Source organism: Arabidopsis lyrata (genome assembly GCF_000004255.2).
Source record: "Arabidopsis lyrata subsp. lyrata unplaced genomic scaffold ARALYscaffold_4, whole genome shotgun sequence".
Taxonomy (NCBI): Eukaryota; Viridiplantae; Streptophyta; class Magnoliopsida; order Brassicales; family Brassicaceae; genus Arabidopsis; species Arabidopsis lyrata.
In genome coordinates this window covers 9,817,021-9,959,724 of record NW_003302552.1, presented here as the reverse complement: position 1 = coordinate 9,959,724, position 142,704 = coordinate 9,817,021, and the positions used below count along the sequence as shown (strand labels likewise).

General features: G+C 37.8%; 11 protein-coding genes, 2 long non-coding RNA genes and 1 pseudogene across 17 annotated transcripts; 7 read left to right on the top strand and 7 right to left on the bottom strand.

Moving 5' to 3' along the window:
• The first annotated feature begins 9,954 nt into the window (after window positions 1–9,954).
• On the top strand, window positions 9,955–10,914 carry LOC110229235. Its single transcript, XR_002332731.1, has 2 exons — window positions 9,955–10,444; window positions 10,700–10,914. It is a non-coding gene; the product is annotated as an uncharacterized LOC110229235 (long non-coding RNA).
• Window positions 10,915–41,277: 30,363 nt separating this feature from the next.
• On the top strand, window positions 41,278–46,214 carry LOC9315065 (protein NRT1/ PTR FAMILY 6.2). The gene is made up of 7 exons (XM_002880771.2): window positions 41,278–41,433; window positions 41,519–41,621; window positions 43,908–44,125; window positions 44,400–44,635; window positions 44,720–45,025; window positions 45,101–45,447; window positions 45,534–46,214. The coding sequence occupies exons 1-7, from the start codon at window positions 41,431–41,433 to the stop codon at window positions 46,052–46,054; spliced, it is 1,734 nt and encodes a 577-aa protein (XP_002880817.1). The 5' UTR covers window positions 41,278–41,430; the 3' UTR covers window positions 46,055–46,214.
• A 15,689-nt stretch (window positions 46,215–61,903) lies between these two features.
• Window positions 61,904–62,631, bottom strand: LOC9316884 (NADPH-dependent diflavin oxidoreductase 1). Its single transcript, XM_021029396.1, has one exon. It carries the CDS (start codon window positions 62,172–62,174, stop codon window positions 61,986–61,988), a length of 189 nt encoding a protein of 62 aa, XP_020885055.1. The 5' UTR covers window positions 62,175–62,631; the 3' UTR covers window positions 61,904–61,985.
• Window positions 62,632–66,960: 4,329 nt separating this feature from the next.
• Window positions 66,961–68,603, top strand: LOC9316883. Its single transcript, XM_002880770.2, has 2 exons — window positions 66,961–67,767; window positions 68,038–68,603. The coding sequence occupies exons 1-2, from the start codon at window positions 67,168–67,170 to the stop codon at window positions 68,395–68,397; spliced, it is 960 nt and encodes a 319-aa protein (XP_002880816.1). The 5' UTR covers window positions 66,961–67,167; the 3' UTR covers window positions 68,398–68,603.
• Window positions 68,604–68,651: 48 nt separating this feature from the next.
• On the top strand, window positions 68,652–70,830 carry LOC9315064 (annotated as a pseudogene).
• A 592-nt stretch (window positions 70,831–71,422) lies between these two features.
• LOC110229250 (F-box/kelch-repeat protein At1g64840-like) lies at window positions 71,423–72,001 on the top strand. The gene has a single exon (XM_021028996.1). It carries the CDS (start codon window positions 71,423–71,425, stop codon window positions 71,999–72,001), a length of 579 nt encoding a protein of 192 aa, XP_020884655.1.
• A 485-nt stretch (window positions 72,002–72,486) lies between these two features.
• Window positions 72,487–74,551, bottom strand: LOC9316882 (heme oxygenase 1, chloroplastic). The gene is made up of 3 exons (XM_021028208.1): window positions 73,894–74,551; window positions 72,915–73,138; window positions 72,487–72,841 (listed from the first exon to the last, which is right to left on the bottom strand). Exons 1-3 carry the CDS (start codon window positions 74,315–74,317, stop codon window positions 72,641–72,643), a joined length of 849 nt encoding a protein of 282 aa, XP_020883867.1. The 5' UTR covers window positions 74,318–74,551; the 3' UTR covers window positions 72,487–72,640.
• Window positions 74,552–94,694: 20,143 nt separating this feature from the next.
• On the bottom strand, window positions 94,695–96,764 carry LOC9315062 (SPX domain-containing protein 2). Its single transcript, XM_002878949.2, has 3 exons — window positions 96,311–96,764; window positions 95,797–95,923; window positions 94,695–95,334 (listed from the first exon to the last, which is right to left on the bottom strand). Exons 1-3 carry the CDS (start codon window positions 96,599–96,601, stop codon window positions 94,886–94,888), a joined length of 867 nt encoding a protein of 288 aa, XP_002878995.1. The 5' UTR covers window positions 96,602–96,764; the 3' UTR covers window positions 94,695–94,885.
• Window positions 96,765–100,357: 3,593 nt separating this feature from the next.
• Window positions 100,358–107,886, top strand: LOC110229074 (potassium channel AKT1). The gene is made up of 11 exons (XM_021027905.1): window positions 100,358–100,743; window positions 104,532–104,888; window positions 104,957–105,014; window positions 105,125–105,442; window positions 105,518–105,763; window positions 105,857–105,955; window positions 106,048–106,080; window positions 106,204–106,389; window positions 106,495–106,689; window positions 106,783–106,858; window positions 106,962–107,886. Exons 1-11 carry the CDS (start codon window positions 100,571–100,573, stop codon window positions 107,801–107,803), a joined length of 2,583 nt encoding a protein of 860 aa, XP_020883564.1. The 5' UTR covers window positions 100,358–100,570; the 3' UTR covers window positions 107,804–107,886.
• A 9-nt stretch (window positions 107,887–107,895) lies between these two features.
• Window positions 107,896–110,188, bottom strand: LOC9316881 (3-ketoacyl-CoA synthase 11). 2 transcript variants are annotated; one of them, XM_002878948.2, is made up of 2 exons: window positions 109,988–110,188; window positions 107,896–109,706 (listed from the first exon to the last, which is right to left on the bottom strand). In XM_002878948.2, the coding sequence occupies exon 2, from the start codon at window positions 109,696–109,698 to the stop codon at window positions 108,169–108,171; it is 1,530 nt and encodes a 509-aa protein (XP_002878994.1). In that variant the 5' UTR covers window positions 109,699–109,706; window positions 109,988–110,188; the 3' UTR covers window positions 107,896–108,168. The 2 variants fall into 2 exon arrangements, with proteins under 2 accessions (XP_002878994.1, XP_020883565.1); XM_021027906.1 differs by lacking the exon at window positions 109,988–110,188 and adding an exon at window positions 109,895–109,910.
• Window positions 110,189–114,019: 3,831 nt separating this feature from the next.
• LOC9315060 lies at window positions 114,020–118,427 on the bottom strand. 4 transcript variants are annotated; one of them, XM_002878947.2, is made up of 18 exons: window positions 118,266–118,426; window positions 118,122–118,176; window positions 117,957–118,029; window positions 117,754–117,876; window positions 117,500–117,672; window positions 117,272–117,421; window positions 116,984–117,185; window positions 116,594–116,895; window positions 116,335–116,466; window positions 116,136–116,249; window positions 115,970–116,056; window positions 115,759–115,875; window positions 115,535–115,643; window positions 115,322–115,453; window positions 114,969–115,243; window positions 114,747–114,899; window positions 114,353–114,673; window positions 114,020–114,245 (listed from the first exon to the last, which is right to left on the bottom strand). In XM_002878947.2, exons 2-18 carry the CDS (start codon window positions 118,167–118,169, stop codon window positions 114,138–114,140), a joined length of 2,619 nt encoding a protein of 872 aa, XP_002878993.1. In that variant the 5' UTR covers window positions 118,170–118,176; window positions 118,266–118,426; the 3' UTR covers window positions 114,020–114,137. The 4 variants fall into 4 exon arrangements, with proteins under 4 accessions (XP_002878993.1, XP_020884472.1, XP_020884473.1 ...); XM_021028813.1 differs by having other exon boundaries at window positions 114,747–114,887; XM_021028816.1 differs by lacking the exon at window positions 114,020–114,245 and having other exon boundaries at window positions 114,515–114,673; window positions 114,769–114,899; window positions 118,266–118,427.
• Window positions 118,428–123,818: 5,391 nt separating this feature from the next.
• Window positions 123,819–124,896, top strand: LOC110229151. The gene is made up of 3 exons (XR_002332595.1): window positions 123,819–123,902; window positions 124,214–124,727; window positions 124,808–124,896. It is a non-coding gene; the product is annotated as an uncharacterized LOC110229151 (long non-coding RNA).
• Window positions 124,584–130,538, bottom strand: LOC9315059 (WD repeat-containing protein 11). Its single transcript, XM_021028418.1, has 21 exons — window positions 129,339–130,538; window positions 128,886–129,249; window positions 128,718–128,805; window positions 128,450–128,631; window positions 128,223–128,359; window positions 128,088–128,154; window positions 127,831–127,990; window positions 127,645–127,759; window positions 127,487–127,562; window positions 127,234–127,416; window positions 126,911–127,071; window positions 126,708–126,813; window positions 126,434–126,638; window positions 126,055–126,317; window positions 125,864–125,985; window positions 125,639–125,783; window positions 125,466–125,558; window positions 125,308–125,381; window positions 125,178–125,231; window positions 124,794–125,071; window positions 124,584–124,676 (listed from the first exon to the last, which is right to left on the bottom strand). Exons 1-20 carry the CDS (start codon window positions 130,289–130,291, stop codon window positions 124,837–124,839), a joined length of 3,783 nt encoding a protein of 1,260 aa, XP_020884077.1. The 5' UTR covers window positions 130,292–130,538; the 3' UTR covers window positions 124,584–124,676; window positions 124,794–124,836.
• A 122-nt stretch (window positions 130,539–130,660) lies between these two features.
• LOC9315058 (glucan endo-1,3-beta-glucosidase 11) lies at window positions 130,661–132,708 on the bottom strand. The gene is made up of 3 exons (XM_021028419.1): window positions 132,382–132,708; window positions 131,122–132,161; window positions 130,661–130,960 (listed from the first exon to the last, which is right to left on the bottom strand). The coding sequence occupies exons 1-3, from the start codon at window positions 132,443–132,445 to the stop codon at window positions 130,907–130,909; spliced, it is 1,158 nt and encodes a 385-aa protein (XP_020884078.1). The 5' UTR covers window positions 132,446–132,708; the 3' UTR covers window positions 130,661–130,906.
• Between the last annotated feature and the right edge of the window lie 9,996 nt (window positions 132,709–142,704).

The window sequence follows — 142,704 nt, the reverse complement described above, 5'->3', positions numbered from 1 at the left end:
CGTTAAATAATGACGGTTGTTTTTTCTCGGTTGTGTCTTTTTATCGCAACTTTTCGTTAAAATATTGACGGTTACTTCTTTCGTTGGAGGTTATTTTTTTGGTTGTGACTTTTTATCCCAACTTTCCGTTAAAATATCGACGGTTATTTTTTCTCGATTGTGTCTTTCTATCGCAACTTTCCGTTAAAATATTGACGGTTGTTTTTTCTCAGTTGTGTTTTTTTTATCGCAACTCTTCGTTAATATATTGACGGTTACTTCTTTCGTTGAAGGTTATTTTTTTTGTTGTGTCTTTTTATCGCAACTTTCTCTTAAAATATTGACGGTTTACTTTTTTCGTTGTGATGAGGACATCGAACCACCAAGTCATATTATTCAAGCTCCCTATGTACCAAGCGGCCCAATGACTAGGACCAGGAGCAAAGGCCTAGAGAAGAAGTTCAAAATCTTCGTGGAACAGCTGGAACATGAAGGACTGATCCCTCTAGATCAGTTTGAAGCCATTCGCCTAACTTCATCCGAGAGCTCCCAGCTAAAGGCCGTGTTAAACGAAGTACCACCAACGACTCCGGATGATCCAGGAGACGAGCCACATACCAAATTGAAGCTCTCTGAGTCTACTTTCCAGAGAACCAAAGAGCTTCCAGAGATCAGCTATAAATCTCTAGATATGGGCCGAACAGCAAGTATCTGTCTGGTGGACTCTCTAATAAACAATGAGGCCAAATGGGCTTTATTCACCCCAAACTTGAAGTCCACTTAAGCACGTGTTCTTTGGTGCTAGAAGGCATCTAAGAAGGCTCTCAGTTCGTCCAGAAGACTCCAAGACCAAAGAAGAATCATGTTTTAAAGTCAAGAGAACAAACTTACCTTAATTGGCACCCTTGATATTCTCTTTTATTACCAACGTCTCTTTCCTTTATTTTCTTGATTTTTGTGTTATGTCTTTCCTTGTTTTTCTTGCAGGATTTATGTGTTTTTCTCTTAGAATAAGTTATGAACCTGGCTATATAATGCCTTGAGTTGTAGTCCTTATTTTTTCACCTTGAATTAATAAAATTGCTTGTTTGTGTTTCACAAAATCTTTTGCTCTCTAATTCGTGAGTGTGTCCGAATTCTTGAGTGTTCTAAGAAGTATCAATAGACTTTCACATCTATTGTGGTTCTTGTCGATCCATCCTCCATCTCCATCTTATCCGAGTTAGTTAGAGAGGTCCTTAGACCGGCTAGTAACTCACCCCTAATTTGGCTCAAGACTTTTAGCCAAAGCTCATATCATTTTTGGTATCAGAGCTTCAAAACCATCCTATTTTATCAGGTTATTTCGTTCTTTTTTAAGTGTTTCAATTTTGTTTCTCAATTTCATCATAAAAAACCCATAAAAATAAATTTTCGTCTATTTTCTTGTTTCAATTTAAAAAATCCATAAATTTTTTTTTCCTTGCTGTTTTAGTTCATTTAATCACTAGAAAATCCAGAAAAATTTATGTCATTATTTTTAAAATTCGTTTGCTATTTTTAAAATAATTTAAAAAAAAAAAAAAAAAAAAAAAAAAAAAAACACACAAAAACTTCGTTGCTTTGAAATTTATTGTGTTAACCTTTGTCTTTAGTTTGTACTGATCATTTACGTTTGTTAGAAATTCAAAGTTAAGTTTCATAGGTTTTCCATTCACATAAGATTTGTGATACGATTGGTAGTAAGAAGATCAATTCGATTGTTTTGTTATCTCTTACCAAAGAATTTGATACTCTGATTTTTAAATACTTTCAGGTGAGATGGGTGAAAACACCGGTGATCCCAATGCCGCTATGATGCAACTGCTGCAAACAATGCAACGACAACTCACTACCATGGAACAACGGTTAGTCCAAGTCGAGCAACCTCGAGCAAACCGCAACCAAAGACAAGAGAATGGTGTTGATCGTGAAGATGGTCAAGAGACTGACTCAAGTGATGGAGAGCCACCACAAAAAAAACCGTAGAAGAAGAAGGGCTCAAAGAAATAATCAAGAAATGGAAGAAGAGGAAGAAGACCGTCTAAGGCCTAATTCCATGAATATGAAGCTCAAGGCTCCTACCTTTGCTGGAAGGGTAGATCCAGAAGCTTATCTTGAGTGGGAGCAGCGAATGGAGCACATATTTGCCTATTACAAGTACACCGACCAAAAGAAGCTAGCCTTGGCCGTAGCTCAACTTACCAATCACGCTTTGTCTTGATGGGATCGTGAAGTTAGTGATAGGAGAAGAAGTGATACTCCTCAAGTGACCACATGGAGGGAAATGAAGCAGCTTATGAAGAAGAGATATGTTCCCACCTACTATCACCGAGACCTTCAAAAGAAGTTCCGGAAGTTAACTCAAGGAACAAAGAGCGTGGAAGAGTATTTCGAAGAATTTGAGCATTTAAGGAATAGGCTGGAGCTTGACGATGATGCCGAGACCACCATGGCTCAATTTCTTGACGGGTTACATGAGAAGATCTCTCATAAAGTAGAAATGCATCCTTATCACGACTTAAAGGACATTTTACACCATGCTATACAAGCTGAACATCACATCAAGAAGAAGATGACAAGCTTGGGGAGAGTCAAAACTATTCAAAATTGGGATCAAGGACGTGCCAAGACACCTTTTTCATCAACCTCCCAAGTGAAGCCCTTGGACAAAGGCAAAGCCGTGGCTATTGACAATCGATTCAAGTCTAAGCCAATCGAGCCTAACCAAGGTAAGTTCCCTACCGCTAATAATTCAAGAACTCGTGATATAACATGTTTCAAGTGCAAGGGCAAAGGACATATGGCTAAAGATTGTCCTAATACAAGAGTAATGATTCTCACGGACGCGGGAGAATACGAGTCACAAGATGAAGTAGATGTCGCCATGGATGATGTTGTAGTTGAAGAAGTTGATTGTGAACCTGAGTATGGAGAATCACTGGTCATAAGGCGTGTCTTGAACCTCACGGTTCATCCCGATGAGTTAGCTCAAAGAGAAAACATTTTCCATACCCGTTGCACCGTCCAAGACAAGGTATGTAATCTTATCATAGATGGTGGGTCATGTACTAATATTGCTAGTGAGTATATGGTTTCAAAACTCAGCCTTGGACGGACTAAACATCCTCATCCATATAAACTACGATGGCTTAATGACAAGGCTGAGATGAAAATCACGGATCAAGTACAAGTACCATTCAAAGTGGGAAAGTATATGGATCAAGTCTTGTGTGACGTGGTTCCTATGCAAGCTTGTCACCTTCTACTTGGTAGACCGTGGCAATTTGATAAGGATACCATGCACCATGGGCGTAGTAACATGTATTCTTTTGTCCATGATAAAAAAAAATATAATCTAACTCCTCTTACCCCGAATCAAGTGCATGAAATTCAAATTAAGATGCTTAAAGATAAGAGTTCTTCTTCTAAGAGTAATTTTCTGATCAAACCTAGCTACATAGCTAAGGCACTCACTTGTAAAGAACCGGTATTATTAATGATCTTTAAGGAAGTTTTGAACGCATGTTTTAGTGCTTTGGAACAAGATCTTCCTAAAGAGGTGAAGGACCTTTTGAACCGATATGCTGAGATATTTCCGGATGAAATACCCCCTGGTCTACCTCATATAAGAGGAATTGAACATCAAATAGATTTGGTTCCGGGTGCACCATTGCCCAATAGAGCCGCTTATCGAGTTAACCCAAAGGAAGCTAAGGAGTTGGAGAAACAAGTGAAGGATCTATTAGACAAAGGTTATGTGAGAGAAAGCTTAAGTCCATGTGCTGTACCAGTCCTCTTAGTACCAAAGAAAGACGGAACTTGGGGGATGTGTGTGGATTGTCGAGCTATCAACAACATTACCATCAAATACCGACATCCAATACCAAGGTTAGAGGATATGCTTGATGAATTATCTGGATCTAATGTGTTTTCTAAGATTGATCTTAGGAGTGGATATCATTAAGTAAGAATGAAGGAAGGTGATGAGTGGAAAACGGCTTTCAAGACCAAGCAAGGTCTTTACGAGTGGCTAGTAATGCCATTTGGGCTTACCAACGCACCTAGCACCTTCATGAGGCTTATGAATCAAGTTCTAAGACCTTACATCAGTAAGTTTGTAGTGGTATACTTTGATGATATACTTATTTATAGCCCTACATTCGATGATCACCTAGTTCATTTGGAACAAGTTATTCAAACGCTTCGAAAGGAAGGTCTTTATGCCAACCTTAAGAAGTGCACCTTTTGTACTAATGAGCTTGTCTTCTTAGGCTTTATAGTGAGTTCACAGGGACTAAGAGTGGACGAAGAGAAAGTCAAAGCCATACAAGAATGGCCGACACCAAGCAACATTAGTCAAGTAAGAAGCTTCCACGGCTTGGCTAGTTTCTATAGGAGATTTGTGAAGGATTTCAGCACCCTTGTTGCACCACTCACCGCTGTGATCAAAAAGGACGTGGAGTTCGAGTGGGGAGAAGCCCAGGAGCAGGCTTTTACAGCTCTAAAGGATCGGTTATCGAATGCACCGGTTTTAGCTTTACCGGATTTCACTAACACTTTTGAGATTGAGTGTGATGCATCAGGATTAGGTATTGGAGCTGTACTCACTCAAGGAGGCAAACCAATAGCCTATTTTAGTGAGAAACTCAATGGAGCAACACTCAACTATCCTACGTATGACAAAGAATTGTATGCCTTAGTCCGCGCCATGGAGACTTGGCAACACTATCTACTCGCTAAGGAGTGTGTAATTCATACGGATCATGAGACTTTGAAGCATCTAAGAGGTCAAACTAACCTGAAGAGAAGGCATGCAAAGTGGCTCGAGTTCATAGAGACGTTTCCCTATGTCATCAAATACAAGAAGGGAAAAGACAATGTAGTAGCCGATGCACTCTCAAGACGACATGCTCTCATCTCTACAATGGATGCTAAGGTTCTTGGTTTTGAATTGATTATACCTTTATATGAGTCTGATCCTGACTTTGCAGAGAGCTATAAGAATCCAGGCAAGGGAGGTCACGTGTCGTTCTACATTCATAATGGCTATCTCTTCAAAGATAAACGGCTATGTATCCCGCAATGCTCTTTAAGGGACCTTATAGTCCGAGAAGCTCATGGAGGAGGATTAATGGGTCACTTTGGCGTGGAGAAGACTTTAGCCATGCTCAAAGAACATTTCTTTTGGCCTCATCTCAAGAAATCAGTGGAGACTTTCATTGCGAGATGTATTACTTGCAAGAAAGCAAAGTCTAGAGTCCAACCCCACGGTTTGTATCTTCCCTTACCGATTCCTACTTCTCCTTGGGTTGATATTTCCATGGATTTTGTGCTAGGTTTGCCCAAAATCCGGCACAAGGACTCAATATTTGTCGTAGTGGACCGTTTTTCCAAGATGGCTCACTTCATACCATGTGCTAAGACCAACGATGCTACCCAAACCGCGGATCTCTTCTTTAAAGAAGTTGTTAGATTACATGGCATTCCAAGGACTATTGTGTCAGATAGAGACACCAAATTTCTCGGCCACTTTTGGAGGACATTGTGGAAGAAATTAGGCACCAAACTACTATTCTCAACCACGTGCCACCCGCAAACTGATGGCCAAACCGAAGTTGTCAACCGCACGCTTGGAACACTTCTACGAGCAACAATAGGGAGAAATCTTAAAAATTGGCTTGATGCCTTACCTTTTGTTGAATTTGCTTATAATAGAGCTATCCATAGTGCAACATTAATGTCTCCATTTCAGGTGGTCTACGGATTCAATCCCAATACGCCTTTGGATCTCACACCACTTCGACAAAAAGACTTCTTAGACTTAGATGGCGAAAAGAAGGCCGATCAAATCAAGAAGCTCCATTTAAAGGTTAAGGAGAGACTTGAGAAAACGAATGAGCAACGAGTTAAAGCAGCCAACAAGGGTCGGAAACAAGTTATTTTTGAAGTAAGAGAATGAGTGTGGCTACACATGCGACCAGAGAGATTCCCCAACCAAAGGAGCTCTAAACTTTCACCCCGAGGAGATGGACCATTCAAAATTTTGGAGAAGATCAACGACAATGCCTACAAGCTAGATCTTCCAAGTGAGTTCAAAGTTTCAACAACTTTCAATGTTTATGACCTGGCTCGTTTTGATACAGGAGAAAACGTTTTCGGGTCAAAACCACATGAAGAGGGAGGGAGTGATGAGGACATCGAACCACCAAGTCATATTATTCAAGCTCCCTATGTACCAAGCGGCCCAATGACTAGGACCAGGAGCAAAGGCCTAGAGAAGAAGTTTAACATCTTCGTGGAACAGCTGGAACGTGAAGGACTGATCCCTCTAGATCAGTTTGAAGCCATTCGCCTAACTTCATCCGAGAGCTCCCAGCTAAAGGCCGTTTTAAACGAAGTACCACCAACGATTCCGGATGATCCAGGAGACGAGCCACATACCAAATTGAAGCTCTCTGAGTCTACTTTCCAGAGAACCAAAGAGCTTCCAGAGATCAGCTATAAATATCCAGATATGGGCCGAACAGAAAATGTCTGTCTGGTGGACTCTCTAATAAACAATGAGGCCAAATGGGCTTTATTCACCCCCAAACTTGAAGTCCACTTAACCACGTGTTCTTTGGTGCTAGAAGGCATCTAAGAAGGCTCTCATTTCGTCCAGAAGACTCCAAGACCAAAGAAGAATCATGTTTTAAAGTCAAGAGAACAAACTTACCTTAATCGGCACCCTTAATATTCTCTTTTATTACCAACATCTCTTTCCTTTATTTTCTTGATTTTTGTGCTATGTCTTTCCTTGTTTTTCTTGCAGGATTTATGTGTTTTTCTCTTAGAATAAGTTATGAACCTGGTTATATAATGCATTGAGTTGTAGTCCTTATTTTTTCACCTTGGATTAATAAAATTGCTTGTTTGTGTTTCACAAAATCTTTTGCTCTCTAATTCGTGAGTGTGTCCGAATTCTTGAGTGTTCTAAGAAGTATCAATAGACTTTCACATCTATTGTGGTTCTTATCGATCCATCCTCCATCTCCATCTTATCCGAGTTAGTTAGAGAGGTCCTTAGACCGGCTAGTGACTCACCCCTAATTTGGCTCAAGACTTTTAGCCAAAGCTCATATCACGTTGTCTCTTTTTATCGCAACTTTCCGTTAAAATATTGACGGTTATTTTTTCTGGTTATGTCTATTTATTACAACTCTTCGTTAAAATATTTACGGTTTCAGTTTTCGTTGACGTTATTTTTTCGGAGGTGTCTTTTTATCGTAACTTTTCGTTAAAATATTGATAGTTACTTTTTTTGGTTTTGTCTTTTTATCGCAACTTTCCGTTAAAATATTGACAGTTATTTTTTCTCGGTTGTGTCTTTTTATCGTAACTTTCCATCAAAATATTGACTATTACTTCTTTTGGTTATGTCTCTTTTCGCAACTCTTCGTTAAAATATTAACGGTTACTTTTTTCGTTGATGGTTATTTTCCAGTTGGTTTTTTTTATGTCTTTTTGGTTTTGATCCGTTAGAATTTCTCATCTCTATATTTTAACTCTTCGTTATGTATTTTATCACTTATAAATAATTGTGTATTCATAAAAATGTTTCAAAAGTGTTTTTAATCATAATTCTTCTATTTTACATTTTTATTCATAAATTCTTTTAACGTGTTTGGAAAATATTTACGATATAACTTTAAGACATATTTAATTTTATGTAATAATTCAAATATTTGAATATATTATCATAATAATTTAATACATAAACACAATAACATATATTTGTTGAAAATGAGTTCCTCCGTGATATCGCGGGGGTTCATAACCTAGTTAATAAAATATTAAACCGTCACTAAAATATAAATTGGTTAATTTGGTACTTTTATTAGATATCATCTTTGTTTTTTGTCGTTCAAACCACACCAATGAACCACAAAAGGCCAGACTAGTTGTCCATTACCCACAACAAATTGATGGGAGAAAGGTTAAAGAAACTGTACTTTTTCTCATATGAAAAAATTTTTGTTAAAGAAATTGAGTTGATAAACGGGCCAGACTAGTCCATTGGTGTGTTTTGAGACATCACCTTCATGGGCGGGAAGCAAATGAACGGGGACACATTATTCCCTCTTTAATTAGTGCTATTTTTTCATTCTTTGCTTGGGTTTAATTAGTGCTATTTATGTCTCCCTTCAAAGCATAGGAGCAAATACTTTTGTATGTATTTGATAAGTTGATCAATCAGCTACACATTTCATAAGAAAAAAACAACAATTTAAAGGGCTTATATATAATTTAAAAGTTTAGGTTTAGTATTTTGTGTTTAGGATTTAGGGTTGATTTTAGAGTTTAGGATTTACTTTAAAGGTTTAAAGCTTATTTTTGGTTTTGTAGTATTTAGGAAAAATTATATATATACTAGTAATTTTGAAGTACAATTTTAGCGGGTGTTAAATTTTTATCCGACAAATTTGGTATCCGACCCGATAAAATTTCTTTTCATAAATTTTACACCAGATAGTTCATATCTTTATTGGATCTCGTCAAAACATATCGGAAATTATGAACCAGATATTCCATATTTAAAAATATAGATATTTAGAAGATTTGGTTAAGATTTAGAAATACAATTCTCCTATCATCTTTGTTTGAACATTTTTTAACTGTTTCGAATCGTCATATAATACTTAAACTTAAAAAAAAAGTTCAATTTTTTTCTGCGTATATTGGGATTCGAAATTTTTAAAACAGGTATATATTATCCAATTGATGAAAAAGATGTGAGTTCAACGTCCCATATCGGCTAAAATGTTTAGATATTGATTCATAATTATATTATAAATAAAATCAAAATGAATCCAAATCTAAATGAACAAGAAGCTCAACTTAATAAGCATCCAAATTTAAAATTATATACCGTTTCATTCAGGTTTTTTGTTTAACTGCTTAATTTTACTAGAAATGTTAAATTTTAAACTTTTAAAAAGTTTTAAATAATATAATTCATATATTTAAAATCAATAAGAAGTTTATAACATTATGAAAACATATATAAAGAGTTACAATAACACTAGACGGGTTATATTGGTAGACAAAGTTATATAACGTGACGAGTTTTTAAGAAGTTTTAAATATTATAATTCATATATTTAAAATCAATAAAAAGTTATAATATAAGAACATTTGAACATATATAAAAAGTTAAAATAACATGGGACGGTTCTATTGCAGGACGGAGTTATATGACGGGACGAGTTTGAATAAAAAAACTTTAAAACATCATTAACCCTCTGTTTTAATACGGTTTAATCTTCATTTTATTACTTTTTTAATACCATCAATATTAGACAGATCGAATGATCCTGATATATTAAATTTTATAAAACAAAAATTGTCTTGTGGTATACCGTTACTTAACAACAATTATAATCTACAAAATATAAATATCTTATAAAATGATACAATTCACAAATTGGTTATATATTATATAACCATTAAATTTTAAAAATTACTAATTTTTATAAAATATGGTTCCGCGGTGTATCGCGGGTTAAAATCTAGTTCTAGTGGTATTTTTGAGAACAAAAAGTCATTTTAGTGTTATTTATAAAAAATGTTCTTTAGTAAATGACATATAAACTAATCGGGTAATGGGTTTCTCAATTTAACATTTTCAACAAGAAATTAGTACAATCTAAACCATTACTAAGATTTTCAATTAATTTTATTTTATTTCCTTAATTTTAACATATTTTCGTGTAAAGTTTGTAGATAAGGATCTGTCACATCAAGATTTCAATGATCCATGTAACTGAGCATTTACAAATCTACATTCACTATAACGAGGATAATTCAAATAAATGATTGTTCTTTAAAGGTGGTAGGGTTCGTCCAATTTAGGACAAGGACGCCCACAAGGCCACAACCACAGCACCCATATCATATAAGAGATCTAAGGGTTATGTAGTGGAGAACATCTGAAAAAGATAGGCCTGGGCATTCGGCAGGAACCGAGAAAACCGAACCGAAAGAACCGAGTTTTTCGGTTCTCGGTGCCGAGCCTGAGAAGAGCAATGAACCGATCGGCAAAAAAACTTAGGGATTTCGGTTATTGATTCGGTTCGGTTCGGCAAGCCATAACCGAACGGTTCTTCGGTTTTCTTCCATCATCTCCATGATTCCATGACCCCTGAAGAAGATCTCGTCGGAAACGAGGATGATGAGATATTTCAGCGTCGGCCATGATTAAAGAAGACGATGGACTAGGGTTAGATGTGTTTTGTTTGTGCAATATGGGCTTATTTAATAAAAATATATGTTTGGAAAGTTATTTGGGCCTCGCTTAATAATTGTTATAGAGCCCATTAGCCCACAACCTATTAGATAAAAGCCAAAACCCTAGTCTCTATGCCTAATGTTCTTCCAGTTGCAGCCGCATCTATTTCTAAGTAAGGTAACGACCTCTTCCTCCATTGCTTCTTCTTTCTTTTTTGATTTCTCAATTATGCGCTTGTGTAGGACTTGACTCACATTTTGTGGGGGAGATGATATCTTTTTGTTAAGTAAAACTTTCTGGATCTTTGTTCTCGTGATGAAAATTGAAGTTAGAATAATATAGTTTTCTAGCATAAGAATTTGGATTATATTATTGTTAACTGCAAGGATATAAGAGATGACTTGTGATTCTCAGTATTTGTGGTATTTGTAGTTGTTTGAAACAGGTCTCATCATGCGGCGGCAAGATCGAACGGCAAAACATTACTGTCACCGTCTAGTTTGCAACCTCACCTACCGAAAAATTTGGGCTTTGTAATTTGTTTTGGGCATGTAAATTAGTTAATTTGCTTGTAAACTTTTTTCGGTTAACCGAATTAACCGGAAAAAATAAGAAATTCGGTTCAATTCGGAATCAATTTTATGGCATGTAACCGAACCGAAAAACCCGAATACCGAACCGACCCGAACCGAATTTTTATTCGGGTCAATTCGGCAGCTTTTTCAAATAACCGAAAAAATGAAAAACCGAACAAACCGAACCGAATAATCCGAGTAAACCGATTGCCCAGGCCTAGAAAAAGAGAAGTCAAACTTGTATAATTAGATGCAAGCATTTAATTAAATTTAAGTATGGGAAAAAAGATATAGTGGAAAACAAAGATATGTATCAATCAAACAAATTCTCTCTCGATTCTTCCTGATATTTATACATAACATTGCAGCAGGAGATTGGGCGGTAATCCTTCATAGACCGCGCGTCAGCTTTCTTTGGTAGTAATGCTAGGATCGTTGTATTTACTCCCTTAGGAAGAAACTCTTTTAGAAAGAAAGACTGAATCGCAACAACAAAATCTTTTCCCAGTATCAACCAAGCAGCTATAAAAAACTCCACTGTAAACCCGTCCGGCCCCGGTGATTTATTTAGCGGCATAGAGAACAGGAACAAATTGCTCATTATATTTGACTTTTGTCATAACCTAATTGATTGCATGGTCCTAACCTGATACTATACAAGTCTAAATATTACTCCTGTTAATTGAAGAAAAGTCTTCAACGTGGAATAGCATGACGATACGATCGAGGACATGTTTCATCATAACTGACATATGATTCATAAGTGTATACGACATCATGCGACTGTTGGGGTCGGATTCCATCCTTTGGCGCCGAGCCAGACTTAGAGCGCCTCGGGAAACTTTTCAGAGATCACCTCGGGGCGTCGCATCATCCACCTCGGGTTATCCATCTAATCAGTTTAGGGTGTCCTGCCAGCTCGGGTACCCGAGCCCAGTCGTCTCAGGGTACCCGAGCCCATCACCTCGGGGTACCCGAACAAGTCATCTTGGGGTACCCGAGCCCTGTCGTCTCGGGGTACCCGAGCCCATCACCTCGGGGTACCCGAACAAGTCATCTTGAGGTACCCGAGCCCAGTCGTCTCGGGGTACCCGAGCCCATCACCTCGGGGTACCCGAACCAGCCCTTCCTGGGTACCCGAGCCGATTGCACAAGTTCTCCGAGGCGAAGTCTTCATCATCACCCGAAGCAAAGACTTGATAAAATATTTACCCTTGAAGTACCATTTCCAAGCAAGCCACCATTTCCGAAAAAGAAGGATCATTTCCGATATATCCGGAAATGATAAGGGAAAATCTCGAAGGATCAATTCAAATCAGAAAAACTTCCGAAAACCCCGAAGAATAAGGAAACTATCCTAATCCACGATATTCTAAGCCGACTTCAAGATAAATGAAAATCTTCCGAGAATATCGCTGGAGAGGCGGTTTATCATCACTATATAAAGAGACTCAAGGCTCTCATAGAGGGGCAAGCAATATCGCTCTAGAATTCAGACTACACAAAGCTCTCAAAGCGCAAACACTTTTTTTTTTACGATCAAACTCTTGTACGATCAAAGCTATCTTTTTCTTAATAATACCAAGCACACCATCTTTGGTATCGATTGATTCTGTTGTTCTTTGAGAATTCTCGCAAGTCGTATCCCTGAATTAAAACCCTAGACAAATCTCGATTGTGTTAGTTTCGACTTCCACAGCGACGATGGCTAGTAGCCTAATGTGGTAGCTAGTTTCTGTTTATGGTTCAAGTTAGATATGTTCTTTTATGAACTCTATTCTACTTAGAATGTTTTTTGTTTTCTTTTCTTTCTAAGTTTAAAGATTCTATTGTGATTGGTTTATAGATCTTATATATTTCGCATAATTTTGCGTTATTGGTATGAGACATTGAAATTATATTCACCAAGTTTTTCTACCATTAATTTTTTAAAAACTCTTTTAGAAGTACTATTGGGATACTATATCTCTCTAAATTCTTATAAATCGCCAGATATCACTACAAAAAAAAAGATCATTTTGTATCATTTATTTTTAATTTTGGTATTACTTATAATTGATGCAAAATTCTTTTGCATCATTTAAACAAATGACTCTGAAAGTGTTGATGCAAATAATTCATATCATTTTATTTAAAACTGATGTAATTGTACATAATATTTGTATCAGTTACAATAAATGACGTTAATTTTGTATCAATTATAAAAAATGATGTTAATTATTTAAATCACTTTGTATAAGTGATGCTAGTATTTGTATCGTTTAAAATAATTGATGTAAATATTATTACGTGATTGACACTATATTTACATCATTTGTAAAGAGGCATATTTTATTATGATTTTAAAATCAAAACAAAATAATTGATCAATTACGAATATATTTACTATAATTAATAATAAATATATTTTTAAAAGAAATTACATAATTAATCAATTGTGCGATTTACTAGTAATTAACGAATTGATTTAAAATAAAATGTTTTTATTAAATTAGATTAAATAAAAGACAGTTTATTTATTTTTCATTAATCTTCCCAAACCGGGTTTGTTCCGGTTTACATAATGAGAGTTGGTTTACAATGTAATGTGTTAACCGGATCAAACCAACCAAACCAAAAACCCTAGCTTGGTAGTTGTTATGTCGTCACCGCTGCCTACGTCGGCCACCTTCCATGGCTTCTAGCCTTCTACCTTCTCTTGACGTGCAGCGAAACCCACAGATCCGCATGCCAACTCCGTCGCGAAGCTAGACATAAAAGCCTTCTGAAGTGGCTCAACAAAAGCCCACCATCACGTCCTCCATTGTCCTCGTCGAAGAACCACATGTACGTACCAAACTATGAAAAACACTTCCTCGTCATTTTTTCAGCCCTCGCTCCATCTCGTTTCACCGGATCTACCACGATTTGTCGTCGTCGGAGATGTATTCGTCAAACACGCCGACCCTAATCACCACACAACTTCTATGGTGAAACTAGATGAAGGAGAAGAGGTTATGAAGGAGAAGAGGTTACGAAGGAGAAAGAGAAGGAGAAAAAAAAATAAGAAAAGAGGAGAAGTTTTAACAAAAAAAAAATAAATAAAGGAGAAGATCTCAACCATTGAATTTAATTTATCAATGGTGGATAACAAACCAAAGTTCAATCCTAGTTATTATGGACTAGCCAATGAAAAGTTTTCACTATTGCTTTTTTTTTTCTTACGTTACCTTCTTCTCTAAAAATTAAATATTTATTAAATTTATTTTAACATCAATTTTTATTGATGTAAATTTTTGTATCATTTTCAGAAGTGATCTCATCAAAAATTAATAAATACATCAGTTATCTAAATGATATAAATTTATATTTTATATCATTTTTTTAAAAATGATACAAACCAATAGAAATTAAATCAATTTTATTTAATTGATGTAAAATTAATTAATTATAACATCAGTTAATATAATTGATGCTAAACCATATATATTTGCTTCATTTATATATAAGTAATATAAAATAATATCATTTAGTTTTGTGATTCAATTTAAGTGATACAATATACTTATTTTTTTGTAGTGTATCCACTTATGTTTAAAACTTGCTATAACTAAACCACAAAATTCTAGAAAATTAACCAATATTATACAACTGAAAACCAGATTTTACATTCCCGTTGATTTGCTAGCGGAAAAAGAGAATGTGTTCAGTTTAACTTGATTTCTTCTGTTTTGAGTTCTTTAACTCCTAAGTGTTTTTAATCTATAATTCTTTAAACGATTTCTGAAAACTGAACGTAGCAATCATGAATGTTATTTGATAGGGAACTTTTTTATATAGTTCTCATGGGTTGTTTTTTCACCAGTAAAGTTTGTAGAAACGGTCTAATAATTTGCCAGTCTGCCATAAGAAAATATTTGGAGACAAAGTCACACGCGTACCCATATCTCTCCATTGATAATAATATCTTAATTCATACAAATATGCATATCCAAGAAAGTTCAGTTATATATTCTTTTCCTCCATTATTAAAATTTCATTTGTTCTTCCATAATACATTATAATTGAGTGAAAGTGGCCTACATCTTTCTTATTATTTTGCATGTGTTCGGTATGCCACTAACTTCCTCTCCATGATATGTAACACTTTATTAAATCATATTTTATCTGCATACTGTTTCACTTATATTTATCCAAAATATTGTTTGAATATATGTATCAACATGTTGTCCATATCGTAGAAGATCTAGATATTTGTAAAGCAAACTGTTGAATTCCGGTAGAAAAGGCCGTATAAATGTACCGTTAAACAATAATTTGACTAAAATTACTTTTTCGAAATTCATGTAATTATATTTGTGTAAAGTAAAAAGATGCTGTTCCGGTAAGGTATTGATATTGTAAAACAAACTATCCTATGAGTTAAATAAACTATAGTATCCATATTTGAATGATGAGAACATGTTTCAGGTGCGATTCACACCCATCCTATATACTACATACATTGTCTTTTGTTTTTTTTTTAACAAAACCTACATACATTGTGTATCTTATATTATATGTATGTCAATCTCATTTATTTTATATGGGTCGTAGTGATTTTGACTTCCACTATATAAAAGTCAATCGGAAATATTTGTGCCAAGGTGATCCCACTTTTTATCTACTCATTCGTTGTGATTCCTAAATGTACACGTTGTCGAATGTTCGCATCGCATATGCTGTCGATATAAAGTTATAAGGTCTTTTTTTAAAGAAAAAAATGATAATAGATAATCTAAATAGTTAAAAAATGGTTGTAAAACATCGTGGCACATACATAGATAACGTTACTGTTTTTATAAGAAATAACAAAAATAGTTACTTCATAATTTTTGGTAAAAGTGATTATACAAAACTAGATGGCGGTATAGTAGAGCAGAAATGACACAAAACTAGTAGTGCGTTGATTTCTAAGAAAATTTGGACAACAAGTTCTTTATGATCGTTAAATCTTCAAAACAAATTCTGAAAACAAGACACTTAAAATCACAAATTCATTAATTATATATCAATAATAACGGACTAAAACTGTAAAGCTAATTAGGCTATTAATATAATAACTAAAAAAACCTAACAGCTTTAAATGAAGATATGTGTACAGTATAATAAAGCATTTGCAATCATTTGTGTTCAAATGACAAATCTCATGTTTATCGGTCATGAATACAATATTTTCTTATAGAACCATATGTTATTGAATATAATATGTGTACATGTTTCATAAAGGTCAACGTTATTGAACTGGTACTTAAAAAAATACTTTCGAATGTTAAAATAATTTTAGGAATTGGGTTTGAACTTTGAACTTGATGTAGTATTTTACTCGATTAAATATCGAACCACAATTTGCAATTAATCAACTCACTAGAAATACACGCAATAGCTTAATTTAGGCTAACAAGATGATTTGGTTTTCTAAATTTGACTAACAATGTAATTTAGACTAAACAATGTAAAACAAGACAAATGGAAGTAAAATGTAAAAGACTAACAAGATTCGAAAGTAAACAAAGCGGAAAATAAAGTTACTAAGCGATAATTAAAGGGCAAATTCTCGGGTTAAAGAGAATTGATTTGGAATGATAAAAAGATGGATTATGGAGCTTCAAACAACTTCTAATAAACAATGATCCTTAGGTCATAGAACACTAAGCAACACTAACAGATTTCCATGACATTAGTCCATTTACTAATTAATTAATCATCAACTTCTTCTAAAGGCAATCAATTGACTAACAAGCATTATAAACAAGTCTATCTAGCCACTAAACATCCTAGTCAACACTTTTCAAAGGTAAGGAATGTAAAACACTTAAAGGTTTTGGTTCGAGAATTTCATCGAACACCTTACGGGCATGAAATTTCTAAAGTCTAAATCAATATGATCAAGGTTAATCTAGCTTTATAATCAACCAATAAGCAAGGATCTTAAAAAAATCTAACCCTAAACTCGATAACCCAACATCTAAACCATCCTAATCTACCTTAACCCAAGAACTCTAAATGACTAACGACTCATGATCATGATTACACAAAGCAAGAGGTTTGATCTTTGTGAAATCATAATTAAAGAAGGTAGATAAGAGATTTAAAAGAGAAACTTGGATTCAAAACTTAACAAACCAAGGATTCATACAAAAACTTAGAAAAAAACCTTAAGAAAAGTTTTTGATCTCTAAACCTTAAGAAATTAGGTATAAAATCAGTTAAATAGAAGCCTAAAACGGACCAGGTCGACCCATCACAGGCGGGTCGGATCCGGTTTTCGAATTCGGGTCATTGGGTAAATTGGCTCGCAACATGGTACATACGATGATGCAGATGGCTTATGTATCAACAAAATGCATTCGGAGTCTTTGGGACATCTCGCATCAGGGTCCATACGTCGATGTAGAAACCTGATGCATCTTCTTCTCCTTCTCTTCATACTCCTTTAGTTCCTTTTTGCTTGATTTACTTCTTTTTACCCCAATTGTGCTCCAATTGCCATCAAAACTCTAATCCACTCCATGAACCTAGAAGTAAGAATTACAATGCAAATATGCACCTAATAACCTAAACATGAATGCAAAATGATGGTAAACTAAGAGAAACAAAGCTATAAAACTAACAAAAACACAAGATATCAGAACTATACGTAGGTGGCTGGTCCACGTTTTGTCCGGACACGAAATGAACTTACATTACTATTATTATTTAAATGAATGTAAAATTTATTCAACCAAAAACTTTGTTTACAGTGAATGCATCTTTTAGTAGAGTTTTTATAAGGAACCACATAAATAGTTGAATCAAAGCCGAACTTTTGTTTGGAACTCTATAAGCTCTTGCCAAATTTCTCGAGACAAACCAAATTTGCAACCCATTCTTGAACTTAGAGTTAGCATGTTTTGTAAAGGAGTAGAGTCGATTACGTACCAACCGATCTATGAGTTTGATAAGCTTCTCCGGGTGAGTTGGGATGTCGCCACACCTTCAACAGTTCCGTTCACGCCAAATAGAGTGACCTGAAGCTTGGAAGACATACCTAAGGATAAATCTTGTAGTGGAAGGATATGTGGATCCGGAGATCAGCAAAAGGAGATCATCATAGCTAGTTGTGTATCGATTCTGCAGAATTTGTCGAGTAAGATTGTCCCAAACACTTGAAGAATACCGACCCAAAAAACAAATGGTTCCGAGATTCTTGTACTAACGAATATCATTTATATGGTATTCTTTGTTTTAAGTTTGATTTACACAGTAGACCAGATTATTTATAAATATATAATGATGTAATGTATGTTTTCTAAATATATTGTTGTGATTAACTTAGTAGTTTTAGATACGGGTACCGGGTATGATCACATTTAATGATGATAATTTTTTTTTGGTCAAACAATTTCATCTCATTCAAACGATCAAATGGTATACAAGGTTAAATAGGAGTTCAGCAATACAGTAAAGGAAAATTCATTCAACGACGCAACAAAAGATATGTAAGATAGAACGACTATAGATCCATATGACCTCGAACACATGAGCTAGAAAGCATTTTGCTACAAACGACGTAATGGTGGGTTGAAGACACATCCACGAGAAATTCTGAAAGTTGATAAGTAGTCATTGTCATTTGACTTTGCAACGTTGAAAATGAGTTTATAACCTCTGGTTTCGTCGGCATGAAACATTCTACACAAGTTAGTAAAACGGTTAGGATACTCAAACGATTTCTCGGCTTCAAAGAGCCGGAAACAAAACACGGTAACTCTATGATTTTAAATTACAATAAAATCTGATGTAAAATTTTACATTTTATTAAATTATGCATTATAAATTAAGATGTTTTCTTTGATCATTTTCTTTTTGGTTTGGACCAAAATTACTTTGATCATTTTCTTTTTGGACCAAAACCTTCAAAATTTTACCTTATTTTGGAATTAGCGATAACGAAGTGGATTTAACATGTTCACCGGTTTGGCTTGGTTTTTTCTATAATCAAGACCAAATTATTGATAATACAAATTTGATTTGTTCAGTTTTCTGATCCTAGTCCATGACATTCTTTAATTATTCTAAAAATAGTGGAAACCGTTTGATGGGAAGTAAATAATATTGAGATTAGATACAAAAACATAAAAAAAAAAAAGCAAAACACAAGATAAAATCTTCCGATCTTCCTCTCCGAGCTCGTTATTCTTCCTTAGCTAAGTTAATCTCTCTTGTAAGACGCAATCTAGTTTGAAGAGAAGACGGTTTTTCGAGTGATAGCTAGTTTCCTATGACTTTAATTTGGAACATGTAAACGAAAACACATAACAATTTAATCAAGTCAATGTTATAAAGAGTTGTGATAGCATTAGCAACGTGCAGAGAGCCATTAAGGGAAAGGGCAAAGACGTTGGAAGAAACATGACGAAAATTTTGGTATTTCAGTCCACGGTTTTGGCATCACACTCTATGTAAATCGACTTTCATATCGCACCACAAGTCTCTTTTACTTTTTTTCTGAATATTATTGTCCCGATTTACGATTTACGGTAGTCGTCACCTTTATGAATTTCTTAAATGCACCTAACAGCCAAACAATCATAAAACGAAACTTAGGGAAGAGACGTCAAAGATTATGTTTGTTAAGTAGTTTGGCAGAAAACAAAGGAATTATCATCCACCTCACCGTCAAATGTTATTGCATCCACCTGCTCATTAAATCTTTCTCTACGCATCAAGTTGTCTAGGTAATCAAATGTCTCCAAACGAGTGTCAAGTATTTTATACAAATATAAACTACATATATTAGTTAAAATTTTTATGGTGGTGCAATGGTTGAAAGATTTATCATAGTGTTGATTGAGCCAAAAGAGTTCGAGTCCTCCAACTGTATTTAACCATTGGTTGGTCACCATGAATCTCTAAATGACAAGAATACATAATACTCCACATATTAACCATTTTGTTTTTCTTTTTGACAGACATTCTAGCGATTAGTCTGGAATTTCGTGTAAGTTTGGGACTTTAAGAAAAAGAAAAAGAAAAAGAAAACATATATATGCATGTATGTGTGAATTTGGTAATATTGGTATTCGAATATTATGATTTCGGATAATGATGTCTATCCAGACCATTAGGGCATAACAAAAGTGAATATGAATTTTAGAGAAAATTTTCATTAAAATCCTAAACCATAGGTTCAAAAGTAGCCACAACGAACCGTCTAAACAAAACAAAAAACAAGTAAATACAAACCAAATAAAATAAAATGAAGCGAGGAACGGGGAAGAGGGCCGGCTGCCTATCGCTTCACCATATTTGGTGGGGCATTAGACGCACTAGCTTATTGTTGTGGCTCACATATCCCAAAATATTCAACCATAGTTTTGCATCTGCACCATTTAAATACATTATTTAAATTTTAATTTCAGTTTTTTTTTTTTCATTTAAATTTTATGTCATTTTAAAGATAGGGAGACTCACAAAAATGTCCCTTTTTCAATATCCCTTTTCAAAAATATCCCTTTTGGCTGTCCATTTTTAAAAATACCCTTTTTTATGTACAAAATGACTAAATTACGCTTTTTATAATAAAAGATATCACAAATATATAAGGAAATATAACAAAATTAGGTCCATAAAATACAAAATATTTTTTGGCGGGAAAACTGATCCCGCAATTTTTCCCGCCAAAACACTTGTAAAAACTTGTAAAACCTTTAAAATACCTTGTAAAATTTTCCCGTAAAATTTTTTCCCGCCAAAATTTTTTTTTTGCGGAAAAAGTGATTCCGCAATTTTTTTGGCGTTAAATTTTTAGCGGAAAAAATTTACAAGGTATTTTAAAGCTTTTTTACAGGGTATTTATAAGGTTTTACAATGTATTTTAAAAGGTTTTACAACGTATTTATAAGATATTATAAGATTTTACAAGTTATAAATACCTTATAAAACCTTATAAGTACCTTGTAAAACTTTTTAAAATACATTGTAAAACCTTACAAAACATTTGTAAATACTCCGTAAAACTTTTAAAATACCTTGTAAATTTTTTCCGCCAAAAATTTTCCCGCCAAAAAAATTGCGGAATCACTTTTCCCGCAAAAAAAATATTTGGCGGGAAAATTTTTTACGGAAAAATTTTACAAGGTATTTTAAAGGTTTTTACAAGTGTTTTGGCGGAAAAATTGCGGGATCACTTTTCCCGCCAAAAAATATTTTGTATTTGGTGGACCTAATTTTGTTTCAAATAAGGGTAAAATGGTCATTAAAAATTAAAAGAGGGCAAACTTAAAAATGAAATCTCAAAGGGGGCATTTTTGAAAAGGGGTATTGAAAAAAGGGCATTTTTAACAATTTCTCTTAAGTATACGACTTTTTGTGTTTGTAATCAAAATTCAGAAATATTTAAAAGACCATTATTTGGAAAATTATAGATAATATAGTAGAAACTATAAAACAAATGTATGTAAATAATACTGATTTGTAGCATATGAATAGCAACTTACTGTTTTTTTTTCATTTTAGAACATATTTTGTTCCATTGGTGGGAAAATCATTACCATATGGTTGGTAACTGAATTGCTAAAAGAAAAACTAGCAAATTATTTATTGGTAATATTATTTATTGGTAATTATTTAACATAAAAATTGTAAATTACAATCACTGTCAATCTTTTGAATGTAAAAGAGATATAATTGTTACGAAGAAGGAGATCCTACGATCCGGGGCAAGCTTTGCTTGCTTCCCTCTTCCTCGGGTAGATGAGAATAGTTTGTTAGAGTTTTCAAATGTTGACTTTCTCATTATTGTATAATCATCACTTTACAAGAGTATTTATACTATAGCTATACAATTGGTTAAGTTAAACCAAATAACTAAACCTACTAAACCAAGATATAGAATCTGATATGCCTCCTCAAGATGAGCATTCAAAAATGTTTAGAATGTTCATCTTGGATTTAAGATGCTCAAATTGATGAGGAAACAATGGTTTAGTCAAAATATCAGCTACTTGGTCATCAGTTCTCACATGAAGTAGCTTGATTTCACCATTGTCCAGTCTCTCCCTAACTGTGTGACAATCAATTTCAATGTGTTTGGTTCCCTCATGGAAGACTGGATTAGTGGCAATATATGTTGGTACCGGATCCCGCAAGGGGTCCATTTTACATGTTGGAAAACCATCACTTTACAAAGTCCAAGGAGCCCTATCTTGGAAAAGGGGGTGGTCAAACCTTGACATTAATTCGTGATTAAATACATGAATTAATTGTCATTGTCAAAGGAATAAAGTTTGTCATTCAAGACTAAGAGTTAATTGCCAAAAATTGGAGTTATTTTATGGAGTTAATTCTGAATTTAATGACCAAGTAAAGACACCCTAGAAGGGAGGAAGAGGCTATAAAAGAGAGGTGCAGACTCCAAGAAAGGTGACTCACATTTTTCTACACAAGATTCATCTTCTACATTTCTCACCATTATTTAGACACAAACAATGTCATTCATAATAATGACTAAATACATTCTCTTTGTTGTAATCGAACTACGTTTTGGCTTGATACCGCTTCGGGTACGTAGGCAGCTCGTCTCTCGAGTCCAGCTATAACAAAATTTATATTATTTACTCCACAAATTTATACGATCTATTCAACTCATCTTTCTGCTTGTCTTATGAGAACTTTGTCCCATCTTTTACATGATGTTACCAACCCTGGGGGTTCGGGTTCAACAATATATATTGCTGCAGTACTGTCTGAAAAGAGGATAGGTACCGTTGGAGAAGTCTTCAAAGAGGTAAGTAGAGTGTACAACCAGACTATCTCACAAGTTGCCAAAGCTAAAGCTCTGTACTCAGCTTCTGTAGAGGATCTTGACACTGTATGTTGCTTCTTTGATCGCCAAGATATCAAAGAATCCCCTACAAACATTGAGAAACCAGTAGTAGAACGGCGATTATCAGAACAAGAAGCCCAATCAGAGTCTGCAAACCCCTTTAAAGTGAGATCAGGGGAAGCAGAGTAAAATAATCCATGTCCAACTGTTCCTTTGATATACTGCAAAACTCTGTAAGCTCCAGCAAGATGAGTAGTTCTAGGAGCAGAAGAGAATTGGCATAACTTGTTAACCGCAAAAGTGATATTTGGCCTTGTGATTGTCAGATACATCAATTTTCCAACAATTCTGCGATATTGCTCTTTATCTTCTAGCAAATCACCATCTTCTTTCATCATTTTCACATTAGGAATCATTGGTACTGAAACCGGCTTACAATTAAGCATACCAGTAGACTGCAATAATTCCAAAGCATACTTTCTTTGGCATAATATTGAAATTCCTGCAGTCGTCCTAGCAACCTCAAGCCCCAAAAAATATTTCAAATCACCAAGATCCCTCAGCTTAAATCTCAACTTCAAGTCATCAGTCAATTGTGTTGCCGCAGTCTCACTTGTGCTAGCTATCACAATATCATCAACATAGACTAAGACAATAACAAAGTCACCTTCATACTCTTTGAGAAATAGAGTATGATCACCATGAGTCTTTTTAAAACCCAAACTGATAAGTGATGCAGAAAACTTCTTAAACCACTGTCTAGAAGCTTGTTTAAGACCATAAATGGATCTTTTCAACTTACAAACAGCATTTGATGGTAATTGCAGACCTTTTCTTGCTGCATAACCTTCAGGCAACTTCATGAATATCTCTTCTTCCAATTCTCCATTCAAAAACGCATTAGACACATCCAACTGCTTAAAAAACCATTTCTTAGAAGCTGAAACTTTCAACAACAACTTGATTGTGGTCATCTTAGCAACTGGAGAAAATGTGTCAGTATAATCCAAACCTTCTTTCTGAGTATAACCTTTTCCAACCAATCTAGCCTTATATCTTTCAAGACTACCATCAGCCAAAAATTTCAATGTGAATACCCATTTACAACCTACTGCTTTCTTTCCTGGTGGTAATGTAGTAATCTCCCAAGTGTTAGTAGATTCCATAGCACCAATCTCAGCATCAACCGCCTCACACCATTCTTTGGTGTCCTGTGCCTCAGCATAAATGGTGGGATAGGAATTTTTGTGATATTATTGATATATATAACACATATGAGATGGAGAAATTTTAGAATAAGAAAGTGTAAAGAAAATAGTATATTTATGATTAGACTGTATAATGTTACAGTCATAATCTATCAGATGAGCAGGTGGTTTCCTAACTCTCTAAGAAGAAATTTGTGGTGGTAGATCAGAAATTTTTGATGAAAGAGAAGAGAGAGGAGAATGATGAGTACCTGAAGACACAGGAACCATTGGTGTGAATAACTCCAAAGAACTCTCTGATCTTGGATCTTTAACCAATGGGAAAATTTCTTCATGAAATATCACATTTCTAGAGATGAAAACCGTATTACTCTCCAAATCCATTAATTTGTAACCTTTGTATCCAGAAGGATATCCAAGAAACAAACAAGCTCTTGATGTCGGTTGAAACTTGTGTCTCTGTTTTGGTGATGTAGAACTGTAGCACAAACAACCAAAAGTACGAAGCTGCTCATATTGAGGAACTGAACCAGTAAGAATCTCATAAGGTGTCTTGTTAGAAAGCAACTGTGATGGAGTCCTGTTGATAAGAAAAATAGTTGTGAGAACACAGTCACCCCATAAAGAGAGTGGATTGAAACATTAGAGTTCTGGCTACGTTTAATATGTGTTGGTGCTTTCTTTCTACAACTGAATTTTGTTCTGGTGTCTCTAGACAAGAATGAAATGAAGCAATACCCTTCTGTTGATAGTAACTTGCAAATCTCAATTCTGGTGCATTATCAGATCTCACAGCCTTAACCTTGATCTTGTATTGATTCTCAACTTGTTCAATAAAACCAGGGAAAACTGTTAGCACCTCAGACTTAGTTCTTAGTAGATAAATCAATGTTGCTCTTGAATGATCATCTACTATTGTTAAGAAGTACTTAAAACCATCAACTGTTTCAATTGAGAAAGGACCCCAAATGTCTATATGTAACATGTCAAATATCTCATTACAAACTTTATTCTGAGAAGGAAAGGATAACTTTCTCTGTTTTGCTAAATGACAGACATGACAATAATCGGAGCCTTTATTCTTGTGCCTTGTAGTTCCCAATGAATCTGAAATAACATCAAGTCTTTGCAAAGAAGCATGACCAAGTCTCCTATGCCACATACTAATGTCCACAACTGCATTCACTGAGATAGATTCTTCAATGTCCAACACATAGAGATTTACAATCCTCCTACCTTGACCAAGCTTCCGGGCCTTGATAGGATCCTGAATTTCACAAGTAGTTTTGTCAAAAATTACTCGGGAGCCAACATCATCAGTGAGAGAACTTATACTGATGAGATTCAGTCAAAACTCCGGGATAAGCAACACATTTTGGAGAAGGATATGACTGTTAAATCTTAATGTACCAACACCACTGATCTTCACAGTGGGACCTGTTGGCAAATTCACTGAACTCAAAACAGAAGTATCCAATGTGGAAAATAAACTTCTATCATGAGATACATGGTGTGTAGCTCCAGAGTCTATCACCCATGTTTTAGAATCAAGTGTATGACGAGCAACAGTCAATATGCCAATAAAAGAGTATGTTGAAGGTGAAAAAGAAATACCAATATTTTCTGACTGAAAAGAACTAGCAACTGCAGAGTTACTGGGAGAAGAATTCTGAAGTTGAGAGCTGAACATTGCAATGAACTGTTGAAGTTGTTCTTTATTCATGTTCCCAACCATATTCTCCAAATTAGAATGAGTATCCACAGACTCTGTAGTTGTCAAAGTAACATTAGCAGCCATAGGTTTTGGTTTTTGAAACTTATCACCAGTTTTTCCTTTGGGTGTGAATCCAGGAGGAAATCCATGTTTCTTGTAACATCTCTCAGCAATATGTCCCACTCTATTGCAGAAAGAACAAATTGGTCTTCCCTTATTAGGACCATCTTGAACATAACAAATAGTAGGATCCATGCCAGTAGAGTTAGCATTCCCAGATACTTGGAAAACAGTAGGTGGAGCAACAACATTAGAGAATCCCTGTTGACTATTGTCTTGATCCAAAATGTTATACACCTCTGCCAAACTAGGAAGAATTTTCTTAGCTATGATCTGTCTGCGAACAATCGCATAAGATTCATTCAAACTAGCCAAGAATTTCACAATCTTAGCTCACTCTGCCTTGTGTTGCAGACGAGTAGCTTTACCACATGTACAAGGCTCATCTAATGCCTCTGTACTATCCAATTGATCCCATAATGTCTTGAGACGAGTGTAGTACTCAAATAGAGACAATGTACCTTGGCGTAAATTCTGGATCTCTTGAGTAAGATTATATGTGCGTGGAAGATTAGTCAGATTGAAATGACTGTGAAGATCACGCCATATATCCGAAGCATCATTCATACGAAGAATACTTCGATAAATCTGAGGAGAAACAGAATTAAGCAACCAGGATTTGACCATGCTATTACACCTAGACCACAGACGGAAATTCAAATCCATTTCTAAAGGACGAGAGAGAGTTCCATATATGAATCCAGTTTTGTTCTTAGCATCTAGAGAGATAAGCATAGCGACACTCCAATCACCATAGTTCGTTTCATCTAAGCGATGAGAGATGATATTTAAACCTGGATGATCGGCGCTATGCATAAAGAAAGGAGAGTGAGTCGGATCTGGAGATTCCGATGTTGTTTGAGCTCGCAAAGCTCCAGAAACATTAGATTTAGTAACTGGAGGAGGTTCGGAGGTGAATCAACAACGCCGGTGGATCGCGACGGCTTTCGAGTAGCGGAACTTGTACCAGACTTCGATCGAGTGGATTTTCGTTGAGCACGAGTTACAGTCACCATTGGATCTAGAGATTAGACAACGGAGAAGAAGAATCTGAGCTCAGAACGAAGAAATCAGGTCGAAATCAATGGAGTTTTGAGCTTTGATGGCTCTGATACCATATTACGGAGAAGGAGATGATGAGAATAGTTTGTTAGAGTTTTCAAATGTTGACTTTCTCATTATTGTATAATCATCACTGTACAAGAGTATTTATACTATACCTATACAATTGGTTAAGTTAAACCAAATAACTAAACCTACTAAACCAAGATATAGAATCTGATAATAATATTAGAAATATAATAATATAAATTAGGAAGGCTTTGAGGTTGTGGAAGTCGAAACTAACACAATCGAGATTTGTCTAGGGTTTTAATTTAGGGATACGATTTGCGAGAATTCTCGAAGAACGACAGAATCAATCGATACCAAAGATGGTGTTCTTGATATTATTAAGGACAAGATGACTTTGATCGTAAAGAAAAAGATGTTAGTGCTGTGAGAGCTTTGCGTAGTGTAAATTCTAGAGCGATATTGCTTGCCTTTTGCTTGAGCCTTGAATCTCTTTATATAGGGGTGATAAACCGCCTCTCCAGCGATATTCTCGGAAGATTTCCATTTATCTTGAAGTCGGCCAGAATATCGCGGATTAGGATAATTTCCTTATTCTTCGGAGTTTTTTGAAGACTTCCTGATTTGAGTCGATCCTTCTAGATTCTCCCTTATCATTTCCGGGTATATCGGAAATGATGCCTTGCTTGGAAATGGTACTTTGAGGGTGAATATTTCACCAAGTCTTCGCTTTAAGTGGTTGATGATCTCGCCTCGGGTGACTTATGGTCTTGCCTCGGGTAATTCAGAGATCTGCTGGTGTTCGGCTCGGGTAAACAATCTGACATTATGCCCGAGCCGAAATATTTGCCGGGCTCGGGTACTCGTAGGAGAAACGGGCTTAGGAACCCGAACCGTGGATGGATTCGGTCGTTCAGACGTTAACAAGAATCGGCTCGGTTGACCGAACTGTGAACGGGCTCGGTTATCCGAGTCGGGCTCGGGTATTGGATTGACGGGCTCGGGTATCCAAGTTGGTTGGTAATCCCGAACCGGCAATGAGGATGCCCGAACCGATCCGTGCGGGATACCGAACTGTCTGGTCAGAGTTCCCCGAGCTGATTTGGTTATAGGTCCTGAGGCGTTGTCATAGCTCAGACTTAACGCGGGTGGAATCCGACCCCAACAGTTAGCCCCCCAGCTCGTTGTCTTGAGGAGCAAGCGATGAGCTTAATGATTAGTCCGAACAGTTCAATCGTTGTCCCGAGCTTGTCTTTGTACGCCGAGGCTATCTGAAAGTTCGAATCTTTTAGTGATCCGAATTCTCCTGACGATTCGAGTTCTTTTGACGCTTCATCTTCTTTTAGCGTGTGTCGGTTGAACTTCCACCTCGAGAAGTGGGAACGTCTTTCGCCAGTTCCCGAGATTTTAGGCGGACGCAACACGTTTCTAAAGTCACGCGCACCCGACGCGCCTCGGATTTTCTATATATTCCGAATACTCGACTCTTTTTCTCATTTTGCAAACTTTGAAGAAAAACGAGCTAAGGTTAGATTTCTTTTCTCTGATCTTGATCTCTTTGTTGGTTATCTTTTTCTGTTTAGTTTCCGTTGATTGCCGCCGTGATTTAGATCTTAGGGTTGATTTGTCCGATCTGCAAAACTTGTTTCTCCGATTTGCCCCGAGGCGACGAATGCTTTCTGATTCGAGTGGTTCATCCCGAGGTGACAGTCTTCCTCCGATCCACAAAAGAAGAATGGTGTGGAGTAGTTCCGAATCTGAGGCTAGCACGTCGGGTCGCCGAGGCAGTGATGCCGAGCCATCTCGTCATACTCAAGAGAGTCCGAGCCGGTTCGTGGCTCGGGAAGATGCCATTGCCGATGTCGCTCGTGAATTAGATCTGCCTGAAGAGCCCGAGGTGAATCTTCGAAGGAAGAATAGACGCCCCCCAGCCATAGGCGAAGCCGGGGGTTCCCGCTGGGCCGATGTTCCCGAGGCGCCGATTCCTCCCGAGGCACCGGTTCTTCCCTCGGTAAAGGACGAAGAGGTCTTTTATGACGCCGAGGCGGAAGCCAGGCTTCTTCAGGCGGCAATGCAGGGTGCGATGACAGCTCAGAAAAAGAAGCGACGAGCCAAAAAGACGAAAAAGCCCGACCCTCCGGGTTCTACCTTGTCTACTGCGGATTCGCTCCGCGAGTTGAAGGCCCGGTTCGGTTTTGGCGAGGCGGTCACTTTGCGACTTCCAACCCCGAGCGAGAGGGCGGATAATCCTCCCGAGGGGTTTTTTACACTGTACGAAGGGTTCTTTTATTTCTGCTTCCTATGGTTCCCGATCCCGAGGGCGATCATAGAGTATCTCTGGTCGTACAAGCTGGCTCTGGCTCAGATCACAACCCGAGGCTTACGACACCTCATTGGGATTATAGTACGCGGAATGGAGACGGGTCACGATATTACGCTTGGGCACCTAAGGAACCTCTTGGAGATCCGTCGGAATAAGGGTTCGGTGGAAAGATACTAAATTTCCCCAGCCAAGAATAGGAGGGTTACTGGCGGGTTCCCTAGCAAAGATGAGAAATATACAGATCATTTCTTCTTCGTTGCCTTAGATGAGGATTGTGTTCCCGAGGGGTGTCTTGGGAAGGTACTTTGTAAATGGGGAAAAATTGGTACTTAACCTGAAGTTCGTGCTTGCTGATTGCGGTTTCAGAATTTTTCTGATGTTCCTCGTTCTTTTTACAGATCGAAACCCGTTGTTTCTTGAGAATTTTCCCGAGGGATTCCTTGATACCCATGAAGAGCTTGCCGCTAGGAAGTGTCATTGGTTGAGGCACTTTACGCGCGAGAGGATTGATAGAGCTTTGAGAGTTCTCCACGGCGTATCTTGTTCTTCTTCGTCTTCTTCTTCAGATCAACGAGTGAATTTCTTGAGAGAGATGCAGGGGGTGAAGATGTCGATCAGGGAGAAGAAAGCCGCCGAGAAGAAGGCTGCCGAAGAGAATCGGACCCTCGGGGCGATCTTTAGGCCCTTGACTCCACCCAAGGCGACAGGTGGAAACGAGCTGTCTGGAAGGTCCGAGGCGACTGATAAGCCCGAGGGGTCAGGAGTTGATTTGATCGTTACCGCGGCTCCTCCCGAAGTGTCCGAGATTATTCCGGAACGTGATCAAGTCCCCGAGGTGAGAGGCGCCTCTGTCGTTGTTGGCCTGCTTGCTGGTGAGCAAGCTAAGTCGAAAGAAAAGCGTCCCCGAGGCGAACATTCCGAGGGTAAGAGGAAGAGGTCGAGGAAAGAGAGCACCGCTTCTCGCCCGATCTATAAGGACGCAGTTGCGTCCGCCAATCTCATTGCCTCGTGTGCTTGGCCACTGCTTCCTGCTCCTGAAAGTCTGGTAGAAGCGGACAAGTATGGTGAGACTTCGGCCAACTTTTTGAAGGTAGATGTTCGCCAAGTACCCTTTAAGGCCTATTTATTTTCAAGTTTCTAATGCGTCTTCCCTTCTGTATCTCAGGCGTTTTCCTCGATGAATACGATGGTGCATTCTTACGATTCTGCGGCGCGCAAACATGAGATGGCCAAGGAACAGTTGGAAATGACTCGGGTCGAAGCTGATAAGAAGGCAGCCGAGGCCACTCTGGCGATGCAGGGTGCCGAAGCGCTAATCGTTACTGAGCAGGAGACAAGGCGTAAAATGGCCGAGGAGCATCTTCGTGCCCAACAGGAGGCCGAGGCGACGATTGAGAGCCTTAATCGTTTGCTGACGGAAGAGAAAGCTCTCCGCGAGATAGAGGTGGCTCGCGCGAAGAAGGCCGCCAGACGAGAGCTCACGGAGGACTTTGCCAAAAAGGTTAAGGCGACCGAGGCGAAGTTGAACCATTTCGACAAAGTTTCGGAGCGTTTCGTGTATTTTTCTCAAGCCAAAGCCAACGCTGAGCTGATCGCGGAGCTTGAAGGTGGTAGCAGGATCGAAGAGGAGAAAGAAGAGGTGCTGAAGTGGAAAGAAGAGTATGGGGATGCTGAGGCTGAGTACGCCAAACTTGGGGCGGAGCTTCTTGGAGATTTGAAGGTTGCTCCAGTGTCTCCCGACTCTGACCAGAATGTAGAGGATCCGGTCGGGCCAAATTTGACTTCCGAGGTCGCGCAGATTCCAGAGAAGGAAGATTGATCCCGAGGCGCTCCCTTTTGCTTCTTTTCCTTTTGTTTTGAGTTTCTTTGGTAAAGACTTATGCCTGGATGGCTTTATCCATTTAATGTGAATTTTGTTTTCTTTTATCTCGAGATGTTTCCGAACCCGATTCGATACCAGTGTTGAGTAACCGAGTTTTCGCAAATCTGACTTGTTTCATCGAGAAGTTAATCTTTTCCGAGCTGTTTTAACTTCCGAACCGTGGCGATGAATAGCGTACCAGTGTTAAGATAACTGGGTTTCGGTCACATGGGACTAATCTTTATCGGTTGCGACCCAAGCTGATATAGTCGATTTCCAGTGCTTAGAAGCGAACTGGGGTACCAGTGTTGAAGTCAACTGGGTTTTCTGAAGACAACTTCTTTATGGCAAGATATCTCCCACCGAATTGTCTTGGATGCTTATATAGCGCGCTGTAACCGAAGCGGTGAAATGAGCTCTCTGTTCGTGGACGTGGCCATCGTCCGAATGAACTATTGGCTTTGTGGGTCGATAAGGAGACCGTAAAAGTTCCCGAGATGAATTTTGGGATAGATGTCGAGGTGGATAAAAATGAAAATCCGAAGGGTAAAAACTTAGAAAATTTGAAAAATTTAGTGGGAGTATATGTATACGGACCCACTCCCCCCTTTTTTAATTAGGGGGGTAGCTGAACTCGTCCGAGGACGAGCTGCCTACGTACCCTTTTCAAGGATCAAGCCACCCCGTAGTTCGAGCACATGCGTACCTTAGGTTTTTAGCGGTAGTATTTCCTTAGATGCATTGCGTTCCAGGATCTAGGCACCGATTTGCCGTTCATGTTGATGAGTTCGTAGACGCCGGGACGGATTACCTTTGCGATCGTGTAAGGTCCCTCCCAATTTGCGCCGAGCTTACCTGCGTTCTGCTCGGCGGTATTCTGGAAAACTTTGCGCAGTACGAGATCTCCTTCGTGGAAACGGTGATGCTTAACGTGAGAATTGTAGTACCGAGCCGTTGCATTTTGATAGTTCTGCATACGGATCAAAGCCGAATCTCTTCTTTCGTCAATTAAGTCCAGCTCGTCCAACATCATCTGAGTGTTGGAATTTTCCTGTTCGGGGAGAAAACGTCTTCTTAGTCCTGGGATCTCGGCTTCGGTGGGAATCACACACTCCGCGCCGTAGACAAGGGCGAAAGGCGTTTCTCCCGTGGCCCACCGCGGCGTGGTTCTGTGCGACCATAGTACTCCTTCCAATTCGTCGGCCCAGCGGCCTTTCTTCGCGTCGAGGCGCTTTTTTATTCCATCGAGAATCGTATTGTTTGCCGCTTCGGCTTGACCGTTTCCCTGAGGGTACCGAGGCGTAGACTTGCTGAGGCGAATTCCCCATTTCTCGCAGAATCCTTCGAACCGAGCCGAAATAAACTGTGATCCGTTGTCTGTAACGATCTCGTAAGGTATCCCGTCGCGGTATATGATGTTCTTCCAGACGAAGTTCTCGACCTGCGCGTCTTTCATGCTAGCGTAGGATTCCGCCTCGATCCATTTGGAGAAGTAGTCTGTCAGTACGAGGACGAGTTTCTTCTGCTAGGAGTTGTGTAGAGGTCCAATGATGTCCATGGACCATCGCCTGAACGGATAAGGCGAAGTGATGGAAGAGAGGAGCTCGGCGGGTTGATGAATGGTTGGTGCGTGCCTTTGGCATTTGTCGCACTATTGAGAAAACTTCTCGCAGTCTTTGACCATTGTCGGCCAAAAATATCCGTGGCGTTTGATCTTTATAGCTAGGGCTCTCCCGCCAGAATGGTTTCCGCAAGATCCGCCGTGCACTTCTTCCATGACTCTCCGAGCTTCATTTCCTTCGACACAGATAAGGAAGGGACCGGAAAATCGCCATTTAAAGAGTTCTCCGTCGATCAGAGTATACCGAGCCGCTTTTGCCTTAAGCTTCCGAGCTGCCCATTTTTCAGTAGGAACTTCTCCATCGGCAATGTAGCTTCGGATGGCTCCGATCAATTTGGCGTCGCTTCCGTATTCGGGCTCAGTTGCGTCCGTAGTTTGCTGGTTTAGCAGTTCGATGTCCATTTCTTCCGGTTCTTCTGTCTCCCGAGCTGTTAGAACTTGATCCTTGCTATTTTCTTCAATGCTCGGCTTTTCGATGAACTCGACCGGTATGATTCTCTTCAGATTCGGGTCGGAGGTTGAAGCTAGAACTGCTAAGGCATCGCCCGATGTGTTTTCACCTCGTGGGATTCTGGTTAACTCGAACTCGCCGAACTGTTTCGCCAAGTCTTGCGTGAGAGCAAGATACGCTTCCATTCGTTCGTCGCGAGCCGCATATTCTCCATTGAATTGATTAGCCACGAGCTGGGAGTCGCAAAAGGCTCGCAGCTTGTTAATCTTAAGTCCCCGAGCCAGCTTAAGTCCTGCTATCAGCGCTTCATACTCAGCCACGTTGTTAGTCGCGTCGAAGTTTAGCCGAAAGGATTGTTCGAAGATTTCACCCTCTGGTGACGCTAGGCGGATTCCGACGCCAAAACCTTGTTTTGAGGATGAGTCGTCGACGTGAAGGATCCAAACAGCGTTGGGTGACTCTTCTCGGGCGTTTTCTGTTGGCAGCTCGATGATAAAATCGGCCAGGACTTGAGATTTCGCGCATGTTTTGTTCCTGTATTCGATGTCATACTCGCTGAGTTCTACTGCCCACTTGGCCAGGCGTCCCGATTGGCTTGGACTGTGCAGGATGGTTCGAAGTGATACGGGCGCCATGACGACAATTGAGTGAGACTGGAAATATGGCCGTAGCTTCCGAGCTGACATTACTACGGTGAGGGCGAGCTTTTCAGTTTGCGGGTAGCGTGTTTCCGCGTCGGTGAAAGTTTGTGAGACATAAAATATCGGCTTCTGCTCTCCTCTGTCTTCCCTGACTATGACTCCGCTTATCGCCGTATCAGAGACTGCGATGTACATAAATAATGGCTCGCCTGGGACTGGTTTCGCCAACACCGGTGGATTAGCCAGATACTTCTTCAGTTCCTGGAAAGCTTCTTCGCAGCGATCGGTCCATTCGAATTTCTTGTTTCCGCGCAGAGTATCGTAGAAAGCCAGGCATTTGTCAGTGGACCGCGAGATGAATCGGTTCAAGGCTGCGACTCTCCCGGTGAGACGTTGGACTTCGCGCTTGTTCTGTGGTGAGGGCATGTTCAGTAGAGCATCGATCTGCTTCGGGTTTGCCTCGATGCCTCGGTGAGTTACGAGATATCCCAAGAATTCTCCCGACTTTACCGCGAAACGACATTTTGCCGGGTTGAGCTTCATGTTATGCTTGTTGAGCTGGCGAAAACAGTCGCGTAGATGGGCTATGTGATCGCTTTCTTCAAGGGATTTGACTAACATGTCGTCGATATAAACTTCCATCGTCTTCCCGAGCTGCTCGGAGAACATCCTGTTGACGAGCCGTTGATACGTTGCGCCAGCATTCTTGAGTCCGAAGGGCATGACCTTGTAACAGTAGATACCTCGGTCTGTGATGAATGATGTCTTCTCGCGATCGTCGGGGTGCATGAGAATCTGATTGTATCCTGCGAAAGCATCCATGAATGATAGCAACTTATTTCCCGCAGTTGCTTCCACTAAGCGATCGATATGTGGGAGTGGAAAACTATCTTTAGGGCAAGCTTTGTTCAAATCGGTGAAATCGACGCAGACTCTCCACTTGCCGTTCTTCTTTTTTACCACGACAGGATTTGCTAACCAGTCCGGATATCTTGCTTCGGAGATCGAGCCGATCTTCAGGAGCTTTTCTACTTCGGCGTTCACGGCATCTGCGCGATCACGACCCAATTTTCTTCGCTTCTGCTTGATGGGCTTGAAAGATGGGTCAACATTCAGCTCGTGGCAGATTACGTCGATGCTTACCCCAGGTAGGTCTTCAGCCGACCAGGCGAAGGTGTTGATGTTCTCTTTGAGGAATGAGATGAGCTCGGTCTTGATTTCCTCGGTTAAGTCGCTGCCAATTTCCACGCATCGTTCAGGCCGTTCGTCATCGAGGCTAATGGAGATTACAGGATCCGAGGTAGGCTTCTTCTCCTCGCGCGCCTCCTCGATCTGTAATTGCTATAACTGTTTAGATATAGCCTTCTCTTCACTCTGGCCAAGTTTTGATTTCTTGTGATCGGTTTCAGCCTTCGCTTCAGTGACAGGGTTTCGGAGTTTGTGTGCTGCCATGAAACACATCCGAGAATTTTTCTGACTGCCCCAGATCGTTTTCACGCCATTGGGGGTCGGGAATTTGACACACAGATGATATGTTGATGCGACAGCTCGCATCAGATTTAACCACGGAGTTCCCATTATGAAGTTGTAGATGGTAGGTTGATCGGTGACTGAGAAGTTGACTATCTTTGTCACCCCGCCGGCTCGGACTGGCAGTTGGATGGTTCCAAGCGTCATCAAAGTTTCCCCTGAAAATCCGAGGACATGCCTCGGGGTCGGAATTACCTGTGACATGTCGATGTTCATTTGTCGGAGCGTTTCGCGAAAGATTACGTCGATGGTGCTGCCGGTGTCAATTAATACTCGGTAAATATCATGGTGTCCTATCGCTAATGTGACGACGATTGGATCGTTATGAGGCATATCGAGCCCATTTGTCTCGCTTTCTTCGAATGTGATCACGTCGTTAGGTCGATCGAAGCGTCTTGTCCAGTTGTTAGGCGTCTCGGCTCGGCGTTGATAAGCTTTGATTACCGCTACGGTGTCAGGACAGTATGGCGATCCACCCATTATAGTGATAATCTTCTGCCGCGTACCATCTCGGTCTTCGTCTTCCGTCCCCCGGGTTCTTTTCTGAGACTCCTGGTTCCTTGGTTCAGGGTCTCTTCCCGGATTGGTCTGCTCGGGCTCTGGCTCTGGCTCGAGATCCTTAAGAGTGACGTTCGTCCCGAGCTCTCCAGCTAGGAATTTGGTTGCTAACTTAGCTCCGAGGCTTCGGCATCTCGAGGTATGGTGACCGAAAATTTTGTGGTGTTCGCAATATTCTTGATCGTTGCTCGGTGGCTGATCCCTTGTCCAGGTGAAGGACTCTCTTCCTCGCCCACGGCCTCGGCCTCTGCCACGGCCACGGCCTCGGGGCGTGTCAATCTGGTAGTTATGGTATCCTGAGAAATTGCGCCCTTCGTGATGCGTATACGTACCGCTCTCACGCGTCTTCTTCTGAACCGAAGGTGTTGCTTGGGCTTTCTCGGTTTTCTCGGCTCGGGGCGCCTGTTTTGTTGGCTCATGCCTCTTTGCTAGCAGCGCCATCTCTTCTTCGTGGGCGACGAAATCCGAGGCTCGATGCAGCGCGTCGCAAATTGTCGTCGGTTTAGACAGGTTCAACTCTTTCCTGAATTCTGACTTGTACCAGAGAGCTTTCTTCAAAGCCGAAAGAGCGGCTACATCTGTAATTCCTTCGACCTTGCCTAGCGTCGATTTGAAGGTTGTGAGGAAATCTCTCAACGGCTCGGTGGGCTGTTGAGATAGGGACCACAGATCTGCGTCGGAGGTTCCGGGGTCGATGAGCACGGAGTATTGCTTGAGGAATAGTGTAGACAGCTCGTCGAAACTGTCAATCGAGTTTCGTTCCAATCTTGAAAACCACTCTAATGCGGGTCCTTTGAGGTGTTCCACGAATAGTAAGCATAGACCTGCATCCTTCTCCCTGGGCTTGAACCTGGCTCGGACCACAGATATCACGAACAATTTAATGTGGCACTTCGGGTCGGTTGATCCGTTGTAAGAATCGATTTTGAACTTCCCCAGATTGGACATCGTCGTTTCGGAAATTCTTTTGGTGAAAGGCGTATTCCGAGATTCTTCCAAAATTCGGTCGATGTTCGGTGCGGAGGATGAAACGCTATGTATCTGGGTTTTGACGAGCTTCATATCAGCTTCCGCCTTGGCTAGGGAGGCTCGGATCTTGCTCAGCTCGTCTTCTCTTTCGGATTCTTCGGCCCACCTTATGTTTTCCTCAGTTTCTTCGTCATCAATAAGGTCCGTTCGCTCGGCGGAGTTAGCTCCGGCTCGGGTGCGCTCGTCTTGCAAATCATCTGGTTCGTCCGTCAAGTCCACTGCGTCTGGCTCGGTGGGATCATCTTGGTTCTCGCGTCTGGCAGGGTCGGCTCAGGTTGCGACTCTAGTGTTGTCGGTTGGTGTCGCGAACGTGAGTCTTGTTGGGTTGATGCCAGGCAAATCCCTCCGAGCTCGTGGCGGCCGAGTCTGGAAATGCGTGGTTTTTGGTTGCCCACGTGTTGCAATTTCGTCGACTCGTTGTGCCAAGGTTTTGTTAGCTTTCTCTTGGTCGTCAGCTTTCTTCTGGAATTTAACCATCAGGTCTTTCAGTTCGGCTAGGGTCGCTATGATCGTCGGATCGGCTTGAGGATTTTGAGGGTTCGGAGCATTGGGGTTCCCTCCTCCGGCTGGTGGTGTCTGACAACCGTCTTCGTTCATCGTCCTTTTCGGTAATCGAGTTCTGCGTCTTAAGGTAAGAGAATTCTAAAGTATCCCCATAGACGGCGCCAAACTATGGAAGTCGAAACTAACACAATCGAGATTTGTCTAGGGTTTTAATTTAGGGATACGATTTGCGAGAATTCTCGAAGAACGACAGAATCAATCGATACCAAAGATGGTGTTCTTGATATTATTAAGGACAAGATGACTTTGATCGTACAAGAGTTTGATCGTAAAGAAAAAGATGTTAGTGCTGTGAGAGCTTTGCGTAGTGTAAATTCTAGAGCGATATTGCTTGCCTTTTGCTTGAGCCTTGAATCTCTTTATATAGGGGTGATAAACCGCCTCTCCAGCGATATTCTCGGAAGATTTCCATTTATCTTGAAGTCGGCCAGAATATCGCGGATTAGGATAATTTCCTTATTCTTCGGAGTTTTTTGAAGACTTCCTGATTTGAGTCGATCCTTCTAGATTCTCCCTTATCATTTCCGGGTATATCGGAAATGATGCCTTGCTTGGAAATGGTACTTTGAGGGTGAATATTTCACCAAGTCTTCGCTTTAAGTGGTTGATGATCTCGCCTCGGGTGACTTATGGTCTTGCCTCGGGTAATTCAGAGATCTCCTGGTGTTCGGCTCGGGTAAACAATCTGACATTATGCTCGAGCCGAAATATTTGTCGGGCTCGGGTACTCGTAGGAGAAACGGGCTTAGGAACCCGAACCGTGGATGGATTCGGTCGTTCAGACGTTAACAAGAATCGGCTCGGTTGACCGAACTGTGAACGGGCTCGGTTATCCGAGTCGGGCTCGGGTATTGGATTGACGGGCTCGGGTATCCAAGTTGGTTGGTAATCCCGAACCGGCAATGAGGATGCCCGAACCGATCCGTGCGGGATCTTGAACTGTCTGGTCAGAGTTCCCCGAGCTGATTTGGTTATAGGTCCCGAGGCGTTGTCATAGCTCGGACTTAACGCGGGTGGAATCCGACCCCAACAGAGGTGATTTTGCACTTGCAAATCACACGACGGTGCATGAACGAACAACTCAACAACCTCGACAGATAACCAGAATAAGAGCATGATACTTCTATTCAGGTTAAACGACCGTAGTGAGGGCATGAACCAATGTTTCGGGAAGACAACCTCCCAGCGACTAGAGGACATGATGAGTCATAAAGAGTACAATGGGATACTTAACCCGTATGCCGACATCCCTATAAGACTTGAATACTATAGCAACACTTGAGTGTCCAAAGTTCAAGTTTAGACATGCCATCACCTACTACGTCACAAACCGCCGGGCAACCCGTACGAAGAGTTTACTCCATCTCGACACACAATAGAGTAATGAGGCCAAACAAAACAAGAATATATTGAATGGGTAATTCGACCCGGAGAACTTTTGAGCTATATACCAATAAAAGGGAATTTAATGTTTTCTAGCTTAAAGGGAATTTAGTTTTGGGACTTAGAAAGAGAAAAAATGTTCGACAAGATTAGAAATTTCCATCAAAACTTAAGTTCTTAATGTCTATCTAGCTTATAGGGAAATTTTTTTTTGGTCAAAAAAAGGAGTAAAAATGTTCGACAAGGATAGAACACACGAAAAGACCTCGAATACATTATTGTCTCTCTTTATTTCTTTTTTTAGTGAACCCCGTAACTTGCATTAACTATCTTGTTTGTTTAGCTTTTTCACAAAGCTGTGTATGCGTGATTGGTAATCTTACGGCAAAAATACACGTCAAACTAAATTAAATGTTAACATTGATATTTGATTGATTTTGAGAGTTTCTTTTGGTCTCGGCATTTAGAGTAAAATCTGATTTGGGATGATTATGGTTAAGCTTGCATATTTTTAGGGGTAGGAAAAATATCTCGTTCACAGCACCATCTTTAATATGAATGTGAGTTCTCGTCTCCGAGCCTTTTTATTTGGCTTGGTTTTCATTTTTCTGTCTGAATACAAGCAAATGTCTGAATTCAACTTCAAGCAAATGTAGTTGAAGTCTTTTTAGTCCCTCTTAAACACTTAGACGAAGTATGTCAATTGATATACTTTGTTCTTATCGTTTAGTACCCGTTATTTCTACTCATTTGGATGCATTTACTTTTAATTTTGTTTATACTTTTTTCCTCTAAGTTCGTTTAAGTATTTAAGAGGGACTAACAAGACTATAACTATATTTGGAATGACGATCTCATCATTTCATCCAAAACTTAGTAAATATTATTTTATCATATTTCGATCTTTACTTTTTTTCATTACGTTTCTACTTTCATTTATCTCGCTTTTTTTTGTTTGTATTTTGATCATGAGTGAGTAAACTCACTATTAGATTATGGGGTAGAATAAGTTGATTATTGATAAAAGATGTGTATAGATAGATTAGTAAAGGAATCCTTCATTTGGAATTGTTCATGCTAGATTTGACTTGGCCTTTTAAAATCTAGTAATATGATGGTTTATGCTCCAAACGTGTTTGATAAAGGGTTTAGACCAAATTTCATAAACATTTTCTTTTACAAAGAAAGTATCGATCCAATTCGATGTGTGTTATACTTCTTTACTACTTTAGAGCAGGTATACTCTATAAAAATGATATTGTTTACTACTTTTGAGGTATACTCTACTTTGAGGTAAATATCATTTTTATTTTACCTCTACTATTTTACAAAGAGTTTATATTTTACCGTAAAAGTTTTTTATTTTACCTCAACTCGTTTCTCTCGGTTACCGCCAAAATTGTTTTGTAGAGGAAGCCGTATAGACCTATCACTTTCGACTCGGTTTCACGAAAATCAACTTTTTAGTTTCTAACTATATCACACAGTCTTGTTACAAACTTGAATGTCGAAGATTCCTAAAACAAAACAACTTTAACCATTGTTATTCCTGACTACAACGTCTTTGTTCCTATCTACAAGACATTTTCCCTCTAGGGACTGTATCTACATGAAGATTTGAGACGGACCTCACTCTCGCGGTGTACTTGACGAAAAAATGTACCCAGACTTGCTTTGGTAATGAATTGGGCAAATCTTTCCACATGAGACGTCTTTCTTGTTCACATAGGATTATAGGAAGGTAGAGTAGTCATGTGCTAACTCTACATATGGTTTCCAGGAACCATGAAGACGTGGAAGTCACCAAAATACCAACTCCACTCCTTGCTTCCTTCCGACCATATATAGTAACCACACCAATATACCATCCTAATATTCCCACTCGAACACATGGAGAGTTAGAATGAGTGGCGGTTCGCGTGCACAATATAAAACTTTTCTCTCTACCCATCTCACCTCTTAACCAATAATAATAGTTTCTACAAAATTCATTACAGGTAATCAAATAAGTTTTTATTTAGTTAAAGTATCTTTATTGTCTACTATTTTCTCTTTGCCATTCTTCTTAGTTTGAGAAAAACATATGTGATATTCTACTATAGTTTCTCATTGCAATTCTTCTTATTTAGGAAAAAGATATATATTTTATATATGGTGCAGTTTTTCAACAGTTAGTGGAGAAGTAAAAAAAGAAGAGCTGAAACTTAATAGTAATGAACCTCGTAGAGAATCTTTACTTGATCTCGCCAAATATATTATGGAAATATATGCAAGTGTTCTTTTCATGATCCATATGAGTTCTGTAATCTGTACGTGTGTCTTTGGGTCAAACAAATAAGTTATCATAATAAAAGAGAAAATTTACAACAAATGAGAAAATAGTAATAAAAAAGTGAAAATGTAAAAAAAAGAGGAAAAAATAATTTCCAAAATAAAATTGAGAAATGATATAAAGTTGGAAAAAAAGTGTGATGAACCTATCTCTAAGACTTCACGTTTTTGCGATATGTCCCAAATCACATATAGTGGAAGGTCGGTGCTAGCTCTCTTTCATTCATTTTGTGGCTATAAAAAGGCAGTTTCCTCTCCATCATTATTTGCTTCTGTGGCTAACAAAGAGCAAACACTTAGAAGAAACTAAGAATACTCTCATCAAGGCATTAATTATTTGAAGATATAGAAGGAAAATGGTTTGGATAATCTTATTATTCTTACTTGTAAATTATATATTGGTTATAAGATTCGGCAACTTTAGATTGATGTGGTTGTTTTCAGGAGAGCAAAGGGAGTTGGACAGTGGCTGATGCCGTAGACTACAAAGGCCGACCCGCCGACAAATCAAAAACCGGTGGCTGGATCACTGCAGCTCTCATTCTTGGTTCGTCTTCTTCTTTACTACTTTACCTATACATATATATATATATATATATATATATACATATACATATCTTTGGTCCAACATGTATTACATATTTACATACACATATGCCATTATCAATAAGTATCTGTGTGAAATTTACTCACATAAGTCCTAGCTAAATATGAACAATTCTTCTTCTTCTTTATTTGACCGCATACTTTTTACTTATTTTTAACTAAAATCTTTATTTCTTACTTCATGTGACATTCATAACGACTATATATTTTTCCATTATGTAATATTCGGTAAATGAAGAAAATACATCTGTCGTGCACATATTCGCAGAGTAATCATTAGTGGATACATACAATATGTTTACACGTAGTTAATTTGATCAAGAAGGTGGCATGCGTATAAGTTTTGATTTCCCATATATAAGTTGTATAATTTGTGAATACTGAATACATGGTGATGATTGATGAACAAAAGAGACTCAATTTTCAAATCAGTCACACTCACACATGAATGATATGATTGAAATAAATATATTTGTATATAACAAATATGAAATGTCGTTGTTCTGAATCTCGCTGATTGAAAGAAAGATAAAGAGAAAAGGGACACGCCACATGGCTCCCCATCTCGCTTATCCAATCATAATATATATATATATTTTAATAAGTTTAATCATTCTCAAAAAGAAATATTGATTAGAAAGAGAAAAACGAAAATTAGATTTTGCATCTGTATTCACGTGTCTAGAGCATAATTATTAAAGGTATCTTAAAAATAGCTCTTAAAAATATTAAAGTAATAAATTTGGTTCTTAACTATGTTTTTGTTTCTTAGGTAAGCAAGCACCTTAGTTTTAAAGCTTATTTAGAAATTAATTTTAATCATTAAATTACTAAGATCATTTTAAGACAAATCTTAGGATTAAAGTTGATTAAAAATAATCAAACCAACATCTTAAAGCTAAGATTTGTATCTAAGTTAAGATGTTTTTCTTAACTTAAGATGTTGTAAGGTGTCACATTGTGATTAATTAAAAAGGATTGAAGAAAGATTTGGTCGAGCTGAGCATATATGGACAAAATATTCTAGAAATTAAGTTTAAAACATTTGTGCTTTATATTATTTATGTTATAAATTGTATCTCATGTATGTTTTAATTTTTTTAATTTGCAAAAATTATTAAATTTTCTATAATTATAAATTTCATTTTTATATTAATATTTTTTTTTCTAAGAACCACATGTTAAGAACCTACCATTAATCACACAAAAATCTTAACCCAAAATACTATCTCTTACCTATCACTTTTACAAATATATTACTTAAATATTCCTAAGATTTATTTTTAAGATACTACCAATAATCATGCTCTAAGATCTTTCCGTTAATCTTTCGAGAGCATAAAATGCCGACCTCAAAACCCTTGTTTTGTTCCTTAATATTCTCTTACAGAAACTACCAGTTGTCTTAATTACACAATTAGTCCAGATAATCCAAATTTTATTTTTGTTGCTTTCTGAGTTTAAAAATTAAAACTGATCATATATCTCCATCACTATCAGTTCCTTAATTTTTAAAATGACAAAAAGATTGAATTTTACAGCCATAACCTATCATAAATATTCTATATATGTTTATAAATATTTTAAACATGTTTCCAAAATAAATAAAATAATAGTTGGAGAATGAAAGCTCTATGGGTGTGACTGGTGTGGTTTAAGAAGAAAAGAGAAGAAAAATAAGAGAGGAAATGAGAAGAAAAGAAAAATAAATAGTAGAAGAAATTTGTATACCATGTATTTATGGGAGGAAATTTTATAGTTGTTTCTACTGAAAAGTAAAAGAATTGAGAAGAATTGGTTGGTGAATAAATTCTTCTTGATTGGAGGAATGACAGAGTAATTGAGAAGAATTATTTTTCTTTCCAATTCTTTTCCTCTATTTATAACATCCAGTCACACCGTATATGTTTTGAGTCTCAGTCACTTCACGTCTCTTTTTCGTATTAATTTACCTTTAGACATGCAACAAAACTTATTTATCAGTTTATGGCTACTTTCATGCGGTTTTCAAACATTATAATTTTCTAAATCCTAAAATATACAGATTCCTTACCATGAGTCATTTACTACTTAGAATCGATTTGGATTCTGAATTAACAAAAGAAAATAAGGATTAACACAACATTAGTTGAAGATTATTCTACTTGTATGTATGAAATGGACTCACAAATTAACTTAGAAGATGTACAAATGTTGACAGACTAAAAATGAAAAATATATATTGCAGGGATAGAAGTTGTGGAGAGGCTATCAACAATGGGAATAGCAGTGAATTTGGTAACATATTTGATGGAGACAATGCATCTCCCAAGTTCAACTTCTGCCAATATTGTCACTGACTTCATGGGCACTTCCTTCCTCCTTTGCCTGCTCGGCGGCTTTCTCGCTGACTCCTTCCTCGGCCGTTTCAAAACCATCGCTATTTTCTCAACCATTCAAGCTCTGGTAAGACTCTATCTAATAGCTTATATATAGCTCCAAAAAGGTCATTGTCACTAGTTGGTTTTACCATCTAGTAGTAGATGCGTCTAAGAGAATGAATAACCTGTATTTTTCTCCAAGATATCCGGTTCTAAAATTGTTTTTGTAAGGAAATTATCAATTAGAGCTCTATTAAAAATAAAATAAAATCACTTAGACACATCAAACAAAATGTATGCTATAAAATCTGCTAAGGTCTTGAAAATAGTTTGAGACGGTTTTGATGTCTCGTATACAGGGAACTGGTGCACTAGCGGTAGCAACTAAGCTGCCGGAACTACGTCCACCAACATGCCATCATGGGGAAGCTTGCATACCCGCGACGAGCTTCCAAATGACAATTCTTTATATTTCGCTTTACCTTATAGCTCTTGGAACTGGTGGCCTTAAGTCTAGTATCTCCGGATTTGGGTCTGACCAGTTTGATGACAAAGATCCTAAAGAAAAAGCTCACATGGCTTTCTTCTTCAACAGGTTAGGTTTAGAGTTTATTTTCATGGCATTGTAACATTGTTATAGTGTTCCTTTTTAAAATATAATCTTAATTGGCACATGCAGGTTCTTCTTCTTCATTAGCATGGGGACATTGTTGGCTGTGACTGTTTTAGTTTACATGCAAGATGAAGTGGGGAGATCTTGGGCTTATGGAATCTGCACTGTCTCTATGGCTATAGCTATAGTAATATTCTTGTGTGGGACTAAGAGATACCGTTATAAAAAGAGTCAAGGAAGTCCCGTTGTGCAAATCTTTCAGGTCATAGCGGCTGCATTTAGGAAGAGGAAAATGGAACTACCTCAAAGCATTGTTTATCTTTATGAAGATAATCCTGAGGCCATAAGAATCGAACATACTGATCAGTTTCAGTAAGTTTCTCTATTCAATTTTCACATAGAAAAAGAAGTAAATTTTGTATCTTATATATAAAATCTCGTGTGTAGCTTGTTGGATAAGGCAGCCATAGTTGCAGAAGGAGATTTCGAACAAACCCTAGATGGAGTCGCAATTCCAAACCCTTGGAAGCTAAGCTCAGTGACCAAAGTTGAGGAAGTGAAAATGATGGTTAGGCTTTTGCCTATTTGGGCAACAACTATAATTTTCTGGACAACATATGCCCAAATGATTACATTCTCGGTTGAGCAAGCTTCGACTATGAGACGTAACATTGGAAACTTCAAGATCCCAGCTGGTTCCCTCACCGTGTTTTTCGTTGCGGCTATTCTCATAACTCTAGCTGTCTATGACCGTGCCATAATGCCTTTTTGGAAGAAGTGGAAAGGAAAACCAGGTGACATAAGATGCATACAACATTCATATATCTATATTTTTGCATATATATATATATATATATATTAACATGCCTTAACATTTCAGGTTTCTCTAGCCTACAAAGAATAGCTATTGGATTGGTCTTATCAACCGCTGGAATGGCAGCTGCAGCTATAGCTGAGCAAAAGCGTTTATCGGTTGCGAAATCTAGTTCACAAAAAACATTGCCTATAAGTGTGTTCTTACTTGTTCCACAATTCTTCTTAGTGGGAGCTGGGGAAGCTTTTATTTACACTGGCCAACTTGATTTCTTCATTACCCAATCACCTAAAGGAATGAAAACAATGAGCACTGGACTCTTCTTGACCACTCTATCACTAGGTTTCTTTGTCAGCAGTTTCTTGGTCTCAATCGTCAAGAGGGTCACTTCAACTTCTACTGATGGAGGATGGCTAGCTGATAACATCAACCACGGCCGACTCGATTACTTTTATTGGCTTTTAGTCATTCTCAGTGGAATTAACTTCGTTGTCTATATCATATGTGCCTTGTGGTTTAAGCCAACGAAGGGTAAAGACTCAGCAGAGAAGGAAAATGGCAAGGGATTTTCTGTTGAAGACTGCTAAATTTTGTTTTGAAATAATTTTCTTGTGTACCATATTATCTTGCAACAATGTGGCTTTCCAATTATGTTTCTTGTATATTAAGCAATTGGGTTGTTTCTAGATTCCTCCCGGTCTCAATCATTGTGTCTTCACTGTTTATGTTATTCACTTTTTTTTTTTTCATCGTGATAAATAATTATTTAACTAAGCTCAAGTATACTTTTAATTTTCTGGTTACGACTGTCGCGATCCGATTAATCTTTTAGGTTGTATGCTTTAGTAGGTCGAGAAAATGAGATCCACACCATTTCAAATCTCTTTATCTTTGTCTATTGTCCGGAACATTGTAGAACTTTGGAGAACATCTTGCAACATTAAAGAAAGTCTTAAAAGTTGTAGAAAAGTTTTGAAAGATCTAGATTAATTTCGACCGGATTAAATCCATCTTTATCATATCGTTCATTTTGAAGGTAAACTTGTATTTTAAAGAGTAGGATCTTTCATTAGTAGTGAGTTATGAAGAAGATGTGTACCAAAATTCTATTAAATAGCTTAATGAACATTATATTTGTTTTAGAGTTTCTCTGCAAAGCTCACGAGGTAGGTATAGCTTAATGAACATTATATTTGTTTTAGAGTTTCTCTGCAAAGCTCACGAGGTAGGTATAGGTTTATGAGAATGTCTTATTGATTACAATGTGAATGTTACAATATATATAGGAGAGTTAAAAGAGAATTAGGGATTAATGAATGGCTAATCTACCCTTAGCATATACATACTCTACACGCCCCCTCAAGATGGAGGGAGTTTCGTCACTCCAATCTTGTCAAACAGTTCATGAAACCGAGATCGAGCTAGCAGCTTCGTAAGAGCATCGGCGAGTTGATCGTTCGTAGAAACATGTGTGACGCGCAAAGCTCCAGACCGAACATTGTCGCGAATGAAATGTTAATCCAATGCTAAGTGTTTCATTCTTGAGTGAAAGACGGGATTAGCACAGAGATTCGTGGCTCCTATATTGTCACAATAAACAACCGGTGTAGTAGGTAGCGTAACACCAAGTTCAATTAACACAGAGCAAACCCACCGTATCTCAGAGGCCGTATTAGCGACCGCTCGGTATTCAGCTTCGGTAGATGATCTACCTACCCCTTTTTGTTTCTTTGAGGACCATACAATTGGAGTCTTGCCAAGGTACAAGATATAACCGTTGGCAGAGACCCAGTCATCAGTATCCCGAGCCCAATCTGTGTCAGAATACGCATGGAGAGATAGAGGTGAATTTGCGTGGAGGAAGATACCGTGAGATAGCATACCAGAGAGATAGCGCAATAAATGTTTGACGGCTTGCCAGTGTAAATCAGTGGGTCGATGCATAAACTGAGAAAGTCGGTTCACCACATAAGCAATGTCCGGTCTCGTGAAGGCCAAATATTGGAGGCGGCCAAGTACTGTTCTGTACTCATGTGGGTCGTCAAGCATCGTTCCGGAATCAAGAGTCAGCTTAGGATTTGCTGCCATTGGAGTCGAAACCGGATTGGCTTCTAGCATGTGTGTCTTCGTCAACAGATCAAGGAGATACTTCCGCTGCATTAGATGGAGACCACGAGACGTCCGAGTGGCTTCTATACCCAAAAAATAAGATAAATCTTTCGGGTCCTTGAGAGAGAAGCGATTAGCTAAACCGACGATGAACCCGGAGATCAAGGCTGGACGCGATCCCGTGACAATTATGTCATCCACATATACCAAGATGTAGACAATATCAGCACCTTTGATATATATATGAAGACAGAAGTATCGGGAAGAGAATTGTAAAACCCAGCAAGGCATAAAAATGTTTTGAGTTCTTGGTACCATGCCCGGGGTGCTTGTTTTAAGCCATAAAGCGCCTTCTTTAACTGGCACACATAATGCGGTCGATCCTTATCAACGAAGCCTGGAGGTTGAGAAACATATATTTCGTCGGTTAGTGTTCCTTGCAAGAAGGCATTGTTGTTATCCAATTGCTTAATTACCCACGACCGTGACACCGCAAGCTGTAGTACCAACCGTTTTGTCAATGATTTCACCACCGGACTGAATGTTTCCGCATAATCAATACCATATTGTTGATTAAACCCTCTTGCTACCAATCAAACTTTATACCTGTCAAGTATACCATAAGGAAGATACTTTATTAGTATTACACAAGCGATAAACGGATATAAGGTTTTTGTGAATATTGGGAACGTATACGATATCATTTAAAGCTAGGGAACGAGTAAGGGTAGAGAGGTTTGATGAACAAGTATGCTAGATGGTAAGACTTGAGCCATCATCAATGGTGACCTCTTCTCCACCATTGTACGGTTGATGGAGAGCAAGGTTGTTCAAATCGGTGGTGAGATGATGTGTTGCGCCACTGTGAAGGATCCACGGGTTTGGATTGTAGGATGAAGATGCTGCAACCATGTTGGCACGAGGTTTCCAAGGCACATGAGATGGTGAGTATTGACTCGGAGTGGACATTGTACCACCGGAAAACTGAAGCTGCGAACAACGTCTAGCGCCATGGCCAAAAACTCCACAAATTTGACATTTACCTTGGTATCAACGCGAGTATTGATCATTGTGTGGTCGGAACAGTTGGTTTTGTTGCCATGTTTGGTTCGACTTGTTGTTGAATCGTTGTTGCTGTCCACGATAGTTGTTGCCATTGTTGTTCTTGTTGCCACCGTTGCCGCGATAATTTACGGCATTTGCTGTGATCGGGAGAGAATAAGAATCAATGGCCGCCTGTGCTTGAAGTTTAAATTCATGGTTAATCAACTTCTCGTGAAACTCCGTGATTGATGGAGCTTTCTCACGACTTGCAGTCTGATCCAGCACCTACTTGTAGTCATCCGGGAGACCCTCAAGAACAAAATCAATCTGGTCTTCATGAGTATAAGGAGCACCGAGTAACGCCAGCTGATCAAACCGTGTGGTAAAGCCCCGTACGTACTCACTGATTAACATGTTTCCTTTCTTCCAGTGTTTGATTTGTCATCGCAGTTGGAGAATATGACTTCGTCTAGGTTTGGCATAAGTATCCAAGAGCTTCTCCCATGCCGCAGCGGATGTGTCGACCGTAGAGAGAATCGGCTGAACATTGACGGAGATAGCACCAAGTAAGGCACCGTAGATGAGCTTATATTGTCTCTTCCATTGAGTGAACTCACGATTAACTATGGTGGTACCATCTGTGATGATGGTACACGGTGGTGCGACGAGCGAGCCATCGACATAACCGGCGAGACCATGGTCATCGAGTATCGCGTGGACTTGATGGCTCCACATGAGGAAATTAAAATCGGTGAGTTTGGTAACGTTTTCCATATTGACATTGAGAATGGTAAGTGAGTCGGCCGTCATGATCACAGTGTCAGAGTAAGTAGCCGGAGAGGACGCCATTGCAATTTGAAAGAAGAGAAGCTTTGAAAATGAGATTTGAAAACGTGACGGCTACTGTTTTAAGAGAATCGAAGCTCTGATACCGTATAGGTTTATGAGAATGTCTTATTGATTACAATGTGAATGTTACAATATCTATAGGAGAGTTACAAGAGAATTAGGGATTAATGAATGACTAATCTACGCTTAGCATATACATACTGTACAATAGGATCGTGCATTTGATTCACCAAAGAACTGCAAAACTCATGAGCCGGTTCTTTAATATATTTATTGTCGGCTTATTGTTAAAAAAATGTTTTAAGTAGCCTAAATCACATAATCCAATACGTGTGAATATAATTTTGAATACAACATTATTAAGGTGGTGTTATTCAATGATGGATTTTAATAGAATTGAAATCCAATACTAATCCAGTGTTATATTCAACTAATGATTCTAAATCTAACTTTAAAATCTGGTGTTCTTGAATCTTATACTTCATTAGATTTTAATAGTTTGGTGTTATTCAACTAAGATTTAAAAGACTTCATTAAAATCCAGTGTTATTCAAAACTAAAAGACTTGTAAAATCTTTGTATATTAAATCATTTGAAATGAAACCTCTTTGGAGTTTCATGAGTAAATTATTGGAATCAAAATCCAAGATATACTGCATAGATTTTAAAATCCACACAAATAGATTCTTAAAAACAATATCAGAAAGCAAATATAAACCTTAAAAAATTGACTTTAACTCCATCATTAACTAACACCCTCTAAATATATGATTATCGTTGACTAGAGAAAATCCAGGAGTAAATAAAGCCCAGTTCTAAAAATCTCCATTTGGTCTGATTACTCCCTGCTTAATCGTTAGGTCCACCCTCTCCGCCTCGACTAATGACTAATCCCTAAAAAAAATCAGTCATCCGATTACTCTCCGCTTTATCCGATTAATTCCTACCTAATCCGATTATTTTCCGTCTATTCTTTCATATCCCGATTTTTTTTTATTACAACTATAAAACAACTTTTTTTTTTGTTAGTCCAGCATTTGAATTAGAAGTTTGTGATATTTTACAATAATTTATGTTCAAATTTTTAATAAAAATCATAATTTTTAATAAAAAATCATAAAAATTTACCTTAAAATATATTTTTATGTGTTTACTGCAATTTTGAAAATAATATTTTATTAATATATTTTTAAAATATTAAAATAATTCTAAAACTAGTCCCCGATTAATCGTCAATTTTAATCCGATTTTCCGATTAATAGTTAGGTCCATACCGAACGTCCGACTAGCGCCTAGCAATTTTTCAAACAAGGAAATAAAGTATACATTTGACAGATGAGTTGATTATTAAAATATATTTTGATCAATTTTTATTTCTATTAATTATTTAATTTCACTTTAGTTTTGTTAGTTACTAACAGTACATATATAGAAAAATTATTTTCTTATGTACCTAAAATTTTAACAAAAAAAAGCATACAATGGTTGAAACAACCGGACCCGTTTTTTTTAAAAAAATTTATTAACTAATATCTCCATAAATATTAATTAATTTTTCCAATTAAAAATCATGCGAAAACCAACACAACTAATATCAAAAATCCAAATTCAACTTATTATAATTTAACCAACATAAACCAGCAAATTATCTAACAATTCTAACAACTTCTAAATCCAAAATTCCATCATACTAAAACAATAAACTAACACCAACAAGACCCTAGATCATCCTCCTCTCCTCGCCATGATTCTACGATCACACTTTATCTTTACCTGCACCAAGAAAAGAGATGCATACGTATTTCAATAAATAGTTAGTGAGGCGATCCTCTCATGTACGAGTTATATACACAAGCAACTAAGATCACAAATCAACACCTAATTCATGAAAACAAACCAAACCAATGAAATCATCCAATAACACAACCATCTAACGGATTTCAATTCTAGATCCATCAAAAATCCAACCTACACATCGCAACAAACAATCACATAATCCCAATAGCTTAGATAAGCTCATGGTCACGCACTCACCTCAACACCACACAACCACAATTGACTTCTTCCTCACGTCAACAGTATCTTAAATCACCCTATAGCTAACCACCACAATCAAAACATCAATTAAACCAAACTGTAAAATTCTGGAAAAAATCACATAATTGTCAGCCTGGAAGATTGGATCACGAAACGAGATCTAACCATCCACTTTCAAATCCCACTATTGAAAGCCTTCTCCTAGACGTCCTGAAGCTACCCTAAAAATTTCCTGACGATCAGACAAAGGTTTCGCCCGAAATCTCTCTTTGAACACACAATGGTCCAAATCGCGTCTGAAACAGATTAGCTCACGAAAACAAAATAACTCTTAGTATAATGACTAAAATCAATATCCCCAAAAGGCTACAACTGGATATAAGTCTTATTTACAATCCCTGAAAGTTTCGTTACCTTTGGAAACGATTTGATATGTTGAAACTCTGTTTTACCAAAACGTATCCTGTCTGCCTCTCTTTTCTCTTTCTCTCTTTTTCTTTGCAGGTCACGACACAGGAGAAGAGGAGGCTGGTGTCGTAATATAGAGAAAAAATAGGGTTCCCTGGTTTAGTTTAATTAAACCAGAATTTTACTAAACCGAGAATTAATTAAATAAATACTACAAGAAAACAGTCGATTTGTCACGCACCTTTGCGAGAGCATTTCAAGTAATTTACTACGAGAAGGACGCGTGTCGCACTTCCATCGCAAAACTTGCGAGGGACAGTTTCTCTCGCAACTTTGCGAGGGGGTTACGAGTACTTTGCGGAAACGATTTAATACGTCGCAAATCACCCGCACATACCTTGGAAATTTTTACCCTAAACCCTAAAATACGTACAAGTGTTTTGCGATCTTTGATTTTCATTTATAAAAGTGAATCCAAGAGACCATATAATCAGACAAGTTGAATATATGGTGATGCATAAAAAAAAGGTTGGATAGGTATCAATATTAACTTTTTCAATAGAAAACGTTATAAACATTGATTCATATAATAGGAAAACATAAGACATCATTTCTGTATTTGAGGAAAATGAATGATCCTAATGTAGATAATTAATTCCTAATGATTCAAAAAAATGAATCCGAATGATTTTTAGTAGTGTTTCGTTGTTTTTTTCAAATTGATTCTCTTTTGCGAGGGTTTTGCGAGGGAGTACTAGTAATTCCCTCGCAAAACTAAACCCTAAATCAAGCGTTTGCGAGGGACTTGCAAGGCGTTCGTAGCACTTCCCTCACAAATCTTTACCCTAAACCCTAAATTATTACCCTAAACCCTTAATCTTTACCCAAAACCCTAAATTATTTAAAATATTTAGTCATGTTTTTGTTTTGCTGAGGAACTTACTAGAAATAATAGGAAAATGAATCAGAATAAATGAATCAGAAAATGAATAAGATATGATTAATAATATTTAAGCATGTCTTTGTATTTTTTGAAAACCCTAATGAAGACTTTGCGAGAGATTTACTAGGGAGCCTCGCAATGCCCTCGCAATGTATGCCTCGTTTTTATTGGTTGTTTTGGCGGTTCCTCGCAAAATACTAGCAAATATTGCGAGGGAATTGCGACGTGTCAAATATCTATATATATGAATGACCTAGTTTGAGCTTCGCTCAAACCCAGCCGCAAATCGAGAAAATCCTAATCTCTCCGATCTCTTCCTTCGCCGATTCTCTCTTCTCCGATCTCTTCCTTCGCCGATTCTCTTCCTTTCTCCGATTCTCTCCTCTATGATTCACTTCATACTCCGATTCTCTCTTCTCCGATCTCCGATTGTCTCTTCTCCGATCTCCGATTCTCAGATCAGAAGATTCTTTGAAAGGTTAAGTGTTTTCTCTCTATAATCTTTGTACTTTATTCGCCGATTTGATTTATTAATTTGATTTAGGGTTTAAATTCGAGTTAGTGTTTCTTTAGGGTTTGATTTGTGGTTTTAGTTTGATTTAGGGTTTTAAATCACGAAACAAGATCACAAAAGATTGGATCACGAAACGAGATCCAACCGTCCACTTTCAAATCCCACTGTTGAAAAGCTTCTTCTAGACGTCCTGAAGCTACCCTCAAAATTTTGTGACGATTAGACCAAGGGTTCGCTCGCAATCTCTCTTTGAACACACACTGGTCCAAATCGCGTTTGAAACAGAAGAGCTCACAAAAACAGAGATAACTCTTAGAATATTGAGTCAAATCAATATCCGCAAAAGGCTACAATTAGATATAAGTCTTATCCACCCCTGAAATTTTCGTTACCTTTGGAAACGATTCGATATGTCAAAACTCTGTTCTACCAAAACGTATCATGTCTGCCTCTCTTTTTCCTTCACTAAACTTCAACCTCTCCCTTTTCCTCACACTAACCAGCTCTCTTTCTCTCTTTTTCTTTGCAGGTTACGGCACAGGAGAAGAGGAGGCTGGTGTCGTGATATAGAGAAAAAATAGGGTTCCCTGGTTTAATTTGATTAAACCAGAATCTTACTTAACCGAAAATTAATTAAACCCCCTCTTTTGTCTAATTAATAAATCGACCCTTTTAGAAACCAGTTGAAATTGAACCGACTATACTTCAATTCCCGACATAAACATCCATTTTTTTATTATTTTTCGGAACACGGGCGTTACAATGGTACTATTAATTATACTAACTCGATATCCGCGCTACACTGCGCAATATTGTTTTTAGTTTTTTATTTAATATAAAAATAATTTATAATAATTAGATGATATCTTACATTCACTTAGATTATAGCAGTTTTTACTTCTCATAGTTAATTTTTATTTATATAGAAAATTTTGTAATTATAATATAGTCTCTATCTGCCAGCATTGATATCTATAGAAAAAAATGATATTGTTAAAGTAAAATTATAGTATCTTTTTCAACTAGAAGTTTTTTTTTTCTTTTTCATTTGCCTTTTTTTTTATCAATCATATGGCTTATTTATAAACTTGTAACTGATCTCCATATATCGTGGATCTTCATATTGATCAGACTGCTGGTTTTATCGGTCCGACCGAAACCAATCTAGATATCTTCACACATTTCATATTTTTTTTATTGGCTCATACTTTTTAGATTTATTGAAAACAAATTTTTTGAAGGAGTAATGTAGATTTGTTTTTGATCAAAAGACATACCAGATTAAGCTCCCAATGGAAGAGAGATAGGATTAACTATAGAAGATACATCACTGGAGTCTTCACTTATGGTATACCATGTGACACAAGAAAAATAATTTTCGAAAGAGATGACATTGACAACTTTAGAGATCTCAATGACCTCATCATAAAATCAAATAATTCGAAGTTAATATTTTAACTAGATTATGATCCATTGTAGTTGTGATAATATGAGGCTTTAACCTATTTTATTACATTTTCGATATGGTTTTGATAAGAGTTTATGTAACAAATAAAATGTGAAACTACTTATCCATATTAATTATCAAAATTCCAGCTGGATCTAAAAATTTGATAATTCATTTGCATGTCTAGCTACTTAAAACATATATATGTTTTTTATCAACATGAACCAACTATCAAAACATTAATGTTAAATAACAATACTAATATATTATCATATAACATGTTAGGAGTATATACAAAATATAATATAAATGATTAAGATAAATTGTAGCGACATAAAGAACATACATCATTCATTTGTAGCCAACTAACTAGAAAAAAATCACAAAAGTTATGACCTCAAAGTATATACCTCATAATATGATAAATTTTATATGGTTCTAGACATATCCTACATGTGATGACTTCCTTGCCTTTTTTCAATCAATCAAAAATATTTTTCTTTATAACGAGTTAATTGAATATAACGCTAATGTTTTTTTGATTACACTCTCTTTGATGTCATATCTAACCGATTATACTTTCTCTTTATATTGGTTTTGATGTCTTCGCCCAGCCGATTTTTGATGTCTCAATCGACAAATGTATGAATCTTTACAAGTTACAATGACTGTTCTACATCTAAAATGAAACTTTGATTATGTGGGATGAGAATTTAGAGTGATTGTATGATCTTACAATTTCAAATAAGATGAATTGCTCATCTTTACTTATATTGTTTCAAATACTTTGATTATTAGATCTTCCAAAACTTATTTATCTTTGATCAAATTCACTATAAAAAATTTAGTTGAAATTCTATGGTTAAAAGTCTCTAAACTGTGAAAATGGCAAAATTATCTAATATAATTTGCATATCTCAATAAAGAAAAAAAAAAATTTGCAAGTTGAAGAGCTCGTCAAAAAAATGTTTTAAGAAAAAAGGGATATAAAACTAATTAAAATTTAACGTTAGAGAGGTTCTTTTGATAGTCAAACGTAGAGGTGGGCGTTCGGGTTTGGGTCAGATATTTCGGATTTCTGGGTTTAGAGGTATAGGACCCGTTCGAATATTTTTAAATTTTGGATTCGGATCGGGTTCGGATCGGATATTTTGGGTTCGGATTCGGATTCGGATTACTCGACGTTTTCAAATATTAAATTTTTATAACTAAATCTATCAAAACTACTTGAAAAATACGCAAAATATCTAATAACTTTGAACATTTTTTACCCAAATTTACTCAAAATTAGATTAAATACCCCAAAATATTCGATATTTTCAACACTTAGGTTCTTACAAATATAAATATTTACTATGTATTTAAATTGTGGGTATGTTCAGATTCAGATCTGATTCGGTTTTTGATTTTCAGATTTGGGAGTCTAGAGCCCGTTTGGATATTTTAGATTTCGGGTTCGGATTCGGATCTGGTGCTCGGGTTCGGATATTATACCCACCCTCAAAACAATTGATTTCAATAAAATTACATCTAGTTATAATAAATTTCAAAGTGAATTTTCCTCTTATTTTTTTAAAGAGGAATTCTTCTAGTTTCATTAACAATTTTAAGTACAACATATTTAATGTCTCTAGGAAAAATTTAACCATAACTTGTCCCAGATTACAAACATAAATTTTTATTATTACATCGATGAATTTTGTTTGGGATTACGTTATTTAGCTTTTACTAATTGAGAAAATCGTACATTTGTGGTATGATGTTGACAAACACAATATTAACGTTAGCTTCAGACTCACATACAGTCAAGCCATGCCACATATCATGGTAGAGTTTGATAGTCTTGTCGCTGGTGGTTGCCTTTTTGAACAAAGCTTTGCTCTTCGCTAATCAGCTATAGTGTCTGCTTCACTTTGAAAGACAAAAAAAATGAATTGTAATCTAATGGAGAGTTTTTTGAGTTTTGTGCTCGCTTGCAACAATTTAAGTTCGGTTTTGAAGCATGGTTTGCCTTGGTATATGAGAGGATTATTTCTTATCTTCATAGAAACCAAGTTATATAATTAATATACTATATTTAGTTATATGTCTAAGGTTTGATTGATTATCTCTCATATTAAGAATTATATGTTATGTGAAAAAGAATTTTTACGTGGAGTGTTAAGAATTAAAGAACATATTCCTAAATCATTGCAAAAGAAAAAGTTAAAATTAATGAGAAGAAGAAGATGGAGTGCATAGATCGTAAATCATCAAAAAGAAGAAGATATTCAAAGAAGAGTTAGTTTTGTTACCTTAATGGCAAAAATAAAGAAAGATATTTGACTTGAGTTAAGTCCACATAAAGTTTAGATTTTTTGGTTGTTTAGAGTTGGATCAAATGAAAAGAAAAGGAAGCAAGAGATCAACGACAAAATAAGGAGAATAAAGTTGTGTTCTGACTTTTTCACCACAAACTAAGTGAAAAAGTAACCAACTAAAATTTTGGTTAGACCAACAAAGAAGAATATTGTGTTGATTAAAACTCTTGAAGACTAAGTCATGAACTATGAATATAAAATTCAACATATCTATACAATTATAATACATACTAAGAGGGTGTTATTGATTTGAGCATTTAGGTGGAGTTACAATTATTTAAAATTTATTAAGATTGTATTGTTATTTATTTAAGATTTTTGAAAACTCTATTAAAGTTTGGTGTTATCAATTTACATATTTGTAAAAAGTAATCTAAAATCTTTATAAATTTAGAGTTCATGATTTTATAAAGTTAATAAAAGTCATGTGTTATTCAAATAAAATGACCGTCACCTTTGTGAAAAAATACCTTCGAAACTCGCTCAAACATCAAATCAATTGTGTGAGCAGCGCAATCTGGCCAAAATATATTATGTCTCTTCTCTTTCAGCATATTGTATCTACTACGTTGTTTGTACCATTATCGTCACTGCTTAAACAAATGTTCCTTTACCAATATCTTCAATGCACTTGTCTATATACATGAAGATGAATCAATGAGAATCTTTAAATATGTTTGAAAAAAAACATGTAACTCTCTTGAATTGACTCACAAATTCATTATGCTTCTCTTTTTTCATACCAGTCAATGCATTTGTCATCAAAAAGCAACTTTGTCCTTCCCATTATACTTTTAGATTCTACAAATTTTTCTTTGCCCTCTCTTGATCTTCATTTTAACAATGGTTGCTCTCAATTAAACAAAAACTAGTGAATACAACGCTGAATAAAGAGCTTTATTAATAGCTCAGCAATAATTACCTTATCTTGGTAACTCTACAATAAAGTGCGTAATACAGATGTTGTCACGTCTCCATTGATATGCGATCAGCTAAGGCTTGCTTCTGATGAAAATCTTCAGAAACTTATGGATTTTCTCGAGCTTGATGAGTATGCTGCAGAACTATTTTTACATCTTTAAATAACAATATCTAACTTTTTGTGTACTCACTATGCGTTTTGTTTTCATGGAAGAACCACTTGGAACCAAGAATGGAGGAATTAGATTCTACTGGCAGATTTTAACTCCAATAGAAGACTTGCCAGACCTAAAATATTAATGGTAGAAAGACTAAGTAAAGCTTGTATTTTATTAATAAACTAGATAAGGCCCGCCTAAACAGGCAGATGTAAGAACTAAATGTAAATTTTTATCGATAATATTTGAATTCTAAGTATAATCTAAAGTTTTTTTAATATTTAATTTAATAATTAAGTTTTAAACCAAAGTTCAGTATTACACATTCTATTTTGTTATGTAATTTAATTCTATATTTCATCATAATAAACAGAATTTAAAGTCTACACACTCTATCTTATTGATAATATTTGAATTCTAGATAGTAATCCACAAACTTTTCTATATTTAATTAAGTATTTTTTATAAAACCAAATTTTAATTTTAGGCATTCCATTTTGCAATGCAAGTTAACTATATATTTCATCATAATAAACTAGATTTTGATTCTATACACTTCATCTTAATGGATAAGTGCCAAAAGTTTTATATCAAAATAATATGCATATCATATCAAATCTATATCTTAGTTAATATTTAAAAATTTAACAAAAAACAAAACATAATTAAACTGAAAAATAAAAATCCATAAAAAAAGTTTGTAAAACAAACACTATTTAAAATATAGTTTTTCTATATGACATAACTTCTTAAGTTAATTTTAATTCATGTCAAACTAATTTTAAATGACTTCAAATTAATAAATAAAACAAAAATAAAACTATAATAACATTCTCATCAAGTAGTGGAAAATTAATTTCTATAAGCCATTTTTCCAAAAAAAATTTGTTTTCACTTATGACTACATGCATAAAATTCTTAGAATAAAACATAAGTATAACTATGACTAAATTAACGTTAATAACTTATATTGCTATTTTGAACTTTAATAGTTATTGTTTATTAGTTAGTATCCATGCTAAATGATTTTTTTGGGCAAGAAAAAAAATACTTAATACATGCTAAATTTAATTGATCAGTGACATCTGTAAAATTAATGGCTATGATAGCATCGGATTTTAGAATGGCAGTTGATGCACTTGCTGATGGATTGCTTGATAAACTTTTTGATGGATTGTCTAACGAACTGCCTGAAGTACTTTTTGTATCAGACCAGCTTGTACCAAATGAGAAAACCTATCATTTCCTTCTTTTTGTGCGTCCCAGAGCCATATATGGAAATCTGGAGATCCCCTACACTACTCAAAAAGGTTCACACTCAAGCAAGCCTTGGTGCACCTTTTCCGGAGCCGAAGGAGATCAAATCACAACGGCTCTATTCTGATCAGTTTTTGCGCAACCTGAAACTTCATATAGAGTTTGTACGTCCCAAAACGATATTATTACTTGTCAAGGTTGCCAAGACTCAAGAGCACCAAGACTTTCCTATTTTAGCCATGGATCACCAATAAATGTCAAACAACTCTATTTTTATTTACTTCTTGCGAACTGTTTCCTACTTTCTAGCTTTATGACCGTTTATTTGAGCATTATATATGCTCACCTTAGTCTTTCATTTATATTTAACCCTTCTTCAAAAATTATTAAGTAAAACGTTAACTCTTGGAAAATCATTTGATGGCCTTTGCAATGAAAACATGTAGGCTCTCCAGACAGAACTAGTCCCGAAGATATTTGACAAAGTTGGAGAGAGTCGGGCCTCATATGTCTGATCTATTTTCTCGTGGTAAAGACTTTAAGATCACTCACCTCACGAATTTGCCGTATTTTCATTTTTTTGTTTTTAATGTAATCTTGGATTTGTAGGTCTTATTTTTTGAGTTTCGCAGATTTTTAGAACCTTCCAAAACGGGAAAAATGTCATTTAATCCCCCAACTTTCAAATTGTAGCCATTTAATACATCAACTTCATATATGACCATTTTAAACATGAACTAAACGTTGACTAACATTTGAGACATATAAATTCGTTGACCAGACCAAAATAGACATGCCATTAACAGTCGTTAACAGAACCTCTAACGCCCGTTATCACCTCTAACGACTCTGTTAGTCAACTTTCAAATTGTGGCCATTTTAAACATCAACTTCATATGTGGCCATTCAAAACATGAACTAAACGTTGACTAACAATTTGAGACATGAGATTCGTTGATCAGGCCAAAATAGACATGTCTTAATCAGTCATTAACAGAACCTATAACACTTGTTATTACCCATTATCGAATCTGTTAGTCTACCCAAAACGACGTCGTTTTGAAAATAATCGACAGAAAATCAAGACAAAATTGTTTTAAAGCAGAATCCTAGGACATAGTTTGATATAGAGAAAATCGTAGAGCCAGTAATTGGAAGCAAACAAAGGTTTTTTCGTTTATATATTTGTTTTAAATCTTAAAAGGAATCATGGAAGCAAACTTGTAGACCCATCATAGGACTAAATGTAGCTTTTCTGAAATAGAACTGTTTATTTTGTTTAAGCTGTTGTAGAAATAGATTTGGGGATTAAGTGTTTTCATTTGGGAAAAATCGTGCTTCTCTCTCGATTATCTTCAAAACGAAGTCGTTTTGGACATACTAACAGAGTAGTTAACGGGTGATAACAGATGTTATAGGTTTTTTTAACGACTGATGACGTCATGTCTATTTTGGCCTGGTCAACGAATTTTCATGTTTCAAATATTAGTCAACGTCTAGTTCATGTTTTAAATGGCCACATATGAAGTTGATGTTTAAAATGACCACAATTTGAAAGTTGATTAACAGAGTCGTTAGGGGTGATAACGGGGGTTAGAGATTCCGTTAACGATTAATAACGACATGTCTATATTAGCCTTTTTTGTCATCAAAAAGGCTAATATAGACATGTCTATATTAGCCTGGTCAACGAATTTCTATGTCTTAAACGTTAGTCAACATTTAGTTCATGTTTTAAATGGTGACATATGAAGTTGATGTATTAAATGGCCACAATTTGAAAGTTGGGAGATTAAATGACATTTTTCCCCTTCCAAAACAATATCCTTGCAAATTCTATAATATGTGTTCGCAGATTTTTTTTTTCCGAGTAATCACAAATTTGAAGTCTTTTTCCTGGTAGTTGTCTTAGATTTATGCTATCTTAAAAGAATGATATCTCAAACTTCTATAATATAAATTTTTCCTGGTAGTTGTCTTAGATTTGTGATTACTTGCTACTCACGCATGCTCGATTGCTCCTTTTTTTTATGGCAATTCTTTCTTCGTTCAATACTTTTAAAATTATTTAATATTTTCGTATAAACAAATAGGTCAATATCATGTACTTTCCATACAAAAGTAAAACGCAACTAACAACTTAAACTTTATAAATTTAAGCTAGTTGAGTTTTTTCACTGATGATAAAATCTGATAAAAATACTAAGATAACCGTTTTACGATTTAAGTAGAATCACATTTTATTTAGTTTATGATATTTAAAATCTAAACGACAAACAAACAAACCAACAAAAAATATGTATTTCAAAGCTAAAATTATATATTAACTTAATATTCGACAAATCATTTCCAGATTTAGTTATTTTCATTTTATGAATTATCAAAATAAAATAAAAATTAATGTGACAACAATAACCAAAGCTTCTTAGCTTCATATATGGATTAAAGATTACATATGAGGGAAGTTAGAGTTAAGACCAAGCTTCAACATTGTACCTCCCTGCCTTCTCTAAAGCCTTGAGCAACCGTGAAGCTGATCCTTCTGTCTCCGACACAATGTCTTCCAAAGCCGACATCACATCAGAAGGCAGTTTTGTGGACAAGCCCGCCACGTAAACAGCGGCTCCATCACAGAGTAAATCCCAAACTTTCTTGCTCATTTCGCGGATCTTATGTTGCACGTCTTCTTCAGTTGGTCTCTAGAAAACGCTACGTAAAAGCCACCGCCTTTTCCTTCAGAAAGCATGCCTCCTTCTCTTGCGTGAGACTCCCAGAAATCGCGGTATAGAAAGTTTGTGTCTTTGTTTCTGCAACCGAAGAAGAACATGACGGGCGCAATCGGGTAGACTGAGCTTGTACGGCTACCTTGAGTATGACATCATCGACTAAATGCCCGCTCAGAAATCTTGGGATCACTCCTTTCTTTGCGGGGTTCGCTAAATTATATTATAGCTTCATCCGATGACTCGTTAAATAACAGGTACTCGAAGCTTCATGATCTCCTCGAATAGTTTTAACGCCGTTCGGAGTTGGAAACTTAACGCATTTATGGTAGGTAGTCCACGGTGTCCCGAAGATGATGTTGTAAGCTGCTGGTTTATCAAAGATGGTGAACTCTACGATCTTCTACATACCTTCTACTAGGATTGGTAATTTGATTGTTCCTAAAGACATTGCGGTGTCGTTGGTGAAAGCTACCAATAGAGCGCGTGGTCCGACTACATTGGCTCGGATAATTCCCATTCTTTTCAAAGTGCTCAAGAAGATCAGATCCACCGAACTCTCTGTATAGATGAAGATACTTGAGACTTCAAAGTTTGCCACATCCAAAGTAATAACCAAAGCATCGTCATGGGGTTTTGCGAGGTGGTGTGTATCTTCTACTTTGATTGTTATGATTGCTTTGGGAAACTCGGGCTCGTCACTAGTACTGACTTTTACCAAAATATTCCGCCTATGCTTCTTGATAGCGGTAATTGAATCAATTACTTTGATCCTTCCCTTAGAACCGGCAAGAGCTTCATGATTTGAAGTTTTAAGCCTTTTCCATGTTGGTGATAACCCTTATGCTTCAGCCTTTTCCAAGTGATAAGCTTTTGCAAACTCCTTAATGTCAAAGTTTGCAAGATCTCCGCTTTCCCACAGCTCGGCTAGGTGTCTTTTCAGCACGCTGCAATCCTTGGATGCATGCCCGTTTACCCTATGGATATCTTAGTATGCTTTCTCATCACAAGTCTATGCCGTTGGGGACGACTGCTCAGATCTTTCTTTTATCAGAGACGGTCTTTCCACACTGTTGTTAAACGAATTGACCCCGAAACGCTTAAATTCTTTATCCATGGGCTTGGGGTTCTTGGAAGGGACAACAACATTTGGCTTGGTCGATTTGTTTTTCTTCGCGAAACTAATCCTTTCGTCTTCTACTTCCATCCAATTGTTTGCTCGAAACAATTCGTCTTGAATGGTAATTGGTTTGTGAACAATGATCTCTTCTTGTAATCTTGACTAATGCCATTATTCTTTCTTTAGAGCTGATAAGGCCAAAGCTGGCGAAACCGCTAGAAGCTTTGCCAATATCTCCTTAAACTTGGTTATATGCTTTCAGAGCGTGTCATTGGGACCTTGGGTCATGTTCCACAGATCCACTTCGGATGTGCTCTTGTAAATTGGGATCGAGTACTGCTTGAGGAAGACAACTAACAGTTCGTTAAAATAATTGATCGACTTGGACTCGAGCTGGGTAAACCATGTCAACGCTTGTCTGGACCGATTCTCACCGCCCCATTGACTTTTGGCCTATGTGGAAATCTACGGGTGGATTCGAACATAGAGTTCGGGATCCGACACCAACAGGCACTCTCCACATTATTCAGCTCATCATGAACTATTACAGGGTAGGTAGAGTTAGTACCAAGAAACGCATACCTTAGTCTGACAAGAAGTGGTTTGAGTTCCACTTTTAAAGCTTTCAGCTTGCTCCAAACATCGCAGTCCTCTGGTGTAGAAACAACCACATCTTTCTCTACCTCAGAATCCCCAAGCTCAGCAACTGCCACCACTTTAGTCATTAGTGAACCAGAATACAACATTCTAGCAAACTCAGTAGTCATTTCTCCAAGGTATCCAAACTCATTCTCTTCTTTAATCAAGGCAATCTGAAGAGGATCCTCTGTGTTCAACTCCTCAAAGAGCTCATCAGCTAGCTCATCCATAATGTCTGACTCTTAATGGTGGGTTTAGACAGCACTCTCTCCATGTTAAACTCCTAAACAATGTCACCAATCTGCAAATTAATTTTGCTCTTCCTTACATCTATCAATGTACCAACGGTGGAGAAACGGTCTACCAAAAATGAGTACAAATACATTAAACTACAAATAAATTGAAACAGAAAGAATATGATTTTTGATCTATTTTAATAACTGTCCCCAATATAAATCTGTTATAACCGTATGCAAATAAATCTGTGGACCAAATAACGAAACTTGTTGTGTACAAATAAGTATGTCGTCCAAAACAAATTTGTTACAATTGGAGCCGCAGACATTTCAAACTCGACCAAAAGTTCACGGTGATATTGTGAGACACTCTTATTAAATTTTAATGGTATTTTTGTAATATATTTTTTTCTTACAAAACCAACAAAAGATATATTAAACATAAAAATAATTCAATTAACCTTTTTTTATTTTTGTCAACCACACATTAATTAATAAATAATTCCTTGATTGGTTGCCCAATTAGGAGGAGTAGAGTTTACAAAAGTAACTTCAGAAAATAAAAGTCTAGAAGAACGGGCTAAGCAGTCCGCTTGAACATTACATAAACGAGAAATAAGAGAAAGCGAGAAGAAAGGGAAAGAGAGATGGAGAAAACCAAACTCGTCTAGAAGATTGGAGAAAGCAGGCCATTCATCCGGTGAGTGTATCATCGAGACTAACTCCGAGCAGTCTGATTCAAACACCTGACAATCGATCCCTCTTGAAAGGATATTCTTCATAGCCCAAATTAAAGCTTCCATCTCCGAGTGAAGAGGGGAGGGACACCTCCGAAGGCACTTTGCACCGAGCAGTATCGTTTGATCATTTCCTTGAAAACACCACCATCCTATACCCATTGTTGGATCTGAATTTTTCCAAGAACCATCAATCCGACATCTTATAGATTGAACCGGTCGTTCCAAAGTTTCCGTAGTAGAACTAGTTTCGATCGGATCCAACTGAGCTTCTTCCCACATTAATTTTTCACTCAAAGCATGATTTAAAATATCTCTGGGTTCAGATTGTAATCCCTTGAAAACCTTTTTATTCTTATCTTTCCAGATGAACCACAAAATCCAAGCATAACTGAAAGTTTTCTCTCCCCCATCTAGATTAGATGGTAACCTCCAAAAAAGATAATCTAGATTTGAGAATTCCGAGGTTAGAGGAAAACTACCTATTGCCGTAGGTATATCGGATAATTCCCATATTTTCTGAGAATGAGTGCACTCAAATAAAGCATGATTTATTGTTTCCTTTGCCATCTCACACCTTTTATAGAGAAAGTCACATTGGATCCCTCGATGTGCTAATTTTGAAGTAACTGCTAGAGATCCCGTAGCAATTTGCCATAAGAAATGTTTTAGTTTTGGAGGGGCTTTGACTTTCCAAGCTTGTGCTTGTAAATTCTTATAATCCGGGCCCCATTCGATCGTTTCTGTCATCTCTCTAGCAACCCGATAGCCTGATTTTACTGTATATCTTCCGGATCTTGTATGATGCCAGATAAGTCTATCTGGCTTATAAACTTTGCTAATAGCCAATCCCCTAATAAACTGAATATCCACTGGATCCAAAAATTCTTGTAAAATAGGAAGGTGCCATTCTTTAGTAACCGGATTAATTAAATGGTTAACCATCAAACTTGGAAGTAATGTTTTTCCTCTTCCATTTGCGGGCCGTGGGTTAACATCAGGAATCCAAGGATCTCGCCATACCGATAGATTGAAACCCGATCCTAGTGACCATCTAGCTCCCACTTCAACTAATCGTTTAGTAGAAAAAATACTCTTCCATCCAAATGATGGAGAGTTTGGTTTTTTTGCCTGTAAAGGATGAATATTCCTGAAATATCTACTTTGTAGCACCCGAACTACTAAAGAGTTCGGATATTGGATTAAACGCCAATATTGTTTAGCCAACATGGCATCATTAAAAATGTCTAGGGAATGAAAGCCTAAACCTCCTTCTTCTTTATCCTTACACATTTTTTCCCATGCTATCCAATGGATCCCACGATCTCTCCAATTAACCTTTACAAATCATGGTTCTTTAAACAGTGAATCTCGAGCTCGAGTGAGAGAATTTTTCCATGATAATCTCTATTCCGGATATCGGTGTTTCGTGGATGGATCATGGAAAGAGACTGATAAATTTTCAGGAACAGGGTGGTTCTGCACATCATCAAATGGAGAGACGCCAACTATGGGAGCTGCCAACATCCGAAGAAGTCTTTCTCCACTACATACAGAAGTGGAAGCTCTTCTCTGGGCGATGAAGTGTATGATTGGAGCCGACAATCAAGAAGTAGCTTTTTATACAGACTGTTCAGACCTGGTGAAGATGGTGTCTTCTCCAACCGAATGGCCGGTCTTCTCAGTGTATTTAGAAGATTTACAAAGAGACAAGGAGGAATTTTCAAGCATCTCTTTATCTTTAATCCCTCGAAGTGCAAATGTAAAAGCGGATAATTTGGCGGGAAAAGTTTGCACCGAACCGCATCACATCACATATGTAAACAACATTCCTCGGGAATGGTTCTTTTGAATTTTCAATTAAAAGATGTTGACAAAAAAAAAAATTCAATTAACCTTTACATTTTGTGAGACACTCTTGTAAGTAAATAAATACTTAATTTGGGTTATTTTAGTAATCATCCCTTAATTTATAAACACACGTGCCATTGTGTCTCTCTACGGGACTCTCCTTGTGTAAATCTCATGTCTTCACTGAAATTGAAAACCTCGGCTCTTGTTTTTGTTTTTCTTTAACAAATCGATACGAATCCAGCTTTTCCCACCCTAGATCTCTCCTTGTTGTTTCCTCAGATCTGCAATTTCAAAAGCTACCCATTTGAACTCAGACTCTGAGCAACACATCTGGATCCATTTCCATGGCGAACGCCTGGAGAAGAGACAAGAACCAGAAGCTTTTATCACCAAAGACACTAATCTCACTTCTTGTCCTCTCCATTATCTTCCTCTCTTCTCTCTTCTTCTTCTTCTCGAACTCCTCTCTCCAATACTCTAATCCCAATCTCTCAATCGATTCACCATTTCCAATCCCTCCCTTTGATTGCTTCAAATGTCCCCAGTCAAAACCAATAATCGCAAACGTCGTCGAGAATCTCAAGTACCCTTTTGTTTACTCTCTCGCTGATCTCGGTAATCTCCCGGAGAAACCACACAAGAACATTGTCAGGCTGCTTAAAGGAAAGCCCTTTAGGAAACCAGATATCTCCGCCACGATTCAGGAGGTTTTGGAGAATATGAGAGCTAGTGGTAAAAATGGGATTGTTGTTGATGTTGGAGCTAATGTTGGTATGGCTAGCTTTGCTGCTGCGGTTATGGGGTTTAAAGTTCTTGCCTTTGAGCCTGTTTTTGAGAATTTACAGAGGATTTGTGATGGCATTTGGTTCAATAGAGTTGCTGCTTTGGTTACTGTGTTTCAAGCTGCTGTTTCTGACAGAACAGGGGACATTACATTTCATAAGGTATCACATTTCTATAGTTTTGTGAGAACAGAGCTTTGTGGTTTCTGTTTATTCTTATTGCTGCTATTGAGAAACAGATTATGTTGATACAGCCGGCGAAAAGTTGCAATGTGGAATGATTTTCGTATTTGATAAGTGTCCAAGAACTATACAAAGATGTAACTTTTATGTATAGGCCTAATCTGCTTAACTGAAACTTGAATGTTTAACTTGGTTATACCGTACCACGACCCATCTTGCTAAATGTGGATTCCATTGTTGTTGATACAGTTGGTTGGACGGCTTGACAATAGCGCGGTTTCGGAGGTGGGAGCAAGACTTGCATTCAAGTCAAACAAAGAAATAGCAGTCCAAGTGAAATCCATACCTCTTGACAAACTAATACCACCTTCTCAACCTGTTCTTCTTATCAAGATCGACGTTCAAGGTTGGGAATACCACGTTTTAAAGGGTGCAAAGAAGTTACTTTCAAGGAAACCAGCAGAAGCTCCTTATCTAATCTATGAGGAAGATGAGAGATTACTCAAGGCAAGTAATAGTAGCTCCAAAGAGATACGTGATTTTCTGAAAAGTGTTGGATATAGCAAGTGTAGCCAGCATGGCACAGATGCACATTGCACCAAGGAGTGAAAGACACCGGACATACCGACAAATGGTAATAAGATGCCATAACAAGTTGAGGAATATAAGAAAGATGAGCAATAGGTATTGCAGAGAAAAACATTTAGTTTATAAGTTGCCAAATTTGGTCAGTCATGTTTGTTTCTCCTTGTAATATGTACTCAATTTTTTGGTATATTTCTGTGATGCATATCAATGATCAGTTCTAACTAGTACACATATGTTGTTGATGCTCCATTGACTCTTCTTTAGGCCCACTATATTAGTGACCAAGAGTCCCATAAAAAACACTTCCCATATAGGTACAGTGAATCATCATCAATAATAGACCAACCATAAAGATGTCAAAAGTTTATAGAATTCTATCCAACATATATGATGCATACCGTTAGGCTAACGTAGTGTAGGGAGATTCTTTTTAGGCTCTGTTTCGACTGAGGGAACATGTTTTAGGTATTCACTTCTATTTGTCCTTCGCGTGGAGAGATTTATGATGGTTAAGATGTTACCATAATGGGTACAGATTGTTAATATAAAAGCATATAAAGTGCATAATGAATACACTTACACTAGTAATCATTAATCGATGGTTTTCTTTTTTAAAAGCTCTCGAGTTCCAAGGAGTGTTTGCCAGTGGAAACCAAACAGTCTCTACTTCAAAATAAAAGGTCTTCACCTTGAAACGTTGTGTTTACTACACTCTTTCCCCCTTGAGAAGAAGGGAAAGAGAGAGAGATTTAGGAGCTTTGAGAATGGCAAATCAACATTTCTTCAAGCCACTTCTTCCTGGCTTTCACAGCCACTTGGTAATCTTTCTCTCTCTCTTTCCCTTCTTCTATATCTGTCTCTGTCCCTCTGGAAAGCACATTGAGAATAATGGGTCTGCTTTTGTTTTTTCAGACGATTCCTGTGGCTTTTTTCTTTAAGAATATAGAAGGAAGAAATGAGCAGAAGACGGCGGAGTTAAGATCAGACGCATCGAACAAAACCTGGAAAGTGAAAATAGATGGCCAGAGACTTACAAACGGTTGGAGAGACTTTGCTCTCGCACATGATCTTCGAATCGGTGACATCATTGTTTTCAGACAAGAGAGAGACATGACTTTCCACGTTACAATGTTGGGACCTAGTTGTTGTGAGATTCAATATGTGTCTTGTTTAGACAACCAGAACAACCGCGGTGAGTTTTGTTATTTCGTCTCTCTAACTGATATAGATGAATATGAATCTTTGAGTAGAGAGAATCTGTTTAATAATACGAGTTGGATTTAGTATCTACTTTTTCAGGGACGATTCAAAGGAAGAAGAAAAAAGCCGAGTCTTCACTAGATCTCTCTTGTTTCGTGGCTAATGTCACTCCTTCGAATCTACGTTATGACTCACTGGTATTCTACAATTTTAAATCAGAATTAACTCTTATACTAGGGTCTGATTAAGATCAAAATCATGTTTTACTGTAATGGATTTCCAGAATCTTCCAATGTGTTTTGTGAGGGCAAATGGTCTAGACAATAGATGTGGCGAGATGATTCTGATCAACGAAAAGGGCAGATCATGGACTGTAGCTTTGAAACGAAAGAAATCATGTGCAACTACTTACATCAGACGAGGATGGAGAAATTTCTGTAATGCTAATGGACTTAGAGCTGGAAGTTTCTTCACTTTCAAACTGATCGAAAGGGGAGGAACTCTGGGTTTACGTTTAGCCCACAGAGAGCTAGAAGAAGAAGGTAATGCAATAGACAACAACCAAGACAAGAGAAGCTCACGTGAATGCACAAAAAAAAAAATCTTGATATGGAAAGCTTCTTCTTTACCATCTCAAAACCGTTTTGTGACAGTAACTCTTACACCTTACAACGTAGGACAATCTAAACTGGTAAGTTTCATCACCAAACAGCCATTAATTATCTTTATACAGGTCTTATCGATTCTTCATCCTCGTCTCCTTCGTCTAAATCTTTCTCAGATTCTTCCAGTGCCTTTCACAAAGGTGAATGGCATCATAAAGGCAAAGAAGATGAGTTTTTTTGGATAAACATGGGGTGAAGTGGTCTACCAATCTGTGGTTTGAGGAGAAATGTAAAAGAATGAGATTGTCAGGAGGTTGGAAAGAGTTCTGCTACGCTAACGGTGTGAAGATAGGAGAGTCGATCATCCTGGAGTTTCTTTGGGAAGCAGATAGAAGCTCTGTTCTTAAGTTTTGTTCCAAGGTGAAACCAGAAAACAAATGAAAGGGTACCTCATGTCATTATTTGTTGTGTGTATATTTTCTGTGTGAAGTCATCGGTTGATCGGCTGGGGATAGATTGCAATTCGCCTCCCAAAAGTTATCTCCTGTCAAAAGTTTTATTTGTGTTTGTCATTTGGAATTGGAGCAATGAGACCATTGGAGTTGAATGATTGACAATGAGTAGAGAGATCCATAAACCTTAAATACTAGTTAACAAATGTCGTAACTTTCCCATGTGGAGCACTGGAACATTCAAATATGCTTTATGTTTTGTGCCTGTTTCTCAGTTTGCTCCTTCTGAGCTTTGCTTTAGTTCCACAGGAGGCAAAGGCTAACTGTAGCCAGTCCCATTGAAACCGTTGTCGCCAGTGATGAAGAGAGCACTAAAGACGAAAGAAGCTCACATGAATGCTCAAAAAAAGATTCTTCTTTACCATCAAAAACCGATTGTAAAGAGAGCACTAAATACGAGAGAAGCTCACATGAATAGCTCTAAGACTCTTTTTTTGGTTTCTAGGTTTCTCTTTTCTGATTGCGATTAGCCAAGACATTGACATTAGAGACACTTAGAAGCTCACCAAGCGCCACTCTCTTCTTACTGACCCGATCTTCGTCTATCTCTGTCATGGTTGAGATGAGATTGAAGAGAGATATTAGTGGAAAAGAGAGGCGAGAGAGAGACAAAAAAAATCATATAAATAGGGTTGCTACAAAAAGGGATCCGCGCCTTTTTAGTTCGGCGCTAATATTGACCCGACTGGAATTTGTTTTAAGGATCCGCGCGTTTTTAATACGGATGAGATGAGATGGATGCTGCTTGAGAAACCCTCATATGCTTCATGCTCGGATTTAATCACTTTTAGAGGCAGATTTTATGCAGCCTTTTTTAACCATGGCATTTTCGCTATCGATCCTTATTCGCTGGAAGTGACTCCCCTGATACCCTCGGAGCTTCTGAACTCTGGTTCAGTAAATGATCTGGTTCCATCTGGCAATGATGCACTTTTCCTGGTTGAGAAAATCATCCCTCGTACTGGTGTATTATACTTTAGTCGGTTAACATTAAGAGTTAGTATGTTAGATGAGGAGGCTGGTAAATGGGTCGAGGTCAGCGAAATAGGTGACCGTTTGTTGGTCATTGGAGATTTGGGAAATGTCTGCTGCTCGGCTAAGGAGCTTCCTGATGGTTGTGGTTTAAGTGGGAACTCAATTGTTTTCACCCATGGGCCAGGCAATGTAACTTACTCCTACAAATATGGTGTGCATACAGGACGTGAGGAAGATGACCTCAATTGTTGGAGATACTCGAGAGAGAAACCCGTGACGATCCTCAGCACATCTCCAGTGGTGGCTCTCCGGGTTGAGAGCGCTAAGCTGTAAAATCTTTACTTTGGATACTAAGACATTTGTTGGTTTTGCGATCTCTGATGTCAACAGTTCAGGCAGTTCTAATACTATGCATTACTTACTAGTTTACTTTACAGCATCAGACGATCAAAACTTAGTTATACCCTTGATTTAGACGAAGCTTGAGTGTAAGACCTTCCATTTCAGCCAGAAGCTCTCCCACACTTGGGAGCAGAGGACGACGACATCTTTTGTGTTCGTGTTACATAAACCCTAGAAGTTTAATTTTGTCTTTGAGATTTTGAAATGGCAGAACTTGCAACGGAGAAGAAGACATCATCGACGATTTCAGACTCAGCTTCATTGGATGGTTGGTTTCTTAACTAAACCAACCATCCAATAGAATCAGATGTACACTAAAACTTACAATTTTACACACAAGAGTTCAGTCCTCTAGCTATATCAGACGTACACTTATCATTGAACGTATATTTGAGCCATAAATGGCGGAAAAGTTATTAATTTGAACGATGAACTTAGTAATAGCATTGAAGCAAAGAAGAGTTTAACAAGAAGTAGAAGATGATGAATATAATACAGGAATATAAACAATGTGCAGGATTTTAGTTGCCACAAGCCCTATTGAGATATCTAGAGACACTGCGATTCAAATCAGGACAATATCAGACGAAGTATCTCACCAGAATACTTGAACGATTTCTCCGTCTCTTCCAAACAATGATTCTTTTCTTCTCTCGTCCACTCCTCTGCAACTTTGTTCAGTTTCTCCCTAACGTTCTGCAACAATTGGGAAAGTTCGCCGTCCCATTTGTAGAACTCGAGTTCTTTATTGTCTAGTATTCTCTCTGCTACCTGCAAAATTTGGTAAGCGTCAGAAGAAGTCTTTGCTAATTTTCCAAGCCATTTTTAAAGCCAAAGTGTTTACCTTTCTGCCAATCATTCGTCCACCAGCGCTATGGGCGAAATAGATGTTGTAGAAGTGACAAATGAATGCTTGAGGATCCTTCTCTGCTAATTCCTTTAAATACAGAGAATATGTTTTACCAGGAGCAGTTGGTTCTGGAATCTCGTAACCTTGTTCCTTGAACCACTCCAAATCCTTGGCCAATTTCTCTGCCCTTTCCAGCCCCGTGTTCTTGAATTCGGCATCTACAAAAACACAGTATGCAGAAATAGATCCTGAGAAGGTTACGCAAGGAAAAAAGACCTACTTTTGCATAAAGATCATTCAAACCGGTATCTTTTTCCAATACATAAGCAAACTCATTTTTAATCACGAGCTACCATAACCATAATCCCTCATATAGATTGTTTGAAGACTCTTATTTTACGTAAGGTTTGCTATGACACAAGAATAAGAGAGATACGATAAGATTGGAAGTCCAAAACTCCAAAACATTCAATAGATTCACAAGTTGTACATATATTCAACCTTAAATCCACCATTGAAGAGATCTCAAAATATACATCATTCATACATAACCTCCCCTATAACCAACTCAATCCAAGAGTGAAAAAACCAAGTTGCCACAAAATCTAAATGGAATGAGGCAAAGGAATGATCTTTATTAAATTGTTAGATACTAAAAATTTTAAACACTCTAAATCACTTCAACTTTTCCATCAAAAATCAGTTCTGAAAATCACCATCAACCCCTCAATAAACTACCATCCTAAGAGTATATTAATTCATATAAAACCATCACTATAACCAACTCAATCCAAGGGAAATATGAATGAGTCGAATCGAAAACAAGATAAGAAATTAAGCAAAGTAATCATCTTTATCAAATGGGTAGATACTAAAACCTAAAACACTCCAAATCACTTCAACTTCTTCCTCCACAATCAGCTCTAAAGATTACCAATCAACCCATATCAAGAAGGAAGGAGAAAAAACTCACAAGTTGGGAAATTGGAATCTTGAATAATCTGTTCAAGAGTATCATAAACCAATTTACTGTCCACAAGAAACCTCAAGTAACCATCAACAGTCGGTTCCCATTTAGCCACAGGACGTTCCTCAATAGATTTAGTCTCTTTCTCACCTTCCTTAGCTTGATCTTTCGTATGAAGTCTCATAGCCACAAACCTCATCTCCTCCACAAAACCCTTTGATTCTCCTGGATACCTCTTCTTCTGCTTCTCCGCCGCAGTAGTAGCCGCAACCACCACTAAAGACGGCGACTTGTTCATGGGCATACTCAGAATCTGAATCCTAGGTCCAAGGAAAAGTGGGTTTGGTCGGGAAGAAGCAAATTGGAATCTTGAGAGTTGGGGATTTTTGAAGATGGATAAGGATGAAGAAATCGGAGCTAAATAAGCCATATTTGATCGGAGAAAGTATAGAATATGGTTTCAGAAGAGAAGTCACGCAATGTAGTTTTAGTTGCCTTGAAGGAATAGAGAAGAGGGACTCACAATTCCAATTGAATTTTTAAATAGGGCAAATATTAATAAAACACAGTAAACATTGTTTAGTGTTTCTAAATGAAGATAACGATGAGAGGTGAATATAAAAGGTTTTGGACAAGGAGCTTTTTTTTATTTCAGGTCGATGTATTATCGACAATGTGTCTGATTGCATACATGTCCCAATGTCTGCTATAAATCTCTATATATGGGTCGAGAGTCGAGGAAATTTAGAGCCGATTCAATTAAAAAAAAAAAGATAATAGTATGGGTCAAAAAGTGATAACTTCTAGTCTGTTCTAGTATATTTGTTTTAGAAAAGGTATAAAAGTTAATTAAATATTTTCTAAAAGGAATTAATTTTATTTATAGATAATTGATCTTGAAAAATATTATTATATTAATAAAAATTAAATTGCTCTTTTTTTTCTTTAACTTTTTTTATTAATCATTCAAATTTTAAAATACACAAAACCGATAAAGCAACTAAAACCAAAGCAAAACAAAAGGATAAACGGGTATGACAGATTCGGGATCGAAAGGATCTCAAAGCAGTTAACTTTTGCTAAACCATCATCTTTAGATTTGTCATTCTAATTCGAACATTCAAAGTTTAAAAACGATCGTCATGAATTCGAGAGAATCAGTGGAACAAAACAAAACAATGACCTAAAAGCCTTTTATGAAGATGTAGTTGCTGTTGATGGAATTGTTGAATGAGTCAAGAAGTAACAAAAGATTTGGTCTGATGCAATTGCTGAATGATTCAAGAAATAATTCAATATGATGCGACTGTTTTTGTGTGAGTGTCGGTTTCTAGAAGATTTGAGAAGATATGTTTGAAACGTGTTTAGAAGATGAATCAAAAAGAAAAAAGGACGTAAAGAGATTTAGAAGACTTGATGAAAGTGGAATTTGATGAAAAAAAAAAAAAAGTATAAAAGAAAATTTATTTTTCCTTATGGAATTTGGAAATCTTCTCTTATGGTGATTAGGAAATCATTTTGGCTATATAAGGAGGATTTGAGAACGTCTTGGAGACGTAAGAGAGCTGAGTCATAGAGATAAATCATTGAGAGCTTTCTGAGGGTGTGTGCGACATAGTTTTACAGTTTTGTGCGACATAGTTTCACGGTTTGGTGCTTGTGTGATCAAGCTTATTTATGTTGGTGTAACGTTCGTGTGTGACGGTTGGTCCAGAGATTTAAAGAATTGAAGTCTAGGCTTTGGAGGAGTTTAGCTCAGGGTTAGGTTATCCTGATTAAATCTAGACTCAGGGAGGGTTTAGTTAAGGATAGAGATTATCCTTAAGGTTTCACGTTATAGAAGAGAACAGTAAATCAAGAGGGTTGTGCTTGTTTTACGCGTTTTCGAATTGGTTGTAATTTGCTTTCTTGTTCTAGTGAAATCAAATCTGGACTTGATCCTGGGGAGTAGGAAAAACTGAACCTCGCTAACAAATTTTTTGTCTCGTTTACTTTCTGCACTTATTATAACCTCATCCGCACTTACATTTTTGTACTGTACTTTCATATTTGAAATAACACAAATTAAGATTCAAATTAAAAGTTAAAAGGAAACTGTTGGGGTCGGATCCCACACATCTTCGGTAGGATCCACTTGGATCTGTCCACGTCATTATTACATAATAATCCTCTTGGATTTCTAGATGTTTCATTGCGAGAATCAAGCTCGACCTATCGGAAGTTCAATTCAGTTTATTAAAGAGCTCGATCTTTACCAGTACGGAGTTCGCTCTTATTCAACATATAGTTCACATAAAAGAAGGCCGAAGCGAGGAGAATATTGTTCGAGGTTCGCGGCAGCGTCAAGACGCAGGAGTTCGGAGTCAACAAGAAAGAGTTCGGAAGATCCACGCGAAGCTCAAGATAGTTCAAATTCAAGCCGTTTCGGTCAAATTGTAACCTACATGATTAATGCGGATCAATGCGATTATGAGCAGTAAATATCCGCATTGATCATGTTTTCTCTATAAAAACAACCTCAAACGCATGTGTTTGGGAAAAAGAACAACCTTTTACCTCTTACGATCAAGCAATACAACATACTATTTATTTTACAATTTCGCAAGGCTTTTTACTATTTTATTCTTGCCAAACTCTTTCGCTTTATTTAGTTTCTTGGTTACTTTCCGTTTCAAATCCTTATTTTCATTTGTTGATTTTAGAGTTTTTCTCCACAAAAATACCTAAAGACAATCGAGTGTGAATCATACATCCACATTTTGGCACTGTCTGTGGGGACTTACCGCAAAACTCTTTAATCTCAAAATCTCTCTTTTTTTTCAAACCAAGAAACTATGGCTGATCAGCAAGCTTTGAGCAATGCAATTGCCTTGCTTACTCAGTCAACCACCGATCTGACCAATCAGATGGGTATACTCGCTAGTGCCAACGCCACTTTTGGTGAAAGGTTAAACTCAATCGAGCAAACTCTAACGAGTGTTCAAGCAACTCAAACAAATTTGTCAAACGCGCAAAACGTTGTTTCAAGCCGTTTAGATAATTTGTCCTCAGCGCGAACAACAGCGTATCAGCGCAGGCTATTCCAGACTCCCACACAAAACAGATCCGAGAGCAATCAAACTCCTCCTACAGGCCGTCCTTCTAGTACTAGCAATCAGACAACCGTAGGAGATGGGTCCAATCCAACCGGGGATGAAAATCCCCAAAATCAGGGCAATCCTGCTATTGACGAAGGACTCCTTATGGAAGAACCTGATGTCATCCTTTCCGATGATTTCGTCAAAGTTCGTCAAGAGCTTGATGAGATGAAGTCGAAGTTTCATCAGGCGACCAGTTCGGCACCTGAGATCAATCGAGTAATCGAAGAAACTCGACGAACACCCTTCACTTCGAGAATCTCAAAACTTTGGATCAAAGATTCTCGAAAGGTCAAATTACCAACTTACGATGGTAAAGGTGATCCTAAAAATCACCTCGCTGCTTTTCAGATCGCTGCTGGCAGAATTGATCTAGAACCAGACGAGGAAGATGCCGGATATTGCAAACTATTCTCTGAGAATCTATCCGGATCGGCTTTATTATGGTTCACTCAGTTGGAGCTTGAATCTATTGATAGTTTTAAGGAATTGTCCTCCGTATTCCTAAAACAGTATTCCATGTTCATGGAAAAGGCAACCTCTGATGCAGATCTATGGAATTTAACCCAAGGTCAGAACGAACCACTTCGCAAATATATCGCTAAATTCAAAGAAGTGATAGCCAAAATTCCTGGGGTGTCGCACGCTGTTGCCCTTTCTGCTTTAAGGAACGGAATTTGGCATGAATCCCGATTTCGGGAAGAAATCATCGTCAATCGTCCGAGCACTATCCAAGATGCTTTATTCAGAGCTACTAATTGGATGGAGGCAGAAGAAGAAAAGCTTAGCCTCGCTAAAAAGCATCGGCCAGCAAAATTGGTCGTTGGAAATCCAACTAAAAAATTCGAACCAAAAGATCAAAAACGGTTCGGAGTTAATCCTGCTACTAATGCCGTAGGAAAACCCTCCCCAAACAAAGGAAGATACAATTCTTCTAATACCTGGGTTAGAGATGAGTGTGCCTATTGCGATATTCATAGAGTAAATGGGCATTCCACCAAAGATTGCAGCGTACTCAAAAACCACCTCACCGAACTGTGGGCGGCTGGAGAGCTCGCTAATTTCAATATCGAGGAGTTTGTGGAATCTTATCATAAAGAAAAAGAAGATTCCGAAGCGTCCAATCCTCCTGAAAAGAAACATAAGCCCAATTGGCCCGGAACTCCGAACACTCCTAAGAAAAGGATCGATGTTATAATGGGAGGATCCAAATTATGCCGAGATTCGATCAGATCAATCAAAAGGCACAAGAAATCAGCAGCAATTCAAACCGATGTGGGTTTCCAGTCAAATGAACAAACACCTTCTATCTTTTTCGATAATTCGGACACTCAAGGATTAACAGGACCTCATGACAATGCTCTTGTGATAACTTTAGATGTTGCGAACTTCGAAGTAACTAGGTGTCTAATTGATACTGGAAGCTCGGTAGATCTCATATTTCTAAGCACTTTGCAAAGAATGGGAATCAGTAAGGCTGACATTATCGGTCCACCGGCACCATTAGTAGCTTTCACGAGTGACACATCTATGTCCTTGGGGAACATAAAAATACCAGTGCTCGCCGCAGGGGTTCCTAAAATTGTAGAATTTATTGTTTTCGACCGACCAGCCGCTTACAACATAATTCTCGGAACTCCGTGGATTTACCAAATGAAGGCTATACCTTCAACTTATCACCAGTGTGTAAAAATTTCCGACTCCTGCAGGAATCGGAACCATTCGAGGAGATCAGGAAACATCGCGATCTTGCTACCTCATGGGACATCGTTTAAAGCTCAAATAGCAATTAATGATAAACAAGAAGCAAGAGAGCACCTCGCGTTACCCAAGTGGTCTTAATTCGAGTGAAGTTACCACAGAAATTGAAATTGATTCCGAATTTCCAGATCGAAAAGTAAAAATCGGTACTACTTTGGATTTAGAAATCAAAGATCAGTTGGTAACTTTTCTAAAAGAAAATAAGCATACTTTTGCCTGGTCGGCCAAAGATATGCCTGGAATCAACAAAAGTATCATTACCCATGATTTAAACGTCGATCCCAGTTTTAAACCAATAAAGCAAAAAAGAAGAAAACTTGGTCCAGACCGAGCTCAAGCGGTCAATGAAGAAGATGATAAACTTTTGAAAATTGGTTCTATCATAGAAGTGAAATACCCGGACTGGTTAGCAAACCCCGTGGTAGTCAAAAAGAAAAATGGAAAGTGGAGAGTATGTGTCGATTTCACTGACATTAACAAAGCATGTCCAAAAGACAGTTTTCCTCTCCCTCATATCGATCGGCTCGTAGAATCAACGGCCGGAAACGAACTCTTAACATTTATGGATGCATTCTCTAGATATAATCAGATCATGATGATCCCCGAAGATGAAGAGAAAACATCCTTCATAACAGATAGAGGAATCTACTGTTATAAAGTTATGACATTCGGTTTAAAAAATGTCGGTGCAACATACCAACGTTTAGTTAACAAAATGTTTTCAGAACATTTGGGCAAAACGATGGAAGTTTATATTGATGATATGCTCGTGAAATCTCTAAAGAAATCTGAGCACATCACTCATCTTGAGCAGTGTTTCAAAATTCTGATTGATTTCGGAATGAAATTAAATCCTTCCAAATGTTCTTTTGGTGTGCCTTCCGGAGAATTCCTAGGCTATATAGTCACAGAAAGAGGAATAGAAGCAAATCCTAATCAGATTAACGCTTTCCTTACTATGCCTTCGCCAAGAAACATTAAGGAAGTTCAACGATTGACAGGCAGAATTGCTGCATTAAATCGTTTCATATCGAAGTCTACCGATAAATGTCTCCCTTTTTATCAGATTTTAAAAGGAAACAAAAAATTTCGGTGGGATGATCAATGCCAAGCGGCTTTCGATCAACTCAAAACTTATTTGACAACACCGCCGGTTCTCTCAAAACCTGAATCGGATGAAAAACTTTACCTTTACATCTCGGTTTCTAATCATTCTGTAAGTGGGGTTTTAGTTCCAGAGGACCGAGGTGAGCAAAAGCCGATTTTCTACATAAGTAAATCTCTAACTAGTCCAGAAACGAGATATACCATGATGGAGAAATTAGCTTTAGTAGTAGTCGTATCCGCTAGGAAGCTCAGGCCTTATTTCCAATCTCATCCTATAGAAGTATTAACTTCTCATCCGCTTCGCTCAATTCTTCACGGACCAAGCCAGTCCGGTAGGTTAGCAAAATGGGCAATCAAACTCAGTGAGTACGATATAGAATACAAAAGTCGAACTAGCGCAAAAGCACAAGTTCTGGCTGATTTTCTAACCGAACTGCCACTAGATGATGGAGTCCTTATTGAGACAGACTCTACATGGAAATTACATGTAGATGGATCTTCTTCTAAACAAGGATCCGGAATCGGCATTAGGCTCGAAACTCCGACAAAGGAAATAATCGAGCAATCATTTCGATTAATGTTTCCAGCTTCGAACAATGAAGCAGAATACGAAGCTCTTTTAGCAGGACTTCGGCTTGCTCTTGCGATTGGAGCAGAAAAAATAATAGCTTATTGTGATTCTCAGCTAGTTGTAAACCAGTTTGCTGGAGATTACGAAGCTAAGGCTCCTCGAATGGAAGCTTATCTTTCGGCTGTCAAAAATTAGCCGGAAAATTAAAAGAATTCGAATTAGTTCGACTACCTAGAGGAGAAAACACCTCGGCAGACGCTTTAGCAGCCCTAGCTTCTACCTCAGATCCTGAACTCAAACGAGTTATCCCAGTTGAATGTATTTCTTCGCGAAGTATTTTGGTTGAAGAAACAGAAAACGATAACATTTCGAAGGCCGAATACATCGAAACTCCAAAACAATGTTCCGGAAATAGTTCACTTGTCATCACCAGATCACGGATAAAGTCTCAAGATGACGAACTTACTCCACCATTGGAACTTCCTAAAAGAAAGTCAAAAAGAAAGTTAAAGGATCAAGAGGTTCCCATTAAAGAACCGTCTCGAACCGAACAGTCACTTCCAGGTGATGTAGAGGTTCAGGAGACAATCGAAGATCATGATATTCCTTCCGAACCCGAACCAAGGAAGTTTATACTCAAGGATAATACTTTCGCCAATGATTGGGGGGCTGACTAGAGGGTACCCATCAAAAATTTCATTCTTAATGGAGAACTACCATCGAACAAATGGCAAGCTCGCAAATTAAAAATCATCAGCGCTAAGTATTGTATAATTAAAGAGTCATTGTACAAGCGAGGCGTTAGTGATCCTTATCTTTTATGTATTTTCGAACCCGAAGTTGAAATAGTGACAAGCGAGGTCCACGAAGGGCTTTGTGGTAGTCATTCTTCGGGACGAGCAATGGCTTTCAAAATCAAACGGTTAGGATATTTCTGGCCAACTATGATTTCTGACTGCATTGATTACGCCAAACGGTGTAAATAGTGTCAGATGCACGCTCCTCTTATTCACCAGCCATCTGAAATTCTATCATATATATCCGCTCCATACCCTTTCATGAGGTGGTCAATGGATATAATCGGTCCGATGCATCGTTCAACACGAGGCGTCCAATACTTATTAGTTCTAACGGACTATTTTTCCAAATGGATTGAAGTTGAAGATTATATAAGCATACAAGATTCCGTAGTAAAGACATTCTTGTGGAAACACATTATTTGTCGCTATGGAGTTCCTTACGAAATAGTAACGGATAATGGTCCTCAATTCATTTCAAATGATTTTGAAGATTTTTGTTACGCTTGGGGAATAAAACTTAGCTACTCAACGCCGAGGTATCCTCAAGGAAATGGACAAGCGGAAGCCTCCAATAAAACCATTCTCAGCAATCTTAAAAAACGCTTGAGTGCTCGAAAAGGTGGATGGTATATATGACGAGCTGCAACCTGTGTTGTGGGCTTATCGAACAACCCCGAGGCAAGCAACGGGTGAAACTCCATTCTCATTAGTTTATGGGATGGAAGCCGTAGTCCCAGCCGAGCTGAATGTTCCAGGTTTGCGCCGAAGCGAAGCTCCACTTAACGAGGAATCGAATTCTAAATTATTAGAAGACGTTCTCGATACAATCGATGAAAGGCGAGACCAATCCTTATTCGACTTCAGAATTATCAACAGTTGACCGCTCGATACTATAACTCAAAGTTGAAAAACAGACCTTTAAATGTAGGAGACTTTGTTTTAAGGCGAGTGTTCGATAACACAAAAGAAGAAGGAGCTTGAAAACTCGGTATTAACTGGGAAGGCCCTTATCAAATCACTGAAATAATCCGAAACGGTGTATACCGTCTACAAGACCTTGGTGGAAATCCAGTTCAAAGGCCTTGGAACATAATCAACTTGAAAAAGTTCTATTGCTAAAGCAAACACATTCAAACTACGATTTGGCTTGATCCTATTCTGGATACGTAGGCAGCTCGCTAAACACGAGTCCAGCTATAATATAAAAATAAAATATTATTCCAGTCATGGAATCTTGTTTTTATGAATTTGATATTCAAGCATAAATATAGAGTACATTGCAAACAATGTATAAATAAATATTTATAGCTAAACTCAGATTTAGAAGGGTCTTGAATTACGGAACAACTCCGCTCCTTGACCAGCGAGGTCAACGATGCTCATAATGCAACCTGGCATGTTTCCGTACTCTTGAAGTCCTAGTTCGATCCAATCGGAAGGATGGGCTTCGAGGTGATGAAGCTCGCGAGAAATATCGAGGCGACGCTTCTCTAGCTCCATTATCCGTTTCCTAATCTTTTTCTTCTCATCTTCGAGCTCGTCGTGCCGAATGATAAGCTGGAAAAAATAAAACGCTTTGTTAAGCATTAACAAAAAGAAGTTAATCACTAGGATGGAAAATACCTTGGTGATAAACTCCTCGGCCTTAACACGATCTTGGGCTGACAATCTCTCGATTAATACGATCGGAACCTGAATGCTGGTTCCCTTCCTCAATACTCGTGACCCTTCCGGTTCGCCAGTTCTTCCCGTTTTTGTAAGCTCGATGTCTGGTGCTCCCAGAAGATCGTCACTTATCAATCTGGATGAGTCAGAAGTTTTCTCTGAAGAATTTCCCTCTTCAGACATTTTTGTAGAATTGTTGTTGAAATTCAATGATAGACTACACCCACTTTATACTCGAAAATTTATTCGATTGCATTTAAGAGGATTAATTGACGATTTCCCAAATCTGAAATTACTACTTTCATGGAAAATGTATTCGAGTTAATTGCTAATTATATTCCCTAGATTAAGCGCATTAAGTAAGATTTGAATAATCGGTGAATTTAAAGCGAAAAGGGAAATGTAATTAATGACGTTAGGCAACTAGCCCAATAGAATATTACAAAATAAAAAATATATATATAAAAATAATAACTAAGAAGGAGGAGGGTTCGTAGAAGGGACTTCGTCAGATGACGAACCGCTTTCACGCTCGACGGGCTCGAGGCTCCTTTGGTAGATGTCCCAGTGCTTCTTTAGAAACCTGATGTGTTCTCGAAGACAGCTGGGAATGCGAGCGATAGAGTCAAATCCCCTCCTCTCCCAGTTATGAACATCCGACTCCAAACGTCGGATTTTTCTCTCAGTCCTAGCAATTCTCTCCTCAAGGACACAGCGTTTCCTTCCAAGGCGTTGCCTTTCGGAGCAGAGGAAAACGTACCTTTCGGTGATCTGCAAAGGACATATGCGTTACGAATCTATCAGATAAAACCTTGAAATAACTAATATCGAGGTCAAACCTGTTCCATGAATTCATGGCACTCGATCCTTTCCTCCTTGGACATGGAAGAAAGGAAACAAGGAATGGCTACCCCTTGGGGAGTAAATCCATCCCCTGGTGGAAACAGAGTTTCAGCCGAAGGGAATCGTGGTGGATTAGAATCAGAAGGTTCGCCTTGGGGAGAAGCCATCGAAAATCTGAAAAAAAAGAAGAGCTGTAAAGTTCTTTATAAAGAAAAATGCCTATTGGAAAATTTCCAAAACCCAACTCTCCTTATAGAGAAAAAATATGTAAGGACACTCACTCGAAGTATTTATTGAAAAGAAAGTTGAACGTCAATCCATTGATTTGACAGTTACTGTCTTTCGATTTTCGCGTGCATGCACAAACAAGACCTACGAAATATAGGTCAATCAAGTACCACTTAACACCTAGTAGGCAAAACTTAATTTCGAGCTCGAAATTCGATGTCAATCAATAAATGGTATCACGCCTTTTTATCTTCTTAGAGAAAGCGAATAGTTCTCACTGGAACTTTCTCTAAATCGAATACATTCGAAGTATTATTGTAAGCCGAGCTCTAACCTCGCAACCGAGACCGAGAAAAAATTCCAATGTTTTTTCTTTAAAAAAGGCAAGTAGGTCTGATCAGCCTATCTCTCCTATAATCTTAAACCATTTCGATTAGGAGGACTTTGCAAACCCTCCAGGTAAAATCGATGGTTTTCACCAAAATTAAATAATTCTTCCTAAAAAAATTTTAATTAACCCCCCTTGGGAAATTTATTCAAAATAGTAATAAAAGCCCCCTTGGGCAAAGAAAAACTCAAAAGTAATAAAACGGCCCCATGGCCAACAAGGCAAATTTCATGTCTTAAAAATTAAAGGGACAATCCCCACATAAGGTGAATGCAATCACCATCATTCATTCATAGGCGAACCGCCTTCTTCTCTTACTTGACTTGAGACAAGAGCACCCCCAACGTCATCGTCTTGAGTCGCGAGAACCACTTCAGGGTTAAGCGAGCTAGCATCGTGAGGAGTTTCGTTCCTCGATTCAACATCCTCTCCCATAATCGAGGAGATGACAAGCACCTGATCATAGAGCCCCTGAGCTCATCCCGAGGAGATTCTGTCAACATTGGTTCCGAACTCATTAAAATGAGCGCGAGGAGAACCGGTTAACACCATCTCGTCCAAAGACGAACCAATGTTTGGTTCAGTCAATGGAGGGGAATCAGCGAATTCAGAAGCAAACTGCTGCAAATTCAAATATGGCTGAGGAGCGGTATTTAGCTTAGCTACAGTCTTAGCTAGCTCAGCACTAACCGTGTCTTTCTCTTCAGCCAAATTGACTTTTCCGTCCTCTATCTCTTTGATCAAATCGAGATTGCTTTTCATTTCATCGCGTTCGGAGTTAAGCTTGTTCCAAGCTTTGTCTGCAGCGATAAATTCCTGCACAGCAAGAAGAAACTTTTGCCCAGCTCCCTTAACCTCCATCCGAGCATCATGAGATATTTTGCGAACATCGCGATCTTTCAGTTCGGAAAGAGACTCATTTTTGCGTTCGAGCTCCTCAGCAGCTGCTTTAACCTTGTTAAGCTCTGATCTCAGAAGCTCAATCTAGCCTTTTGCGAATTTATGATCAGCAAGGGCAGTCTCTAGCTTTTGCTCTGTCTCAATCAAAGTCTTCCTTGTGTCCTCGCCGGATTTTTCGAGTCTCTCGATCTCTTCCCGGTGAGCCGAGTCGAGGCCAGCAGATTCCTGCACAAGCCGACTGGAAGATTGCAGTTTTTCAATCTCTCCTTCAGCGGCAGCAACTTTCTTGGAAACTTTGGCGAGCTCCTCTTCGTAAAAGTTGACAATGTCATTCACATCCAAAGTTGCCTAATAAAAGAAGTTTCATTTAAAAAAAATATATATATATTTTCTTTCAAAATTGGTTGTTTAAGGATGCAAATAGTCAAACCTGGGAAGAATGAAATGAATGATTGATGTACATCTTCTTGATATCAGGCTTCCACCAATCAAAGGATGGAAGCTTCTTTCCAACACGGGTGTGGAAGCACCTAAACATATTCCCGATCTTCTCTTTATCTGGAATAAAGTTAGTTGTGTGAGAATTAAGTTTTCTTTAAAGAGAGAATCTATTAATCTCAAACAACAAAATGATAGTTAAAGGTTACCGGCTGAGACGAAGCTCTGGCAACCAGTCCTGAGTTCGGAGATGATCGAACCCTAGAGGTATTGCCTCGGGGGCGTCTAGGGGGTAGCATCCCTGAACCCAGCGGTTCTTTCAAAACAGTTCCTGAATCAGGATTTGCATCCTGAGCTTCAGCAGGTTCAGAATTTGGCAGATTCGAAGGAGCGGCTCTGCCCTTCCTTGTGCTCTTGGGACGTCCCTGGGGCAGGGGTCCAAGTTCCTCGGCCTTCCTCTTCTTCATAAGAGAAGTGTCACTTGCAAGGCCTTCCTCCTCAACGGTGGCAGCGACCACGTTGTCTGGTGCTGGGATGGAGGGAGAAGCATTGTTCACAGCAACCGCCATTGACTTTGAACCTTCAAGAGATCCATCGTCAACCAAGAGTGATTTCCGGTACACCTTGTCGTCTCCGGTGGAAGTTGCATTTTTCTTGTCTCTCCCAACTAGAAAAATCTGATCTTTGATCCTCTTGTTTGCTTCTTTGATCTTTCTCCTATCTCGGGCATTCAGACTCGAGAGATCAATCCCAGCAGGAGGAGGGTCGACGGGGTTAGTAAGGCCCATTCTGACAGAAAATCCGGCACCGTGAATCCTTTCCAAATTAAAGGAATTCCAATTAACTGGCCTCTCCAAGACGGCCTTGTAGAAGTTAAGAAAATATGGGACCGGTCGAATTTGGGGACCTGCGAGAAAACAAGGAAATGTTAAAACGCAGTTTGAAATAACATAGGAAATTTATTCAGTTAAGTCCTAGTTTCTACCCAAATTCAATGAACAGTGGACTCGAAGGAGTTCAGAAGAGCTCTGAATAGAAAAGTTATTTATGCGGAAGAAGAACCAAAACTTCCTCCAGGCATTATCCTTTAAGGGCAGGCTGTCAATAAGATTCCGATCCGCGATCGGATAAAGGGCATAATACCCAAAAGTTTGGGATTCACGAGCCTGGAAAAGTTCCAAGAGTTCGCAAAGTCCCAGCGAGTAGTCAGCCTTCGTCGCAACAGTAAAGGTACACAAAAGATACCGGAGCATGTTGGGCGACATCTGAGAGAAGGCAATTCCTAGATGGTTGAGGTAAGTATCTCGGGAATGGGAAAGAATAAGCCGCACCCTTTGAAATAAATTTCATAGGCGCAGCAGTAACCATCTCGCCCCGACTCAGGAGACTCGTAGGGCTCTGGAACTATCATCTCCACCTCAGGAGGGATGTGACACAGTCTGCGAAGATCGTTGAGAGAATCGACAGTCGATTCACTCTGAGGGTGAAGATCAAACCCGTCTCCGGTTTGGATTTGGGGTTCGGATCCCTCACCCATGAGAGCTTCGAGATCATCAGCCTCGTATTCACGAAATTCGGAAGAAAGGTTCGTCATTTTACAAAAAGGATTTTTTACCGAAAGGAAACAATGACTTCTGCAATAAGAATGAAAGTTCTCTAAGTAAAGAAGATAAGATGTAAAAGTGATTTTACCTCTTAGAACCCTAAAGTATGATGGAAAACCGCCTCGAAAATATTGGGAAGTGGGACAGTTTTCCCCGTGGTATTAATATAAAATTAGAAAATTAATGATGACGGTTGTCAGGGATATCAAATCATTTGATTATCTGAGATCGGCGTAATAGCGTAAAACATGGAATAATTCCGGAATATTAAAGATCTCAAGTCATTAATTACTGTTTACTTAAGTCTTCCAAGCCGAGCACTCAGCTCGCAAGACTTGGGGGGCTAAATGTTGGGGTCGGATCCCACACATCTTCGGTAGGATCCACTAGGATCTGTCCACGTCATTATTACATAATAATCCTCTTGGATTTCTAGATGTTTCATTGCGAGAATCAAGCTCGACCTATCGGAAGTTCAATTCAGTTTATTAAAGAGCTCGATCTTTACCAGTACGGAGTTTGCTCTTATTCAACATATAGTTCGCATAAAAGAAGGCCGAAGCGAGGAGAATATTGTTCGAGGTTCGCGGCAGTGTCAAGACGCAGGAGTTCGGAGTCAACAAGAAAGAGTTCGGAAGATCCACGCGAAGCCCAAAATAGTTCAAATTCAAGCCGTTTCGGTCAAATTGTAACCTACATGATTAATGCGGATCAATGCGATTATGAGCAGTAAATGACCGCATTGGTCATGTTTTCTCTATAAAAACAACCTCAAACGCATGTGTTTGGGAAAAAGAACAACCTTTTACCTCTTACGATCAAGCAATACAACATACTATTTCTTTTACAATTTCGCAAGGCTTTTTACTATTTTATTCTTGCCAAACTCTTTCGCTTTATTTAGTTTCTTGGTTACTTTCCTTTTCAAATCCTTATTTTCATTTGTTGATTTTAGAGTTTTTCTCCACAAAAATACCTAAAGACAATCGAGTGTGAATCCTACATCCACAGAAAAAAGTAAGATGTGATCGACGTTGGTACTATGGGAATTGCCTTGCGCCAGACGAGAGCTTAAATTGGACGATGTGTTAAGGCATTTTGGCATAGAGAGAGAAGACGGTCGCTTATGTGTGCTTTTTGATACCATATCATTGTTCCAATTTCATTTAGATGAAGACAAATTTGATTGATAGCAAATAATTGTCTATTTCAAAAGTAAAAGCCTTTAATCCACAAGTAGATTAGTTTGTTTCTCCCCATTACAACCATTTAGATTTTCAATATTTCATTATATAAAGTTGGATGTGTTTCAATACACGATAAACTTAGGGTGCGACTCGTTGATCTGTTTAGAAGAAAAGAAAAGTGTAGAATTTTAGTTATTCTCAATTCTTCCATATTTTCATCTGTCAATACAAATGGGAATAATTATTTTTCTGCTAGAAATATCAAAAAGTAAAGTAAGTGAGAGGATTTTCTCCCTCCTCAAAACTGAAGAATAAATTTTCATCTTTTTTTTTTTCTTGTCATCTAGAATTTTATTAAAATTACCAAAGTGAATACCTGAAGATTACAAACATATGCCGGCGGAAAAACAAGATATCCCCGGAAACTAAAGCCCTATGAAAGGGAAGCAAACGATAAACACTACAAAGGCCAAAGAAATACAAAGATAGAAAAGGGAAACCACAAGTGAAGCAGCCAGAGAATCAAAAGCCCAAAATCTGGAGACATATCAAGCCAAGCAAGGTAACTCATCAGCAAGAGATCCTTTGACAGTACATATCGAAGATGCCCCCGGCCAACCAACGATAATAAAATCCTCCTCTAGAAAACCCAAACTGCCTAAAATTAACGGAACTCCTATGCTAATCTTCATAATCCGGCAAGAAAGAACACACATAGTTCCACACACATTCTTTCGGATACGGCGATGTCGTAAACAAGGCGACAAGTCACACCTAAATAGAAGCAAGATCATAGGACCAGATCTCGATCAGACCTGAAATGCAGAGACGAGGAGCGAAAGATCCAGACTGGTAACACCAATCTTGAAGGATCAAGAGCGGCAAGAGATCGAACCAGAGTGAACCAAAGAAATCTCCCACCAAACATGAATAAACTTGCAGGCCTAACAATTACCATCAATGAACAGTCTCTTCTCATCACACAAAATAAAGGAAACGTTACCTTCTATCAAGAACAGCCAAACACAAAAGGATAACTAATCATCTAGACCCAGAAAGACACTACTTGTTCCATATCCCAGACCGTAGGGAAAGATGAAAAGGCCAATCAACTTAAGCTCTGAAACTGTCACGGCCACACTGGAAATAAACTAAGGCGAATCAATCTAGCCCTAGCAAAACGGAGAAGAGAAACAGACCAGTAAGTCTGCAAAACAGATCACGGGACAATAAGAACCAACAGCCACAGATCCACGAAGAAAACTCGGGAATCCCAGAGAAACCAAAGCCTTCATCGGATCTTATAAGAGCAGAGCATCCGACCAAACATCTGATGTCGGAAGCCCAAAAACAACTCTCACTGGAGAAGCTAACCGCCGACCAAGCCAAAGAGGCTTGCCGTGAAGATCCGTTGTCGCATCCGATCGAAACCCTTCAACACCGAAACACCAGAGCTAGATAGATCGGGAACAGAAACAAACAAAGCTAAAAAGAAAAACAACAAAGGAGGCCAGATCCGGTGCTAGGGAAGCCACCGCGATCCAGCCTCAATCTAGATTTTTTTCTCGGCGGCGGCTGAAAGTTGAGAGAGAATGGGAAATAGGGTTTTGAAAAGGAATAATAAATTTTCATCTAAGATTAAGTTTTCTTCCAAATTCTTTTCTTCTAATAATTCTTCCCATTTATTCTCAACATTCTACCGGTCAGACCCTTAGATCTCATAAGATTTTGATATTTGTTAAAAAGAAATATTTTTATTTAAAATATTTTAATAATGAAAATTGTAAATTGAAAATTTTCTTATATACAGTATCACCATCTAAGATGATGGTGATTAGGCTGAAAAGTGTGATCTCAAAGTTGATTGGCCCGGCCCAAGCAAGTTTTATCCCGGGTAGGCTGAGCATAGATAACATTGTGGTGGTGCAAGAAGCGGTCCACTCAATGAGACGTAAAAAAGGTCGTAAGGGTTGGATGTTGCTTAAACTTGATCTTGAGAAGGCGTATGACCGTATCCGATGGGATTATTTGGAGGAGACGTTGGGAGTGCTGGGCTATCCGAGGAATGGAGACGACGGATAATGCAGTGTGTAGCAGAACCGGAGATGAGCTTATTGTGGAATGGCGAGAAGACGGAATCATTCTCACCGGCGCGGGGTTTGAGGCAAGGTGATCCTTTGTCACCATATCTTTTTGTGTTATGTTTGGAGAGATTATGCCACCAAATTGAGGCGGCGGTTGGTAGTGGGGAGTGGAAGCCGATTAGTCTTTCCCGTGGTGGTCCTAAGCTCTCCCATGTGTGTTTTGCGGATGACCTAATCTTGTTTGCTGAAGCGTCTGTGGTTCAAGTGAAGCTCATAAGGAAGGTGTTGGAAAGATTTTGCTTGGCTTCAGGACAGAAAGTAAGTTTGGAGAAATCCAAAATCTTTTTTTCAGGGAATGTAAGCCGGGATATGGAGAGATTGATAATAGCGGAGAGTGGTATTGGATCCAAAAGAGAGTTGGGGAAATATCTTGGTATGCCTATTCTCCAAAAAAGAATAAATAAGACGACGTATGGAGAAGTCTTAGAGAAAGTGTCGTCTCGATTAGCGGGCTGGAAGAGCAATACGTTGAGTATGGTAGGAAAGGATAACACTCACGAAATCGGTTCTGTTTTTGATTCCGGTACATTCTATGAGTTCGATCATGTTACCTGCATCAACGCTGGAGAGTCTAGACAAGTTGTCAAAGTCTTTTGTGTGGGGCAGTACGGTAGAAAAAAGGAAGCAACATTTGTTAGCTTGGGGAAGGATATGCAAACCAAAAGGAGAGGGTGGTTTGGGGTTGAAGGAAGCAAGAGTAATGAATAAGGCTTTGTTGGCTAAAGTGGGTTGGAGACTACTAAGGGACAAGTCAAGTTTGTGGGCGAAAGTGCTAAGGAGTAAGTATAAAGTTGGCGAGGTCCATGACCATTCTTGGGTAGTGCCGAAGAGTACCTGGTCTTCCACTTGGAGAAGCATTGGAGTGGGTCTAAGGGAGGTGGTGTCACGTGGGCTTGGTTGGGTCCCCGGTGATGGAAAAACCATCAGGTTCTGGATGGATAGGTGGTTTATTGGTGAGCGCTTGTTGGAGCAGTCTATAACTCAAGTACCAGTGGCGGAGGTTGGAAAGAGACTTGAAGATTATTGGACGGTTGGGTATGGCTGGAACTTGGCAGTCTTGAGTCAATTTCTTCCACAGAATATTTTACATCGACTTCATGCGGTAGTATTAAAAGGAGTACCATTTATGAGTGATGAGATTTCTTGGCACGGGACTGCAGATGGAGAATTTTCGGTGAGGTCTACTTATTCTCTTCTTACACAGGTGACTGAGCCAATGCCGAGTATGGAGAGTTTTTTTAAGCGGGTTTGGGATATGGTGGTTCCGGAGAGAGTCAAGGTGTTTCTCTGGCTAGTATCTCATCAAGTTATCATGACGAATGTGGAGAGGGTGAGAAGACACATTGGTGATACTGTGGTTTGTCCGGTTTGTAATGGGGCGAATGAGTCAATTATTCATGTGTTGCGGGATTGTCCAGCAATGGAGGGGATATGGCTGCGGTTGGTTCCTCAACATGAGAGACAATCTTTTTTCACAAGATCGTTATTGGAGTGGTTGTTTGGGAATTTGAATGCAGGTCATGCGAACGAGAGAAGTAATTGGGCCACTCTTTTCGGTATGGCAGCTTGGTGGGCGTGGAAGTGGAGATGCGGAAACGTATTTGGAGAGAGGGGAAGATGTCGAGACAGAACACGTTTTCTCAAGGAGTTGGCGGTGGAAGTTACTAAGGCGCATGAGACAGCTAGGGTGGAGTCTCGGACAGGTGGAGATGCAGGTTCGGGACGGCGCACGGAGATCATGGTGTCATGGACGAAGCCGAGAGAAGGTTGGGTGGCGCTGAACACGGACGGGGTGTCACACGGAAACCCAGGGCTGGCGACAGCTGCGGGTGTGATTCGGGACGGTGAGGGGCTTTGGTTGGGAGGTTTCGCCTTCAATATTGGCATATGCTCAGCCCCGATGGCGGAGTTGTGGGGAGTCTACTATGGGTTAGTGATTGCGTGGGATCGTGGTTTTAGGCGAGTGGAGTTGAGAGTGGATTCGGCGTTGGTAGTAGGTTTTCTTCGGTCAGGGGTAAGCGATGCTCATCCTCTGTCCTTCCTGGTACGATTGTGCCATGGCTTCTTTTCAAGGGACTGGTTAGTCCGGGTTACGCATACGTATAGGGAGTCTAATCGTCTAGCAGATGGATTAGCAGCCTATGCTTTTTCTTTGGAGTTGGGGTTTCTTTCATCAGAGCATTGTCCGGATGAAATGAGACTGATTTTGTTGGAAGATGCTAATGGGACTGCATTCCCACGTACTATTCGGATGTAATTTTTTATTTTATTTTAATAATATGAGGGAGACAATTGTCTCCCCTCTGCCTACCAAAAAAAAAAAAACCATCTATACTAGTATTTTTGCAGTCATTTTGGTGACGGGTGGGTAAAAATGCTTCCGGATTATTTGGATACCCGACCCATTTACAAATTTTGGTCATAAAAAATTTGTTGGGTCGGACTATATTTAACCCAACTCATACACCGGATATTTTATATTTAATAATTTATATATTTAGAAGATTTGATTAAGATTTAGAATTATGATTCTCCTATCATCTTTGTTTGATTTGTTTTTAATTGTTTTGAATCATCATATAATACATAAAGTAAAAAAAAAATCAATTTTCTTCTGCATATATTGTGATTCGAAATTTTAAAAACGGACATATATTATCCAATTGACGAAAATGTGTGTTCAACGTTCTACATCGATTAAAATATTTAGACAATGTTTCATAATTATATCATAAATAAGATCAACATTAATAAAATAAATAAGTTTTTTAGCCAGACGGGTTTGGCGGGACGGGTTTTTGAATCAACAATAATAAAAAGATTAAAATATCATTAATCCGCTCCTTCAAAACGGATTAAATCCTTAATTTTTTTTTCAATACCACCAATATTAGACATATTAAATCAATCTTATTTAGAAAAGATTGTATAAAACCAAAAATTGTCCCGTGGTATAATGTTACTTAATAACAATTGTAAACTATAAAATATAAATATCTTAGAAAATGATACAATTTGTAAAATTTTATATATACTAAATAACCGTTAAATTTTAAAAATTACTACTTTTAGAAAACAAATCACGGAACGAGTTAAGAAGTTACAGGACGGGTTATATTTCAGAACGAAGTTATATGGTGGACGTGTTTGAGTCAATACTTATAAAATTTTAAAATATCATTAACATGCCGCTTTAATATAAATTAAATTTTCAGTTTATTAAAATATAAATGTCTTAGTGAATGATATGATTTGTAAAATTTTATATATAATAAATAATCATTAAAAATAAAAACAAATCACGGTACGGGTTAAGAAATTATGGAACGGGTTTATATGGCGGACGAATTTGAATGAATATTTATAAATATCATTAACATGCCGTTTAATACGGGTTAAATCCTCAGTTTATTAACAATTGTCTCGTGGACTCGTGGTATACCGTTACTTAATAACAATTGTAAACTATAACATAAATAAATATTTTATAAGAAGATATAATTTCAAAATATTTTTATACTAACTTTAAAAATAAATCATCCCGCGGTGTACAGCGAGTTAAAATATAGTTAGTAAAAATAATGATAGTGAAAAGTCACCATTATTAGAAATTCCGATTTCGGGTTCACCTTTTGCCCAGCCCTTCACTTTGATCAATAAGTGGCGTAGATGATTCCCGCACTTAAGAACACAAAGCGTAGTCTAAGATTGGTCGAATCCTAATCTAAGCCAACATAAAATGGCCCAAATTACAAAGACCCATCTCACAGGCCGTAACAAGAAGCAGACTGCAACCCGGCAACGCTTAAAAGTTAAAATGCTATCAATCTTGCTTGCAACATTTACAGAAAATAAGAGCAAAACAATTTCCTCAGCAACATATCTGATTCCTTGGGATTGAATGATCTAATCTACCCTTACACTGGACCCAATCTTACGTAGTTAGGAGCGCAGTGACTGATTGACCCGCAGATGCTAAAATGCAATATATATGACTCCAAAATGGGGTTTGTATTCTCTGCTTGAAAGTCGTGTTGCGGTCTTACAGAAGATTTTTCATTCATGATATGCAGCAAAAGAGAGAGTACACGCAACCAAGTTTACATTGAGGAAAGATGATCACACTTCTATGGTTTGATTCATCTTTTACAACTGTAAGCGTATACAATTACTTGTACATAACTATTTAAAGAAAGAAAGATTCAAAAATAATAATAGTCATAATTCATTTCGCTACTTGTTCGAGGACACCAACCTTCTTCTTCCATGAATCATCTTCTAATCCACTTGCCGGTAATGGTGGCAACGAGAAGACGCTTACTGTTGAGCTACCACTGCGGATTTCCTTTAATACCTTTAACGCTGAAACAGTGCTCTTCATATACAAGCTCTCCATATACTCGATCTCAGACAGTTCTTTTGGTACTCTAAGAAGATCAGAGTCGTCTGTTGCTGTCTTGACTGTTCCAGAAGTTGTCGGTTCTCCCTCTTCTTCATCCAGATTCCGACTTTTGTTAGACGGGAAGAGATGGTCGAGCATAGCCTCGCACTCTTTCACAAATGTGTTGAGCAGGTCGGTAGTGAAGAAAGGTTCTTGTAGAACCTTTTGGATAAATGGTAAACGGATTAAAGCACCGGTTCTTTTGTCATACTTTTTGAGAATCTTTGCCAATCCTGCAAGCAAACCAATAGAACACAATTCTACAGATTTAGTGAATAAGAATAAAGGCATAAACCTCAAGTTATTCTTAGAAAAAAGTGCAAGGAAAGCATCTGCTATGAGTGGCCAATAAAATAAATTAGAGTATATTCCTTCATGTGAGCACATTTTTAATAAACACAAGTAGACACAGATCGTGGAGAATATGTCTCTTAACATAGACGTAATGTTACCACTAATTCAAGTTCCTAGTAATTTCTTACAAAACCCATAAACATATTGCTCATTGACCCGGTTTCCCTTACAAGGAGTCCTTAAAAACTGAGCTTGACCTTGTAAACGATTTTTGACATCTAAACGCCATTAATTTTTAAACATGTGAGCTTGTTCTGTTTACTCAATGTCGGGTTTCTATAACGTATGAGAAAAGAACCAAAACAAAGACCATGGAGAGAATATGAGAAAGAAAAGTTTACCTGTATAGTTAAGAGCACTATAATTCATCAACAAAACCATTTCTCCATGAAAATCAACAATCTCTTTCTTTATATTTATCATCTCTTCATTAGAATTCGTCGCCTTTGCCACTTGATCCTTCAATTCCTACGATACCAGTCCCCAAAAGAAAAACAGTTTAATATACACGTAAACAAAAAAAATGCTCCACACAATAATTCTAGCCCATTAGTAACATAGACCTAAATGGCGGCTTATGACATATGGTAGGACTGCGAAAATCCGGATTGTTCATTACAAGGAATCCAATGACTCCAAGTTGTTCATTACGAAGAATCCAATGACTCCAAGATCCGGTCAGTGAGCCGGAGCAATTCGACAAAATTGTAATACCAACAGCATCTACTTATAGAAAATCTTAGAATCCCAAAAACAAATTGAGCCTATGAATTGTAACCACAATCAATAATAAATTTGATCACACAAATCATTCGAAACCTAACAAAATTTTTGATTAGAAGATTTTGATGATACCTTTAATCTAATGATATACTCTTCCTCTTGCTCAACGAAGAAGGAATTGAATTTCTCAAGCTCGTCTTCGAGAAGACTAATGAAATCGAGCTCTTCCTTGGTCATACGAGCCGTTGGATCTGCGTCGACAGAATTGGAATCGGATCTCGAACGTTTGGTAGGACGATTCTCGACGGTTCGTGGCTCCATAAGTTTGAGCTTCTTCTTGAGTTCTTTGTAGGAGAGGAATTTGTCGCGCCATTCAGGTAAAGTTTCTTCGATCTGGTTGCTTAGGCTCTTGCCGAATTTCATGGTAGCTGAGAATAAGGAACAATCAAAAGTGAAAAATTGGTTGAGAGGATTTGATGATGGCTGGATTTATTTAGTGTTTATTTATTATTATTATATTAAATGACGAATATTCGTGGTTTAGTTTTTCGAATATCCTATTTTTTTAAGTTCTGTTGAAGCATATCTTTTGATTTTATTATTTATTATTACATGTAGGATAATTTAGTACAAAGGCACGAGGCTTGGTGGTGCTAAATGAAGAAGTAATCTAGTTGAGATCAATGATTGGGTCGAAAGTGGATCATAACTGGGTCGATTGTAAGAATTCACGGGTCAGAATAATTGGGCTTAATACATTATGAAAGCCCGGTTGGATGCATGTAGGTAAATATGGGTCAGGTTGGCCCATGTAGAATTAGTTTCGCGTGGAAAGAAAAGAGGTAAAGTGGAGACGCTAAATTAGCGTCGAAGACCCGTACAAATGGAACATTGTGAAACGAAGGATAGTTTTTAGATGCCAAACTATAGGGCCGGGCCGGATCCGGATCCCGGTTTTTTTTATATAATTTTTTTTATTAATATAAAATTTCAAGAAAAATATTTAAAAACAAATAATTTAATATAAATAATTAAAAATATTATTAAAAAATATTATTCTTATATAAAATAATAGAATTTATTAATAAAATTTAAATAATAGTAATAAAATATTAAAAAAATATTATTATTATATAAAATATCCCGGATCCGGATATCCGGCTTTAAATTTTCTATTATCCGGATCCGGATCCGGATCCGGCCGGATCCGCCCCACCCGGATATCCTATTTTTCGGAGCGGATCGGAGCGGATCCCGGATCCCGGATAATTGGTCTCACCCCTACCAAACTAGGGCTGGACATAAAATTCGAAATTCAAGAACCGATCCGAAACCGAACAGTAAATCTGGTTCCAAATCTGAACGGAATAGTTATAAAACCGAAACGGATAACCTACCCGAATTATCCGAACCGAATCCGATCCGAACCAAAAACCGAAAGGATATCCGAAAACTCAAAATAAAATTATACATCCAACAATATTTGTTATATTTAGTTATAATTTTATGCCAAAAATACTAATTATGCATCTAACATTTTCCATCGGAGAGAGCAGGGGCGGATCTACATATGGTAAGTAGGGGGCAGTTGCCACCCATAAATTTTCTAATTTCCTTATAGATTTTTAAGAAGTTAATACATTGCCCCTTTTAAAAAATAATTTCTGCCCCCATTAAGATAATCATTTCTCAAAACTGAATATTATTTGCCATTTAGAACTATCTTGTTTCCTTTTTTCACAGGTCAATTCATATTTCCTTATTAAAATACAATCATTTTCTCTTATTTAACATGATTTATTCGTTTTTCATTTCTTAATTAATTTTGGAAGATAGAAAATTAATCTCTATTTAAATTTTTGCCCCCGGTAAAATATATTGCTAGATCCGCCACTGGGAGAGAGCCACACCCATATGATCATTTCATACTTTTGCCACTTCTTGGATTATCTAGGATTGACTCTGTCATCTTTTGGCAATCCCGACTACGAACTCTTCTTATCAAACCCAAAATATTCTTCTCACTAGAGCAACATTAAAGTAGATCTGGTATATTGAAAGGTTCATCTTCCTTCTCTAGCGACATAGCCATAAAACCTTTATCCACAACATTAGACATCTTGAACAACGAAAACTTTTAACTATATGGAAAATGAGAAATCCAGAACTTGAAGAACAGAATAGCAACAAAGATTTGCAAAAATAAGACAACTATAATGAGGAAAACTAAATAACTTTGACAAAGGAAAAATTGGTTTTTTCTTTCTACCCAAAATCTGTCCTTTAAAATGTGAAAGACTCTAACTCAAGAAAAGAGTTCTATAAACAAGAAAAACTACTTTTCACGATTTGCTTTTTCTTTACTCGTTAAACTAGGATCGGACCCGCGGTCCACCGCGGGAGAATATTGGTTTACATACGTTGCGTTTAATATTGTGTGTGTTTTTTAGTAGAACGAATCGTGTAGTATACTTATAAATATTCATAATAACGAATTGTAGAGAAAATGTAAAATTGTTTATAAATAAATCCATCGTATTAATTATGATTTACAAAATAGAATTTTGTGTTTTAAAATTCTAAAATTAGACGATTCATGGGAATTAAAGCAGTCAAAATTGGTCAAAAACCGCGGATCGAGCCCACATCATCTCACTATGGGACAGATTTGGAAAAATATATTAAACCCGCAAATAAGCGGGCCACATGGATTAATTCGCAGTGGGTCATAGGTTTAATCGGTTTTCATCCGCAAGTTGGCGGATCAGCCCGCATATTAGTATTTATTGATAAAATTATAATTTATTCAACATGTGGTAATTTAAACAAACTTTTAATAGTATTTTTATTTATTTATTTATTTTAGTAGTATTTTAAATTTTGGTTACTTTAAAATTATTTAAACAAAATCCATGGACAATCCTGCAAATCCGCATACTATCGCGGGACGGGTTTGTATTTCATATATGCTACCCGCGGGTCGTGCGGACCGACTAACTACAAGTCAAAATATTTTTTGTCTATCGCAAAACGGACTTAACGGGACGAATCAACTCGCTTTGACAGTTCTAATGGGAATATTATTTAGTCATACAACAAAATGAAGTTTGGACATAGTAATAATAGAATATGTATCTTATTTGTTAGATGAGAGATTGAAAGATGAAGTATAATGATTAAAAATTAATTATTATTTTTCATGATTCACAAAATTTAATAAATACTTATCATCTTGTTGAATAATTCTAAAATCATATTCAAGAAATCTTTATAAATTGAAAATTAAACTTCTTTGGTAAGCTATAGGTATGAAAATATCATAATTTCGATTTAATCTAATTAAATTAAAATTAGTTAAATGGATTTCATATCTATTTAATTTACACGACCAAAATAAAAATATCTATTTAATTTACATGACCAAAATAAAAATATCAATTCAGTTTATAAAATAGATGGGTTATTTGTGATAAATTTTCTAGAAATCTTTAGAAGCAAATAAAATATCTTTGAATTAATGATAATTGGCTAAAATGAGCGAAATTAATGACAAAAACGTTGATTGTTATGGAATTAGTCCCAAAAATATATGAACAAATTTATTATACGTAATTAATGTATAATATTGTTCGGAATATGCTTTTATTATTAGTTACCATAAGTACAATCAGATTTTATTTGATTTCCATAAATATTTGATTTTATTTCGATTTTCCATTATTAATTCGAATTTATATTCCAAAAAAATTTTAAAGATCCGATTTCAGAAATTAGGTCAATTTTCCGATTTTAACCCGATCCATTTTCATTTGTACTTCTCTTTTAATAGTATAGAGATTAAGCTTCCGTCAATATACACATCAATATCTCATTTAAAATTTTCTTAACTAATGAGCATTAAAATATTATATCATCTATCACCTAGAATATTTAACAAAAATTTAAGTCGTGTCCTACATCTCTATATGTAGTTTCTGTTTCTTAAGTTAGAAGTCAAACAAACAATATAAATAGTAAGTATAATGATTGAAAAAATTGAGATCATGCTCTGATGTATAAATGTTTTGGTCAACTCTTCCTCTTCGGTCTAATATTTTATTTTTCTCTAAATACAACTATTTCTGAGCAAGAAGGATAGTTTATTTTATCTTGAAATTGAGAAGCCACCATTAATGCTATAGTAGGGGTTAAGACGTGATAGTGGGTCCAACCACACAGTGATGCAGAGAGAAAACTTAATTCCTTGAAAGTGAAGGGATCCAAAGTCAGAAATGACACACCCGTAATAAAGCCAAGAGTTAAGCTGCTTATTTTGCCTCTTTTGCTGAAACCAAAAGAAAAAAAAAACAAGAGCCATTAAAGAGGAAGCCAAGAAGAAGAAAAAAGTCGGTGATGAGAAGAGGGGCTTTGTTATGTGGACAAGACCAAGATGAGATTGAACAGCTTTCGAGAGAGAGTAGTCATTTTAGTCTTTCTACTGGAATTTTGCCTTCACTTGGGGCAAGAAGTAATCGAAGAGTAAAGCTTCGGAGATTCGTTTTATCTCCTTATGATCACAAATACAGGTCTTGGTTTTTTACCATCTCTTGTTTTTTTTTTCCTTGTTTTGAAGAGCTAAGAAGGCACCTGCCCCCTCTAAGTACTTACGATTTTAACTTGATTCTTCAACTATATTCTTCTTAGTCTTTCATTTACGAGGATCGGAAACACGAAAATAATTCTACTTTAGGATCATAGTTTTCTACTATTTTTTTAAATGAAATAAAAAATCTAAGAGAAAATTCCCAATATAAAAAAACAAAAGTATTTTGGTTGGTGATCCACTTTTGTAATTTATCATGGGTATATATAGTATATAGTATATGCACTAGATTAACTAACATTTTTTTTTTGGTGCAAAAGATTAACTAACCTTATTTTTTATGAATTAGGTAAATTAACTATTTGGTTAGATTACAAGTTTTCCCTTAAATATTATTAAGAGTTTCATGCATGTGGTTTTAAACTAATAACTTGTTATTTGATCTTATATCCACAATTTATTTTGAAAATATGTTACCGTCCATATTATTTCGCGTTATTTCATAAAATAACAAAAATTGCGTGCAAAGAGAAGAATGCTATTTTGGTCAAACAACACGAAAAGTTGGTTTCCTCTTATTTTATGTTTTTCACCTGGGTTATTTACTAAAATAACATTAGAAAATAAAAAACTACTCCTTCCGTTTCACAAAGAATGTCGTTTTAATGTTTTAATTTTGTTTCACAAAGAATATCGTTTTATGTTTTCAATGCATTTTTTAAGATTAATTTTCCTTTTTATCCCTATTATTTTAGCTATTAACTATAGAGAGTGTATTATCCAGTGTATTAATTGAGGGTAGAAATGAAATTTGTTTACTTTTCTTAATTTGTGTGAAAAATGGTAGAATAACACTCTTTATAAAACATAGGGAGTATCTATCTAATTAACTTTGTCTTTTTTTTTTTAAATCTATCTAATTAACTTTGTTATTATTATTATTATTATTATTAATATTATTATATATTATTTTTTGGGTTAATTTTAGTTACCGACAACTAAAGGCTTTAGGTTAAAGCTCCCTTTTTATTCAACATTTGGAATATTCAAATCCTAGTTCCCTATCGTTCCTAATATTCAAAAAAGAAGATCTATAAATGCGAAGACAAATGTAGAATATTCAAGGCTTCCATTATTACTCTAGTTGGCTAATTAGCTTAAAAGCCGCCTTTGCTTTTGGGGATAATTTATAAATGAGAAAGTGAAAGTAGAACATTCAAGGAATTCATATCCTTTGTTTGAAAAATCGTTAAGCGTCAGTTGGGCGCTCGGTATGAGCCTAGCGATTAATCAGAAAATTAAATTAAAATCGGGAATTAATCGGGGATTAGTTTTAGGGTTATTTTAATATTTTTAAAACATATTAATCTAATATTGTTTTCATAATTGCAGTAAACATATAAAACTGTATTTGTGAGACAAATTTTTATGATTTTTATTACAAATTTATAACTTTTATTAAATTTTTAACATAAGTTATTGTAAAACATCACAAACTCCCAATTTAAATGATTGAATAACAAAAATAAAAAGTATTTTTATACTTGGAATCTAAAAATAATCGGGATATATAAGATTCGGCGGGGAGTAATCAGATTAGGTGGAAAGTAATCGGATTAGGCTGAGAGTAATTAAGTAACTGATTTCTTTAGGGGATCAGTCATTAATCGAGGCGGATAGGGTGGGCCTAGAGATTAAGCGGGGAATAATCGGGTTAGGCGGATACTTTTAGAATATGGCTCATATCTTGATTTCAACGATTGATTCAAATCTGACACTAAATTATTATAACCAAAAGTAGAAAACTTTTTTTTTTTTGATAAAAAAAAAAGTAGAAAACTTTTCGTGGTTGTTGTATCGTCAATAGCTATATGATATCAAATAGACACATAGTCGGTACAACCACAAATGAGTTATTTAGATCAAGAGTATCAACAAACTATATGAAGGAAGTTATATTTAGATCAGGAGTATCAACAAACTATATGAAGGAAGTTATTTATATCGAAGAGGAAATAATTATATAAAAAGGGGAGATTTTATTGAACCACTCAAAGGTTACAAGACTCTTTAATTCTCTCAAACTAGATTGTATACCCGCGCATTGCGCGGGATTTTACTTTAAAACGTTTAATTAATGCGAATCCTTGAATATAATATTATAAATAGATTCATTTGAATTTTAATAGATTTTATTTTATTTATGTGTATTATCTTTTCAAAGTAGTAAAAAATTTCTCACTTTTGACTACAATTTCTCTCTTTTATCTTTTAATGTATGTAAAAGTTCTTTATAGATGACCAATCTGAGATATAGACTCATTTCTATTCAAAAACATTGGATTTCAACGTCAACTTTTACAATTTATCTTGACTATTTGAAAAATACAAAAAAAAAATTCACAAATATATTTTGACGTATATTTTGATGCTGAATAGTATTCTTAATGTTGATTTTCCTAAAATATGTAACATACGAGCTCCTAATTCTAATTTTAAAATACGTTTTAAAATAAAATATTTCTTATTATTTCTAATTAAAAACTCTTCTATCTACTATTACTATTATAGTTTCCATATAGCATCCTCAAATATTATTATTACATATTTTTATTATTTGATTAGATTGTTCTATTTTTATTTGTGATGTTTATAATAGGTTTTTGTTTTATTTCAAATCACATTATTATTTTTTCAATCTATGTTAATTTCCTAAAATTCTAGTAATATTTTTTTTATTTTTTTTCAGATATTCATTTGTTTTTTTTAGAACCTAATTTAGAAAAAATTAGTAAACTATAATTATAAATAATAATATGTACTGATCACTCCTTCTCATTTTCTAATCGGTATCATGAATTAATACTTTAAAAATAACACATATATTCTCAAAATTTAAATATGTATTTTTCAAAAGTGAATTACTTTTTATTTTAAGTAAAAACCTTTAAATTTGGTTTATTTTTACTCTTATTTTCTTTATTCTACTTAATAACTGTAACTATTAAAATTATTGATTGTTGTAACATTAAAATATATGATAAGTATTTTTTGATATCTCTAATCATTTTAAAAATATCTACTTATTCTATGTTAAGATATAATTATCTAATTTTATATTTATTCAATCTCTGTTCAGAATTTATATATTTTGTGTTGCATATATATATTTTTTTGTTAATATTTTATTTATTTTTTTGTAAATTATTATTTTTTATTTAATGAAAGATAATAATAAAAAGTGTGTGAATTGATTTTAGTTTTAATGTTTTTTGTTGTAATAAATAAGATATGTGGAACCCATAAAAAAAAATTATCATGACATGAATGGTGATGTGGACACCTTAAGAGGAGAGACAACTCTCTAATTATATATATAGATTCTTTCTCACTCGCTTAGCTTGGTCCTAACACACCTCCAAGTTTCGCTATTTATAGTACAAGGCTTAGAAAATATTACTTAAAATATTTTTACTCTTATATTACAACCACATCCATCTTTTCTTCGCATCTTTATTCAATCACTCTCATCACTCCCATAAGGCCATAACCATTACTATATTTTTTATATTATAATATTGTCATCAAATAATAATTAGTAACATACTATTGAAACCCAAAGTGCTGAAAAATATGAGACATTGGGATATATATATATATTCATCATGCGGTAATTTGATAGATTTGTTCAACTACATGTAAAAAATGTGTAATGATAATTTCTGAAATGAGGATTATTGAATAGGACTGAAAAGAAAGTGTTGACTACAGGATATGGGAGGCTTTCCTAGTGGTTCTTGTGGTTTACACAGCTTGGGTTTCGCCTTTCGAGTTTGGGTTCTTGAGAAAGCCAAGGCCACCACTCTCTATCACCGATAACATTGTGAACGCATTCTTCGCTATCGATATCATCATGACATTCTTTGTGGGATATCTCGATAAATCGACTTACCTCATTGTTGATGACCGTAAACAGATTGCATTTAAGTACTTGCGTTCTTGGTTCCTTCTTGATCTTGTTTCAACCATCCCCTCAGAGGCTGCTATGAGAATCTCATCTCAGTCTTATGGATTGTTTAACATGCTTCGTCTTTGGCGACTTCGCAGAGTCAGTGCCTTGTTTGCCAGGTTAGAATCACTAAACTTTTTCTTTCTTTTATTATTTTCTCTTAATCTTGACATTCTCCGTTTAACAGACTAGAGAAAGACCGCAACTTTAACTACTTTTGGGTCCGATGCGCAAAACTCGTTTGTGTAAGAACATCAAAATGTTTTGCATTCTTATAATGTTTATCTTTATTTAAACTACTACACTCTCAAGGTAGTAATAGTGTAGATACTAACCAACCAGAGCTTTTTTGCAGGTTACCCTTTTTGCGGTTCATTGTGCTGCATGTTTCTATTACCTTATTGCAGCGCGCAATCATGACCCAGCAAAGACCTGGATTGGAGCATCCATTGAAAATTTCCTAGAGGAAAGCTTGTGGATGCGATATGTGACTTCCATGTATTGGTCCATTACTACTCTAACCACTGTCGGTTATGGTGATCTGCATCCTGTGAACACAAAGGAGATGATATTTGATATCTTCTATATGCTCTTCAACCTCGGATTAACCGCATACTTGATTGGTAACATGACCAATCTGGTAGTTCATGGAACTAGTCGGACTAGAAATTTTGTAAGTTAGCATCTGCATCACCTGTTTAAGCTATGATTCTATAGGACCATGACAAATTTTGTTCTACATTTCCAGAGAGATACAATCCAAGCTGCTTCAAATTTTGCTCATAGAAACCATTTACCGCCTCGTCTGCAAGATCAAATGCTTGCACATTTATGTTTGAAATATCGGACTGACTCTGAGGGGCTACAACAGCAAGAAACTCTCGATGCACTCCCAAAAGCCATTAGATCGAGTATATCACACTTTCTTTTCTACTCCCTCATGGATAAGGTCTACCTGTTTCGCGGAGTATCCAATGACCTGCTTTTTCAACTGGTAAACTCATTAATATGAATGTGAAACATCATCATTCAACTCCCATTTTTCGACACATCAAATGAAGCTGCCATTGCTCTGTACATTTTGCAGGTCTCAGAAATGAAAGCTGAGTACTTCCCACCAAAAGAAGATGTTATCTTACAGAACGAAGCGCCAACAGACTTCTACATCCTTGTGAATGGTACCGCGGTAATAAAATTTCACAAAATTCTCTACAGATTTGTTGAGTTGACATAAATGAAATGAATGAGAGACTAACTTACTTATCCGTTATGATGCAGGACTTGGTGGATGTAGACAGTGGAACAGAAACTGTAAGTCGGGTCACTTGGTGGATGTTTCTCACTTTATGTTTATTCCTTTTGTCTCCAAACCCCTGATCTTGGAGTTACCATGTAACTAAGCATTCACAAAGAAAACTTTATGGAGAATTTCAGATTGTGAAAGAGGTTAAAGCTGGAGACATTGTAGGGGAGATAGGGGTGTTATGCTACAGACCACAGCTGTTTACAGTGAGGACAAAACGTTTGTGCCAACTGTTGCGTATGAACCGTACAAATTTCTTGAATATTATTCAGGCCAATGTTGGAGATGGTACCATAATCATGAATAATCTACTTCAGGTAAATAAACAGATCCTTTGGAGCTTTTCAAAAATTGAAATCAGAAAAATTTGAATCATGAACTATTACTTACTTGTTCTCACTCTCTTTCTTTGGGGAGAGCAGTATTTGAAAGAAATGAATGATCCGGTGATGACGAATGTTCTGCTGGAGACAGAAAACATGCTTGCACGGGGTAAAATGGATCTTCCTCTCAATTTATGCTTTGCTGCAATAAGAGAAGACGATTTGCTTTTACATCAGTTACTAAAGAGAGGACTTGATCCGAATGAATCGGATAACAATGGCAGAACACCTCTGGTCAGTGAAGTTCACATTCTTGTTCTGTTATTTTCTTCCCATCCAAGCTCTTGGAGACTATAACTTTGATCTCTTCTTTTTGTCTTGAAACAGCATATAGCAGCATCAAAAGGAACTCTGAATTGTGTTCTTCTTCTGTTGGAATACCACGCAGACCCCAATTGTAGAGGTACGCGCCAAAAATGTTGTTCAATTCTGGTACTCCCATTTTGATATCAGGTCATTTCTTTTGAACTATTGAGCTTCTTGGTTTCTCAAAAATGTACATGCAGACGCGGAAGGGAGTGTACCATTGTGGGAAGCAATGGTGGAAGGGCATGAGAAAGTTGTAAAGGTACTGTTAGAACATGGCAGTACCATAGATGCAGGGGATGTGGGTCATTTTGCTTGCACGGCGGCTGAGCAAGGCAACTTGAAGCTACTAAAAGAAATTGTTCTACATGGTGGAGACGTTACCCGACCCAGAGCCACAGGCACCTCTGCACTCCATACTGCTGTATGTGAAGAGAACATTGAGATGGTAAAGTATCTTCTGGAGCAAGGTGCAGACGTTAACAAACAGGATATGCATGGTTGGACGCCAAGGGATCTTGCTGAGCAACAAGGGCATGAGGATATTAAAGCTCTATTCCGAGAAAAGTTACATGAAAGGAGGGTGCAGATCGAGACAAGTTCTTCAGTTCCTATACTCAAAACCGGGATCCGATTCCTCGGAAGATTCACTAGTGAACCCAACATCCGTCCTGCATCAAGAGAAGTGTCTTTCAGGATTCGGGAAACTAGGGCAAGACGGAAAACTAACAACTTCGACAACTCGTTGTTTGGGATATTAGCAAATCAAAGTGTACCCAAGAACGGGCTAGCTACGGTAGATGAAGGCAGAACTGGAAACCCAGTGAGGGTGACAATTAGTTGCGCAGAGAAAGATGAGATAGCCGGGAAGCTGGTGCTGCTTCCTGGGAGTTTCAAGGAGTTGCTAGAATTGGGTTCCAACAAGTTTGGAATTGTTGCTGCCAAAGTTATGAACAAAGACAACAATGCAGAGATTGATGATGTAGATGTTATAAGAGATGGAGATCATCTTATATTTGCAACTGATTCTAAAAACCCATAGAAACTCTCTGCCAAATTCTATCACCTATTGTTATTAATGGCAAGTTGATAACTCTTGTTTTAACAACATTTAAAAAAAAAAAAGACCCTCAATAAAGAATGCTTCAGGGACAATATATGCAGACACAACAACCAAAAACACAAGCTGGACCGAACATTGACGGTCAGCTACTGTCTACAACATGTTTTTCCGCCAAAAAGAAGAACAAATGTTCGAAAAAGAAGAAAAAATTGTTAACCAGTTTGGTGTATCTGATAACCAACAAGGAACAAGGAAAATTCATTAGGAAGACTCAAAACCGAACAGACACAAAATATCGAAAGCTAAAAACTCAAGAACCTCTTGTGAAAAATTGTTGATGGTTTCTAGATTGTTGAGACCTTGGGGACATCAACTGGGAACTCATGAATTTCATCCATCCACGGGTTCTTCTCTTTTTGAGGGTTGACTGACCTTAACGCTCGCCAAACTGAGCTGTTGCACTTGAAACCAGAACCAAAAGCTATCTGCCAAATTCTATCGCCTTTCTTGATCCTTCCTTTTGCCTCACTATATGCTAATTCATACCACAAAGAAGAACTGGATGTATTACCAAAACGGTAGAGTGTCATTCTCGAGGGTTCCATGTGCCAATCTGTGAGTTTCAAGTTCTTCTCCAATTCATCAAGAACAGCTCTTCCTCCTGCGTGGATGCAGAAATGCTCAAACGCTAATTTGAAGTCTGGGATGTATGGCTTGATCTTCATCTTGAAGAGTTTTCGTCCCACTAATGTTGCAAAGAATAGAAGCTGTTCAGATGTCGGCAGAACCAGTGGTCCTAACGTTGTGATGTTTGTCTTTAGAGCATCACCAGCAACAGCCATTAGTTCTTTCGATAGGGTAACACCAATCTTACTTGCGGAATCCTCTTCTTGAGTTATGCAACCAAAGCACTTATCATCAGCTCCCTTGTGGGTTCTAACCGTATCAACAAGCTCGTATTTCGATCTTCTTCTGTCCCATCGTTTGTTAGAGAGAAGAATCGCTGCACCTCCCATTCTAAAAAGACAATTGGAAACAAGCTTCGACCGGTCATTCCCAAAATACCAGTTCAATGTAATATTCTCCATGCTAATCACCATTGCATAAGTGTTGGGAATGGAGTGAAGAAGATGTTTAGCAAGATCAATTGAGATCAAACCAGCACTGCAACCCATTCCTCCCAAGTTGTAACTGAGTATGTTCCCACGGAGCTTATAGTGATTGACAACCATAGCAGATAACGAAGGTGTCGGGTTGAACAAACTACAGTTAACAATCAAGATCCCAATATCCTTCGGGTTGACATTCGTCTTGGCAAGAAGTTCATCAATAGCTCCAAACATCACAGTCTCCGCCTCTTTTCGAGCTTCTTTCATACACGGGTTTGGAGGAACATTGAGAACAGCCTCAGGTAAATAAGTAGATTCCCCAAGCCCCGAACGTTGTAGAATCTTGCGCTGGAACTCAAGATTCTCCTCTGTGAAAGAACCAGTGAGTTTAGAACGATCCATAAAGATCTTTTTAGTACATTTCCGGGACTCATCGGGTTTAAAGCACGAAAAGTCCACCAAGTACACAGGACGCGGCCGAGTCATGAAGTAAATAGTCATTAAAAACACAAGAAGCATAGAACAAACAATCACTGAGATAAGATTGTACTGAAGATGCTCCCAGAGGTTGCGAATATCGCTGATAGAGAATGTCGAAATCTGCGCAGCAATTACAAGCACCAATGGGGAGAGGAAGAGGTACATTCCATGTGTGATAAGGTAATGATAACCAAGCTTCACATACTTAAGCTTCACTGATTTTTTGAAATCAGGAAGGTTACGATCCGATGATTCGATCAACGGCTTCTTATGCTCAACATCCATAGCTTTCCCTGCTTTGACAAATCAAAATGTTACGTTTCAATTTGATACAATCAAAATTCCAACGATATAAACATTTTATAAAAAACCAGTTCCACTAAAAACCCAAATCAGAAGCTAAAAACCCAAACCAGTTCTAAATCAATTACTAGATTATAATCAATGGAAAGAGACACAATTCAAAATGCATTTACAAGACCTAGATTCGATTCAGTTTCATGTTTTGTTTTTTTTGAAGCATAATCTGATTTTAAAGCATTTAGATTATTGAGAAAAATAAACAGAGACTAACCTTACTTGCAGAACTCTGATTGCTTACGGAGAAACCGAGAAGAAGAGAGATAGAGACAGAGGGGAAAATGAATAGTTGTTTTTTTTTTTTTTTTTGTTGTTGTTTTTTTCTCACTGCACAGTTGTCGCAGTAGCTGTCGTTAAACTGTTTTGATATTTTACGAACACTAGAGGTTGACAATAAACATTATAAAAATCCTCAACTTTATTCGGATCTACAAAAAAATTCCTCAAATTTTTAATCAATTTCGAATTTTAAAAATGAAAACTGCCTGTTTATGCTCTAAATCTATAGGAATAGTAAATGATACAGTTTAGAATTCGAATCTCATCAATTGAACCAACTCATTTTAAACCAAAATGAACCGAACTAACCGAACTCAAACCGATCCAAACAAAACCCAAGTTTAGACTCAAATTATAAAGATGAGAACTTGTTTACAATCAAATGAAGATCCAAAGTAACTAAAGTTTTAGCTCTAGTCAAGTTAAAGTTGGATTGAATTACTTTTGGGACCACAAAGAGGAGCTTTTGTGTATTGTCTTCTTGTGAACTAGGTTTAAGGATGTCTCCTTGTATTGAAGAAGCTAAGGGCATGAGAGAGAGTGCAGCAACACACAATGTAGATAGAAGGGTGAGAGAAAACATATAGAAAGCATAAGCTTTGGGGTGGGTTTTTTCAAGTAGATGAGAGTGTAATACAAGGTGAGTTCTTGAGAGTGAATCACTTGTATCTCTTGTAATCACCTTGTTCTTCATAGTGAAAAGATGTGGATCGAAAGATCCTAACCGGATGTAGCGGTTCGTTAACACCGTGGACCGGGTGAACAATTTGTGTGTGCTCCCTTTTTTCCTTTCTCTTAATCTCCTTGCAGCTCTATTTTCAATCTCTGAATAATTGTCTGTCTCAGTCTCTGAATCAGTCACTGCTTCAGTCGCTAATGTAGTTGAAACTGGTTCAATACCAAACTGCTTCATATCTTAGGTTGATGAGGTTCAAGCTCTTAAAGTCGAAGTCTTTTGAGCCTCTTAATCCTCTACAAGTGGTAACAGAGCCAGGTTTTGTGTATGGTTCTCTTAAGCCAATAATGCGGACATCCAAATCAAACCAAACCGAGAGCATACCAAACCATGCGGTAGATGTATCAAATCGGTTAATATGAAGCATTTTGGAGGATCATTTCCCAAATGGAGTCACAATCAATCACAAGGCCTATGGTTAATTATTTAGAAGCAAATTACCCTAAGAAGACTAGTGATGGTTCAAGAGGAATCAAAGACCAGCGAGTCGAATCACCATACTGTGAGAATTTGACCGTTGTACTCTTGAGTCCCTCCAAAAGTTTTCAAGACGTCACAACTTCCTCTCCAAGTTGACAAGATACAAGACACACCAGACTTCCCTTATTTGGAGCCTCGGATCACACCATATCGATTCCAACGGCTGTATTCATTTATGTTTGCGATTTCCTTTATTTTTATAGTCTTGTTACCGTTAGCTAGAACCTCTATAAAAGCTAATTATTTCTTTCATTGTAAAGTACCATTGAATATTGACAGTTAATAGAAAGTTTGTTCTTCTTCACAAAGTTTATGTCTTTGTGTGTTCCTATTCATTAGAGTTTAAGTGAGCGATTCACTTTTATTCTCTTGAAGCCTCAGATCAAGTTGTTTGTGTGATTCAAACAATCTAGTTTGACCACCGATTGAGAGAGTCAATCACCCCTTTATCCATCCTTTTCCCTTGAATTGATCCCACACGAGAGAAGCGACCGCCATCGTGTCAGATTTCCACCTTCGACCATCTTTCCTACATAAGAGAGAAGCGACCGCCAGCTTGTGAATCCACCTTCTCTATCTCGATGCAAGGCTCACCACCGAGTCATGTATCATTTGGTATCAGAGCTTCAAAAGCTCCTATCCCCAAAGACGTCGTTTGTTGACCTTCCCCGGAGAGTTAACTATGCCTCTCTCCTAGCAAAGTGAATGGTGAAAATCAAGCATGACGCGATCAAAGCTTCCTTAAGCTTTGGTGGAGTCATCACGACAATACTTGAAGCCGTTGGAGTTAATCTCACCGACCGCGTCTTTACCAGCGAGGAGCATTACATGGATCTTGAGAGACTTGGAAATATGAAGATATGATATATCGTCGATTTTACCGTTTTTAGCCACGATATATGTGTTAGTTTTAAAGTCTTTTTGTTGTTTCTAGAGTCTTTTTGTGTTTTTTTAGGTTTTTACACGTTTGGGACAAATTTGGAGATAAGGAACCATTGTGGAGCTAAACCGGAGATTAAGAGCTGGAGGAACAAATTCGGTATCAGACCAAAGCATGAGAGTCGACCGACACCCCTTGGTGTCGATCGACACCACACGCGGCCCAACAAAAGTCTCGACGGTTTAAGAGTTTTAAAGCCCGAAGAATCAACCCGGTAGACTTTCCTATTTGCAACTATTGTCCCTGCACGTTTTTGGAGATATTATAAATAGCTTTTAGGGTTTTTCTATTTCATTATCTTGCATCTTACTTTTTGGTTTTTGCTTTGTAATTCTCTAAGCTTGAACCCTTTGGAAGATAATTGGAGAAATCAACTTTTCAGAGATTTCAAAACCCTGTAGAGAGAACATTTATTCTAAACTATTTTCTTCTTTTGATTTCTTATTTGCAATCTATTCAAGCATGTTTTCTGTTTCATTAATCATGTCTGAGTAATCTCCCTGTTAGGTTTAGGGATTCTCATTAGGGATTTAGATGAAGTAGTAAATCGATTACCTGTTAGGATTAATTTATAGAGTTCTTCACCTTAGGTTGTTCTTAATGTTAGTTCTAGAGTAGCTAACTAGAACTTGATCATAGGATAATAGGTAGATTCGAGAGGTCATCTATTACTGGAACTATCTTAGGTGGGCAGAGATTACTAGATACATTCGAGAGGTGGTCTAGGAATATTTGTAAACATATCAAACCTGTTTTTAATGCTAGTCTAAATCTAGGAGTTTACATTCGAGAGGTGGTCTATGAATATTGTATGTAGATTTAAAATAAGATGGATTCAAGCTCGTAGAGTTACATCTCAACCAGATTAGATTAAAAACAAAATTACCTTATACTCTGTCTAGCTTAACTATATATTACATACATGTTTTTTACTAAGTCTGGACATAAAAACTGAACCCGAAAACCCGAACTGGAATCGACCCAAAATATCCAGTTCTGTTCGGATTTGGTTATTGCCAAATACCCGATGGGTCCTACGCAGTCGTATCCGTGGGTATCTGGTAATTTCCGGAACGACCTGATACCCGAACGGGTACCCGATTACCCGAAATTATATACACTCGTACATATAAAACATGTATTTGTACGGGTAATTGGGTAAAAAAGTCGGGTAATCAATATAATTTTTAGGTAAAATGGGTATAATGTAGGGTAATCGAATAAAATTTCAGGTAATCAAGTAAAATTTTGGGTAAACAAGTACAAAATACTTGAATAGAAAGAATGCTCGATTTTTTCAGATATTAAATGGGTCCGTCCGAAATTCCTCTACCAAAACCGAACCAATAGCCGAACCTACACGAAACCGACCCGAATACCCATATATATCCATGCCTATTTTTTTACCTTGGCAGAACATCCTCCTCGGTGAGATAAGCCTCTATATTCCGGAGCTACAACTTTGGTTTATCCCTCCGAAAAATTAATGGCTACACAATGGTTAATCTATCACTAGTACTAAAACAAGTTCGTAGTCTGTGTTCTTTAAATTCCATGTAATAATAAGCGCACGTTTATTTTTGTGATTTTGAATAGAGCAAACCAGGGTTGAAAACCAAGGAATCTTATAGAACTATCAGTTCTCTCTCAGGCGACATTCTCGAGACTTTAAAAGCTTTGTCAATCTCCAACTCTGGTGAAGGCGTGAAGAAGCTATGGCTCAAGCTTTTGTAACATTTTATTTACAAAAGTTGTTAGAATATTCAACTTCGTGGCATATAGACATAAAATAGACATCGAAACAAAAAGAAAGAGAGCAGAAAAATAATAAGCTAAGACGAATCGTAGTTTTGGATAATATTCTACACAATATTGCCATTGAAAGTTGGTGGTTTCCCAAACAAGCAAAGAAAAGCCTGAGAGCACAAATTATTCTATTGTCACAGTTGTACAACTTACTAAGCTATTGGATGCAATCCTAAGTCGCTCTCCTGCAATCTTCATCATATGCTTTCCTTCTACTGTCATGCTCGAGGACTGCAAAACATAAAAATAAGAGGTGAAAACTCAATCAGCTACATTGATTTGCAATATATAACGTTAAGAGAGAGACTAGAAAGAAAAAGAAAAAATCAAATGATCACCTGCAACGTGACAACGCTGTGCAGAATCAAATCAATCTCCGACTTGAATGATGATATTATCTTCCTAACTCTGACGTCGTTGTGCATCAGCAGGATCACAGAGACAATGCATTGTATCAAATTCAACAAGTTTCGACTGCTCTCCCAGACCGGTGATTCCAGCATCGCTTTAGTGTATTCACTAACCATCAATCGCAATCTTTTCAGAACCTCTTCTGTGAGTTTGGAGCTCCGGTCAAACAGCAAAAAGCAAGGTACTAAATAGTAGAGACATGTTTGTATGTAAAGGTAAGAAGACTTCTCCTTATCTTCGGGTATACACTGGCAAGAAGACATGTGTCAAAAAATCCCAACAGATTTAAAAACAATGAAACATTTTTCAGTAAGTGCTCACATTGACTATATCCATCAAATACCCCGGCAAGAATTCACTTAGAGTGGTTACGCTGCTTTCAGAAAGTCTGGTGGGTTTAGAGTCCAACGTGCAGATCATCCTGAGTATGCCACACCCATTGTCCAAAGCAGGTTTCAAAATAAAGTATTTGCCCTGCTAATTTAACTATACGATTAAAATCTTTAGATAATAAGTGTAATTTTCAGAAATCACAAAACTTACTATTTGTTCGACAAAAGCTTTCTCTAGAATCTGGAGGACAAGAGAGCTATCACCCATTCCTGACAAACATGAGCACACAAGGTTTGTAAGTGCTTTGAATGTTGTCTCCCGCCGCTCATCACACTCGATCCCCATCTCTGGAGGGACAACTTTGAAACGCGCAATTAGAGTGATGAAGAAGCTAAAATGATCTGTAATCTGAATATATCCATCTCTATACGCAGTGTGAAGAATTTCCACTATCCGATACAACACAGCTGGTTTAAGTTGTTCATCTGCAATATACGGTTTTTCGGTTATCAACTTTTATAAAGTTTAGTCATCAAGAAAGGAAAGAACTGTGAGATACTCACATAAACAGCATGAAACTATTGCTTTCAGCATAGGGGAACTGAAATGGTCTATGGTGAAGTAGTAAAGGAAAGAGAGAGCAAGTTCTTGGGCTTCCCTAGGGAGACTTGCAAATGGTCCACCAGGCACATCACCTGTAACAATGACAGTACCGATATTTAGTTTTAGTGACACTAAGAAATAATGTCATAACATAGTTTTCTGTTTTGCAGTACCTTCTCCCTGATAAGGGTTGAAGAAGTTTCTGACGTCTTCTTCAAATGCAGGGGAAGTATTCTTCAGAAACCCAACTCGCCCAAGGTCAAGCAAAAGTTGCAAAACAACCTCGAGTAAAAAAAAAACACGTAAACATGAGCCTAGTTGATGAAAAATGGGTGGTCCATGCACTAAGGATCTTCGCCTAAAGATTACTGGATTGACAATAGAATTGGTTTGGCACCTGGGTAGAAACGGGATTCTTATCACCCAACTGATGAAGCAGTGACGGAAGTTTGTTGACCCAAGCAAGCTGGTAGTTATCTACGGTTGGATCATTGGGATAAAGGATATTTCCATTCTGCAGATATTACAAGAAAACACATTTTAGGTTTCATTAATGTGCGTGGAAAGTTAGACGACTTAACATCATATCATGAAAAAATTATACTTACAGGGATAATCAGTTCTCTAACAATTGAAATGCAGGCTAATTGAAGTGGAGACTCTGGTTTGCAATCGCTTAAAGTAATAGTGAACGCCTGAAAAATATAAAAATAGAAACCAAGTTACTGCTGCTAACTAGCTATCAAAGGAAGTAATAAGAAAGTATAGACGAACCTGCATCAGTTTATCTCTCCAATCACGGTCCACCCTCAAAGTAAGTTTTGGAACAAAAGGCACGAGTAAAAGCAAAGCTTTTTCGTGAATAGGTGGACTAATGCTCCTGATGATCTACAAAAATACATGTTCGCGATCGAAACATTTTCAATGAAAACTAAAGAGCTTGAGTTATTATACGAGTAATGAGAGAGCTAACCTTGCCTAGTAGGGTATTCTCAATAAATTCCAGAAATCTATAGGAAAGGTCACAAGGAAGGTGGCTCCATTCACTTACTTCCAAAAAGATTTCAGTCAATACACCGTTGAGGATAAAGTAGCTTTCATCATTCTGTCAACAAAACAATAAACCAAGTGTTTATAAGGAAGGTATATATATAAAATAATTAAGCTATAATCATATATATATATATATATATATATATATATATATATATGTGCATTGTGATAATTCATACCCTTTTAGAAAGGTAGATTTTGGGAATAAGGGGAAAAGAAGCAAGTAACTTTTTTGATAACATTGATGAAATGTGGTGATCGAGTTTCATCAGAGTAACTTCTTCTTCTTCAGTTGCAGTATGTGTCTGAGTGTGCGAAAACTTGATGGCACAACATATGCTGCAGAGGATATGGTGCACGCAATCAATTAATGATTGTGGATCCAATCCTCGTGGAGCACAAAGCAGTTGAATGAAATCTTGGAAACAATTGATTAAGGCTCCAACAATCTCCTTCAATCTCACAGAGACGTGGGCAAAACCTATAAGAACCCGTAGAAAAATATTCAAGAAAACATACGATATAAGCCATATACAAAAGGAAACTTATTCATGAGAAAAAGAACATACCTTCTTTTGCAGCATCTTGCTCATAGGCGAGTAGGGTTTCAATTTGTTGGAAATGCTTTTTCTGTGATTTGGTGTGGATCTCATCATATGGCAACAGCGAGAGGCAATGTGACAACCCGGAAAGAGCTACCTTTAGATTAGTTTTATCTTGCACATAAAAATGGTTGCTCTGAATAATGATATCCTTGTAGTTTTCAAGAATCTGTAGCATCAAGTAGCAGATGGAAACTTGAGAGGAAAAAGGAGAGAAATACTAGATGAGGCAAAAAAGATTGTAAGAAGACACACCTCTTCAGGATACATGGAAAATGAAGGCGGGTAGTAGTCCACAACAAGGTGTAAAAAAGCGAAAGCATCCAAACGAACATCAATCAATGAATTAGCCATAGCGTGAAATATGGATAGCATCAAAGGTGACACCATAAGTCCCTTGATATCCTGAATAGATTCACAAATAGATACAATAGTGTAGCTAAAACAGCAATGATATTATTTCAAAAAATAAAGAACACATACCTCTTGTTTACAAACACGAAAGATCTGAGTCTCAAATAGTTCATAAAAAGCTTTTCTCACTTGCTTATCATCATCATTAACGCGTCCCTTAAGACATTGTATGATAGTATATTTCTTTGACTGCAGCTCTACTGGATGACTTTTTAAAAGGTCTTGGATACCAAGCAACGCATCTACACTGATAAAAAACCAAAATTCATATTTTCCTCAACCAAAAACATGTAATTAATCATAAGAAAAAAAAAAAAAAGTACTTTTGCGAACTTTAGCATTGGGATGACGACTTCGTACTAGAAGCTCCTCCAAGGTCAAGTTTTTATTACTTGTAGCAAAGCCAGTCTTTTCTGCTGCCACACTTTGCTCAGGAATTATAATTGCTGCAAATTAAATAAGCAAGCAATTTTGTTGAGCTTATTATTACAAGGGGGAAGAAAAAATAATAATTGCAGGAGGAGACCTTTGGATTTAATCTCTGTGTTAGTTGCATTTTTTGGTGGAGGTAATTTTCTCCCCAGCTTTCGCTTGATTTTCTGCAAAATCAACCCAACAATTATTCATCAAAACATTCATAATAAAAAAAAAAGAGACAATGTTAAAACCCTAAAATATAAAAAGAAGAGACCTTGAAATCAATTTGCTGCTTCTTCGCGGGAGCTTTGGAGCGAACCATTGTTCAGCTGAAGGAGGAATTATGTAATAGCTCTCTTGAGCTTAAGAACCAGAGAAATACAATACCCTAAGGTAGATAAGTAAAGAGAAGTTCTACCTTTAAGAACAGAGATTGAGACTCTACGGATGATAGATGTGGAGGAGAGCGGTTGGATGCGTCAATGGGGGCCAGCGAATGTTTGAGACAACAAGGCGGCGAGAGATTGTTTCTCACGGTGAAACAAGTTACGGCAAAAGGAGAGAGTACATAGAGATGTCGTTTTCTCAAATAAAAGGGAATGGGCTGGTTAATTGTTTAGGCCCAAATAGTTTTGGCCCGATGGAATATTCATAACATATTTTATAATTAATTTTAACAAAAATATAGTTAGTTTAATAAAAAAAGTTTACCTAGCTAATATTAATTTTATATATAATTATTTATGATTCTAGATAATTTGACATAAATATTATCAAAATTATACATAATATAAAATATATAATAATAAATAATATAATTACATAATTATTATAACATTCAATTTTATAAAAAAAATTATATATTACAAGATTATAAACTTACAAAACACTAATCGGAATCGGAAGAATATTCAGATGAAGCAGAATCAGAACCTTCTTCAAACTCTCTAAGCTCCTCGTCGGATACGTCTAACATATTTTCGATTGTTTCATCTCCAATATGTGTGTGGATTGTTTCTTCATGTGACATATCAACTCGATCTATGTTCCAAACATACATTTGTTGCATAGGACTGTTTTCTAAAACTCTGTGCACTCCGCCTCTCAGGTTAATTTGTGTAACCTGTAACCCATCGATTTTGTCTGTTTGAAGCGCGAGGATATGAAATGTAGCACACTTGGTCCGCCTACGATGCAAGGATGAAAGGATCATATTTATCAATGGTCCTGTCGTTTTTATCTCTGTCACCCTAAATTTGTTATCTAACTATCTACATAATTATAAGACTGGATACAATGGTGCTTTTCTAAACATTTGAATAATTATTACAACTGTTGATTCACTCCAATGATGTGTTGTATAAATGATAAATGATGAGGTGAAGTTAACAGAGTTGTAAAGATTCAACGGCGTTGAAACGAGAGAAATGGGTCTCATGGTGACAAGTAGCAGACATTGATTGAGCGATTTTTTTAATTATATGATAATATTTGGATAAAACATGTGTATAGTTTTTATTAGATGCTGAGATTTTAGATATTTGTTATCCCACTCAATTATTTAAGATCAATATGTCACAAAATATTAAATTTTATTTTAATATCTTTATACCAAAATTTATCATTTTTCATACTCTATAAATAGAGACTTGTTTCACTTAATTTGAACACACAAAAAAAAAATCCATCTTTTTTACTATATTTTTGTCAGCCTTCATAAACTCTTTTTTTATTGTTTTACCCATCTTTTAGTGAAATGGATCCTAATAATAATCCCTTTAGCTCCCAAAATTCTTCTAATTACCCTTTTAATTATCCAAATCCAAACAATTATCAGTTTCAAAATCAATCTCCCAACCATCCCCAACATATACGAATTAAATTATGGATATCCACTAAATTTCTTCATGTCGTCAGCTGTTCCAAACTATCGTCCATATCATGGATCGATGATGTCGTATTCATCTCAAGCACCCTCTTATTCTTCTGCTCCATTGGGTAATGAAACTAATACAAGTGTTGGAGCAACTGAATTTCCCGAATTTTCTACACAAATGGCTCTTGGTGGTATGAGCAATGTTCATGAAGCCATTCCAAATGAAGAAGATTCAACTCCTGCTCGTCCGAGAAGCTCCAAATGGACCACTGAACAAAATTTGGTGCTACTGAGTGGGTGGATAAAATATGGAACCGATAGCGTCGTTGGTAGAAACCAAAAAGGGGATTCATATTGGGGTAAAATTGCTGAGTACTGTAATGAGCATGGCTCATTTGATACTCCGCGCGATGGAGTTTCGTGTAGAAATCACTACAACTACGTGAACAAAAGCTTGGGCAAATGGGTTGGCGCTAACGATAACGCTAAACGCATGCAACGAAGCGGGTGGTCGGAGGATGATGTTTTGGCGAAAGTGCATGAACTATATTCAAGTGCTGGTAATGGAAATTTCTAATATATAAAAGAGTGGCTCGCAATCCGTGATCAGCCACGTTATGGTAGTCAAGTAGGAGGAAATACTGGCTCTGGAAGCAGTGGATCTAAGAGAGCCCACGAGAGTGATGCTAGTGACGCCAACTCTGTAGGATCTAGTACTCGTCCAATGGGGAGGGATGCTGCTAAGAAAAAGGCTAAAAAGAAAGGTAAGGGTGCAGCCTTGGAAGTGGTCAACGAAGAATGGAATGAATTCAAACAATTAAAGACGCAAGAGTTGGATCGATTGAACAACATAGCCATGTTGCAAAGGGAGACAAACGAATTGATTAAAGAAAAGACCCATGCTAAAAAGATGAAGATGTATCTCAAGCTAACTGAAAAGGAACATCTCGACGACAAGGACAAAGAGCTATTGCAGAAGTTGAGCAACGATTTATTTGGAAATTAATTGTTGTCAAGTGGCTATTTGTATTTTGTCACTTCATGCTTTAATAATGTGTGTTTGGCCTTTTCTCCTTTAGTAATGTTTGTTTGTCATTGTCTCCTTTAATAATTTGTATTGTTTCGTCGTGCTTTAATAATGTGTGTTTGTCACTTTCTTCCTTTAATAATTTGTATTGTCATGTTATGCTTTAATAATGTAATCCGTAAATTTTGATTTTTAATAAGAGAATCTTATCCTTATCCGTGTCTTTTCGGTTTCAATCACTCAATTCGCATCCAATCTTCTAACCATTTTTTATAAATAGGGATTCTTTCTTCCATTGATGTACAAATACCACAAATCTCATCTTACTAAAAAAAATCTCAATGGATCCATCAGAATATCCTTTTGATATCGAAGCTTACAAAAAGCAGTCTGAAATTGAGGAGAGGTATATCATCAACCGGTTTAGAGAGCGCCGAAACAAAATAGAAGAATGCTATCCACCTCGTAGCAAGAGAAAATACTTCAAGAGAGATCATGCAGCAGCAAATCAAAGACTAATTGACGACTACTTTGCCAATCAACCTACATATGACGATGCAATATTTCGTCGGCGATTCCGGATGCGAAAACATGTTTTTCTTCGGATCGTTGGAGACCTATCAAGCATCGACAACTACTTCACCCAACGATTTGACGCAGCTAAGAAAGAAGGTATATCTCCATTAGCAAAATGTACTACGACCATGCGAATGTTAGCATATGGTGTGGCAGCCGACGTAGTGGATAAATACATCAAAATTGGAGGTACTACTGCTTTGGAGTGCCTGCGAAGATTCTCCAAAGGAATCATACGAGTGTATGAGCAAGAGTATCTCAGAGTCCCAACTCAAGATGACCTATAGAGAATTATGCGTGTTAGTGAGATGCGAGGGTTTCCGGGGATGATTGGGAGTATTGATTGCATGCACTGGGAATGGAAAAATTGTCCTAAGGCGTGGGAATGTCAATTTACTCGAGGCGATAAGGGAACCACCACTGTTATTCTTGAAGTAGTGGCATCTCATGATCTATGGATCTGGCATGCTTTTTTTGGATGTCCCGGCACCTTGAACGATATAAACGTTCTAGACCGTTCACCGGTTTTCGATGATTTTGAAGAGGGAAATACTCCAAGAGTCAAATTCTTCGTGAACCAACGTCCATATGATATGGCATACTATCTAGCTGACAGTATTTATCCTTCTTATCCCACTTTCGTTAAATCGATTAGGCTGCCTCAAAGTGAACAAGACAAGTTATTTGCACAACGTCAGGAGGGATGTCGCAAGGACATTGAACGTGCATTTGGAGTGTTGCAAGCTCGATTTAAAATCATTCGTGAACCAGCTCGCATGTGGGACATAACCGATTTGGCTATCATCATGAGGTCATGTATCATATTGCATAATATGATTGTTGAAGATGAACGAGAGACATATGCTCAACATTGGAAAGATTATGATCAATCTGAGGCACCTGGGTCTAGTACACAACAACCATTCTCGACCGAAGTGCAACCTGTATTTGCAAACATGTGCGTGCTAGATCCGATTTGCGTGATTCAAATGTACATCACGAACTTCAAGCAGATCTAGTCAAACACATATGGGCACAAAGGAAAATGTTCGGTGGAGAATGAGATTTATAAGTTTGTGAGTTGAGATTATTGTATCAATTAAGTTATGAGTATTTCCTTACTTGTGTTGTGTGCTGATTGTATTGCATTTTAAGTTTCTCGTCAATGTATGTGTTTTATTAACGACTATTTGTATTTCTCGTTTTTATTATTTACAAAATAAAACAAAATGATATATAAAATAAAAACAAAAATTATCTTATAATTTTTTTTTACTTATTTTAGATTCATTTGATATTAACTGTGATTAATAATATGTAATCACAAAAAACTTAAACATAAATAAAATGAAAAATATGAAAAGAAAAATTGTGGGGTAAGGTGTTGTAATTTTATTAAATAAAACTATTGTAGAGAGTAAAAATTATATAGGTGTTGAATTATGATGTGGAAGAGAGAGAAGATGATGTGGAATGTTAAAAAGAAAAAAGTGGGTGTTGTAAAATCAAAAGCAATGTAGATAGTCTAAGGGATAAAGTTTGTTTTCAACAAATTTCAAAAAACTTATCCGATAAACACTATTTGAATCTATCTAAGGGAAAAATTCAAATCCGAGAAATAGAGAAATTGAAGATCGAAAATTTGGACAAATTCAAAGGAAGATTACCAAAAATTCAAATCCGAAAACAAGACAAATTGAAATCCGAAAATCCATCCACAAATCAAGATCCTCAAAACCCAACAAAATCCATCCATATATCAAAACTAAACACACTCAAACAAAAGAAACCTTGATTTCCAAAAATAAATCTTACAAAGAAAAGGACGGATGAACGTGGATTTGGTTTGGGATCGGCGAGAAAAGAAGAGTAGGTCTGTCGGCGGATCCTTTGTCGGCAAATGAGAGAAGAGGGAAGAAGAGGAGTTTTATCGGCGGTGAGAGAAGATGTCTCCCAGAGAAGAACGATGGAGGCTCGTCAGTTTGTTTTCGAGAGAGAAAAGGAGAAAAAGATTAAAAAAAAAAAAAAAGACAATTAGGGTTAGGGCTTGAATTTTATAATTGGGAATTAAAAGATCCAAAACTCGATCCAACAAATATGGATATAGATCCAAAGTTAGGTTGAGTCCGTAATTATGTCGAGAAGCCAATATTTTTTTGGCCATTTACTATTTTTCTGATTTAAATTAAACAAATAAACTTTTGTTTCTTATAACGGAGGCTAAGTAGAAATTGTTTAGAGCAGAGGGGGCCGACGAGATTATTCTCTAATCTCTGAGCTAAACCTAATCAAGCCCATGTACAATACTCAATGGTCCATGACCATCTTATTCCTATTAGAGTTCGATGTAATTTTCCAAACCCTACAAGTTGTGGTAAGTAATTATATTCTAATGATCCTTGCAGTGACTGATGGTAGTCTCTGTTGGTGCTTCAGTCTCAATCTACCTCTGTTTTTCTAAATCTCGCGTCGTTTAGACAATCTTCTTTAGAAAGAAATTCAGGTTACTACTAGTATTATCTTAAGTAGTACATTCTTGGAGAGATTCATTGGAGTATATCGTAGCAATTGAATAGGTTTGTTTTTGCAACAGAAATGAAGTTTGGCTCTTGATTTTGATATATACTTTGTTAGTCTCAGCCTTGAGGACTTGAAGCTCCTTTTCTACTGATTTTCTGTAAAATTTCTATCTCCAAAATTTTGGCTTAAGTTTGGAAACCCTTGCAAGTTACTGTTTTTTTTTGCTAAAGCATTAGATTTATGTGTTTATGGTTTCAATTTTGTGTAGTTTGTCCTTTGCAATTATCTTCCCATGAAATCAATTGTTGTCTCTCTTCTTTTGTTAATTGGGTTCTATTATCGCCAATTGTTGATGTTGTGTATGCAGTCATAGCAGGATCTGCACCAGAAAGCACACAGTTTGATGCATGTAAGTTCGACCTGAAGTTGAGTGAAGTGTGAGTCTTTAGTTCTATTTCATCAATTTCTTTCTTCAGCATACTAATAACCAACTAAAAGATTGTAGTGATCGTTAAGAGAAGAGAACATAGTATAATAGTTTTTTTTTTCATCAATTCACAATGATCAAAGCTCCAGACTAACGGATTCAGACAATCATCCCGGGTGGTGTGATTTTAAGCTGGAGTGAGCAGAGCACAAACGCTCAATTTTCATCCTGATTCAAGAAGTCAGAAACAAGTTTATTAAAACTCAAAAACTTGAAAATATCCTCATCTTAAACATTGTCTTTTTCATCTCAAGATCTCTTCAGAAAAGCGTGAGAGCGCATGAAAGCACCTCCGCTGGATTCAGAAGGTTGTACTTACATCCACTACTATTTTTCATGTATCCTGCAGGGATAATAAAAATGCAAACATTCGAAGTCATAGGTCTAACAAGAAGTAAGCTTTATCTCATTTTCTTTCAACAGAACGATTGCTAAATAAGATAACTAGTTAAGGACTGACCTTGTATAATATAGTATACACATGTAGTCAATTGCACAAGACATCAGTGAAAAGATGAAGGTGAATCCATGCATAGATGCACCAGCTTCCTCTGATACAACGCATAGCTTTCAGTAACTGCCATCACATCTTCATTCTCTGAATCAATGCTCCAACTCTCTGCTAGAGTTTCTCGGCAAGCCATAACGAAAATAGCTGCAGTCTCTGGCCGCTCAGCTTTGCGAAATACTGCTAAAGCTTCCTCAAACGCTCCTACCGCTACATATAGTATCACACCCCTGAAATTCCAAAATTCATATTAAGATACTTGTATCCTCATTTCTATGGAATACATTATATCAAAAGGAAGGATTAGTTGGGATGTGTGTATATATATATATATACCTCCATAGGTTGTGTTCAATGTTCACGACGTGCCCTGCCCACCTTTGCAACACCCTGAGTTTCAAGTCAAGAGTTATTTGATTTGATTACCAACTTCACCATTGATATAGGTAAAGATTACACGACACACCTCGCATAGTCAGATCCATTTAAATGTGTTGCTGCCAATGTTGCAGAATCCGTCCAGCAACCAGCATCTTGTAACTGTAGAGACTCACACATTAAGCAAATCTTGGGATCTGAAGCCTCGTTAAGATTTTCTCTAAAAAGTTTTAAACAAAACCTAACCTGTGAGCAAGCTTCTTGGTATCTTCCTACTGAACATAGAAGATGAGTTCCAGAAAGTGATCTGTCTGACCTTACCATGTTCGCTGCAACTACCTTCATATGGAAATCATGTCACGGAAAAAAGTCAGGTTCTGTGATTCACCATGTAGAGATGAAATATGGCATCTTACTACCTTCACCGCTAGCTCAACGAGGGATTTTGACACGGTGGAAGATAAAGCAACAGCACGTAGGGCATTTGGATAGAAATAGGTGCTATCTGGAGAAGTTGAGAGTAACAGACTCACCGCACCTTCCAAGTTTCCAACTGATACAAGTCTGCTCATCAAAAGCACAAAGTATGTTAGCCTCAAATCTTCAAATATAAAATGTCAGTCTGGAATGGGTTGAGGACTAACTCGTGTACTCGGTTTTGAATGGCCTCTTCCCCTTCCAGTTTCTCGTGCCACGGGATTCGCTCATTAGCGCATACCCATAAATCGTTTTGTTCAAAAGCCATTAGTCTCAGTTGACCTTCACTCTGTAATATTCATAAGGGTTCAGTATAAAAGGTATTCAAATTTCTAGTTTATTCCACAGTACAACTTACCAGAGAACCATTCTTCTCAAATCCTGTAGATGATGGCCCCTTTGATGAAGTTTTACTCAGCGTAGCTGTTTCCTCAAAATGCTTCTTCGAAGACTTAGTTGCTGTTTTGTTGACTACATGTTTCATGGCATAGGGCAGTTGTAGCCAGAAAAGTGCCTCAGAAGTTTCTCCAAAAATTGCAGCCGCGAAAGCAAATCTTGCAGCACAACCCTTATTAACTAGACTGGAATATAGTTTTGCTTTCTCATCATCGAGAAGACAGCCTTTATCCATCATCATTTCGAACGTTTTTACCAGAAAAAAAAAAGAGAGAAAACATCATTCACATGAAAAGGCATACAAAATGTTTTATGGAGAAGAAATAACAATGAAACGCAACCTTCTGAGCGGTATGGTTCTAATACTTTAAGAAACATTTCCAGCACTGCAGGGTCACCGATTGGTGGGAAATCTATCATGAAACTGCGAAGATCCTTAGAAGATGAAGTTCTTGCCGGAATAGAATGTGGTCGTTTGTCAATACATGTACTAGAAGTGTTGAACCAAGATGGCTTTACGCCAAGCTGCAAGATCATCCGCAGCGCCTACAAATTGACTGTAAGCTAAAGTACTTTCCGATCAGCTCAAAATCAAACATAAGTTGTTAACCTTACCAGGGCATGTGGTGTAGGGAGTAGCGTAGGAGTGCATAAAGGAACAGGACGAAATCTTTCCTTGGGAGGTTTTGTGTAGGATATTTGGGCTGTCATTTTTTCATCTCTGTATGGATTAGATGAAGGAGCATCAAGAGGGTTCTCCTCTTAACTTCACAATCTATTGTAAAGGTTATACAATGGAAAACATATACATCACTTACACATGAACCTCCACCAGGCGAAAACTACCATCAGTTCCAGCAACGCATAAAACAAGCGAGTCAAATTTACTAGTTCGCAGAGGCAGCCAATCAAGTTCAAGAATAAGTGTGCCAGGAATTTGAGGCCGCATGAGAGAAATGGCCAAAGGATCTGGTGAATCCTGGAATAAAGATACAAAGTCCATGGCTTAACTATGGAATGACAAACTTGTTTATAAACAACACCAGTAAAGCTATGTGAAAAAGGCCTAACTAGACCATTGGTATGACTTATGAATATGAGACCTCTTATACCAACGTCTAGAAGTTACAAGAAATCTTACGAGATCGTAGATGGAGAATGTGTTGTCATAAAATAGCACTGTAATTCGTCCTCTGCTAATATCACCAGCAAAGACAGGTGAAAATTTGATCTTCTTTATTCCTTCTTTGCAGGTGTTAAATGAAGAGGAGTTACCGGATGCTACATCCCACCATCGTATGTTCCCTAACTTGTCACCGGTAACCTGTTAAGTGATTTTTCTAAGATATTTCTCAAAAACATCCAGAGATAACATCAAGAGGCATAGTACATACAACATGAGGTAAGCGATAGGCCATAGCAGTTATTAACCCATCAGAAGAGATGAAAGAAGATGCCGGCCATGTCGGTCTAACAAAATAATTGGAATTAACATGTTAGAGTATGAAAAAATAAAATAAAAAACTATGAGGATGTTTCCCTGAAAAGCAACCTGAAATCTCGAATTCTTCGTCCGTACACCTCAAATACGCCAAGTGCACCATTTACCAGTGCAAATGCAAAACTTTCAGAAGCATCATCTTGGAGTGCATCAGCAGCTACATCTTCTGTTAGAAAGCAATTCTTTTGTCATAAGTTTCAAAGTAAGATGAGTACATTGTTAAAGAAAATCGCTTACTAGAATCTGATGCTTTTGGAGTTCCAATGTCATCTGGTGTGGCATTTGTTTCCTGGTTAGAAGACATCGAAGGCTGCTTTGAAAGACTCTTTTGAGCTAAGCTTGGAATAGTTGGGAGAGTCCATTCCAGAACTGTGAAAGGGAGAGCTAGTGATCTAAGCTACATCAAAGTACAAGTCATAGTAATAATTACAAACCCATGGCATTTCATCATAATTAAGATGAGTATTTCCATCACTTGTAATAACCTAACTTACCATCACAGGGCTTTTAGTCATTGCCCATACTTCTACTGGAGCATCACGGAACAAAATAAGAAGATACCTGAAAACAAGATGTCAAAGACTCTTTTTATCTCTTGGTGAAGCCTTAGAAAAAATAAAGAGACCAACCTCCCAGAAGATGAAGCTCTCAGAGCTCTTATAGGAGCTCGCTCTGGCTTTTGCAAAACTCGAAAGCCTCTACTGACGCCACTCCTAAGACATGTGACAACGAGCTTATTAATATACCCACCTGTTCGTTTACTCACCTGATACCACCAAAGCAACATTACAGTGTTCATGTAGTGGAAAATCGAACAAAGATTATTAAGGATCTTATGGAATGAATTTTTATTTACCCGACTACAAGAGAATGAAACGATTCTCGAATTTCCTAGCCAATTTAAACCCCTTATAGTACTGGTGTGTGCAGAGATACTTGCTGCCACTGCGTTTGCAGACACATCAACAACATCAATTGTGCCAGCTTCTGTTCCCAAAGCTACAAGAGGAACTACTACAGCAGGAAAATTCCCTCCACCTTCATACAATATATTCATATCCATGAGCTTGAGTCTCTCATTTTTTATTTTATATTAAAATTCACAAGTTGTCGATGCAACTCACGAGCCAATGTTGCGGTCATGGAAGGGGTTGGTACTGCAAGCACAGTCACTGTGGACGATAGAAGCTGAAGTTGTCCAACTAATGTGATCTGTATCAATGAGTTTTATGTAAACACAGAAATAAGGAAGGGGAAAGATAAGCAAAGAAGGTTCCAATTCCATCATAGACCTCGAAAGATATATTACGAGGGAGATCTTGATTGCCATTAGTTGGGCTCTCTAGCAGATTATCATTAGTTTGAGGATTAGAATCCTCATCTCCACTGAAAGTCAAGATCCAGCTCCATATTTTACCATCATCGGATATAGATATGAAATGTGTTTTGAAACGAAGAAAAGCATCGTTGTTGAAATCAAACGAAATCTCGAGCTCTGAACTATCCAAAACAGCATCTGAATGAGTAGTCCTCATGTTCTGGAGGGTTGAGTCCAATTGGGAGATTAGAAGAGTCAGAAGAGATGGTGATGGTACAGAATTACCAATCGTCGGCATCAACTCTTCGAGTCCACATAAGACATGGACCTGTTCCCCTCTGCAAAAGCAAGAAAAAAAAAAAAACAGAATGCCTTAAGAAAAGACAACAGAGAGGAACAAAGATGAGAAGAGAACTTCCTGGCGCACTCTTTTCGTCGCCAAATGCTGAGCCTGCCATCAAGGTGAAGGCAGTATAGAAACTCCTGTCTTGGGTCAGGCAAAACATCTACAAACTTGGCGTAGCCACGAGGTAATGCTACTACGTAGAGGGCTGTTTCATACTTTAAATCAAACACGACAAGCTCTCTGGGAAAGGTGGCGAAGAGGATGTGTTTCCAATGCGGTGAGAAAGAGAGTTTTGCGGAATAGAGAGGAAAAACGGTTGATGCAGGAGACGTTGAGTGGCTACTGGTAGCAACACCTTCCCCTTCTAGCTTCTGTAGATCGCTGCAATCTGTTTGGATTTGAAACTCCTTCGTAGGGACGTCATTCTCTGTTATCCCAAGAAGTTTCAAAGAGAGTAAAAACCCTTTGAGGCCAAGGACACAAAAATGGCGGGAATCAAAGGGGTCACAACGAATGCATGATAATAACTCAGGCGATGCGTCGTACTTCCAGAATAATTGTCCTGAATCCGTGTAGAGCGAGAGAGAAGACGGACCGGAAATGGCAGCGAGGACGTAGGATTCTGGCCGAGCCAATACCCAACAGAGGTCCTGTATGCCACCACAACCAAGGATCTTTCCTCTAGCACTAGCACTGTCACAACTTTGTTCAAGCCATAGACGAACAGAACGCAGGCGGAAGTCAATGAGAGCAATGCGGCCGAGGTGATCACCCACAGCGATAAGGAGATCAGAGGAGAAGAGATCACGCTGGACAGGAACAGGAGCCCAACGAACAGAGGTGACCGTAGAAAATGCACAAGAGATGGGAGACGGGAGAGAGACGGAGGAAATGAGCTGGAGAGAGCGCGAGTCGACAAGAGAGACAGAAGAACCAGAGGCAAATGCCAATAGGCCGGAAGGGCTCACGTCAGCTGCCGATAGGTTGCTTCGGCTCGGTGGTCCGGGAAGAACACAGTCAGAGGAGGACCACATTTTTTGAATTTTGTCGTTATGAGCATTGCGGAATTTGTATGTTTGTGTTTGGAGGGAGAGAGAATAATAGACTAATGAGGGTGCGCTTCTCTTTAGGCTGAAGACTCTCCATAACTGAAAACCCAAACCATTAGGATCTTTTTACCCCCAACACTATTTACGACACTCTCACTGACACCTATTTTTATCCTCTACAGTAGCTCCACACAACCAGTCTTGTATTACACGTGACGCCGAACCCAGAGGCTTGTAAGATTGTGAAAGATTTGAATATGATCTCATAATCTGAAACCGATGTAAATCGCGTAGACTAATCAGAAACACAATATCCATAATCCCTCGATATCCATTAATTTCCCAAGTATCCAATTCAAAAAAATCTAAGCAGAGACCCAAATTTATGTATTAGATTTGTTTTACATAAGATGTGTATATATGAGAATGTCTGGTGATATCTTTAGTGGATATCTCTTGGCTACATGTATGAGAATTGCAGTAAATTTGTGCCCCTACCATTTCGTTAGCCTCTCAACCCTAATATTAATATATTATATTGCTACGAATGTATGACCAAATCCGAGGATCCTATCGTCAAAGCTCACACCATTTCCGCATTTATATCATCAAGAGGAAAACTGAGACAGAGATGATCACATAGTAACAAGCTGCCTGCAACAAAACGCAGAAGATATTTATACATACGATGGTCACTATGCATTACCCTGAATATGAACAAAGTCGGAAATGAGATTGAAAGAGCAAAATATCATACATAATGGATATGGTCATTACAAGTATACTACGACCTCCTTAATTACAGAATTTCATACCTTTGATGATGAAATGAGTGACTTGGGAGCATCAGACTTCAGACTATTGAATCCAATGTCATATGATATGGTTCCATCAGGTTTAAAAAGTCCAAAGTGTGTCTCAGAACTCTTGCCCGGTTTTGAGTTTTCATTGAACAATGCAAAGATATAGGCTTTGAGCACCGTTTTTGGTCTAAGAGGTGTCCCTTTCTTCTTTGCAAGCCTCTTCCTGAGGTTATAGTTATAGGTTCTTGCATTCTCCGGTGTTGCTGCAGGTTCATCTGAATCCCCTTTAGAAGCCCACCCAGTTTCAGTGATCATAACCTCCATCGTCTTGAACCCAGCATCTTGCAGCGCCATGTAGGCAGCATCGATCTGAGCATCAAGCATGTTATCATAATGTAGATCAGTTTTCGGGTCATATATGCCTTCCGTTGGCTTGAAAAGAGCATAGTTGATATCAATCTCCTTCGGATTATAAGTATACGCCAAAAAAGGGTACGCATTCAAACAGAAAGGAGAGCCAATCTGCTGAAAAAACTCCAACAGTGGCTTCATGAACTGAACAACATTCTCCTTAAAAACACAAGACGATGGCGGGTAGGAATCAGAAAACACAGCCTGCGAATGAGCCGTGGTGATCTGCACCGTGTCCTCCAGATTCATTTTCTTCAACGCATTGTACACATTTTTAGCTGCACCAAGTAAAGCTCCCGCGAGCTCAGAATCACCGCCTCCAAGAACTTCATTCCCAATCGCGATACCACGAATCCGAGTCTTGGGTAAGAAAGACTGAACATTTTCTTTAACCCAAGAGAAAGCATGATCAGCATTCGAACTCATCTCTTTTAAAAACCCATTTGGAAGTCCAACCACAAGGTCTAAACCAGTTCCACTAAAAGCTTCAAGAACAGTGTGATCCGCATCGTATATACGCACATTTCGAATTTTAGCTTGCTTTAGAAGTAAAACTACTTTATCCGGAGATGGTATGTTATCCGCAATCCTTCCATAATTTATCCCATAAGTTCCAACAAATGCTCCATCCACTTGAAACTCTACACAGAAAAAAAACAAAAAACAAATAAGAATCCATGAGACTACCACTAATAGTAACAATTTCATCAGAAAAACCAAGAAATTCAAATCATAACATCGAATATCTAACCATGTTTGATCAATCGACGAAATTAGCAAAACCAAACATCCTAGAGTTGAGTAGAATTCAAATAGGAGTTAACCTAGAATTTTTTTTTTAACAATAGAAAGATACTGTACCAATCGAAGTCAAAATGAAGAAGACGAAGAAGAACTTGAGAAGAAGTAACTTGGAACTTCTCATCTGAGAAAAGTTATCAGAAAACTGGAAAAAAAGTGGAAGAAGATGCAGAGGTCACCGAGAGTAAACGGGAATCTGATTCGACAGCGACATCGAAGACATAGAAACTAAATCAGATCCTTCCGATCAAAACAATTTTTTCAGTAACAAAGAGATTGATGAAGCTGGAGAAGAAGATGATTCTGCTTCACTGAATGATTTTTGCAAAAGGAGAATTTTCAAGAGAGATATTTTTTTTTTTCTTCTGGGTTTCTTTTTCGTTACTGTCGAATATATGAATAAGTTGCAATTTACTTTTTCTTTATTCTTTGTTGAACTTTTTTTTTTGTTATTAAAATAAGAAATTAAAGTGAATATAATAATAATTGATAAAGACAATAAGATGGAAATTTCGTAGTTGTTTAGTGATGTGGTAGGACGGTGAGTTTTCTTTGGCCGTACCAACATTACAGCTAAATCAGACGTGTATCCTCATTGACTCACTTTTTCTCAAAATGTATGCTTGTTTACTACTAGGGATCCAACTTTTCTTGTACTTTATTATGCTTTGAAATTAACTTTTTAGTTTAGTACATGACTAGAAAGAAGGATGATTGAGGATTTAGCAGAGTGTTGAGATAATAATCGAATTAAGTGATATGAGAGACGTTTGGTAGAGAATTAGGCTAATCAGATCGATGAATAATCAAGTGACTAAAGTATCTGATAACTTGTAAAACTATAATCGAATTTTACATTTTATCACCATAATCACTAATGAAAAACTTGTAAACTCTAGGATGAAAACCAAAATCAAGATGGGAGATTGGCGATATGCTGTAAAGACTTTCACTACATTTTTTTTTGCCAATCAAACACCATATATTAATTTACGGAAAATAACTCTCTTCTAGAGAGAGTCAATCGGATACCGTCGAACTTACATGAAAAAAACAGATGCCGCAACTTCTTGCACATTTCGCAAAATGATCATTGGAAGTATTACCACTACGAGGGATATGTCTAACACTAAAAGTAGAAAACGAAACCCTGTAATAGTCAAAATCCTTCAATTCTGTAGAAAAAGTAGGCCACTCCTCTGGCTTAGAAGTCATCTCTAAAGATCCAAACAATCCGTCAAAATGAGGATGCTCGTAGGGAGTGCTAATAAGCACTTCATCGTCCACAAAGAGTCTCTAGTTTCGCATGAAGGGGGGAAAGACTTCTACGCAAGCCTTTTAGTCCTAAATGCAACAATCTTCCTCCATAGTAAACAATCCATCCGTGTCCATTTCTAGCCTCTGTCTTATGCCAGGACCCATCAATATGGCAACGGTCTGTCTGCTGGGATTGGCCAACAACCAAGTTTTGTCCAATCACACTTTTACTTAACTTTTTATTTCAATAGTTTTAACAGTCCCTCAATTTTCTCTAACTCTCTTTTCTTCTACTTTTCTCCAAGCCACACAAACACACGTGATTTTTCCAAGGCTATACGAGCGTTAGCGATTATATTATTAAGATAAAATTTGATAATTTTAAATTTTAATCCCAACAAAATCTAGTTGAAAAATACTCTATTCAATTATTTGTTTTTCACAAACTAATAATATTGTCTATATTTGAATAGTATATTTTATTTTAATATTTCACAATAAAAATTTAAAATTATTAAGATAAATTTGAACCACAATAAATGTTTTTTTTTAGGGCACGCCCCCAAATTTTCTCCCCCGAAACGATTTTCTGCGACAAACCTAGCTCCGCCGCGTCTTGCCTCTCTGGTGTCTGGTTGCGACCGCTGCCGTGAGAGGGCTCTAGGTTACTTTGGTCTGGTTTCTCCTCTGTACTTGAAGATTCTGAAGGGTTGAATCAACTTTGTTTTCTCGTGGTTAGTGTCGAAGGTCCACCGTGCGCAACGGCCGGTTTCTGGTGGCTGGAATCTCCTGCTCTCTCCCTCTACTGCATGTAGACGGTGATGGACCAAGGTGGAGGCTCTCTTTTTCCGGTCCAAGCGTTTCGCATCTTTGGCGGCGAAGCAAAATTTTGTTTGTAGATCTGTTCTGGATCTCCTTCATCCTGGTGTTTTCTGGTGGTCGAGCGTACTTCCCTTGGCTGTGCCATGGTGTCGTCTCTCTTCCTTGCGTGGATTCATTTTTTCTAAGATTTCTTAGTCTAACCACCACGTTTCGGCTCGTGTCTGCCAGAGTTCCGGGTTTCTTTGTGTCGGGTTGTTCGCCTTGAGGACAACTTACTCCCACACGCCTGAAGCCTCTGTCCTCTCTGTGCGTGTCGTTTTCGTGTGTCGAAGTTTGAATTGAGAGGATTTCTTTAGCTTTGTGGCTAGTTTTCCAGCTTTGGTTGGTGTTTGCCATCGACCCGGTAGCTTCTGATGCCCCAGCCTCTCTTTTCTATTTCTCCTTCGCATAGGTTTCAGAGTTTGGCTGCTTTGGTAGGTCTTAGTTCGTCTAGATGTCTTCTGTTGGGGTCGGATCCCACACATCTTCGGTAGGATCCACTTGGATCTATCCACGTCATTATTACATAATAATCCTCTTGGATTTCTAGATGTTTCATTGCGAGAATCGAGCTCGACCTGTCGGAAGTTCGATTCAGTTTATTAAAGAGCTCGATCTTTACCAGTACGGAGTTTGCTCTTATTCAACATATAGTTCGCATAAAAGAAGGCCGAAGCGAGGAGAATATTGCTCTAGGTTCGCGGTAGCGTCAAGACGCAGGAGTTCGGAGTCAACAAGAAAGGGTTCGGAAGATCCACGCGAAGCCCAAGATAGTTCAAATTCAAGCCGTTTCGGTTAAATTGTAATCTACATGATTAATGCGGATCAATGCAATTATGAGCAGTAAATGACCGTATTGATCATGTTTTCTCTATAAAAACAACCTCAAACGCGTGTGTTTGGGGGGAGAAAAACTTTTTCCTCTTACGATCAAGCAATACAACATACTTTTTCTTTTACAATTTTGCATAGCTTTTTACGATTTTTTTTTTCCAAGTTCTTTCGCTTTATTTAGTTTCTTGGTTACTTCCCTTTTCAATTCCATATTTTCATTTGTTGATTTTAGAGTTTTTCTCCACAAAAATACTTAAAGACAATCGAGTGTGAATCCTACATCCACATTTTGGCGCCGTCTGTGGGGATTTACCGCAAAACTCTTTGATCTCAAAATCTCTCTTTTTCAAACCAAGAAACTATGGCTGATCAGCAAGCTTTGAGCAATGCAATTGCCTCGCTTACTCAGTCAACCACCGATCTGACCAATCAGATGAGTACACTCGCTAGTGCCAACGCCACTTTTGGTGAAAGGTTAAACTTAATCGAGCAAACTTTAACGAGTGTTCAAAATACTCAAACAAATTTGTCAAACGCGCAGAACGTTGTTTCAAGCTGTTTAGATAATTTGTCCTCAGCACAAACGACAGCGTATCAGCGCAGGCTATTCCAAACTCCCACACTAAACAGATCCGAGAGCACTCAAACTCCTCCTACGGGCCGTCCTGCTAGTACTAGCAATCAGACAATCGTAGGAGATGGGTCCAATCCAACTGGGGATGGAAATCCCCAAAATCAGGGCAATCCTGCTATTGACGAAGGAAGAACCTGATGTCATCCTTTCCGATGATTTCGTCAAAGTTCGTCAAGAGCTTGATGAGATAAAGTCGAAGTTTCATCAGGCGACCAGTTCGGCACCTGAGATCGATCGAGTAATCGAAGAAACTCGACGAACACCCTTCACTTCGTGAATCTCGAACCTTCGGATCAAAGATTCTCGAAAGGTCAAATTACCAACTTACGATGGTAAAGGTGATCCTAAAAATCACCTCGCTGCTTTTCAGATCGCTGCTGGCAGAATTGATCTAGAACCAGACGAGGAAGATGCCGGATATTGCAAACTATTCTCTGAGAATCTATCCGGATCGGCTTTATTATGGTTCACTCAGTTGGAGCCTGAATCTATTGATAGTTTTAAGGAATTGTCCTCTGCATTCCTAAAACAGTATTCCATGTTTATGGAAAAGGCAACCTCTGATGCAGATCTATGGAATTTAACCCAAGGTCAGAACGAACCACTTCGCAAATATATCGCTAAATTCAAAGAAATGATAGCCAACATTCCTGGGGTATCACACGCTGCTCCCCTTTCTGCTTTAAGGAACGGACTTTGGCATGAATCCCGATTTCGGGAAGAGATCATCGTCAATCGTCCGAGCACTATCCAAGATGCTTTATTCAGAGCTACTAATTGGATGGAGGCGGAAGAAGAAAAGCTTAGCCTCGCTAAAAAGCATCGGCCAGCAAAATTGGTTGTTGGAAATCCGACTAAAAAATTCGAACCAAAAGATCAAAAACGGTTCGGATTTAATCCTGCTACTAATGCCGTAGGAAAACCCTCCCCAAACAAAGGAATATACAATTCTTCTAATACCTGGGTTAGAGATGAGAGTGCCTATTGCGATATTCATAGAGTAAATGGGTATTCCACCAAAGATTGCAGCGTACTCAAAAAGCACCTCACCGAACTGTGGGCAGCTGGAGAGCTCGCTAACTTCAATATCGAAGAGTTTATGGAATCTTATCATAAAGAAAAAGAAGATTCTGAAGCGTCCAATCCTCCTGAAAAGAAACACAAGCCCAATGGGCCCGGAACTCCGAACACTCCTAAGAAAAGGATCAATGTTATAATGGGAGGATCCAAATTGTGCCAAGATTCGATCAGATCAATCAAAAGGCACAAGAAATCAGCAGCAATTCAAACCGCTGTGGCTTTCCAGTCAAATGAACAAACACCTTCTATCTCTTTCGACAATTCGGACACTCAAGGATTAACAGGACCTCATGACGATGCTCTTGTGATAACTTTAGATGTTGCGAACTTCGAAGTAACTAGGTGTCTAATTGATACTGGAAGCTCGGTAGATCTCATATTTCTAAGCACTTTGCAAAGAATGGGAATCAGTAAGGCTGACATTATCGGTCCACCGGCACCATTAGTAGCTTTCACGAGTGATACATCTATGTCCTTGGGGAACATAAAACTACCAGTGCTCGCCGCAGGGGTTCCTAAATTGTAGAATTTATTGTTTTCGACCGTCCGGCCGCTTACAACATAATTCTCGGAACTCCGTGGATTTATCAAATGAGGGCTATACCTTCAACTTATCACCAGTGTGTGAAATTTCTAACTCCTGCAGGAATCGGAACCATTCGTGGAGATCAGGAAACGTCGCGATCTTGCTACCTCATGGGACATCGTTTAAAGCTTAAATAGCAATTAATGATAAACGCTAAGCAAGAAATCACTTCGCGTTACCCAAGTGGTCTCAGTTCAAGTGAAGTTACCACAGAAATTGAAATTGATTCCGAATTTCCAGATCGAAAAGTAAAAATCACTACTACTTTAGATTCAGAAATCAAAGATCAGTTGGTAACATTTCTAAAAGAAAACAAACATACTTTTGCCTGGTCGGCGAAAGATATGCATGGAATCGACAAAAGTATCATTACCCATGATTTAAACGTCGATCCCAGTTTTAAACCAATAAAGCAAAAAAGAAGAAAACTTGGTCCAGACCAAGCTCAAGCAGTCAATGACGAAGTCGATAAGCTTTTGAAAATTGGTTCCATCTGAGAAGTGAGATATCCGGACTGGTTAGCAAACCCCATGGTAGTCAAAAAGAAAAACTGAAAATGGAGAGTATGTGTCGATTTCACCGACATTAACAAAGCTTGCCCGAAAGATAGCTTTCCTCTCCCACATATCGATCGGCTCGTTGAGTCAACAGCCGGAAACGAACTCTTAACTTTTATAGATGCATTCTCTGGATATAATCAGATCATGATGAATCCCGAAGATGAAGAGAAAACATCCTTCATAACAGAGAGAGGAATCTATTGTTACAAAGTTATGCCATTTGGTCTAAAAAATGCCGGTGCAACATACCAACGTTTAGTTAACAAAATGTTTTCAGAACATTTGGGCAAAACGATGGATGTATATATTGATGATATGCTTGTAAAATCTCTTAAGAAATCCGAGCACATCACACATCTCGAGCAATGTTTCAAAATTCTGAACGAGTTCGGAATGAAATTAAATCCCGCTAAATGTTCCTTTGGCGTGCCTTCCGGAGAATTCCTGGGGTACATAGTCACGGAAAGAGGGATAGAAGCTAATCCTAATCAGATTAACGCTTTCCTTACTATGCCTTCGCCAAGAAACATAAAGGATGTGGAAGTCGGATTCACACACTCAAGTATTTTATTAAGTAGGAAAGATTATTCTTGAGGGACAAAAATGAATATGTAAAAACTTGTAAATTGCTATAATATTTTTCTCTTGAGAGGAAGATCCCCTTTACATGGCCATTGGCCTCCATATTTATACATGATAAATGACATTAAAATGAGTAATTAAGTACAATTATTCCTTCTTAAATGTGTCCGTTTTGATTCTTCGATTTTAATGCTCAACGTTTGAATTTGAGTTGACTCTGATCTTCATGGGCCTCGCTTCTTTTGGCCCAAGTGTCATTGAACCGACTTATCCGTGTCTTCTACACCGAACTCGTGTCACAGTGCAATCACTTCGGATTCTCGAAATGGTGACAACCACTTCGACCATCCCTTCGGCTCACGGGTCCAATGGGCTTCATCCTTTATGGGCCATTATCTTGATTACGTGGCAATCTTTGGTTGGTCTCGTACTTCTGGTGCGGGATCCGACACCAACAATTAGCCCCCCAAGTTCTTCGAAGTGCTATCCCAATTCGGAGGACTTTAAATGCTCAAGTGGCCAAAGATTGGGCTCGAGAATCTTTCTGATTTCCCGCCGAAAATCTCATCACTCCTTTAATTTCGGCACTAGCCATTTTTAACCGAGTGACATCTGTCATCATTATGACCGTATATTGATTAATTACTATTAAAACGGGAAAAACCTTCCCACTTCCCACACGACTTCCGAGGCGGTTTCATCATTAGCTTGAGGTAACTTCTTTTCACCATTACTCTCTTCTTTTACTTTTGTACTTTAATCAAAAACTCTCTCTTCTCTTCTTCACAAAAAACTTCTCTTCGCCGGATCTTGAATTTTTCATTTTTCCCAATGACTTCCGATTCCGATAGACCCGAGTCTCCGTCTTTCGATGAGAGGCGTTCTAGCAATGACGAGTGCACCCGCTCTGATGATATTGCCGGTCCGCACTATAGGTCCACTTGTACTCTTCAATCCCTCGAGCGGTTGAAAGAGCTTTGCCGGATTCCACCGGAAATTATGGCGGAAGCACAAATAGCTTCCCCCACAGAATCCCCGGAGAACCATCGCGATGGTTACTTCTGTGTGTACGAGATTTATTTCAAGGGTTGCGGGCTGACCTTTCCTCTTCCCGAAGCCCTAGTTTTATACCTAGCGGCTCTTGAAATCGCTCTTCCTCAATTAACCCCCAATCTTCTCCGTACTATTCTTGGAATTATAACAATCGCGGCGGAGGCCGGTTACGTTATCGGAGTTGCTGAACTAAATGAGCTTCTGAGCGTGAGAAGTTCATCGAAGAAAACGGGGTATTTCTCAGCGTATCCTAATGCCAACAGGAACATCATTTCACATCTTCCGAACAAGGATGAAAATTGGCATCATCCTTGGTTTCTAATTAAGAAAACTCCCGCTTCGATTGGAAATCTCGCAGATTTTCTCCCTTCGAAGTGGTCTGCGAAACCCGGTAGTGATTAGGTTGCCCGTATCTTTCCCGGTTGTTTCTTTATCTTTATTGACTAACACCGTTGTTTCATTTCGCAGCTTTCATCGCTTCCAACCTCCCATCTGAAGAGTTCATCTAATTCTTCAAAATAATTCTTGAAGGGGAAACCCTTTGGAATTCCTTCACTCTTGAACGATTCCTAGAAGCTAACCACAGACTCAGGATGAGTCCGCCTGGTCATCTTCACCAAATTCCTCCCCCTCCCTCAACTCAGGGAATGTCATCTCGGGCCCTTGCGGCCAAGCGTAAGTTGCTTTCCAAGCCGATGGCTGAGGCTTGCGAGGAGAAGAAAAAGTTTCTCGCGACTTCTATAGACAAGAAGGACTACAGTAGAACCTTGCTGGTTGATGATGGCAGCACCGAGGGAGCTCGATCTGTCGCTTCCTTCAGATTAACTCCTCGTCGCGATCATCGCGACTCACGTTCTCCTCGGAGGGATCAATCTCCTCGCCGTGATTCACCTCGTCCTCCCCGAGATGATTTTAGTAACGAACCAATTAAGAACTTGGTTCGCCGGAAGAGAGACAAGTCCTCTCGCAGCGATTCTTCTCCGCGGAGGGAAAAGTCGAGGGCCCGGACTGACCGCTCACCTCGATCATCCCCTCCTCCTGAACCAATGGGTCCTCCACGACCGGTTGATATGTCTTCCTCCTCCCAGCCTGATAGTGGAAAGGCTGCCCGGAGTGCGTCTCCGAAAAAGGGAGATTCTGAATCTCGAGATACTTCCTCGAGGTTAAAACCTGCTCTTGTCCCTCAAGTCAAATCGCTTTCAGGTTTGGTGATTCATACAGTATTCAACATTTTTTTTTTTTATATTTCCATTAAGATTCCGATTTTTACAACTCTTCTTTCTTCGCAGCTATGGAGAAAGAGGGTAGCGTCTTCCGATGCTTCAAGACCCGATCGGGTTCGATCTTGCCAGATTTCGACAAATGGCGCCCTGCGATTCGTGAACGCTATTTGCTTCACGCGCATCACTCATCTCGGGTTAGTTCCGTTTTTTTTTTTTTTTTTTTTTTTTTTTTTTTTTAGCATTGCCATTCTGCGAACTGACTCACCATCCCTGGTTCATGTATAATGCCAGGCTCATAGCGAATTTAACGACATGATCGAACATTACGAAGGGTTGGTCATTGGACGGGAGAAGGAGATTGACATGTGGAAGAAGAAATTCTCAGCTCTTGAGGCTGACCTCAACTCTTCTGCTGGCTCTAAGCACGATCTGGAGGATAAGGTCGATAGGTTGACGTCGGAGCTGGCGCAGGTAAAGGGGGAACTGCAAGACTACTATGACCGGAATTACAAACTCCAGGACGAACTGTCTGGTGTTCAGGGTAGACTTCATGAATCCGAATCAACCGCCGACACCCTGAACAACCAACTTATCGAGCTTGACACAAAGTACAAGGCGCTAGCCAAGTTGCGTGATTCTGAGTTGGCAAGGTCGGCATCGAAGGCCAGAAAGGAGGTTAAGGGACGCGGGATGGAATTGATCCAAGGGGCCATTCGCTTCATGCAGACCGAGAAAGCTAGGTCGGACTTGGATTCAGACATCAAGGAGCACGAAAGCAACCTGATTCTGCTGGACCAAATCCATGAAGCAGATTTCTCCGAGGAGCAAGAAAGGACCGAGCTGTCGACTAACCTTTCTGAAAAACGGAGTCGCTTGGCAGCTCTTCCCACTTCGGCCTTCAACCCGCTTGACTTCGAGGCATTCTTTACTGAATCACCTCCTATAAGTGAATCGGGTTTAGACTGGGCAGGTAACGCTTGGCTCCTGTGGCTTACCTTTTTCTTACCTTGTACCTTTGATTGACTGGAATTATTATTTCTAGGTTCAAGTGAGACGGAAGACGTTGTCCCGCCCGCAGCTCCTATGGTACCAGAGGTCACTCCGGAGGTTGGTTGTACCGCGGAGGGTGGTCAGGGAGCTTCATCTGATCAAGCACCAGTCAAGGAGGTGAATGAAACTTTGGTTGCTGAGCCGGAGTCCGGGGTGGAGATCACTCCGTAGTGGCTGCGTCCACTTTAAATTGGGGATTGTCCCTTTAACTTTAAGACTTAATTTATTTTTGGCCTAAGGAGGCTTTACTGTTTCTTTTGAACAAGATATTTGCCTGAGGAGGCTTTTAAACCTTTCTAGGTTGTGACCCAAGGGGGTTTGGTTAAAATTATATGCGGGTTTGCAAAGTCCGCTTTTAACCTTTTGTGGCCTTGTGGCAATGCTTTCGAGATTTTTAGGCTGATCAGACCTTTCTCTTTAGAATGCGAGAGCTGAGCTCGGCTTAAAGCGAGTTCCCCACTTCGGGTTTAGTCAACTCGGTAAACTTGTTGGGCTTGGGCCTTAGAAACTTTTGCAGTTAATGCGACGGTTGCTCTTTCCCTTCTTAAAGAAAACGGCTCGTCTTTTAATGCAATAATTGCCTTTTCTCGATTTTCCAAAAATAGTTTAACCCACTTGGAAACGCTACCATTAATGGATTTATGGTTCCAAGACAAACCCTAA

Excerpts from the sequence above, each read along its gene's own strand:
- LOC9315065 (XM_002880771.2), top strand. Across the intron at positions 44,126-44,399 it reads TCTCAACCATTCAAGCTCTG|GGAACTGGTGCACTAGCGGT; the intron begins GTAAGACTCTAT and ends TCTCGTATACAG. Across the intron at positions 45,448-45,533 it reads GAAGTGGAAAGGAAAACCAG|GTTTCTCTAGCCTACAAAGA; the intron begins GTGACATAAGAT and ends TTAACATTTCAG.
- LOC9316884 (XM_021029396.1), bottom strand. The coding sequence starts at position 62,174 with ATGAGCAAGAAAGTTTGGGATTTACTCTGTGATGGAGCCGCTGTTTAC.
- LOC9316883 (XM_002880770.2), top strand. The coding sequence starts at position 67,168 with ATGGCGAACGCCTGGAGAAGAGACAAGAACCAGAAGCTTTTATCACCA. Across the intron at positions 67,768-68,037 it reads GGGACATTACATTTCATAAG|TTGGTTGGACGGCTTGACAA; the intron begins GTATCACATTTC and ends TTGTTGATACAG.
- LOC110229250 (XM_021028996.1), top strand. The coding sequence starts at position 71,423 with ATGAGATGGATGCTGCTTGAGAAACCCTCATATGCTTCATGCTCGGAT.
- LOC9316882 (XM_021028208.1), bottom strand. The coding sequence starts at position 74,317 with ATGGCTTATTTAGCTCCGATTTCTTCATCCTTATCCATCTTCAAAAAT. Across the intron at positions 73,139-73,893 it reads AGATTCCAATTTCCCAACTT|ATGCCGAATTCAAGAACACG; the intron begins GTGAGTTTTTTC and ends GTGTTTTTGTAG. Across the intron at positions 72,842-72,914 it reads GACGAATGATTGGCAGAAAG|GTAGCAGAGAGAATACTAGA; the intron begins GTAAACACTTTG and ends CAAATTTTGCAG.
- LOC9315062 (XM_002878949.2), bottom strand. The coding sequence starts at position 96,601 with ATGAAATTCGGCAAGAGCCTAAGCAACCAGATCGAAGAAACTTTACCT. Across the intron at positions 95,924-96,310 it reads AGTATATCATTAGATTAAAG|GAATTGAAGGATCAAGTGGC; the intron begins GTATCATCAAAA and ends CTGGTATCGTAG. Across the intron at positions 95,335-95,796 it reads TAGTGCTCTTAACTATACAG|GATTGGCAAAGATTCTCAAA; the intron begins GTAAACTTTTCT and ends GTTTGCTTGCAG.
- LOC110229074 (XM_021027905.1), top strand. The coding sequence starts at position 100,571 with ATGAGAAGAGGGGCTTTGTTATGTGGACAAGACCAAGATGAGATTGAA. Across the intron at positions 100,744-104,531 it reads CCTTATGATCACAAATACAG|GATATGGGAGGCTTTCCTAG; the intron begins GTCTTGGTTTTT and ends TGTTGACTACAG. Across the intron at positions 105,764-105,856 it reads ATGACCTGCTTTTTCAACTG|GTCTCAGAAATGAAAGCTGA; the intron begins GTAAACTCATTA and ends TACATTTTGCAG.
- LOC9316881 (XM_002878948.2), bottom strand. The coding sequence starts at position 109,698 with ATGGATGTTGAGCATAAGAAGCCGTTGATCGAATCATCGGATCGTAAC.
- LOC9315060 (XM_002878947.2), bottom strand. The coding sequence starts at position 118,169 with ATGGTTCGCTCCAAAGCTCCCGCGAAGAAGCAGCAAATTGATTTCAAG. Across the intron at positions 115,454-115,534 it reads CAACCCTTATCAGGGAGAAG|GTGATGTGCCTGGTGGACCA; the intron begins GTACTGCAAAAC and ends TCATTGTTACAG. Across the intron at positions 115,244-115,321 it reads AATAGTTTCATGCTGTTTAT|ATGAACAACTTAAACCAGCT; the intron begins GTGAGTATCTCA and ends CGTATATTGCAG.
- LOC9315059 (XM_021028418.1), bottom strand. The coding sequence starts at position 130,291 with ATGTGGTCCTCCTCTGACTGTGTTCTTCCCGGACCACCGAGCCGAAGC. Across the intron at positions 127,417-127,486 it reads CCTATCGCTTACCTCATGTT|GTTACCGGTGACAAGTTAGG; the intron begins GTATGTACTATG and ends ATCACTTAACAG. Across the intron at positions 126,639-126,707 it reads TCCCTACACCACATGCCCTG|GCGCTGCGGATGATCTTGCA; the intron begins GTAAGGTTAACA and ends GTCAATTTGTAG.
- LOC9315058 (XM_021028419.1), bottom strand. The coding sequence starts at position 132,445 with ATGAGAAGTTCCAAGTTACTTCTTCTCAAGTTCTTCTTCGTCTTCTTC. Across the intron at positions 132,162-132,381 it reads CTTCATTTTGACTTCGATTG|AGTTTCAAGTGGATGGAGCA; the intron begins GTACAGTATCTT and ends TTTTCTGTGTAG. Across the intron at positions 130,961-131,121 it reads CACTCATTTCATCATCAAAG|GCAGCTTGTTACTATGTGAT; the intron begins GTATGAAATTCT and ends GTTTTGTTGCAG.